General features: G+C 39.9%; 2 protein-coding genes across 4 annotated transcripts; one reads left to right on the plus strand and one right to left on the minus strand.

Annotated features, from left to right (window-relative positions):
- Positions 1–667: 667 nt before the first annotated feature.
- ATAD2 (ATPase family AAA domain containing 2) lies at positions 668–67,848 on the minus strand. The gene is made up of 28 exons (XM_068525812.1): positions 67,342–67,848; positions 55,750–55,898; positions 49,360–49,409; positions 47,162–47,327; positions 46,422–46,524; positions 46,080–46,167; positions 45,136–45,339; positions 44,397–44,514; positions 37,506–37,613; positions 34,480–34,588; positions 34,127–34,242; positions 27,630–27,804; positions 26,666–26,754; positions 22,225–22,384; positions 21,246–21,336; positions 19,889–20,203; positions 19,413–19,545; positions 18,879–19,065; positions 17,767–17,952; positions 11,227–11,362; positions 9,605–9,801; positions 8,922–9,081; positions 6,821–6,943; positions 6,555–6,698; positions 4,985–5,377; positions 3,168–3,301; positions 2,196–2,324; positions 668–1,402 (listed from the first exon to the last, which is right to left on the minus strand). The coding sequence occupies exons 1-28, from the start codon at positions 67,507–67,509 to the stop codon at positions 1,358–1,360; spliced, it is 4,176 nt and encodes a 1,391-aa protein (XP_068381913.1). The 5' UTR covers positions 67,510–67,848; the 3' UTR covers positions 668–1,357.
- A 9,042-nt stretch (positions 67,849–76,890) lies between these two features.
- Positions 76,891–94,514, plus strand: NTAQ1 (N-terminal glutamine amidase 1). 3 transcript variants are annotated; one of them, XR_011070876.1, is made up of 7 exons: positions 76,891–77,162; positions 82,234–82,333; positions 83,123–83,173; positions 87,357–87,505; positions 88,134–88,258; positions 90,439–90,590; positions 93,825–93,941. XR_011070876.1 is itself a non-coding variant. In XM_068526254.1 (6 exons), the coding sequence occupies exons 1-6, from the start codon at positions 77,074–77,076 to the stop codon at positions 93,932–93,934; spliced, it is 624 nt and encodes a 207-aa protein (XP_068382355.1). In that variant the 5' UTR covers positions 76,897–77,073; the 3' UTR covers positions 93,935–94,514. The 3 variants fall into 3 exon arrangements, 2 of the variants coding, with proteins under 2 accessions (XP_068382355.1, XP_068382356.1); XM_068526254.1 differs by lacking the exon at positions 90,439–90,590 and having other exon boundaries at positions 76,897–77,162; positions 93,825–94,514; XM_068526255.1 differs by lacking the exons at positions 76,891–77,162; positions 90,439–90,590 and adding an exon at positions 77,320–77,809 and having other exon boundaries at positions 93,825–94,514.
- The last annotated feature ends 45,033 nt before the right edge of the window (positions 94,515–139,547 follow it).

Genomic DNA, 139,547 nt, shown 5'->3' on the forward strand with positions numbered 1-139,547 from the left:
GTTTTGCACTGAATTATTTTAAAATAATTAAGAAACAGAAACAACATTGAGAAGCAATTTTCACCTTTAAAATTTATTACAGAAGCTAGACATATAAAATAAAATCCTAGTTATAAAAAATGCATCTAGAATAAGTTATAATAAACTTCACTAAAAATGAGTACGTGTGTGTCTATGCGAATCCAGGAATATACAGGTACTTAAACGTTTTCAGTGACTCGCATTGCATCACGCATTACATAAGACAGTATCTACTAATTAAGGTATCTGAATTGAGTTTTAGAAGGCTTTAAATACAATATCCAGATAAAACGACAACAAAAGGCAGTTTAACTCAGAAACTGTATTAGAATCCAGAATCTCTCATATGAGATCATTATCCCCTATTCCCCTCAAAAGAAGTTTCCAACAGAAGCTATTTCACAAACTAATAGTAGAATGTCTCCTAAAAAGAAAAACCATGGTGGTAGGGGGGGAAGGGAGTGAATATGCATGGCAGTGAATGTTTTTATTGCTTTAAGAAAGAAATGTATTTTTGGTATCATTAATACAAAATTTATAATATTTACATAATTGTATATAAAAGGTATCTATAGACTACAACCTAAACACATTTAGAAGGATATAAATAGTTTTCAAATATAAAAATTTCATGCTATTAAAAAGATGTTTAACAAAGTAGTCATTAATATATTTGTTGTATATATAATCATAAAAGTAAACCAAAAAATATTTAAAATTTTTATTAATCCAAATGAGAATTATAAAAAATGTTTATCTAAAAAGCATTAATTTTGACCTTCAAGTACAGAATTGCGGTGCAGCTAGAAGTTGTTCAATGGCCCTCCTGCAAATCACTACTTGAACACTAGCTTTTAAGTGAACAGGCGGGGACGCTAAAGGCAGATGGGAGATGGGCATTGAAGAAAACAAAGATGACAAATGATGGCAAAGAGACAATGGTTAAGTAAGTTTCTAGTCTGACACAATAAACTATTTTTAGGAAGGATAAAATTAAAAGTGCTTAAAACAAAAGAATGTCAATGTCACTAATTACTCTTAAGTGCCATAAACATTAGTTATCAAAATAACTTTATTAAGAATTGGCCACACTTTAACTACTGATAACCACAGGAATACTATACTACAGTGACTCAATGAAAATTCCAATATTTATCAGTTATCTCTGTAATTTATCTTACACATGTACATAAATACCAGAAAAGTTTAAATATTTTTATTTACTATTTTAATCTTTTCCTTAAAGATGCAGGATTTCATCTTGCATCAGTTGTGTCAACATGACAAAGGTGAATTAAATAGGAACGGAATATAAAGAATATTTGGTACCATGACATCATGATCTGGAACAACTGAAGCTTTCTATCTCTTGCTCCATTTTCTAGATAAAGGATAGGAAGGAAAAATAGTAAGTTTCAATATGGAAAAAATCAAAGAAACATGACTCCATTGCTGGGGTTTTTTTTTTTTTTTGCAGTAAACAACCTTAAGGATATTATTATCCATGTATATATCTGATAGTGAAACAGAAACTTTGTTCATGTTTTTGACTATCACATAGACTGGTATCACTGACGGGACTTCATTATTTAAACCTCTTTGAAGTAAGTCTGAGATGCTTTCATCTTACATTAAATTCATACAGTTATTAATCAAGGCGTTGGTGTACATATAGATATTAATACTTCATATTTTGTAGGTACTACTGTTACATATATATTATTCTGTGTAGGTACCATAGTATACTTTATTAGATATACTAAATACTATATATATTACATGCTAATAGGTATATAGTAGATACCAGTTTTATATATATATATATATATATAAAATACTATATAGGTATCAGCCAAACTCTATTTTTAAACATTAGTACTTGAATGCCCACTATAAAGCAAGATTAAATAAGTAAAGACAAATAGGTCTATGTTAAGCCTGTCTTAAAAAGGAACTATATATCTTCATCAATATACACACAAAATAGATTTTTCATAGTTTACAGATAATACAGTGTTCCACTGCTTATTAAAGAAACACAAACTAATTTAAGTGCTAGATTTAAAAAAGCACAGAACACAGTTATACCTAGAAATAATCCATAATCCACACATTAAAAAAATGGTATTTAAAAATTTTTATAATGTGTTAACTTCTCATATATATTAGTTTACCTGAATAAGTGTTGTCTTGTCATAATCCCTGCGATGCTGATAAATACACTGGCTGATTACAGCATACAAATTTTCCAACTGAAAAATATTGTATTCTTGACTTTTTCTAACAACAGTCTTCAAAAGATTCTAAAAGAAAACGTAAGTGTTACATATGTGAGAGAAATTCCCTGAGATATTTTAATTTTGAAGATTTGGGGGCATTTTTAGCATATAAGCCAGAGAGAAGGCAGACCAAGTCATCTAATGAGACACTGCAGCCTCTGATAGTGACTCTGACATTGAGCTGTAAGTTAATGTTATCAACATTCTATGACTCTGGCCTCTCAGCCTAAAAACTACAGCTGAGGAGGTTGCCAATTTCAATTCTAGCCATACATCACTAGAGACAAATTAAAAAATAATCTCAAATTAGACTAACAGGAAAAAAGGCAACATTTTTGCAGAACATTTTATGGCACTATGAGTACATTATAATCAATTCTGTTATGTGAAATAAAAAGAGACAGTACATAAATGATGAACTACCTCACCACATCAGGGTTCTTTTCTTACAAAAAGGAATTTCTTACAAAAAGTGTTTTTTTGTCATGACTGAAACGGACTTACTATTGATAAATTTCTGTGATTCTTCAAGTCTGGTCGTACCTTGATATTCCATTACCTCATAGTTAACCATGGTTGCATGTTTTTGTTAAGTAAAAACCAACTAAAATGGTCATATGTAATGGTCGTAAAAACAATGTATGGGATCAGTGACATAGACAAGTATGTTAAAAACAATAGTATCAACATCCTAGCCATCTCCAACCACTGCCTTTATGAAAGTTATTCTATACCAAGTTTATCCTTTCATAAAAGATCATTATTTATTACATGCCAAATTGATACAATGTACTATTACAATCCCTCTTTTGGTGGGTCATGTTTCTAATCTGCACAATGAAAGCATTACGATTTCAATTTACATACTTTTAATCGCTCAGGGTCCACAACAAGGGAGGGTGTCGGCTGAGAAAGAATCGCCAAAGCCTTTTCGACACTGATGAGCTGCTGTTGCTCTACCTGGGAACATCTAGCTCGAGTCATCCGCAGGACACACATTTCTAGAATGAAAAAATAAATAACTGTTGTTTGTTTCACAGACACTTTATAATACCCAAAATAAATATCAGGCAGATTAAAGAGCAGGACATATTTACTTAGACACAAACCCCTGTTCTGGTTTATTGACTCTGCTGTGAGATTAAGATGCTGCCATTTACACACTCAAAAATTAAGGACAGGGAATTCCCTGGTGGTCCAAGTGGTTAGGAGTCTGAGCTTCCACTGCAGGGGGCACAGGTTCAATCCCTGGTCGGGGAGCTAAGAACCTGCATGCCACACGGCGCGGCCAAAAAAAAAAGGACATTTCAGAAATATTTTCTCAAATAGAGTATTTCAAGGGATCCTCAACAGATTAGACTGTCTCCTATTTAGGCATAAAACTCAGAATTTAAGAGCTGGAAGGGGCTTCAGTAATCTCGAATAGGAGTTGCAAACTACTACGCATAGGCTAAATCTGGATTTAATTACTCCATAATTAAAGTTTTCTTAGAACACAACCATGCCCATTTTACATATGTGTGTCAATGTGGCTTCTCCAGCAGGGCTGAATAGTTGTGACTATCCGGTCCTTTACAGACAAAGTTTGCCTATCCCTGATCTAGAACAATCTACTCACTGAGAGATGAGAAAAATAAGGCCAAAGAAAGGTGAAGACTTTTCTATGGTCAACATACCTAACTGTTCTAAGAGCCAGGACAAGAACCCAAATCTCCTGACATGTAAACAGGTACCTGTCTCACTAAATAGTGTCCTTTTAAAAAAGATAATGATAAAAGAAAAAATAAACTTTGAACCTAAACAAAACGTACTAAATTATACAGCCAGAGGATTAACATTTAAAATATCCACATCGGAAAGGCTATATCCTAGACCATTCTAAGATTACTCAAACACAGGAGAACTCATTTTAAGGAAGTACTTGGAAAAGATTTATCTACAGCATATAAGCCACTGAAGAAAACCAGTCTCATTAACTTAGTCAATACTTGTTTTTGACCAAAATAAATTTTTGACCCTGTTACCCTTTTTTTGCTTTGTAAGACTAAATAATGTTTGGTTTTTCCAAAAACCAAACAAATCTAATGCCAAAGGTCCAAAAAGGTGCAGACAGGAAACAATTCTACATGAAAGACTTTGGGAGCAGGAACATTAGAATAAATATAAATAACCTTGGACTAAACCTACAGTAGGGATAGAGGAATGATGGGGGTAACAGTTGTTGTACATCACTCAGCAAGAAATCACATGAAACTGCTTATCTTGCTTAAAAATGAGAGGGTATGCTGCCAGCTTTTAAAAATTGTATAGCCAAGCACTTTGCTACATGCTTTAGATGAATTACTTTATTCAATCGTCAGAATATCTTATTACCCAGCAACTATCTACCCCAATTTTGCAAATGAGAAAACTGAGGCTGATGGGTCAAGAATCTTGACCGAGGTCACAAGCTACTAAGCAGTAGACTAGAGGCTCAAATCCAGGTCTGTTTGATGCTATAGTGTGCTTTTAACAATAGTGATTTACTAGCTCAATAGTTATTAAAGATAATGCTATTTTCCCTAATTAACTCCTGTACTCTGAAAGACAAGGAAAAAGGAGTAAACTGAGATGGTAATTAACTATTTAAGAACTTTGAATGAAACATCTTTTAAAATTAGTTAAGTTGCTTGACTGAGACTTACCTTTTGCTTCATTTTCATCAGAAATATCTGTTATCTGAGAGCCAGAAGCATCTCCATTGCAAGCGATCTTATCTTTCCTCAATTCTGTACATGCTATAGTCTTTCCAGATTCTTCAAGTTGATTTTCAAAACAAGTACTTGAATTATTATTTCCCAATTCTATTCTGCTTTCAGAGGCGTTTTGCTGCTTTTCATTTTCCTCCATTGAAGACTCCCCTGTGTTTCCAGCCTCATTGTGGTCTACACTTGTATCTTGATTTTCCTCTGTATCACTCTCAATTTTGTCATCTACGACATTTTGGCCATCATCTTTTGCCTGTGAAATCCTCCTTCGTTTTGCTATGGTGCCTAAGTACCACTTCGACTTTTTGCGGATTTTTCTCTTCAACTGAGCTTCAAATAATTTAAAGAAAAAGGGTAAGAGAACATTCAACAATTTTTTAAAGTCTAAGTAAGTGGGAGAAAAAAATACCTCCTGCGATATTAAGAGGAGAACCTGAGATATCACCATAGTATTGTATGGTTGGAATATACAAACAAAAGTAGAGAATACTGTGAGAAGGTAGAAGGTGGTCAATGACCTGTCATTCTAAGGAATTTGGATTTTATCTTGAATAATTTTTTTAAAAATCGAATAATTTTAAGGAGGGCAATGACATGAATTGTCTGATGCATATATTACAAAGGTCACTTTGGCAGTAGTATAAGGAATGAACTGAAGGAAGGGCAAGACTAAAAATAGCTTACATGTACTGAGTGCTTACCGTATAGTAGGAACTCTTCTAAGGCCTTTATATGTACTAACTCACTGAAATTCCACTTTAACCTGATCAGGTTTGCTACCATTATCGACATCATTTTACAGATGAAGAAACTACACTATACAGAGATTCAACATTCTGCCTAGACTAGACGCAGTATAAGCACACTGCAACCTTATGTTTGGGAGACTCATCCATACTGTTGTATGTACTTGAAGTTTAATAATTTTCACTTTTGTATAATAATCCATATTTTTCCATTCTACTGTTGATCTGCATTTGGGCTGCTCCCATTGAATACTGTCTCTATGAACATTCTGTTTAAAAGCATTGAGGAATTATGGCACCAAAATCTGGGAAAACAAATGAATAGCTGAGAGGCTAAGAAGCTGAGGACAGTCTGAAATTCATGGAGCTTAAACAGCAAAAACTGGAAGTAAGAGCTTGCCAAAGAAGAGAGGTCTCAGGAACCCCACAGGATTTGGGTTGGTACTCCATGGAGTTATACCCTAAGAATAAAGAGGAACAGGAAACAGACTAGCATTTATAGGAAATAAAAGTCAGTTTCAAATCAAGTCATACCACAGTTAGATTGTGAACTGAGAGGTGAAAGGTAAACTGGGATTGCAAGTGGTACTTTATTGCAAGCCTGGATTTATTTCAAGAATGCAAAGTTGCCTTACTGTTAATGAAATCAACATAATTCGCTGCATCAATATAGACAAAGGAAACTGATGGAAAAAGTAAACAGCATTAGAGGAGAATAAAGGCTATAGTTTTGTAAGTAAAATTTACATAAGTGCACTTACCAGGAGTGCTGCAAGCCATAGGAGTACTGGGGGTCTTCAGCTTTTCATTTTGCTCTGGATTTGGTCTTCTATCACCAGCAGGAGTGGAATTTTGCTTTGGCATTACATGGTAGTAAGATGGGGCATATCTGGAAGAGCTACAACCTTATAAACAGACATGTGGAATATCAAATTAAATTTCCAGATTTGAAAATTACATAAACAATTAATTAAAAGGACTCAACACATCTAAAGCATCTTTTTCTGATATCAAATCATTTTCCTACCTCTCTTCTTCCTAGATTCCTGAATTTCTTCACAAAGCTGCTCAAAGTCTTCATCAAGTTCTTCTTTAATTATTGCATAGGCAGTATCTCTTAAAGCACAGGCTCTATGTCTAATAAGACGATCTATGGAATGAATAAAGAATTTTAAAATGTTTTCCTTTTGCTAATGTAACAAAAATTAACACCATATGTTGGGCTAAGATTATAGCCGTTACAATTCCTTTTTTACTTCCACCATGAATAGTAAAAGTTACTGGAATTGTGTTATTTCTGTTTTTGATGTTAATCTAATGTTCTGGACATCTGATTCAACACGGCAGACTAAACCTAATTTCATTGCCCTGTCCTATCCAGATCCCTTTGAAATACCAGAGAAAATATAAGAATCAATTAGTAGCAAAACTAAACAACATAATGACACAAAAACAGCAAGGAAGGCTATCAGTGTCATGAGTGAACTAGGGATGTAAAACAATTTTGGAAGAGATATAGAGGATGTTATTACATTGACAGAGAAACTAAACAAAGACAATGAAACAGCAACCCTACATAGGAAACACTAGAAAAAAATCCAAAACTGAGCGTAAGCACTGTAAACTGGAAAATGCCTTGAGGCAACAGGCAGATAATAACTGAATGTAAATTTGCTTGAAAAGCTGGATCAGTCCCCCTCACAGGGCAGTAGGCTGCAAAATTCACACGATATTCAGTTCATAGTTGACAGGAACAGCTGTAGTAACAGAAGGGATGTTGCTGGGGGCTTCTAACATGGCCTGAAGAAAGGCCAGGCAAAGTTCATTGGTTCCTGGAGTGTGGCAGCATTGGCAAAACCTTGGAATTTGTCAGAATGCACATCATTCTCAGGCCCTGCATCTACAGAATCAGAAATTGTGGAGGTGAGGCCCAGCAAGCTGCATCTTAACATGTCCTGTAGGAGATGCTGATGGTAGCTAAAGTGTGAACACCACTGCTCTAAAGTAATTTTAGATTGTCACAGTGGACGAAAAGGGAAGCAGCGGCAGTATGACTGCAATGAAACAGAAAAAGCCCTCTTCCTCCAGGATAAATGCTTCCTTCTTTCTACAGTTAAGGGGTATTCCCAACTTGGTAGCCTGTTTCCCACTGCTTACCTCCAGAACTCTGAACTACAGGATAAAGTCTAGGGAAGGTGTGGGCAGAAGACTGGCAAGGGAAGAACAGTGAGCTTTTAAATTTTTGAGGAAACTCTTAGTGGTGGAAATCAATCTAATTTATAAGCGCTACAAATTTAAAAACAGAATGCCAATGTACTGGAGGAGAGAGCCAATGCAGGAAATAGAAATATTAAAAAAAATTATCCACTAAGACAGTTAAGGGCACAGCATCCATAAAGCAAGAATAGGAAGCTAGGAAAAAGCACCTGAGAGAATATTTTTTGGAAATGAACAAGTTTATAACAAACATATAGATATTTGAATATATCATTATAAATATGAACAAATATATCACTTAAAAATCCCTTACTTTATACATTTTATTTAACGGACTGGGTATGTGAGGTAGAACGTGAATGCATTCTACGCATCGAAAAGGTCTGGAAAGATATCCCCAAACTTAACAGTGTCCACCCTTGGAGAAAGGAAATGGGTGACTTAGTTTTTTAAGTATTACTGTTAGCAAGTATTATGCTATATTACTTTTGTAATAAAATTTATAATGGTCTTAACTAAGAAAATCCTTTCAAACTTATTTTATTACAGAGAGCTTTAATTTTTCTACTTTGAGAAAGAACATTGATAAACAAAGGAAACAAGCTAAGTTGTTACGCAATTTTGTGTTTCATTAGAGGCTATATCATATAATTGTTTTGGAGTGAAAGAAACCTGCATTTGAATTCTGCCTCTGCCACTTCCTGATGGTATGACCTTGAGTAAGTTTTTTAACCTCTCTAAACTTCCATTTTTCTCAACTGTAAAATGAGGATACCGTTGTTGAGGACTGAATGGCACTGTGAATATAAAATGTTTATAATATAGCACCTAGTATGAAATCACCCGCCACTAAGCGTTAGCAGCCCCCATTCCACCCCCTGAGGAAGAAAAACAAAACCAGTAATGCTCACCTCCAGGATCTCTATCTGGATTGTATTCTAAAGCATTACTACAGATTAGATCGATATCACTCAAATAGTCTTTCACAGTCAGATACTTGTGGAGATCAATTTTACTGATTACAGATGAAAGGTCCATTGGTTGCTTTATTACAGTGACATAATCAGGAACCTAAAATTCAAGCAAATGACCAAATCACTAAATTAACTCTGAACAGTAAAAAATTTGAGTCAAGTTTTTCTACCAGGCAAAATAAAGGAGAGAGAATAAATACATAAGATATAATGAAAATATATTAATACAAAACTGTGACTCTATTTAAGGCGAGTTTTGTTTTGTATTTATTCTTATTCTTGGGCACCTATATCTCCAGTAACATCCTAAACCTCTTTCCTCATCCAAATGCCACCCACCCTTCAATGTCAACTTAGGACCTCATTCTTAACTGTGTAGGTCACAGTAATATAATGTAGCATTAAGACATTCTCAAATTACTTCTACAACATTTGAGTTGGGCAAAGTTAATTGTCTATGCTCTGCACGCAAGGAAAATGCTTTACATAGCTCTTGAAGGACACTACTTGGTATGTTTCCAAATACAGAAAACAAGATCACAGTATACAGAGGGAACCACATAAACTAGTCAAATAGTCTCTAATTCTGAAGCATTTTGATCCAAAGATTAAATTAATACCTCATCAGGGTCAACAGGTTTAGTAAATATTCTGAATCGCTTGTCAATAGCAAGCCTATGTGTAACATTTCTTAAAAAAATCCTTAGTTCTCTAAATGTATCTTCTTCTTGTTCTTCTAGACGTTTCACTTCTTCTGCTGTCAATGGTCTTGGTTCAGGTGGTGGTGCTACAGGGAGTACCTCCAAGGCCTGCAAAACTTTACATGAATGGAAGATATTAGTTACCACTCTCCCACCATATCAAGGGTGACAAACAATTCAGTACACAAAGTAGACAAGCTCTCAGGGATTATCTTCCTTGTATTTGCCAGGAATCAGAGGATTTGGAATACTAAACAGGTAACCATAATCTCGACCTCCACACGCCCCCACCAGCAATAATCGCTAACTTGTAATTTGGAGTGCTAATTCCTAAATCATTACCATTTTAAGATCATTTAAGAGTCTATTAAAATTTTGAAAATGCATATTTCCAAGACAAGAATATTCTAATTTTTTAAAAAAATTTTATTTATTTATTTATTTATTTATGGCTGTGTTGGGTCTTCATTTCTGCACTAGGGCGGCAAGTGGGGGCCACTCTTCATCGCGGTGCGCAGGCCTCTCACTATTGCGGCCTCTCTTGTTGCGGAGCACAGGCTCCAGACGCGCAGGCTCAGTAATTGTGGCTCACGGGCCTAGTTGCTCCGCGGCATGTGGGATCCTCCCAGACCAGGGCTCGAACCCGTGTCCCCTGTATTGGCAGGCAGACTCTCAACCACTGCGCCATCAGGGAAGCCCTAAAAAGTCATTTTTACTAGTTAATTTTTAAACTAACAAAAAATTGTGGTATGTTTCAAATATAACAAAAGTTTAATTTTGTTTAAACAGATTTGCACTAATAAGTAATAAGGATAAAAAAGGGAATATGAGAGTGCTGCCCCAGTAAGTTGGCAATCTATTAAGGGAGTAAGAGACATAATTATAATATCACTGTAATATCATATTAGTAGTATGAAAAAAGTACAGTGCATCATAAAGGTAATAAATTAATTTTGTCTAGATGTTAGGGAAGAAAGAATAAGTTATACTAGAAGGAAGCATGAATGAAATTATGAAAAGACACAATATGCTGTGTATGGTTTAAAGATAGAGTGCTTTGGAAGGAAAAAGGTGGGGGAGAGAAAAGTGCCAAAGGTGCGCTTGGAAAGACAGATTGGGGCTATGCTATGAATTCTAGCCCCAATTCCACATAGATGAGGACTATACGATGAAAGGCCTTGTATGCTTTAAGAACTTTAGTCTAGGGACTTCCCTGGTGGTCCAGTGGGTAAGACTCTGAGCTCCCAATGCAGGAGGCCGGGGTTCACTCTCTGGGAACTAGATCCCGCATGCATATGGCAACTAAGAGTCTGCATGCTGCAACTAAGACCCGACACAGCCTAAATAAACAAACAAACAAATAAATAAGAACTTTAGTCTATTTTAATGGGAAACATAGGGATTTTAAGAGGTAAGTAAGAGGTATCAACCTCAACTGAGGTTTTGAGCTTCTGATATTAGAAGATGGCAATGCCATTAACTGATATTTTATTTCCACTTTCTCAAAATTATTATATATTAACTTTGATACAGGAACTAACCTGCTTTCTTTTTTGATATAGGAGGCTTAGCAGCTTGCTTTAGAATTAAATCTTCAAAAAATTGTGTCCGTTCTTCTTTACCAGGCAACTGGACATTAAAAATTTCTCCATAATCATGGATAAATAATTCTTGCACCTTAAAAAAGAAAACAGATGCATTTTATATACACATGTATGTATACACACACATTACTATGTATCAATCATTCAATGCCACAGTAGGTTACTGTACACGTTTTTAATGACAATCTAAATTGTGTAATAAAGAAATAATTTCTTAAATCTTTTACTTATATTGAATTTATGTATTATATAAACCATGTATGCAATAGATAAGGAACTAAAAACATGGGATCTTCTTTAGAACTCAAGGTTCCAAACTATAATTCATACAATAACTGATATGGTGATATTTTACTTAAAGGGTTTTGTTGAGATCAAGTAATTCACCTTCACAACCCAAAGTGAGATATGAGAATGAGTGGTTCTTCAGTAAGAATAAAGGCTGGAAAATAATAAGTATTGGTAAGGATGTGGAGAAGTTAGACCCCTTGTGCTGGTAGGAATGTAAAAGGGTGCAGCCACTGTAGAAAACAGTATGACGGTTCCTCAAAAAGTTAAACACAAAATTATCATGTAACCCAGTATATTCAAAAAAACTGCAAGAAAAAAAATAAAAGACTCAACAGATACTTGTATACCAATAATCATAGCAGAATTATTCATAGTAGGCAGGAGGTAGAGACAATCCAAATGTTCATCACCAGATGAAGAGATAAACAAAATGTGGTATGTACCTACAATGGAATATTATTCAGCCCAAAAAGGAATGAAATTTGAACACACACTACAACATGGATGAACAATGAAAACATTATGCTAAGTGAAATAAGCCAGTCACAAAAAGACAGATACTTTATGTTCCACTTATATGAGGATACCTAGAATAGGTAAATTCAAAGAGACAGAAAGTTACTAGAGGTGTCCAAGGGCTGGGAGAGGAAGGAATGAGGAATAATTGTTTAATGGATACAGAGTTTCTGTTTGAGATGATGAAAAAGTTCTGGAAATGGATAGTGGTGATGGCTGCACAACATCATGAATGAACTTAAAGCAATGTACTTGATGTCACTGAACTGTACACTTAAAAATGGTTAAAATGGTAAATTATGTATATTTTACCACCAAAAAAAGAATAAAGGCAAAACAGGTCTCAAAAGGATGTTTCTAAACAAACCTCTACATCTTTCCAAGAATTATTAGAGGATAATAATGTTTATTCCTTGTATGATGTTTGTGTACTTTGTTCAGCCTACCTCTGATACAGAGAAATTTACATCCACAGCTTTTGCATTTTCTGCTTTGTAGGTTCTTCCATGCTCCAAACTTATGAAAACTACATACACAACATCATTTATGAAATAAGTCTCTCCTTTTGCTAATCCATTTACTAAACTACTATGTATACAAGAGTCTACTAATGAACTGTATTACATTAATTTGTCATTTCTGGCCCAAATTCACAGTTTTAATCACTAACATTGTGGTATGCTTTACCATATTTAGTGGGCTTTTTCAAAATTTTCTTGGAAATTCAAGAACTTTTTTTTAGCCATGCCACGTGGCATGCAGGATCTTAGTTCCCCAACCAGGGATTGAACCTGTGCCCTGTGCAGTAGAAGCATGGAGTCTTAACCACTGGACCAGCAGGGAAGTCCCTCAAGCAGTTTTTTCTTCTACATTAAATTTTAGAATCTATTTTGTTGATATTTCTATTGCAATTTGTACCTTTTCCCCCTTTCTGGTGGCCTGGAAGTTGTATGCTGCATTTCTGTTCTTTTATTGTTACAAGTTTTAACAGACATATCTCTAAGCTTCTTTTCCTACCAAACTGTGAAGTTAATCAATATCTACATATCAGATACAAATCTGAATGTGCTTTTACTTCCTCATTCTCCTTCACTATGTCCTTCCTGCTGTTTTGAGTTCAGAACCAAGATCAACTTAGATTTACAGTCCTTAAAAAAATGTTACTAGCACAGTTTTGTGACGAGTTTTACTGTTTTCTTTGCTCACTGCTTCTTATATGCAACTTCTGCAAAATAAAAATAATCCAAGAGGAGAAATAATCCCTTAATAATTATTTCAGTCAGGGGTTTATGGGTAATAGTGTCTTAGGCACTGCATGTTCAAAAATATCTTTATTTTGCTCTTTCACTCAAATGCTAACTTTGCTGGGAAGAAAACTACAGGTTCAAAATTATTTTCCTTCTAACTTTGAAAATATTGCTCAGTTGCCTCCTTAGTAGCTGGTATTATACCAGTGAGAATGTAGAAGCAATTTGATTTTCAGTCCTTTCTAGTAATGTTTTATTCTCTTGGAAGATTTTTAGATTTTTCTCTATACTTTTGGTGTTCTGAAATTTTATCTAGATGTGGGCCTTTTTATACCCATCAGTTAGAACAAGGGACCTTTTAACTCTGAAGATTACGGTATTCTTTAATTCTATGAAATGTTCTATTATGTGACTATTTTTCTCTTCTACATTTTTCTCCTCCCATAAATCCCATTAAACAGATGTTAGACCTGAATCTATGTCCTCTGTTTCCTTTAACTTCTTCCTCACTTTTCAAATCTTTGTCTTGTTTTTATTATTTACTATAAGAATTTCTGATCTCATGATCTTCCATCTTGCTAATTCACTCTTATCTGTGTCTGCTTCTTTTTAGCCCTGTGGGGTTTTTTATTTGGGGGGAGTTATTTCATTTATAATGTCTTCAATTGGTTCTTTTCCACAACAATCTGTTGCTGATGCATGGATATGATTTTCCATGGAGCTGTCCTTCCTCAAAAGCTTACTTATAAATTCATCTTTGCCTTTGAAATCTTCAACTGTCCACAGGTGCCTTTTCTGTTTATTCTAGCTCTACTTCCAGTGATTATGAAAGAAGCTTGCCTATATTAGACACAGAATGTGCCTGTAATTTGTCTTCTGGGCACAGGGTCTCCCTACTCCTCCCATTCGGTACCTATACATAAGTCACTGATCTGCCACACTAGTCCTTGGGCCCACCTTCACTGCTCTAGCTGAGGACAAACAACTCAGCTGACTGCTGTCTGGCATGGCCAGAAGTGAAGAAAGCCAAAAAAATCCAAAGTTGTCCAAAGACTCTTTCAATTCCCTCCTAGCACTGAACCAGAGCTAGAAACCACTCCCATCTTTCAAAGCAGTCCTTTCATGCACATGCTTTAAAATGTGGTTACCTGTATCAATCTAATCCCCACTGCTTGTCTTTCACGATTCATCAAAGTTTCTAATCCACTGATGACTTTCTTTGTCATTTTTCCATGCTGCTGAGTTGTTAGGGTCCACTAGTACTCATGCATATAGATACTCTGACTGCAGTTTTGAGATGGACAAACTTTAAAGTAGCTAATAATGGTATACACAGTACTTCTCACATATTATAGTCCAATGCTATATAGACAATATCACTGGATCACTAAGGACTACATAGACTATATAAGGCTCAAAGCGGACTTGCTTATTTGTATCCACATAGACTATTCATTTTATAAAATGAGCAATTCCTGGTCCAGTGCCCATTCCACCCTACAGTACAGTGTGATACTGGGATACTTTACTCAGTTTACAGTGATATGCTTAGGAAATATTACCATAAGAAAACAAAGAAGCTATCTTTGAAAAAAATTTTGAGTACAAAATTCCCACATTCTTGATAAAGTTATCCAAGATTAAACTGATGACAGCTTTTCAACCTCCCTACGTCTTTTTTTTTTTTTTTTTATTTACTTATGGCTGTGTTGGGTCTTCGTTTCTGTGCGAGGGCTTTCTCTAGCTGCGGCAAGCAGGGGCCACTCTTCATCGCGGTGCGCGGGCCTCTCACTATCGCGGCCTCTCTTGTTGCGGAGCACAGGCTCCAGACGCGCAGGCTCAGTAATTGTGGCTCACGGGCCCTTTTGCTCCGCGGCATGTGGGATCTTCCCAGACCAGGGCTCGAACCCGTGTCCCTTGCATTGGCAGGCAGATTCTCAACCACTGCGCCACCAGGGAAGCCCTCCCTACGTCTTTATAAAGTTCAGCTAGTTTGCCTTACTTATTACCAAGAGTATAAACTTATCTTCGTTTTAAACTTTGAAATAATTAACAAAGTTTTAATTGACAGTGAGTACAATAAATCAATGGTTAATGTGGCTACTACATAGCAATTCTTCTTTACTCTGTTAATCAGAACATTGCTAGAGTACTTAATTCATTCTGGGTACAGCCTTTCAAAAGGAATATAAAGAGAAAGACATTCAAGAGAGTGACTAGAATTTTGAAGAAACTAAAAATATGTGTGACGTGTAGCAGAGCCTGCTATTACCACACTCCATGTTCTCTTCCTTTTGGGCACACTGCTATATCATATTTCCTAGTCTCCCTTGCAGTTACGTATGGCTATGTGAGTTTTAGCCAATGGAATGTGAAAGGAAATGATATGTATCACTTTCAGACCAGGCACAAGAAGGCCAATCCTTTCAGCTGGGCAGAATGAAAGTAACCTGGAAAGCCACATGATGAAAATGAGAAAGCTCTCTCAGCCTGAGTGTCTGGTATGACTACATGGTGGAGGGTGGACCCGCCAATCTAGTCATCTGCCTGGTATTGTTAAGTGAGAAAGAAATAAACTTTATTGTATTTAATAATCCTAAGGAATATACCTTATCATAGAAGAAGAAATTTTTAGTGTGAAGAAGCCTGGGTCAGAGTGAGGAGATAGAAATGAACACAAAACCATATTCAAACATACAAAGAGCTTTTCATGATGAAGACAGAATAGACGTGCTCTCTATTTTATGTGGGAAACAAATGGAGATTAAGAAATGGAAGCCTCTCAAAATAAGTTGATTTTTCTTAGGAGTCAGAACTAACAAAATGAATTGTGAAGGTGTTCTACACAAAAGAAAGACTTCGAGTCCAGAACTAGATGACTAAAGTAGAAAACTTTAAGGACTCTTCCCACCCTAAGAATCTGTAATTAATATATACTTAATGTTCATTTCCCAGTTTATTTAATTTTTAGTTGAAGAATTCACAACTACAAAACTGCCATCAGGGACACAATCTGGTCCTTTGATAACTCCCTGACATCATTTCCTTCTATTCTGTCCTTTACTCCCTCTGTTCTAGCCACTCTAGACTTTCTGCAATTTTCCCAACACACCACACATTTCCTTCAGGGCTTTTCCACTTGCTTTTCCTCTGCCAGCAACCTCTGTCCCTCAGATACTCGAATGGGTCACTACCTTACCTTTTCCAGGTATTTGCTCAAATGTCATCTTCTTGGTGAGGCTAACCTAGCGGATTTAACACTGTGACCCTACCACACTCTTTTGGCATTGCTTAGCTAAATTTTTCTCCATACTGGTAGGTTGGTATTATATTTTATTTTTGTTTGTCTCTCCCTCAACTAAAATGTAAGCCCTAGGAGGATACAGATTTTTGTCCATATTGTTCAATGCTATATTCCCAATGCCTATAACCATGTCTGTCACAGAATAAGTGCTCAGTAAATATATTTAAAATAAAATATTTGAATTATCTTCCTACTAATGTTCTAAAAACACACACACAAGACTACAACATGCTTATTATGTACTCTGGGGACAGAGAGGTGGAAAAATGTCCCTGATTTCACGTATTTTACATTCTACTAGTAGAGATAGAGTCAAACAAATTAATATTTAATGTCAAGTAGCGATAAAAACAAAGCAGAGTAAGGGAGAAGAGAGTGATAGGCAGAGGTGTTACTGCTGTAATTGAGAAACTGATCAGGAAGACCTCTGAGGTGATATCTAGGCAGAAATCTGAGAAAAATAAAGGATCACGCCTTTACTTTCTATGTATCTAGGAGAAGAGTATTACAGGCAGAAGCAGAATGAACTTTGTCACTGGTAGGTGTCTAAATTGGCACAAATTTGAAGGACAGTAATTTGGTACTATCAAAAATGTCAAATGTGCATCCTCTTTGGCTAAGCTATAGTTATTCCACTGTTAGGAATGCATGTTAAAAAATCCACATAGTAATGCTCATATAATTTAAAACCCAAGAATGCTCACTGTAGCAGTTCAATGGGAAAAAAACTGAAAAATAACTAAAATCCTATTAATAAGGATTTGGATAAATAAATTATGGTATATCAAGAAAACAGAAAAAGCTATGCTGCTCTTAAAAGAAATAAGACTTATGTATTAAAAAATACATAAGATATATAAAGTAAGTTACAGAATAGTATGCATCATATTCCATTTAGAGAAAAAAAAATTTACAATATGGTCTTACTATATACATACACATATACATATACCATCCTGCCCAACAAGCACATGTATCAAATAGCTAACAATGGTATCTTTAATAGGAAAACTTTTCCTTATAATTTTATTCACCTCTGTAGCAGTTGGAATTTTTTCCATAAATTCTTATTACTTAAGTATATCTCTTTTTAAAATATAATGATTTCTCCCAAATTACCTCTTCTGGTAGAGTGGAATGGGGTTTGTCAGAAGTTGCAAGTAGTAAAACTGGAGCAAAAGAAGGAATATTCTGTAATAATGTGGTAAATGTGGCTTTAAGTGTTGGTCCAACTATTTCCCACCACAAGTGAATATGAGGAACATACACTATACTTGGTGCTGTTTTCTTAGCTTCACGAATCATCTAGTAGAGAGAGAAAAAAATTACACTCAATTAGAGAGTCAGCACATTAGTTATATGCTTTATTAATCTGGAACAACGTTTAACTTCCCGGAATTGTCATATAAAACCCTCAAGTTTTAAAAATGCTTCCCCAATCCCACAATCTTGTTTTTAAATGTTTTATAAAAGTCTCATTTTTAGAAAAACATAATTGCTTCAAGCAATTAGAAAACAGCTCAAGAAATCTAGAAGACTTTTCTGTTATGGTAACCAAGGTTAAATATAAAAATACAAATATAAAAGACTTTAACATTTAAAAAATTTTAGTATAGCAAAAACAGAAGCAGCATAGTTCATATGGTTTTTGGAAACAATCAACCCCTACAGATTTTTAGGAATACTTTATACAGTATAGTCTCTACCATCATGACAACTGTTAACAACAAAAAATTTTCTAATATTTTAACTTTTTAAAAAAATCAATTAGCTGGCACCTTTTATCTTTTCAAACATCATTTCATTTAGTTTTAGGGAATTTACACAAGAAAAAAAATATATATACTAATTTTCAAGGGAAATGTACCTATTCAAACGAAGAAAATTAAAATTTTATTTTGCATAGCTGTCACTGTTTTAAGTACTTTACTCATTCCTCACAACAGCCACACAAGGTAAGGACTATTATTATCTCCATTTTGAAAATGGGGAAAATGGGGCAGAGAGGTCTAATAACTCCTAAGTCACATAGCAAGTTAAGTGGTGGAAAAGGGATTTAAACTCATACTCTTAAATAGCTAAGCACTTATGCATAGTTCTATTTTGAAAACCTGAAGGTAGAAATCAGAAAGACAAAAAACACATTACAAAAAGAATGAGGCAATTCTAGATTTTGTCTTTGGCAGACTACTTTGACTTACAGCTTATTTGTCTGGGCAACAATGAATTACCTGGGCACATGTTTCTTCAGGAGATGTAGCACTGACTCCAAAAAGAACAGGAATGTCTAATGTGTATACTGCAAATTTTTCCAAAGCATGGATGACAGCTGGTGCTAAATGAGAACCTTGCCCAAATCCTGGTTCTCCTACTATCAGTATTCTTGGTCGAAAAGACATAGGTTGATAACAAGCATTTCTGAAAGAAATGAGTAATAACCTATGATTTAGGAAAAAAAGTTTAAATTTCCCTCCCAATTACCAATTATGAACTTTAGAAGTCAAAAGTTTTGACAATATGGCCAATCATGACAGCAAGGTTCATATGGTTTTTGGAGACAATCAACCCCTACAGATTTTTAGGAATACTTCATACAGTATAGTTTCTACCATCCTGACAACTGTAACAACAAAAAATTTTCTAATATTTTAACTTTTTAAAAAAGTCAAATGGCTGGCATCTTTTATCTTTTCAAACATCATTTCATTTAGTTTTAGGGAATTTACACAAGAAAAAATATATAGTAATTTTCAAGGGAAGTGTACCTATTCAAATGAAGAAAATTAAAATTTTCTTTTGCCTTATTAAAGGATTTTTGAGAAAGTCCATTTTCATATACTGATGGAACATCATCATCACTGTATGCCAAGTCACTTTCTAAAAGAGGACAAGAAATATCTATAAAGTAAACAAAAAAAGTGTGCATTAGTAACTTTTCTGAATTATAAAGCAAATCTTCATGTAATGCCTCAGTTAGCAAACCAAGGAACTTCAATGACATTTTTTTAAGAATCAAAAATGTTTGTGTAGATATAAATAACAAGTAAATTAAAAAAATGCATTCCAAACTTAGATTAAGTCTAGGGCAATCTGTGAAGTAAATTTCTTTCAAATATCTAGGCAAAGCATGACCAAATTCCTTTCAAGAGGCTCTTTTATAAAGAAACATTACTGTACAGGGATGTACAAAACATTTAGTTTTACTGATTATGAAAACTAAATGGTCAATCAAGTTTCATACCTGAGTCTAATGCCTTTTTAGTTCTGATTTCCGCCTGTGGAAATACTCTCTGCAGAGCTTCTAAGATCTTGTGAACAGTGCTTTGCAGGAGTGGTTTCACAATGGTGGACAGTGCCTGCCCAGGTGATGTCACAGCTCTTTGGGAGGCTGGTATCATCTTTTGCATAGCTACCTCAAAGTCCTTAGCTGAGATATTAATTGAAGACAGATCCAACTGTAGCTTCTCACTGGTGGTATAGATCTGTGGGTAACGTCGACGCAGAGCACACAAAGCAGCCTCAGAACATATTGACTTAATATCTGCACCACAGTATCCTATCCAAGGCAACCAAAAAAAAATTTTTAAGTATACCACTACCCTATTAGCTTGACCATGGTTAAAAGAAAATTAAAAATCAGCTTAGCAATATAGTAGCAAAATATTTAGGAGTAATAAGGCTAAAATGTCTCTCATTCCCCCAGTGAACTTACATGGTTGATAATAACCCTTAACAAATCAATCAACTTTTGAGAGTGAAATATGCAGGCACGAAGTAGAGCACAGGGGTCAAGAGCACGACTTTTGAAATCAATCAGGTTCAAATTCTTGTTTGTCATTTACTAGACATGGTATCTTTAGAGATTTATGCTCTCTTTATTCATTTATGCTCTCAGCCATTTCTACATCTGTAAAATGGGGATAAAGCTACCTACTTCGCAGGACTGGTGTAAGAATTACCTGAAATAATACATGTAGAATGCTTAATAGGATAATTAGAAAAATGTGAACAGTTAGTAAAAGATCTAACTTCATTCTCAAATTCCCTGACAGCCAAAATATCAATTACCTCTATATAATATCTAGGACTTTATACGAAGAAAACAGGACTTCCCTGGTGGCGCGGTGGTTAAGAATCCGCCTGCCAATGCAGGGGACACGGGTTCGAGCCCCAGTTCAGGAAGATCCCACATGCCGCGGAGCAACTACGCCTGTGCGTCACAACTACCGAGCCTGCGCGCCACAATTACTGAGCCCGCGCACCACAACTACTGAAAGCCTGCACACCCGCATGCCGCAACTATTGAGCCCGCGCGCCTAGAGCCCGTGCTCCGCAACAAGAGAAGCCGCCGCAATGAGAAGTCCGTGCACCGCAACAAAGAGTAGCCCCAGCTCATTGCAACTAGAGAAAGCCTGCGCACAGCAACGAAGACCCAATGCAGCCAAAAAAAAAAAAAAAAATAAGAAAACATGCCAGAAACTATAAATAAGAAACAAATATAATTTGCATTTCTTTAAACATAACCTTGGCAAAACTACAACTTATTCCATCTTTGAAATGCATGTAATATTTCTTTTAATGCTTAAAGCAATGTTTACCAACACAGTTTTCTGCTAGTTCTTCTAGAAATGTGTCCAGTGGTTTAGGATTCCAATCCCTTGTGTGAATCTTTAGAATTTCTTTTCGAGCCTACAAATAAAAACAGTTAAAATTTTCTGTAATAATAAAGTGCTATTCAGATTAATTTCAATTTAAAATAATTTATCTAAAATTTTAAAGATTTTAATATCTAATATAAACAGAAATATGAAACAGTAAAAATGAAAAAAAAGTTGTATTTGTAAGAGCTTGAGGATTTTATGTTAAACAGATCTACATTTACAGCTCAAGTTCTAGTCATCATAAATGTGAACGAGAGAAATTAAGTAACTACTGGACTATTGTTTATTCTGGTACATATTAAGAACTGTTTTTAAGAGTACTGACAGCTCTACCCATATTTTCTTACTTGGTTCTCAAAATATTAGGCAGCTTTAAAATAACTGCATAGGATTATATGGTTGTATCCGTGAAAAAAGCCAAGGCTAATGAATTGGCTAAGGATTGACTGTTTGTTAGGTCACGTGTTCTGAATCAAAATAAAGCTGTATAATTAACATGCGAAGTTTGTGCTCAATTTGAAAGAATTTTAAGAGTATTCCTAGGGAGGCACTATTTTATTAAAAAAAAAAAGAGGGGGGTGGGGGTGGGGGGTTCCCTGGTGGCCCAGTGGTTAGGACTCAGCGCTCTCACTGCTGTGGCCTGGGTTCATCCCTGGTTGGGGAACTAGGATCCCACAAGCCATGGGGCCCAAAAAAAAAAAAAAAAAAAAAAGAAAAGAATAAAAAATTATCCAAGTTATTTTCTTTAAATAAAATAATGCCTCCCTAAAAATACATACATACATATTTGAATGTTAATCATACAACTTTGCTTCAGAACATACAAAACTCAATCTTCAGTTTTTTGCTATACCAAGACTTGTTCATGATAAAGGCAATCAATTTTGTCAAAATTTGAGTGATGTTAAATTCTTACATCTTTATCAGGTAGGCTAAAAAGGAATTCTCTGTCAAAACGACCAGGCCTTCGTAAAGCAGGATCGATAGAATCCAGTCTGTTGGTAGCGCCAATGATGACAATTTCTCCTCTGCTGTCCAATCCATCCATAAGAGCTAGCAGGGTAGAAACAATTGAACTAAATTTAAAAATAAGAGAGAAGAGATTAATTGTATGGAAGCTGAACACATCATTTCTTTTTTTTGCTAAGATTTAATACATTAAATGTGTGACTGAATTTTCTCAGAGCATTCCACTACTTTCAATAAGCGTTTTAAAAAGAAAATCTGTAAAATAACATACTACATGGCACATGGACATTTAAAATCAATGGAAAACACAGTTTTTAGAATGCTACAAATGGATCCTGGAAGCCATTTCATAAAGCATAATTTCACATAGGAACTTTAGAGTTCTCAAACAGGGATACAACATCAAAAAAATACAAGTACTAGGCAGAAAAACAAAGTAAAAATCATAAAATGGTTCATTGTGTACACATTATCAAAGGACCCCAAAATAAAACAGAATATACATAAAGCATAAAAACATAGGATTTGGACTTCCCTGCTGGCACAGTGGTTAAGAACCCCCCTGTCAATGCAGGGGACACAGGTTCAATCCCTGGTCTGGGAAGATCCCACATGCCGTGGAGCAACGAAGCCCGTGTGCCACAGCTACTGAGCCTGCGCTCTAGAGCCCGTGAGCCACAACTACTGAGCCCACGTGCCACAACGACTGAAGCCTGCGTGCCTAGAGCCCGTGCTCCACAAGAGAAGCCATCGCACGCAATGAGAAGCCTGCGCACCGCAACAAAGAGTAGCCCCCGCTCGACGCAACTAGAGAAAGCCCGTGCGCAGCAATGAAGACCCAACACAGCCAAAAATAAATAAATAAAATAAATAAATAAATTTATTTTTTTAAAAAAGGGTTTTAATTACATTTTAAACTTTTCATTATGGAGAGAGAATAGTAAAACAGTCTCCACATCTTCATCACTCAGTTTCAACAATTATCAGTATTCCTTTTTTGTCTTCACCCAATAGCTTTTAAAAAAACCAACCAAACAAAAAAATCTCAGATCATTTAACCCATAAATATTTCATGTTAAGTACTTCACATATGTATTTCTGAGGATAAGGACTTTTAAAAACTCCCACAATACTATGACACCAACGTAAATGACACTAATTCGTTAATACCACCTAATATCCAATTTCCCTGATTGTCTCAAAATATCTTTTTACATTTGATTTGTTCAAGCCAAGATCTACACACATTGCACTTGGTCAAACAGCCCTCAAATCCATAACAGTTCCCCATCACCCTTCCCTCACTTTTTTTTTCTTCCTCCATGCCATTTATTTTTTGAAGAAACTAGTTCATTTGTTTTGTAGAATTTCCTTCTCACATCTGGATTGAGCTGATTGCTTCCTGATAGGCTCATTTAACTTGTCCTCTAGCTTTCATATTTCCTGTAAACTGGTAGTTACATCTACAAGCTTAATAAATATAGATTAAACTATTTGGGATAGCATATTTCACCGGAAGATACCATGTATTTCCTACTGTATACCTCAGGAGGCAAGTGATACCATATTTTCATTTTTAAGATCAGTAGGTTGGGTTTAGTTGAGGTGTTATCAGCTTACTCCACTCATCATAAACTTTACTATTAACCTTTTCACCTTATTTGCTTTCGTAGCAACCACTGATAATTACTGCTTAGATCAAGGTTTCTCAATCTTGGCACCATTGACATTTTGGGCCAGATAATTCTTTGTTGTGGAGAGCTGTCTTGTCCACTGTAGGATATTTAACAGCATCCATGGTCTTCACCCACTTGATGCCAGTAGAGCACCCCCCCTCCCAGTTGTGACAATCAAAAATATATCCAGATGTGTCCCCTGGGGGGCAAAATCACTCCCAGTTGAAAACCATAGGTCTTGATCCACTATTTCATAAGAGGTTGCAAAATGGTTATTTTTCTAATTCAATAATTTCCTTTGTGTTTATTAACTGTGATTTTTCTATAGAGAACAAAGTTCTCTTTATCATTATTATTAAATTACTCTGAATCATGGTTACAGGACAGGAGAAAGAAATGCTTGATTCATTCTCTTCATCAATTTTCAGAGTAATGAGTCACTGTCTTAGCAACCTTTGGAGTGACCAATTAAGTTCTTTTTTTAAAGAGACCATTAAAAACTGATGATTTCTGTGTACTTGATACACTTCAATATACTGAGTCTCTTAAATATGTGTATACATATTTAAAAGACTCAGTATACTGGGTCTCAAATTGTCCCGTTTTTGGCCAATGGAAACCCCTTCAAACTGGCTATGTCATTCTGATATGACCCCAGTAGTCTTTGATTGCTTCTTCACTTCCAGGAATAACAATATGTTCCAGGCTTGTCTTGCTATTTCCCATCTCAGTTGTGCCTAACGCCTCCTCTCCTGAAGAATCCTAGTGTTTAGAGACCACACTCTGAGTGCTAGGGGTATGAATTGCTGCTGGATTGTGATTGTTTCTAGGCCTTTTTAGTGCCCAGAGATAGGAATCATTTTTTTCTTTAAAAATAAAATTCATCATAAGTTCATACTGGTATTTCTAATTCAAGTAAAGATTTGAGGGTTTTAATTTAACTTACTTTATATTTGTATCCTCTTAGGCTAAAAATCGTATTTTCTAATGCATTCACATAATTACTTATTTGCATTATCCTACAATTATTACCAACAATAAGATAAAGAGTATAGTTTAACCATGTTCAATGTGCTAACTTCTAAAAAAGCTGAATTTGGACTTCCCTGGTGGCGCAGTGGTCCAACTGCCAGTGCAGGGGACATAGGTTCTAGCCCTGGTCCGGGAAGATCCCACATGCCACAGAGCAACTAAGCCTGTGAGCCACAACTACTGAAGCCTGTGCACCTAGAGCCTGTGCTCCTCAACAAGAGAAGCCACCGCAATGAGAAGCCCACGGACCACAATGAAGAGCAGCCCCTGCTCGCCGGAACTAGAGAAAGCCCGCACGCAGCAACTAGAGAAAGCTCACACGCAGCAACGAATACCCAACGCAGCCAAAAATAAAAAATATAAATAAATAAATAAATTTGTAAAAAAAAAAAAAAAGATTTACTTTCTTAAAATAAATAAATAAATAAATAAATAAATAAATAAATAAATAAGCTTAATTTAACAAAAATGTTTTTCTCTCAGATTTTTTAAGTCTTTGGAAAAAACAAAAAACTAAATTTCTCTTAAAAATATATATTTGAAATGATAAGTGCTTGCTAAAATTATTCTATATTTCTTGTTAAAATTTCTCCAATCCCTTTTAGAACTGTTCCAAAATACAGTAAGTACTCAATTACTTGATTGCAAAGTGATGGTCGTATTGTTAAATATATTTTTCCCTATCAACACAATGAATACAGTATGGCTGATAATGAAATGTGTCATATATAAAAAGTGTGTATGATTATTGGTAGGGTATGTGTACACACAACTATTTTTACCATATAGGAGTAAACATTTTAATTTACTCAGAGCAACAAATAAAATTTTATAGTATCAAGTCAAAGAAGGGGACCAGAATATAGTAAATGTTGTTAGGTGTTAGAAAAGCCAAAACCTACCTATCACTCATAATTTTATGTCTCATTTCTCTTTTATATTATCTACAATAAAAAACAATACCGGCATAATGAAAGCATGCAAACATTTGCTTTTGGGTATCCCAAATTAATTAAATAATTACATTTAAAAAGAAGCTGTGAAAAACTGAAGATGAACTAGGACTAAAATGAATTTAGATTCAAGTTGAGTCAGTGGTACTAGTGAAAACTGCTCCCTTTGGTAAGCAATTATCACAGGGGATATGCAACTTTCCTATTCTGAAAATCAGGAAGTCGGGCTAGTACTAGGGGGAAAAAAAAAAAAAGCATCTGAATTAGTTGGCAACATCTAAAAGATATTTAACACAAAAATTTGAATATAAAATTTAAGAAAGAAAATTTATTTTTCAAGTCTGAGTCAGCTTTTGCACTTCAGTAATAGGCTGGAGCTAAAAACAATTGGCTATGCTCTTCATGATTGGACACTCAGCCCCATTTCCCAGACCCACCCTTATCACTGGCCTGCCTCACTCATTTTATTTGCCTTACCTCACTGGCCAATGGGCATTTAAGTCTGTATCACAAGTTAAATCTATAACCAATACTGTGCTTGAGAACACCCTACCCTTTAGAACAGGTTCACTTTTTCTTTTTCTTCTGTACTATACATTGGTTTCTACTACCAAACAACACTGGTTTATAAACTTTCTTTCACCCTCTAACATTCTATCCCTCATGCAACATCAATACTGCTCAGAATATAGGAAGAAAGGCAGAAGTACCATCAAGCAAGTTTTACCTGTGAATTTGATCTTGCCTGCTTGATCGTACTGGAGCCAGACCATCGATTTCATCAAAGAAAATAATTGATGGGCGCATCTGATAGGCCTAGGAAGCACGTCCAGTGATTGCATGTTATCATGAAAAACTTCAAATATATAGACTTAATATAAACCATTTTAATTCATTTTCATTCCTATTTGCTTATAAGAAGTTTTTAAAAATATAAACTCAAGAACTATGTTTTAAGGATTCAGACATAATAAATTAGAACAGCATACAATTTAAGTTTATTTGCATTTTCAGCTGGAAACATTCAATATACTCCACTAGTTCTAACCCTCAGATTTCATACAGCTACAATTATTGGGACACAAAAAATATCTACTAAAGACCAACTGTCGAAACAAGACAAAGAATAGAAGACAGTGACATAGGTTTCCTCCATGTCAGGATGAAAAAAACATTTAATAAGATGCCATAGTTTAAAATCTATTTCAGTAAAGTTAAAATAAAAAAACCTCAGTGAATTCTACAAAGAGATATAAAAGCATTTGCAACAATATGCCTCAGTAGCTAAGAATGTTATTATCTCACAACTTACTGTCAATACAATTGGGATATGAAACTGAAAGCCACTCTAGGGCAGAGCTAATCTTCAGCTCATATACTGAAACATAACTCACTACTGTCGTCTCTTTTAAGTGTGAGACTACCACTCTGTCTCTAGTCTTTAGATATGAGACCTAAGACTCCAAAGAACTTAGACCCAATTATTCCTTCCTCTTTTTACTATAAAAATGTTCATCATACGTCGGTGTAATCATGACATGACAAAGGAAAATAATCTAGGAAGAGTATATATTTGGTATAATTATTATGAGTTTATTTCTATGAAAAGTAATTAAATGCAAGGTTTATCCAATCCTTATACTTAATCTACACTGATTACAGATCTATATAGGTAAATTTTAATATCATACCTGATCAAATAGCAATCGCAGCTGTCTTTCGGATTCTCCTACCCACTTACTCAGACAATCAGCACCTTTCCTCATGAAAAATGCTACTCTTTTATGCCCTTGACTGCATTCATTGGCAAGTGCTCTAGCAACCAGAGTTTTTCCAGTTCCAGGTGGACCATAAAACAAACAACCTCTGTAAAAGAATAAGTATTATTTTAGTACTACACTGAAAAATAGACCAAACAAAAAATTAGAAACCAATTTCATGAATACATTTAATGAATAAGAATGTAATTAAGGCAAGTGAAATATCATTTCAATCCACAAAGCACAACTTAAAACCTAGGAATTAATATTCATACTATAAAATTAATATTGAAACTAAATAAAACCCTTTATGTGAAACATATTTTCTTTCATTCATTCATCATGCTCATCATATTATCTTATCTTGCATAAAAGTTATGATTGAAAAGACCTGACTGTTTAATTTTATAACATATCAGGGGAAAGAATAGCAGATTTCATGTATAATCTTTGGTCTGAGCACCAGTAACATAACAGCAAAAGTTTTGCAAGAAAACAGTGGGAATGAACACGAGAGAAAATAAGATAAAAGAAGAGAGAACTTGAAGTAGTGGCTGGGTAACAGGGACTAGGACAACACAAAGAATTCAAGATAATTTTTGGTGACATCACTGCACTGTCATTGGGTAATGTACAGCTTTTTCACATATTTCCAAAGTTATTCACTGTTCTCAGGACAGAATTCTGAGAAAATGGGTTATATTCATAATCTTAGTAGAAATGATCATCAAATAACTGCTCTTGAAAAGAAAAGTTAAGGAAGATCCCAGAAAAACAGAAATGACAAAATAAGAATGGCAAAAAAAAAAAAAAAAAATCACAAGTGATGGATAAAATCTATTCAGAGTCAAGAAAAAAATAAGGGAATTCCCTGGCAGTCCAGTGGTTAGGACTTGGCGCTTGCACTGCCAGCACGCGGGTTCAATTCCTGGTTGGGGAACTAGTATCCTGCAAGCCGCGCATCGCAGCCAAAAGAAAAAGAAAAATAATAAGTAACTAACATAATCAAATGCAGATGGTAAAAAAACAAAGCAATTGTTAAGAAAACAATCAGACAAGTAAGTGAAGTAAACCAGTGATTTCAATGTACAAAAGTCAAGACAGAAACAGATTTTTAAAAATATATCTATTTTTAAAAATATATCTTACAGTAATCTTATTTGTGAGATGGTATCTTAAAGAAAAAACTTAATGATTCCCATAAAGAGGAAGCAATGAGATGTTCATGATATTGACATGTGATAACAAAAACAGGAGAAAACAAAATAGCCAGAAATAGCAAAATCAATTAAATAAAATGTGATACATCCACAAAATGGAATATTATTCAGCCATTAAAATGGAAAGAGAACATACCATATGAAAATAGTTTATCATAGTCATATATTGATTTTTTATGAGCAGAAACGTAAGAAAAGGGAAATGTAAGAAAGGGGAAATGAAGAGAAAAAATTGAAGGAATCTGTTGTTTAATTTTTTTACTTTAATTTTTAAAATTCAAGTATAGCGGATATAAAATATTAACTAAGTTACAGGCATACAATATAGTAATTCACAATTTTTAAAGGTTATATTCCATTTATAGTATTTATAAAATATGTGCTCTATTCCCTATGTTGTACAATATATCCTTGTAGCTTATTTTATACCTAATAGTTTGTACCTCTTAAGCCCCTACCTCTATATTGCCCCTCCCCAATTCCCTCTCCCCACTGGTAAGCATTAGTTTGTCCTCCGTATCTGTGAGTCTGCTTCTTTTTTCTTATATTCACTAGTTTATCGTACTTTTGTATTTCACAAGTAAGTGATATAATACAGTATCTGCTTTCCTCTGTCTGACTTATTTCACTCAGCATAATGCCCTCCAAGTCCATCAGTGTTGCTGCAAATGGCAAAATTTCATTCTTTTTCTATGGCTGAGTAGTATTCCATTGCGTATATACATACCACATCTTCTTTATCCATTCATCTGCTGATGGACACTTAGGTTGCTTCCATAACTTGGCAACTGCAAATAATGCTGCTATGAACATTGGGTTGCATGCGTCTTTTTGAATTAGTGTCTTTGTTTTTTTCGGATATATACCCAGGAGTGGAATTACTGGGGCATATGGTGGTAGTTCTATCTTTATTTTTTTGAGAAACCTTCATACTGTTTTCCACAGTAGTGTACCAATTTACACTCCCACCAACAATGTATGAGGGTTCCCTTTTCTACACATTTTCCCCACATTTGTTATTTGTGTTCTTCTTTTTCTAAAAAATTTATTTATTTATTTATTTTTGGCTGTGTTGGGTCTTTGTTGCTGCATGCAGGCTTTCTCTAGTTGCGGCGAGCGGGGGCTACTCTTTGTTGCGCTGCGTGGGCTTCTCACTACGGTGGCTTCTCTTGTTGCGGAGTACAGGCTCTAGGTGCATGGGCTTCGGTAGTTGTGGCTTGTGGGCTCTAGAGCGCAGGGTCAGTAGTTGTGGTGCGTGGGCTTAGTTGCTCCGTGGCATGTGGAATCTTCCCGGACCAGGGCTCGAACCCATGTCCCCTGCATTGGCAGGTGGATTCTTAACCACTGTGCCACCAGGGAAGCCGTATTTGTGTTCTTTTTGATAACAGCCATTCTGACAGGTGTGAGGTGATATCTCATTGTGGTTTTGATTTGCATTTCCCTGATGATTAATGATGCTGGGCATCTTTTCAACTGCCTGTTGGCCATCTGCATGCCCCCTTTGGAAAAACACCTATTCAGTTCTTTTGCCCATGTTTTAATCAGGTTGTTTGTTTTTTAATGTTGAGCTGTATGAGCTGTTAATATATGTTGGATATTTACCCCTTATCAGTCAGTCATATCATTTGCAAATATTTTCTCCCATATGTTGTCTTTTTGTTTTGTCAATGGTTTCCTTTGCTGTGCAAAACCTTTTACTATAACTAGGTCCCATTTGTTTATTTTGCTTTTATTTCCTTTGTTTTAGGAAACAGATTCAAAAAAATATTGCTATGATTTATGTTAAAGTGTACTGCCTATGTTTTCCTCTAGGAGTTTTATGGTTTTTCGTCTTACATCTAGGTTTTTAGTCTATTTTGAGTTTATTTTTGTATATGATTTTAGAGAATGCTCTAATTTGTTGTTTCTTTTAAAATTCACTAAATCAGTTTTTTTTTTGGCCACAACCCACGGCTTGTGGAATCTTAGCTCTCTGACCAAGGATTAAACCCGGGCCCCCAGCAGTGAGAGCTCGGACTGCCAGGGAATTCCCTAAAATTCACTAAATCACTTTAACTAGGTACTTTCAACATTTCCTGTAAGAAGTAGATTCTATTATTTGATATTCGTATCTTTTAGATTTAAAATATTTTTTTGGAATTCACTCAATGTTTAACTGTAATTGATTTATGGTACATAACTTTTATAATGGAAAAGAGGAAAAGCCTACTAATTTTAAAAAGTTTACTTAGGGACTTCCCTGGTGGTGCAGTGGTGAAGAATCCGCCTGCCAATGCAGGGGACACGGGTTCGAGCCCTGGTCTGGGAAGATCCCACATGCCATGGAGCAACTAAGCCCATGCAACACAACTACTGACCCTGTGCTCTAGAGCCCGCACGCCTAGAGCCCGTGCTCCGCCACAAGAGAAGCTACCGCAGTGAGACTCCCACGCACTGCAACGAAGAGTAGCCCCTGCTTGCTGCAACTAGAGAAAGACCACGCACAGCGCGTAGCAATGACGACCCAATGCAGCCAAAAATAAATAAATAAATTAATTAAAGAAAAAACTTTACTTAAATCAATGTTTCCATAGAGGCTGATTCAGGGAGAAAAATTATATAAGGAAAAGGAAATCAGGGACTTCCCTGGTGGCACAGTGGTCAAGAATCCACCTGCCAATGCAGGGGACACGGGTTCGAGCCCTGTCCGGGAAGATCCCACATGTCATGGGAACAACTAAGCCCATGCGCCACAACTAAAAAAAAAAATTCCATACACAAGAAAATAAAAGGAAAAGGAAACCAGGAGCTAGGGTTTAAAAACTGGTTGATAAGTAAGGTATAAAAACTAGAAGAAAAAGGAAGGGGATAAAAAAGTATGGTGATATAAAAAGTTCAGGAGTGGACTTCCAGTTAAACATGACAGACTGACCACATGGTTTTATCTGTGCTCTCTCCATTAATTCTGCTAAAGCACATAAAACAAAGTGAACAACAAAAAGAGATGATAGTACTTGAGACGCCCCAACAAAATTTTGCAAGTTAGAATGCAGATGACCTTAGAGACCTGAAAAAGCTAAAAATCTAAAGAAGTACCCAAAAGGAAAGCTAATTTGCAAAACCCCTTTCACAATTTAGAGGCAATTTATCTCAAGGCAGGAGTGAGGGGTGGGGGTGAAAACAGGATGAAGTAAAACATTATTAAAGAACAGTGAGACCACCCTGATCTCCCTTTTCCCTACCCTGTGCAGGCAACTTGCTTGGATGGTTTACTTTCTAGTAGAGGACAAGATGAGCTGCTGCAGGAATTAAGTGTAAAACGTCATACTTAATGGTGGAGACTCCTAACCTGTGCTCAGGTCTACTGCTAAAATGCTGGCAGCCAGGCGTCAGACAGAAAACTGGAAGATTCATCTCTTGGTGGGCGGATGGAGGGAACCCTCCTATATATAGACATTGAGAACTTCTGGTAGAAGAAACATCCCCACCAGTCACCCTAAGGAGAGGCCTACAAGTTAAGCCCAACTAGCAAGCTTTTAAAAATATGCTTCACTCTTAAACATCGACAGAGAGCTAAGGGTTACTAGAGACTTAAGGAAAGCCTCTAACATCAAGACAAACCAAAATCAGAGAAAAAAGGTAAGAAAAGCAGATTAATCTAGAAAGTCTAACGTTAAACTGATATGAAAGGGAAGAGGAAAAACTGGAGTGAAAAAATTACAAAAGAAGTAAAAAAAAAAAAAAAATTTCCCAGAAATCAAAGCCATGTTTTCAGATCACAAAGGTACAGCACAACAAACGGGGGTGTGTGGGGGAGGAACATCAACAGAGTGTTGGTTACATGACCATTCTCAAAAATAAAATAAATAAAAATAATATCCCATGCACTCTTTTCCTCAGGCTATTCCTAGAATGTGCTCTACCAAAACACAGCTATAAACCAAGAAGGTATTAGTTGAATCCAGGAAGCTAGGAACCCAGCACCGTGAGAAACACAAAGGAAATCCCATGAAGATGGTAAACGGAAATCCCAAGACTTAGTTGTGCTACAAGACTAAACAGCAACCAGCCCAGACGGAAGCAGAAGAACAAAGGCTCCAGGAAGATGTTTCTAGAAAAGTAAGGAGGAGCCAATAATCACCTGATATCTTTATACTGAGAAGAGCTTTACAGCTCTAGCAATAACTCTGTGGGTGAAAGGATAAGTATATATAAAACTAAGTACTGGGCTTCCCTGGTGGCACAGTGGTTGAGAATCTGCCTGCCAATGCAGGGGACATGGGTTTGAGCCCTGTTCTGGGAAGATCGCATATGCCGCGGAGCAACTAGGCCCGTGAGCCACAACTACTGAGCCTGCGCGTTTGGAGCCTGCGCTCCCAACAAGAGAGGCCGCGATAGTGAGAGGCCCGCGCACCGCGATGAAGAGTGGCCCCCGCTTGCCGCAACTAGAGAAAGCCCTTGCACAGAAATGAAGACCCAACACAGCCAAAAAAAAAAAAAAAACCTAAGTACCAAGCCCCTACCTCCCCGCCGGCAAAACGGCAAATATTAAAGTTGGTGGGGAGAGGAGAGATGTAAAAGAGGAAATGCAGTTATATAATACATGGCTCAACTGCAAGAAATATTTACATAGTCATAAAGCAAACAGTGAAAATCAAGTTTATCTATATATAAATAAACTACTGGAAATATTAAAGGGGGAAAAATGTGTATGTGTGGAGGGTGGGGAAAGTAAGAGTCAAATTGTCATTGTTCACAGAAGTCTATATATTATGTCTAAAATAGAAAAAACAGAGAAGGGACTACTACCATTATTTCTTTGTAAAACTTATAGTACTATTTAACTTTTAAAATTATGTACATATAGTCAACTACACTTCATTATAAAATAAAATAAAGAATATATTAAAAATTACATACATGTATTTGACATAAATTTAAAACTAAATTACAAAACTGAAAGAAAAAAAGTAAAGAGTATGTATGAGAGGAATTCTACTAAATGTATGAAAAGCCATGGAAAACGATTTTTTTTTAATGGAGAATCAATTTTGAAACCATTTTTCATGCTAAACATTAAGAAAGTAAAAATATTCGAAACACCCAGGATGTTGCAGGGCAAGTATAACAAATTGCTGTAGACCTGAAAATTTTCAACAGAGAAGCATTATCTTTCTGGACATAGCACAGCTCAGATTTTGGCTAAAATAAAATGTATAATTAAATTACCTTGGAGGTTGAATTTTGAATTTTTCAAAGACTTCTGGATAAAGTAATGGAAACACCACCATCTCTTTTAGAGCTGCAATATGATTAGACAAGCCACCAACACTATCAAATCGCACCTGGTAATGGAAGGGAAACATTGACATTTTTAAATTTGGAATCAAAATTAAAATCTTACTCCATTCCCAAACTACCCAAGCCACACACAGTCAACTGAGTAACAGTATCTTAGTTGTGGCCTAAAGATTAAAAAAAGAAAGAAAAGAATCTATAAAGATTAAAATTTGATAAAACAATTGATTTCTTTTTTAACTTTAAACTGAAACAAAAAATAATACATTTCAGACTGTACTCACTGAAGAATCTAGTTGCATTGGATCAACATCAGCAAGGCTTCCTCCAATTTTCATTCGATCTTTATAAATTCCTTTTAATTCATCTTTCCGAAAATTTAGTGGGAGGCACCTATTTTTAAAAGATTTAAAAAAAGCCCCATTCATCAACCCACCTTCCTTCCCCAAATTCCATGTTAGAATATAGACATTTTTCTTAAGAATTAAAAAAATTTCAAATGGGGAAATCATGAGATTATGTGTTTCAAGTTCCTCATTTTCTTTAGAGGTTGAGAACTTAAGTGTTAGAAATATTTATATCTGAACCTTTATTATTAAAGATATACAATCAAATGAAAATACCAGTTTTCAAGATACCACAGCAACATAAAGTAATTCATGGTTGAGAATTCAGAAAGTATCAATATACATTATAATAATCTTGTCTGACCTACAGAGAGTTTACCATTTGCCAAACACTGTTTTAGTTTAGGTGCTTTACATGTATCAATTCATTAAATCCTCACAATATTCTTATGAAGCAGGTATTATTACTTCCCCAATTTTAAAAGAAAACCGAGGCACAGAAAGGTTAACTGTAATGCCCAAGATCACGCAACTAGTAAGTGGCAAATCTAGGAATCACATACAAGCAGCATGTCTCCAGATGTGCAACAACTCTGCTACTGTACCTCTCAGCAAAATACTCATAGTCCACCAGCACCTGGATCCATGTCAATCCTTTCAAGCAAGAATGAATCACTACTTTCCTAATTACTTTCAAAAACAGTTATGGTAGGTTACAAAAAATATACCCAGAAAAACCTGCTTGTTTTATAGCTGGAAGAATGAAAACACTTATGTTAAAAGTTAAGATTGTACCAGAATGCCTAAGCAAAAAACGCCTGCTGCAACTGAGCACAAGTAAAAGCACACCATGCTCACCCCAAGTGACAATTCTTGCTAGTCTCAAACTCCACGAGGAATTTATACTGCAAAGTCTAAGATGGAAATGTTTTCAGTTGTGGCTTTTAAAAAGATATTTCTTAAACAATTCTTAATAGAACTGCATAATAATAAAAACCATAGGATTGGGACTTCCCTGGTGGCGCAGTGGATGGGACTCCGTGCTCCCAATGCAGGGGGCCTGGGTTTGATCCCTGGTCAGGGAACTAGATCCCACATGCATGCCACAACTAAGAGTTTGCATGTCACAACTAAGGAGCCCGTGAGCCACAACTAAGGAGCCCTGGAGCCGCAACTATGGAGCCAACATGCTGCAACTAAGGAGCCGGCGAGCCGCAACTAAGGAGCCTGCCTGCCACAGCTAAGACCCAGGGCAACCAAATAAATAAATTTTTAAAAAAAGCTATAAGGTTAGATGCACATTTTTATGAAATGAAGGCAAAGTACATAGCTTTTGAATGATCTCATTGCTGTCCAATAGAAATGAAATGCAAGCCAAAAATGTAATTTAAAATTTTCTATTAACCACACTAAACAAAAAGTAAAATTAATTTTAATAATGTATTTTATATATCCCAATATATCCAAAGTATTATCATTTCATCATGCAAAATCAATATTTAAAAAACTAAGGTATTGGACTTCCCTGGTGGTGCAGTAGTTAAGAATCCGTCTGCCAATGCAGAAGACACGGGTTCGAGCCCTGGTCCAGGAAGATACCACATGCCACAGAGCAACTAAGCCTGTGTGCCACAACTACTGAGCCTGCGCTCTAGAGCCCACGAGCCACAACTACTGAGCCTGCGTGCCGCAACTACTGAAGCCCACGGGCCTAGAGCCCGTGCTCCGCAACAAGAGAAGCCACTGCAATGAGAAGCTCACACACCACAACGAAGAGTAGCCCCCACTCACCGCAACTAGAGAAAGCCCACGCGCAGCAATGAAGACCCAAGGCAGCCAAAAATAAATAAATAAATAAATAAATAAATTAAGGTATTTTACATTCTCTTTTTTGTACTAAGTCTTTGAAATCCAAGAGTGCATTATTTTTTTATTTTTTTAATGCTATTCTTCTCTGCTTACATTCTTTTTATGTATGTATGTATGTATGTATGGCTTTGTTGGGTCTTCGTTTCTGTGCGAGGGCTTTCTCCAGTTGTGACAAGCGGGGGCCACTCTTCATCGCGGTGCGCGGGCCTCTCACTATCGCGGCCTCTCGTTGCCGAGCACAGGCTCCAGACGCGCAGGCTCAGTAATTGTGGCTCATGGGCCGAGCCGCTCCGCGGCATGTGGGATCTTCCCAGACCAGGGCTCGAACCCGCGTCCCCTGCATTGGCAGGCAGACTCTCAACCACTGCGCCACCAGGGAAGCCCCAAGAGTGCATTTTTTACGAAAACTCATAGTACATCTCAATTCAGGTGAGCTACATTTGAAGTGCTCAGTAGCTGCATGTGGCTAGCAGCCACCATATTGAACTGGGCAGAGCTAACATGATGGAAAAAAAAAAAGCGTAGAACTTAGGATACAAAGAATGACTGGTTTGCATGCCCCTTCAATTATTATGTCCCAATTGCTTTAACAAGCATTGTCTTCTACCCTAAGAATATTATATTAGAATCCAGGCACTGCATTTTTCATTTACCCACCCATGTTCGTAAAATGGGAATAATCCTTGCCCTGTTTCTATAATTATTGTGAAAATCAAATGAGTTGATTTATTACATGTGAACTTACACTACGAGTGTGAAATGAGTTAACCTTTCAATTTTCCTTAAGAGTTCTACAATAAGAATTTATTATCATTATACATGGAAAAAATATATTTTCAATGAAAAAAAATAGTTATTTCCTCAAGTCAGTGCTTACCAAGCACCATTTTGGTTTTACAAGAAAACATATGTTCTAACCTGTTATTAGTTTCAACAGCAGATATTTCAAACAAGATGGCATTCTGGTTTATATATTAACCTGGCATATAATTTTTAAATTCAGCCAAGCTGCACCTATTCCCAAATTATTCATCTTTCTTTCCACTTTAAAAAAAAAAAAGCTGGTAGCTTTAAGGGAATCAACATGCACTAACCTGTTGATAGCTCTATTGCGGCTCCTTTTTCTTCGCCTCTCGAAGTGTTGTTCATCTTCAGAAGAGGAAGATGAAGTAGAGTCACTACTGTGGATTGCATGCCTTCGCCTAAAGTAAAGAGGAAAACTGAAATCATGATGGAGGAAGGCAGGAGAAAAAGGGCATCTTACGGGATGCAAACATTAGAAATACCTAATAATCCAAAAATGTTTATCATAAAATTAATACATTTGCTGAATCAATGAAGTAAGCTTTGTTGGTTGAATCTTTTGAAGGGAATAAAAGACTTAGACAACTGAAAAGGGAAAAAAAGATAGGAAGCTGTGGTAGAGCCGACAATCAGATGTTCATTAAGACAAAACACGGTCCAGGCAGGGTGACTTCTTATTCTTAGTCTTAATATAAATCAGTTACCCTCAAAGAGAAAGGTGGGATAAAGAGGGTTTTAGAATCTTTGTGACTGTAATTTTAGAAAGTATTTTCAACATTATACTACATATAATTTACACTTGGAAGGGAATCACCTATTTTGAAATGTCAAACAACCTTAAAAGGAGAAAAAGAGAATTTTTATGTAAACCAAAGGGGATCAAGAAGGGTTAAAAAATGCTAAGAAACTGTGAGAAATGAGATGGTCTTTTATCTATAGTATATCCTCAACCCTATAAATTCACAACTGTCATTTAACAGTTGTGTAAATGTGGATGAGTTACTCAACCCATATAAGCCTCAATTTTCCCACTTTAAAAAAAAAAAAAAAAAAAAAAAAAAGGACTTCCCTGGTGGCACAGTGGTTAAGAATCCGCCTGCCAATGCAGGGGACACAGGTTCGAGCCCTGGCCCAGGAAGATCCCACATGCCGTGAAGCAACTAAGCCTGTGCGCCACAACTGCTGAGCCTACGCTCTAGAGGCCGGGAGCCACAATCACTGAAGCCCACGCGCCTAGAGCCTGTGCTCCGCAACAAGAGCAGCCACAGCAATGAGAAGCCCGCGCACCGCAACAAAGAGTAGCCCCCACTCGCCACAACTAGAGAAAGCCCGTGCGCAGCAATGAAGACCCAACACAGCCAAAAATAAATTAATTAATTAATTTTAAAAAAAAGATAAAAATAATCAAAATCTTAGGCTGGTTGGTAGTATCGAATACGATGCTGATATATGTGGAATCTAGAAAAATGGTACAGATGAACCTGTTTGCAAGTCAGAAATAGAGACACAGGTGTAGAGAACAAACTTATGGACACCAAGGGGGGAAAATGGCAGGTGGGGTGGTGGTGGTGGGATGAATTGGGAGATTGGGATTGACATATATACACTAATATGTAGAAAATAGAAACTAATAAGAACCTGCTGTATAAAAAATAAATAAAATTCAAAAATTCAAAAAAAAATACAATGCTGAGTGCTGCAAATACTCATTCTGTTTTAAAATCACTTCTGCCTTTGGACAGTTGCAAAAGACCCACAGAATAAAAACAGAATCTGGCTGGGAAAACCTTTAATCATTCTACTGGCTCAGGGTCTAGAGCATTTCCTGAGTCAGAGTACAATGGTTAAGTAGGTATGTCCAAAAATATAAAAGGTTCACAATCTATTATCTGCAAAATTGAGGTCCAGAATCTTATACCTAAAAAAAAACTCTGAAAACAACTTTTTCCATTATTCACTTAGCAGCAAAACATGACCTGAAATGTCATAAAGGCAATTCAAAATCTCTATTTGTCCTGCTTACTATGATTATTCATACACTTTGCTATAAAATTAATATATCTGACTATACGGTGCTGGCCCAGACACACCTACAAATGTTAATATTGCACATTATATATGTTGTATGTTTTCTTTGTAAATGCCCCCCCAAATCTGAATTCTGAAATATAAAGCAGCCCCAGGGTTTTGATAAGGGGTTGTGGAAACACAGATATAAGTGAGAAAATAATCCTTCACCATCTACCCACTCAAACACACCCAAAGACCATATTTGTGATCTGCCTGTAAAACCACTGAGTACAAGTCTGCAGTTTTATATGAAAGACTAACTTATTTAATACTACCATTAATATTATAAATAGAATCTTATAATTATGTAATGTATATAATTGTGTGTGAATTCAGTAGGTATTTACATAATTAAGACTAACAATTAATAAAAAGGACTAACATTTACTAAGTGTTTCTTGTACCAGGTGGTTGACATATTATCAAACTTAATCTTAATTAAAACTGGACAAGTACATATTAGTAGGCTCATTATACAGTCGGGGCCAATGTGGCTCATAGTTTAAAGAACTTGCTTAAAATATCAGAATTAGTCAATGATGGTATAATTCAAAACCTTTGTCTATTTAAAAAATAAATCCACGTTCTGTACACTACCACACTGATGATCTCCAGTTGTTTATTTCATAAACCAATAAAGTTATAAGCAAACAACAAAACCTTGTGGACTGACAAAGTTTCCAACGTCTGATGTGCAAAGGAGGGATTATTTTTGAACATTATAGTTACAAACACATATAGAACTTAACATGTGCCAGATACTATTTTAAACATTTTATAGGTATTAACTCACCTAATTTGCACAATACTATGAGATAGGTGCTACTGTCTCCATTCTACAGATCAAAAAACTAAAGTATGGAGAGGTTAAATAACTTGGAAAAGGTCACTAATAAGTAAGTGGTAGAGCTGAACTCACAACCTAGGCAGTCCTAGTTCTTCAAAATTACTCTACACTGTAGAAAGGCCATTATTTCAGTTAAAAAAAAAATCTAAATATATATATACCCACATTCATTTTTTCTTTTTTCCATTTTACTAATAACTTTTGAAAAATTTGGCACAGACAGCACTGGACCAGCACTTTGAACCTAACCAGAGCGTCTAGAGTTGCCAGTTCTAGTTCCTTGACAACCAGTAATGTGTACTTTGTAATACCGGTGAAGCAATTGTGCTATTTATGTTACCTTCTTGTTTAAAGGGGCTAGGCTTGTTCCAGAAACTCCAAACTGAAGCTAAAGAGTAAACCTTAGATGACTAGAGGTTAGCAATCACAAGAAAGAAAATCCTACTTAAAGGCAGCATTTCTGAAGTTCTGCTATGTAAGTATGCCAAAGACCCTTCAAAAATCCTACATTGTGGCTGCAAGTTTCACTAAGAGCAATGTTCAAACAACTCTTTGGATGGGTGCTTTGTTTCCCTGCCTAAGTAGGATATAAATGATAAACAGAAGCTGGTCTCTTCAAGAAAAAGTAAAAAGACTAATAAGCCAAATGACTACCATTAAAGTTGTTAGAAGGAATGAGATGTTAACTCCACCATGGTGAAGAAATTGAAAAAAAAAAAAAAAAAAGGTTTAAAGGGCTACATTCAAAAGATCAGGTAATAACAAGTGTTAGTAAAGGTGTAGAGAAATTGGAACTCTAGTACATTGCTTGTGGAAATGTAAAGTGCAGCAGCCATTTTGGAAAAACAATCTGGCAATTCCTCAAAACATTAAATATAGTTAGCGTTTGATCTAGCAATTCCACTTTTAGGTATATACCCAAGAGAAATGAAAACATTTGTTCGCACAAAAAGTTGTACATGAATGTTCATAATAGCATTACTCATAATAGCCAAAAAGTAGAATCAACCCAAATGTCCATCAACTAATAAAGGGATAAACAAAGTATAGTATATTTATACAATGGAATCTTATTTGGCAATAAAAAGGAATGAAGTACTAATACATCCTACAATGTGGATGAACCTTGAAAATGTTATACCAAGCAAAAGAAGCCAGTCACAAAGAATTCCACTTATATGAAATACCCAGAATCTATATGGACAGAAAGTAGAATAGTGGTTGGTTAGGGCTGGAAGGATTGGCGAGTGATAACTAAAGAGTACAGGGTTACATTTTTTTTTTCTTTTTTTTGGTCACGCCGTGCACATATGGGATCTCAGTTCCCTGGTCCGGGATGGAACCTGTGCCCCCTACATTGGGAGAGCAGAGCCTTAACCACTGGACCACCAGGGAAGTCCCCAAGGTTACTTTTTGAGACAAGAAAAATGTTCTAAAATTGTGGTGGTTGGGATTTCCCTGGTGGTCCAGTGGGTAAGATTCCACTCTCCCAATGCAAGGGGCCTGGGTTTGATCCCTGGTAGGGGAACTAGATCCCGCATGCAGGCCGCAACTAAGAGTTCGCATGCCACAACTAAGAAGTCCACATGCTGCAAGTAAAAGATTCCACATGCTGCAACAAAGATCCCACGTGCCACAACTAAGACCTGGTGCAGCCAAAATAAATAAATATTAAAAAAATAAAACAAAATTGTGGTGATAGTTGCACAACTCAGTGAATAAAAACCATTGAATCGTATACTTTAAATGGGCGAACTATATGGTATGTGAGTTATATCACAATAAAGTTGTTATCAAAAAGAAAAAGTTTAAAGGGAGTTATCAAAACCAACACCAAGGTAATTAAGTCAAATAATGTGACTCACGGTACAGCTTAAATCTCTTGGTTCATAGTTTAAATGAGTCAGAATCCTCCACTAGTCCGAGACCCAAGGGCAGGAATTCTGACTTAAGTCATTTTTATATCCATAGTGCTTGGCGCATAGTAGTACTCAAACATTTGTTAAATAATAGGAGGGGGAAAAAAATCCTATACCCAAGGAACTATGCAATAACATGAGACACTCTCCATAGAGAAAGAGTATACCCTGTGAACCAAATATGGGAACTCAAGCACCAAAGTGGCAAAAAAAATTCCTACCTACTGCAAGATATATCGTAGGTGGTGATTATAGAGGTAAGTCAATCAACAAGCATGTTAATTCCAGAAATATAAACCCATTAAATATGGGAAAAGAAATTAAATTTCAAAGTAACTGCCAGCCTCTCACTTCTGTGGGATGAAACACAGGCCTGTTTTGTGAGTCAGTCAACCAAGACAGCTGCCCTGGGCCCTATGCTTGATGGGGACTCCAGGGAGCACTACACCTTACTCTCCTTTTCTGAAGATCATTAAATTACACTATGAAAATATTGGTCTTTAACAATATCCTATGGGGCCTATGAAAAGTACCGACAGCGTGGCCTTTTTTTTTTTTTTTAATATTTATTTATTTATTTTGGCTGCACCGGGTCTTAGTTGTGGCAGGCAGGATCTTTGTTGTGGCATGTGGACTTAACTGCAGCAGGCGGACTTCTTAGTTGTGGCATGTGGACTTCTTAGTTGCAGCATGCAGACTCTTAGTTGCGGCATGCATGTGGGATCTAGTTCCCCGACCGGCTATTGAACCAGGCCCCCGGAACTGGGAGCGCTGAGTCTTACCCACTGGACCATCATGAAAGTCCCTGGCCTCTTTTCTTTTTTGTGTGTGTGTTTAACTTTTTTTTTTATTGAAGTATAGTTGATTTACAATGCTGTGTTAGTTTCAGGTGTACAGCACAGTGATTCAGTTATACATACATATATAAGAATATGTATATATTCTTTTTCAGATTCTTTTCCCTTATAGGTTATTGTAAGATATTGAGTATAGTTCCCTGTGCTATACAGGTCCTTGTTGGTTACCTATGTTATTTTATTTTTTATTTATTTATTTTTTAAAACATTTATTTATTATTTTTGGCTGCGTTGGGTCTTCATTGTTGTGCACGGGCTTTCTCTAGTTGCGGCGAGCGGGGGCTACTCTTCGTTGCGGTGCGCAGGCTTCTCACTGAGGTGGCTTCTCCTGTTGTGAAGCACGGACTCTAGGCGCGCGGGCTTCAGTAGTTGTGACTGGCCTCTTTTCAAGTGCAGTTTATCTTGGGCAGCCCTGACAGGTTGTCTTTCTGATTCTCTATGCTTCTGGGCTCTGGTTGTGTGAAAAGGGATGATGAAACAAGAAATCTAGACCGTACACTTGTGATTTTGAGACTCTGAACATCAAATTAAAAGACCCCGAGACGCAAGCAGTAGTTCATATTTTTCCTAGAAGAGAGAAATTTGTCAGTACCTATAGAGGTGTTGCCTTCCATGGCCAAAACATGATCAGATATAGTCTGCTTCTATGAGGAGGCTTCTAAAAACTGTTCGAATAGTTGAAGTCTCATTAAGACTTCAGTCTTACTTCTGAGCACATTAATAATATTAGGAAAAAAGCACCATTCCCCACATGAGTGTCATTTTTTTCTGCCTTTTTAGGCTTCACCCTATAAGCTTTCTCATTCATGAACTATTATAATGCTACTATTACCCAGAAAATTCTAATGCATCAGAAAATCTTTTATTACTCAGGAGAATGAAGAAATAACAAGAATTACCTCTTTAGACTTAAGTATGACAGACAGGTAACAAGTGTTAGGATGTAGAAGGAAAAGAAACCCACAAATAATTTGAATAGTCATAGAAAATTAATGTTTCCCAGTATGTAAGAAGAGCAAATTTGAAAAATATATCCAAAAAAGGATGGTCACAGTCATAAGTCTAGAAGCTATGTAACTTAGAATTTGTCATGGTAAGAAAATATATCTAGGACAGTATGTGAAGACAAGACTAAACCTATACTCTAACTTAATGTGAAAATTAAATGAAACAATCTATGTAAAATGCTTAACACCAAGCCAGGAATACAGTAAACACTGAAGCAAAGGTAGCTCTCTATTATTAGTGTGGAACAATGGAATAAACTGCCTTACCATGGTAGTTGTTAACAATTCCTATCAGTGGAAGCAAAACCAAAAACTAGTCAGTGGTAGTGGGGATTAGAACACTAAAGGCATAGAGCTAACTCTCCCAAATATACAATTCTAGAATTCTATCCTGATACACCTAATCCAAAGACTCTAGAATTCTACCTTAACATAGAGACAATTATATTGTCATAAATCAATCACTATTTCAGAACCAAACCTGTTCATTCGTTTACAATAAGGACTTCTTGGTCCCGCAGAAGATAATCGATATCTTGGTCTTGTGGGAGAAGCTGGGCCACTATAAAATATGTTGGGCTTTCTCTGATGACGAGGTTCTAAGAAAAAAAATTATATGTATGTGACATATAAATATGTATAAAGACAATTTTGCTCTTCACTTAAATACTTACAATGATGCTACCTTCCATGAAAATACTAGTACATATCTACTGTAGAATATTTTACTGTTCATGGTTTAAATCGTTTACACCTGCAACGTTGCTGTTGAATATATATGTGTAGCACAGACAACAACCAACCAAAACACACACTGGCCATAAACAATCATTATGATTATACTGATGCATAATAGCTGATTATCAGCTTCGCATATATACGCTCAGAAGTATTGAGGTACAACTTTAACATAAATCAAAAGCAGTCCTATTTATACAAACTTATAAAATAAAGTACAAAGCTGTGAAAACTAAAATAATTAAAGATAGACATGAAATTTCAAAATAACCCAATTATTTACTTTCATCAAGGCTAACATTTAACTTTCTTTAGAAGAAATAACTTCTTGCACATCTTGGGTAAGTTATGAAAGACAACAGCCATGAGTATTCTGCAAAATGAAAACATGAAAAATAAGCATAACAGAAGAAAGGCAGTGAAGATAAAGGAAACCTGATTACATCTTCTCCTGGAAAAAAAAAAAAATAGATAGCACTTACTTTCCAATGGAGCCTGATAGTAAACAGTAGCTTTTCTCTGTCTAAGATAATATCGCTTCTGATTATCTTCCTCTCCATCCTCTTCATCTTCATCGTCATCATCTTCATCATCATCATCTTCATCTTCAACATCATCTTCTTCATCATCATCTTCATCTTCACCATCATCTTCATCTTCTTGGTCTTCACCCTCTTCAGATGACTCTACAATTAAGAGACATAATAATAGAATTTGTCATGGTAAGGCTTCTCACCCAAATGCTAACAATTTTTAAAATAGGGGAATAGAAAAAGACTCTCCTTTTAAAATTTATTTACTTCTAGATTGTTCATAGAAAGAATCTGTAATTCTGCAACATCAAATGAAGATTTTTAAAAAATGAAGTAAAAAACTATAGAATTAAAAACAACTAGAGGAAGGAAAAAAGTAGTTTAAAGGCTACTATCAGTATTTACCAAACTAAAGTTTATAGCATTACTGCTAATTTCATTGATATAGTGGACTTCTGGCTGCCACTGAGTTACATGCAGTATAACTCAAATAATCTACTTAAGATAATGTAAAACACCCTCACCAAACATTTAAAACGTATTTCGGAAAACTGATTTTCATTCAATAAAAGTTCTAAGAAATTGCAGCAATAAGTCCTAAACAGAATAGTAAAACTCAACTTTAATTAACTTTTAACTCAAACAGGTAGAGAGAGATATGCTATCTGTAGATGTATTATACAAGCAAACCAGTTTCATTTGTTTTAGCATGTTTAAGTACTTTCCCAACAAAACATATTACCCTTTTATCTCCCCTGCCTTCACTTTTTTCTTTGAAACTATGACAACCCTCTTAATTTATCATAAACTACCATAAATGTCACAGCTTCTGAATAAAAAGGCTATATTCTGCTAAATAAAACCCAGAAGATAGAACAAGAGAAAAGACTAACCCACACTGCCTTCTTGATTGTCAGTTGTTTCTTCATCAGTTCTTTGAATAGCTTTTTGTTTTCCTCTTGTGTACATATTAAGATTCCCCTAAAAATGTTTAAATAAAATCCATTAACGTTTAGTATGTTTATTTTAAAAAATCCAGTAGGGCCTTCCAATCCTACTGAAAATGAAGACATTTCCAGCTATAAACTCTTAAAACTCCAGCAATAACTAGTGACTGATCAAACAAATGCTGAACAAAATGATGAATAATTTAACCAAAAAATGGATAGGTTCTAGAGAAAAAAGGTTAAACTGGAGATTATTAAATCAACCCCTTAATGGAAGAATATATTTACTTCTTCTGTTTCATTAAACACTCCCAAGTCTTCAAGTTCTCTCATTCGCTGTCTACGCATCTTCTTCATATCATCCATTTTTTGAAGTACAGCTTCAGCAGTGCTTTAAAAAAAAATGACATAAAAATAAGCTAAAACTGTAAAAGAGTAGTATATTTTAGGACTTCCCTGGTGGCGCAGTGGTTAAGAATCCACCTGCCAATGCAGGGGACACAGGTTCGAGCCCTGGTCCGGGAAGATCCCACATGCCGCGGAGCAACTAAGCCTGTGCGCCACAGCTATTGAGCCTACACTCTAGAGCCCGCACTCCGCAACAAAATAAGCCAACACAATGAGAAGCCTGTGCACGGCAACGAAGGGTAGCCCCTGCTCGCTGCAACTAGAGAAAGCTCGCATGCAGCAACGAAGACCCAACGCATCCAGAAATAAAGAAATTTATTTAAAAAATAAAATAAAAGAGTAGTATATTTTTAAAAACTTAATTTCTCTTCCATTGTATTCTCTGAGTGCTGGGATTTTAAATACCCTTATAAGAAGCACTGATTTACTAATGTAAAAATATTTCATATTCTTTGTAAGAATTTAAATACACATACAGAATTATTACAAAGTCCTCTAATAATCACTCTCCTTTATACTTTACATAAACTGAATGCATTAAATACTCCTGCTAGTCAAAACTTAGTCCCCAACAAAAAGTTTTTGCCAGCTAAATAATCTTGATCTAAATTTTTACTTACTTTGTTATAAGTTTGTCAAATAGTACAGACTGGTTCATGCTACCATAACGACTTCTAATCCTGCAACTTCGGCGAACTTCAACATCACCATTCTCTTCATGCAAGCGTTCTGTCTTTTGAACTATGTTTCTAGTCCTCAGTGACCGAGTAACTGTAATTACTTTGTCTTCATAGATGCGTACGTAAAAGCAAATAGAAAGATTTGAAATAACAGCATTTATAAAACAATTCTAAAATGAACAATTGAATAGCTACACTTTCATATAACGAAATTTTAGTTTCTTGAACTTACCCTTCTCAAAAATACTAGAAAACATAAATAAAGTTACAACATACACCTACCATAGGTCCAGCCACACCACTCTCAAGAGAAAATGAAAGCTATATATATAATACAAAGACTTGTCACAATGTTCAAAGCAGTTTTGTGACAGTCCCCAAATGGAAACAACCCAAATGTCCATCAAAAGATGAAATTGTGGGAAACAACCTAAGTGTCCATTAATAGGTGAATGGATAAAGAAGATGTGGAATATACACACAATAGAATATTATTCAGCCATGAGAAAGGACATCCTGCTATTTGCAGTAATATGGATGGACCTTGAGGGCATTATACTAAGTGAAATAAGTCAGAGAAAGACAAATACTAAATGATATCACTTACATGTTCAATCTAGAAAAACCAAACTCATAGAAACAGAGACTAGAATGATGGTTACAAAGGACTGGGAAGTGAGAGAAAAAGGGGAGATTGTTAGTCAAAGAGTACAAATTTTCAGCCATAAAATGAGTAAGTTCTGGGGCTCTAACGTACAGCAGAGAGGCTATAGTTAGTAATACTGTATTGCTGGGGTCCCCAACCCACGAGCCTGTTAGGAACCAGGCCGCACAGCAGGAGGTGAGCAGCAGGTGATCAAGCGAAGCTTCATCTGTATTTACAGTCACTCCCCATCACTTGCATTACCGCCTGAGCGCCGCCTCCTGTCAGTGGCAGCATTAAATTCTCATAGGAGCTCAAACCCTACGGTGAACTGTGCATGCGAGGGATCTAGGTTGCACACTCCTTATGAGAACCTAATGCCTGATGATCTGAGGTGGAGCTGAGGCGGTGATGCTAGCTCTGGGGAGCAGCTGCAAATACAGATTATCATTAGCAGAGAGGTTTGACTGCACAGAGACCATAATAAATCAATTGCTTGCCAACTCATACCAAAACCCTATCAGTGAGTGGCAAGTGAAAACAAGCTCAGGGCTCCCACTGATTCTGCATTATGGTGAGCTGTATAATTATTTCATTATATATTACAATGTAATAATAACAGAGATAAGGTGCAGAGTAAATGTAATGCTCTTGAATCATCCCCAAACCATCCCCCCAACACCCCCGCCCCCAGGTCTGTGGAAAAATTGTCTTCCATGAAATTGGTCCCTGGTGCCAAACCGGATGGAGACCGCTACCGTACTATATACTTGAGAGTTGCTGGGAGAGTGGATCTTGAATGTTCTCAGCACAAAAAAGAAATGGTAATTATGTGACATGATGCAGGTGTTAGATAAAGCCATGGTAATAATCATTTTGCAATATATAAGTATCAAATCAACAATGCAATGTACTCCTTAAGGCAATGTTATATGCCAATTATATTAAAATAAAGCTAAGGAAAAAAAATTGTGGTATATCCACATAATGGAATACTACTCAGCAATAAAAAGCAACATGGATGATACTCAAAGTAATTATGCTGACTCAAAGAAGCCAAAGAAGAATGCATGCCGTATAATTCCATTAATATAAAACTCTAGACAATACAAACTCACCATACTCTACAGCACTCTGTAGAGTACTGTCACACTCTACAGTGACAGCAAGCAGATTGGTGGCTGCTCAGGAATCTTGGGTCATGGAGAGGAGCTTAGAGGAGCCAGGAGCGATTACAAAGGGGCCTGAGGAAATCCTGGAGGGTGATGGTTATCTTTACTACCTTATCGTGGTGATGGTTTGACGGCATGCACTTATATCAAAACCAAACAAACTGTACACCTCAAATATGGACAGTTTATTGTATATACCACAATACGCCTGTAAACAAAATACTAAATACATTAGTCACATCAGTCACATCCTAAATATGGACAGTTCCACATCAGTCACAATACATGCTTTAAAAAATTTAAATGCCTTTAACATTACTTACCTTCTTTGCACTCTTCTTTTTTTTTATCAGCCTGCTGTCTGGCCAACTGCCTATATGAAAAAAATATAGCAAATAATTCAAAATAATTGACATAATTTTAAATCCTATATTTTATAATACTACAAACTAGGACCAAAAATTAAATCAGCTTGGAGGGCAAATACTTAAAGCTACCTAAAAACCAGTGAAAAAACAGCATGAGAATACCTATGCTCATATATTGTTATGGCTAAACAAAGGCCGAGAACCCTGTTGTGAAATTCAATGATATACAGCTGTGTCTCAGTAACAGCAGGGGATTGGTTCCAGGATCCCACATGGATACCAAAATCCAAGGATGCTCAAGTCTCTTATATAAAATGGCATAGTATTTGCATATAACCTCTGCCCATCCTCTTGTATACTTAATTTTTAAAATAAATTTATTTATTTATTTATTTTTGGCTGCGTTGGGTCTTCGTTGCTGTGCGCGGGCTTTCACTAGTTGCCGCAAGTGGGGGCTACTCTTTGTTGCAGTGCGCGGGCTTCTCTTGTTGCGGAATACGGGCTCTAGGCGCGCAGGCTTCAGTAGTTGTGGCACGTGGGCTCTACAGCGCAGGCTCAGTAGTTGTGGCACATGGGCTTAGGTGTTCCGCCGCATGTGGGATCTTCCCAGACCAGGGTTCGAACCCGTGTCCCCTGCGTTGGCAGGCGGATTCTTAACCACTGTGCCACCAGGGAAGCCTGTCCTCTTGTATACTTTAAATCACCTCTAGTTTACTTATAATACCTAATACAATGTAAATACTATGTAAATAGTTGTTGGTGAGTGGTAAATTCAAGCTCTGCTTTTTGGAGCTTTCTGGAATTTGGGGAGAGGGGATATTTTCAATCCACTGTTGGTTGAATCTGCGTATGCAGAACCAGTGGATACAGAGGCCAAACTGTATGCATGAACTCTTAGCTAAACAGAATTAATCAGAACAAAGTAGCTTACTTAAAGCAAGAAATGAAATCCTTAGCCTAAGTATTTAGGTATAACTGAACTAATAAGCACTGAGTAAAAACAAGACAATCTGTTTTATACCACAGGGATATAGTGGTCCCACATCCTCGAGGACCTATAAACATGTTACAGAACTTAGTGACGTGTTCATTTCCTTCTAAGAACATTTGCTAGCTACAATCTTTACATGACATGCATTATCACTCACATGTAGAAAGAGTCACATTTGTGAATCAGATATCCCACCTACAAACTGGTATACAGAATCTGTTGAATTACAAGGAACACCTTCCAAAGCTTAAAGAAAGTATCCTCCTCTCATCTTTTTCCCCAAATCCACTGAGCAACAAAGCAGTATGTCTCATTAACCTATTTTTAGGGACTCAATTTTCCATACTTGGATAGGCTATATCTATTAATCAACCTATGAATCAAGCAATATTTGCAAGTGTGCTGGTTATACCCATAGAGTTTCAAACGGGACACTTTAAAATAAAACAAAACCATCTTATCCAGAAGAGCTAACTCATGTGTCCTCCTAACAATTTAAGTCATCATTAATTCCTTATCTCTTTTGGAACACAGGTAAGAATCAAGAACAGAATAAAAAACCTTTCAGCAATCCATCTACAGATCAAGGTCTAGTTTGTTCACAGGTTCACAGACTTTTCTCATAGAGGAGACCCTCCCTCCATACCATGTAGGTCTACACTTTTATAAACCAGACCCCCTATTAGATGCTAGGGATACAAAGATTAAAGCAGTGTTGTTTTTTTTGTTGTTGTTGTTGTTGTTTTTTGCCTGTAGGGGAAGGGAAGCACTTTTTACCCTTGCAGGGGTTGCTATACTTGTTCTTAAACAGCTAGATAATAAATATTTTTGGCTTGTCAGTTTCTGTTATAACTACTCGTACAACTCTAACAGTGAAGCAGGAATGCAGCCATAGACAGAAGTAATGGGCATGGCTGTGTTCCAATGAAACTATTTACCAAAACAGGTGTCTGGACTTTTGTCAACTCCTGTGAATCTGATGAAAGCTATGGATCTTTTCTCCCTAGAAAACTGCATATACACATACAAGTTTAAACATTACTTCAGAGGTTTCATATGCCCCCTGAAAACCATGATTACTGGACCTAGTTAAGAACTCCAGGACCAGACAAATATATATCCTGCTCTCAAGGCACAGCTTTTCAAATCTTTATTATTCTAACAGTCTTGGTCCCCTGGTCTTTGAGCCCCAAACAGATTGAAAATAAAGGGGTGAGGGGTAAAAAAACACAGAAAGGAAGTAAGTAAAGAGATTACTATAGTCAAACTGGCAACAGCAGAAAGGGTCACCATGATAGGAAATAAGAAAACTACATAAGGCAGAATTCAAAAATACTATAGACCACTTTCTATGTCTTATACAAACAGATCCTGGTGTTATCACTATATAAAATTATAGTCTTTGTAATAATGATGTGAATACAGGGAGTTTTTTTTAAAGATAGGAATTCTTCTTTTAAAGATCGGAAGAAATATAAATGGCCAGCCAATAAGCACATGAAAAAATATTCAACATCATTAACCACCAAGGAAATGCAAATGAGAACCACAATGAGATACTTCATACCCACATGGCTAAAATCAAAAAGACAGACTATGGCAAGTGTTAGTGAGGATGTAGACAAATTGGAATCCTCATACATTGCTAGTGGGAATGTAAAATGGTACAGCTGCTTTGGACAATGTTAAATCAGAGTTACCGTTTAGCCCAGCAATTCACTCCTAGGTATATACCCAAAAGAACCAAAACCCTATGTTCACACAAAAATTTGTACACCAATGTTCATCAACTAATGAGTGGATAAACAAAATGTAACATATTCATATAATGGAATCTTACTTGGCAATAAAAAGAATGAAGTGATGATAGATACTACAATATAGATGAACCTTCAAAACATTATACCAAGTAAAAGAAGCCAAACACGAAAGAACATATGTTGTATGATTCCACTTGTATAAAATATCCAGAATAGGCAAATCCACAGAGATAGAAAGTAGATTTGTGGTTCCCAAGGGGCTGGGGATGGAGGGATAATGGGTATGGTGTTTCTTTCTGGGGTGATGAAAATATACTGAAATTAGATAGCAGCAATACTTGTACAATACTGCCAATATTCTAAAACCACTGAATTATACACTTTAAAGTCATGAATTATAATGGTACGTGAATTATATTTCAATAAGTTATTTTAAAATAATTAATAAAGATAGGAATTCAATAAATTTTAGAAGCAATCTTATTTAAAAACACCAAGTCACTCATTTTTTAAAATATTATCTTTAAAAAAATATTTTATTTATTTATTTATTTATTCATATTTTTGGCTGCGTCCGTCTTAGTTGCAGCATGCAGGATCTTCATTGTGGCATGCAGGATATTTGTCGCAGCGCGCGGGCTTCTCTCTAGCTGTGGCATGTGGGTTTTCTCTCTCTCTAGTTGTGGTGCACGGGCTCCAGAGCACGTGGGCTTTGTAGTTTGCAGCAAGCGGGCTCTAGTTGCAGCGTGCAGGCTCAGTAGTTGCGGCGTGCGGGCTTAGTTGCCCCGCGGCATGTGGGATCTTAGTTCCCTGACCAGGGATCGAACCCGAGTCCCCTGCATTAGAAGGCGGATTCTTTACCACTGGACCACCAGGGAAGTCCCACCAAGTCACTCATCTTTAAATCAGGATTAAAAAAGCACTTATTTTAATACATTCCTTTAATACCTAGCACAATGTTTCACAGACCTGAGTAACATACAGAGCCTTTTAAAGATAAAGACTTTTGAGGATTTCCAATATTAAGTTTTTTATGATTATGTACAAGCCAAACTAGATATAAATAAATTCATTTAGGTTTTATACAAATGAAACTATAAAAACAACTACCAACAAAAATATTAACGGAATACATTGGAGGTTTTGCTGAAACAAATTAGCCATTTGCTGTGTGAATGTGGTTCAGACTGCTATGGGTTTCTCTTGAGTTTGGCATGTTATGTATCATGTTTATTGTATAACATGATGACTCAATTCATCCATTTTTCTTTTTTCTGAAGTGCTCCAAATCTTCATTTGAACAGCATGTCATGACATCACATCACGTGGCTTTCTCTTGGAAGCAGATGCATCCTTTATGTATTAAGGTCAGACTCAGTTCTTTTTTTTTAATAGATTTATTTATTTATTTATTTATTTTTGGCTGTGTTGGGTCTTCGTTTCTGTGCGAGGGCTTTCTCTAGTTGTGGCGAGCGGGGGCCACTCTTCATCACGGTGCGCGAGCCTTTCACTGTCGCGGCCTCTCCTGTTGCAGGGCACAGGCTCCAGACACGCAGGCTCAGTAGCTGTGGCTCACGGGCTTAGTTGCTCTGCAGCATGTGGGATCTTCCCAGACCAGGGCTCGAACCCGTGTCCCCTGCATTGGCAGGCAGATTCTCAGCCACTGCGCCACCAGGGAAGCCCTCTTTTTTTTAAAAATATTTATTTATTCATTTTGGTTGTGCCAGGTCTTAGTTGCGGCACGTGGGACCTTCGCTGCGGCATGTGGACTTCTTGGTTGCAGCATGAGAACTTCTTGGTTGCGGTATGCAGACTTCTTAGTTGTGGCATGCATGTAGGATCTCGTTCCCCGAGCGGGGATCGAACCTCGGCCCCCTGAATTGGGAGTGCGGAGTCTTACCCACTGGACCACCAAGGAAGTCCCCAGACTTCTTAACTCCAGAACCTGAGATAACTAAAGCAGTACTACTTGGTGCCAAATGTACATAAATGCACTGCCTGAAATTTTATGGCTATTCTCTATAAGGTAGCAATTTAGATGATTCAGAATATTTTTTCTTCAGATCATGAAATAATCTTTAAATTCTCATAGAGAATTCACAGACCCCACCAACCCAACCCTACCCCACCCCAAGAAGACTTCAAGTTTCAGAAATACTGGGGTAGCTTAAATTGTATTTCATTGATTGTAAAAATTGTACATTTCCCCCTCATTTTAACATCTCTGAAATTGGGATATATCTTACTACTGATGGTATATCATAGTTTAACTTTCAGTGTTGTTTTCTTTCTTACTGTCTCATAAAATAATGCTGTGTGTTTCAATTGTTGCTAACTTGGATTCCATGAAATACAGTAGATATTCCACGAATAGTGGATGAAACAAGATGCAGATTTAAATATATACAATAAAAGACCAAGTAAATAATTGAAAAAAATAACAGTACCAAAAAGAAACTTAAAAGGGCACAACCTCACTTATCTGGAAAATCTGCTACACAAAATAAGAATCAAGCCAAAGCAATCTTGCGGGGAAAAAAAACGGAGCTGGAGGAATCAGGCTCCCTAGAGCCCGCACTCCGCAACAAGAGAAGCCACCACAATGAGAAGCCTGCGCACCGCAACGAAGAGTAGTGCCCACTCGCTGCAACTAGAGAAAGCCCTTGCGCAGCAACGAAGATCCAATGCAGCCAAAAATAAATAAATAAATAAATATTTAAAAAAAATTCTATTTGAGAGTAAGATGGTTCTAGTTTTCTACATCATTACAAGTAAATTCTTTGTGAGAAGAATTAATGTAAAAACAATTATTTCATCAAACAAATTTTATTATAATTGGCACCCCTCTCCCAATTCCTGTTAAGCCCACCAAAATGGGGACAAATTGAAGGTTTCGAGCTAATTAATGTTAGATTTAAATTTGCCCTGGACCAAATAAACCCAAATTCCATGAAGTACATACTTCCTAATTCACTGAAATTAATTCCTTGAGTATTAAAATGGAATTCATGCCATCTACCTCAGGGTTCTTGAGAAACAAAATTTAAATATGTATAAAGCACCTAGTCAAAAAACCACTGAACCACTGAACAAGTCAAAAAGCAAAAACAAAGCCATGTTCTGCCTCCTACGTGAAGAAAGCCTTAGAAGCATACCGACAGAGATATTCATAAATGACTTAGAATTGATGAAAAACTTGATAGTAAGCAATCAGAAATATAACTACTATTTTGAATAAAGGCTTTTTACAGACTATGAAGCAGAACCACATATCATAAGCAAGTTATAGTCATAAAGTCTCTTTAGAGTACTCAAGTACCCAGAACTCATCCTGTATCAACCAACCTCGTCAGTTGCACTCACACATATCACAGATACCATCTTTGAACAAGAAAATAAAAACAAACCTGACCTGAGTACATATTAAATTTTTAATTCAATAACATTCATTTAGTGCAATTTCATCTCAAATAAATTACATTTTACAATCTGGACTCTTGATGACCAGTCAAGAACACACTTAAAAATTAAATGCAAATCCTAAATTATCACTTTAAAGCTATTTTGAATTAGCATTTAAGCATCTTGTATTACCTTGTAAAATGCCTGCCATTAGTATGTTTCTCCGATATTTCCGTATTCTTATCAAAACTAGAATCTGAAGAATTCTGTGCATTTTTTCTCAAGGATCTTAAAGCACGTGTCCGGTGGTAGGTTTCAACTTCCTTAACTGAAGACCCATCCTTTAAAAAAAAATTAAGAAAGCCATCTAAGTTTTTCTTCAGTTAAATCCCCAAGTTAAACTCCTAAGATTTGTCTCTGATTAAAAGTTTTAACAACTGCTTTTGGTGCACAGTATCATTTTTGCATCTCCCCAAGAAACTAAAATAGTTAATATCTAGAATAATCATTTTACAATAAACAAATATGAGCAATGCCTATGAGGTGGCTAGTATAAGATTTATTAATGTTTTATAGTTCTATTTCATAACAAGTAGTCTCGAGTGAAACTTTCTACCACTGATAAAAAGTTGTAATAGTTCATAACGGTAAGTACTCCTTTATTTTAAGGCTATGGAAATTAGAAAGATACACATACACCATGAAACCACTGGCAACAACCTTAAAATAACTGGACTATCAGAAGTGTAATTTTGGCTTGGATGACAAAAAGGAGTTATTACTATCTCACACAATTTCACCCACAAATGTAAAAAATGAATTTAGAGACTGTTTAGGTATGTTAATTTCTTGTAAAAACCATACAGCTCTATTTAACTTTATTTTTGCTCAACAGACTACAGGCTCTCTAAGTTAGTGGGTTGCTTTATGAGCTACAGAGGTTCTGTCATAAAGTATTCAAAATTTCATACATGCCTTTTAGAAATCATAAAGAGGATACTTTTATGTTAAAAGAGAAGGCAAATGTACCTAACAACTCTATAATCCTATGTCTTACTACTCTAAAAATTTATAATTTTAGAAAAACAGGAAGTGTTTTTTTAAAAAACAATAAAACATCAGTGCCCCCCGACCCCATGCGCCTCAGGCTGGCTTTACCTGGTCATTTCATTATGTTTTATTAGGATATTTTGTCATTTAATTTTGTTTCAGCAAGAATATTTGATTGGTTCAAAGGTAAAGTAAGGATATTTATACCACAAGGATCTGTGCAAGAATTAGACAGGTTCTTAAAGGCACGAGAGGACAATTAAAAAAATTAGACAGGTTCTTCATACGGTATTAAATGATACGTATGATTTGTTACTTTTATCAGTGTACCTATATTTCAGGATGTTTCAAAAAAGAATACCTATACATTTAGGTAAGTGTATTATTTTTTAAATGAATACCTACATCTTAGATGGGTGTAGTGTAACATAAGATTTTCCAAGGAAAACTGTAAGGCTATCTATTTCCACTCTCTCAACTTCCATGTGTACTTTTTCTTAAAACGGATCTAAGAAGGCATCTTAACACAAGGCATCCTCTTTCATTTACCTTTCTCCCATTTTACAAAAGAAAGTCATAACTCTCACTCATTCTGAATCTTACTATTGTGGGCTGCTTCAAGGCATTAAAAACCTTCGTAAAGCCAAAGAAAAACACTAATGTAGGTGTTAAGAGAATGAATGACTAAGCTAGGCAACAAATCCTTTCCTTTGTTAGGTGGTTTCCAATTCTTCCGCTTTTAACAAAATTGAAAGGAGACCTAATCAAGCTAAGAGACCATTAAAAATGTTTGGCAAGTGATTTTCTGCATATAAGCCAGAAAAACTGAGTGGCACTGCAAATAAAATTCCCTTCATTACTATCTACTTATTTATATGAACAATGTTTCTCAGTGCTTACCTTTATAAAAGCAATGAAACTGATGACAAAACACTCTTCAGCAATAAATAAGATCCATCCACAGATACTTAAACTAACTGGGTGGGTAGGGAGACTTAAACCACATGAAATCCTAATAAAATATTACTTCCTATGTTTAATCATTTTTAATCAAAACAGATACTTTTTTGTTGTTTTGATCAATTGAATGTTAATAATGATAACTCAATACACAAAAATTTTATTTCTTGGAGCTCTGTCATCACGGAAAAGTGAAAAAAATCCAACTTTTGTTTTATAAGTATGAAAGGATAATTAATAACTGACTTTCAAGCATGAAAATATATCAAGATAAAATGCTGTGGGTTAAGTGGATTGGAAATACAAATTAAAAGAGGAAAAAAAAAGAGGGTAAAATTTCTGACTACTAAAAGAACTTGTTCATGTATTAATTTTTAATGTTTCAAGACGGGTATCAAATAACTATAATTTTTACATTCCAGTGGATACTTATAAAAGTGTGACGTAATAGTTTTATTTTTTAATGTCAACCTTAAAAAATGACAGAAATGATCTCCTCTGTAACTACTTAAACCTTTGCGGGGGGGCAGGGGAGACCTTACATCTAAGGTCAGCTTAAAAATGTAAAAGCAGGGACTTCCCTGGTGGTCCAGTGGTTAAGACTTCACCTTCCAATGCAGGGGGTGCGGGTTCGATCCCTGGTCAGGGAGCTAAGATCCTACATGCCTCAGGGCCAAAAAACCAAAACATAAAACAAGCAATATTGTAACAAATTCAATAAAGACTTTAAAAAAAATGTGAAAGAGATTATAGAGCTAAAAAAATTTAGAAACGCAGGGGAAAACTTTCATGACATTGGATTTGGCAATGATTTCTTAGGACACCAAAAGCACAGATAACAAAAGAAAAAATAGATAAGTTGAACTTTATCAAAATTAAAGAACTTTTGTACAAAGGACATTATCAATAGAGTGAAATGGAAACTCATGGAATAGGAGAACATATTTGCAAATCATGTATCTGACAATGACAAAGGACTGATATCCACAATATATAAAGAACTCCTATACTTTTAACACCAACAACGAAAAAAGTTAAAAATGGGCCAAGGATTTAAATAGACATTCCTCTGAAGAATATACACAAATGGTCAATACACATGAAAAGATGCTCAACATAACTAGTCATAAGGAAATGCAAATCAAACCCAATGAGATACCACTTCACACTCATTAGGACGGCTATTATCAAAAACAAAAAAAGAAAAAAGAAAATAAGTATTGGCAAGGATGTGAAGAAACTGGAACCCTTGTGTACACTGTGGAAAATGATATGGTAATTCCTCAAAAAATTCAACATAGAATTACCATATGATCCAGCAATGCTGGGTATATACTCAAAAGAAGTGAAAGCAGGGATCTGAAGAGATATTTGAACGCTCATGTTCATAGCAGCATATTCACAACAGCCAAAAGGTGGAAGCAATCCCAGTGTTCATCAACAAATGAACGGATTAAAAAAAAAAAAAAAAAATATATATATATATATATAGTACATACAATGGAATATTATTCAGTCTTAAAAATAAAGGAAAAAAAAATAAAGGAAATTTTAAACACACTGAAATAACATGAATGAACCTCGAATACATTATGCTAAGTGAAGTAAGTCAGTCACAAAAGAAGCAGGTTTCCTTTTATGAGGCTCCTTGCCAGGGGCTGGGAAGAGGGAAAATGGGGAGTGTGTGTGTGTGTGTGTTTTGGGGTTTTTTTTGGCAGGATCTCTGTTCCTGACTAGGGAGTGAACCTGGGCCATGGCAGTGAAAGGGCTGAGTCCTAACCACTGGACTGCCAGGGAATTCCCAGGGGAGTTAGTGTTTGATAGGTACAGAGTTTCAGTTTTGCAAGATGAAAAATTCTGCACACAGAGGGTGGTGATGGTTGCAGAACAATGAATGTACTTAATATTACAAAACTATACACTTAAAAATGGTTAAAATGATAATTTTATGTTATCTATATGTTATCACAATTAAAAAAAGAAAGTAAATGTCACTATATTCCTGGGGATTAAAAAAAAAAAAAAAGGTTTGTTTCCATAGGAAAAAAGAAAGGAGGGAGTTGCTAAATACTGGGAAAAAGATTCCTTGAGAAACTTAGAAAATTTAATCTTATAAGTGAATCTCTGATTTGCATAGTGAGTGGCTTAGTTCATCGTCCCTAAATAAGCACTAAGTATCAAGAAAGGCTCTCCTTAACAGCATGGAGAAAAAAACGAAACAGGTTTTTTGGGAGTCACCTATATAAAGGCACATACTGGGGAATTTAAAAATATAACTTTCAAAACTGGTTTTTATAAAAGCAATATAAAAATAAAAGCAATACGTGCCCATTATAATCAGAAAAATGAAGAAATGTACAAAGATGAAACTGTCACCCTTAATTCCAAGCTACCAACAGATAACCACAGTTAACCTTTTGGTGCATAAACCATTCTTTTCCTTTGCAAACACATTCACACAATTTTAAAACTGCGATAATATTATTTATTCTTTGTTACTTTTTTCTAGTAATACAACCATTTTCCCATGTCATAAAATCTATTCTAAAAATCTTTTTACATGAATGAATAGTATTTCAGCCATTATATGAATTTAACAAACTGCTTAATGTATCACGTATAGGTAATCTGCAATTTGTGTTATAAATACCTCTAGATGAATTATCTTTTGAACATCTGATTTCCTAAGGAAACTAGCACAGTTGTTAAATCAAAGTCACATTTTAATACAGCCAATCAAAATAATTCTCAAGAGGTAAGTTAAACACCAACTAGTAACAGTAATTAACACTGGATAATAGAAATGGGGACTTCCACTATCTATTTTTTACATTTTTGCAACACGTATTACCAGAAAAAATTTTCCTAAGAAGTGAAAAACAAAGAGAAAACATACTTAGTCTGAAAACTAAACCTAGAGATGTAGTGTCATTTATTCTTTCACTAAAATCTACTTTAATATTGAGAGCACTGATCGTTCTTAAAAGTGAAGTTTAAAAGGAGAAAAAATATAGTTCATTAGATTTTAAGTCTGTTATAATCTTGCAGAATCAGTAAGTTAGAACAGGGAGCATGCAACAATAAGAAAAGTTTTTCCCCAAAGTGGACACAATTGAGAAACAGAAATATTCTGATGTTATTTTTCCACAAAAGATCAAGCTTAGTAAAGATTTAAATTAGTAAAAAATATGTATGGGAGTCATATTGGTTAATTCAAGTTATCAATTCAACAAATGAAATTTAAACAGGATTTTTAAGATCACAGTTATATTACTGACATGAAACGTATTCATCCAGACTTGGGGCTTCTTGAAAGCGTAAAAAGCAGTGTATGCTAATGTACAATGGTATACACATTATACCCACATTACATAGTTGTGACAGCCCTCCTTAGCTTCATCTTTAAACACTGGTGTGGTCAATTACTCATCATGGATCTATTCCACAAGTTCCAGCAATTTGCTTTCTAACCATACAGCTCTTCCAGTAGATCTAAAACTGTCTCCAAATAGCTAAATCCAATGGCCTTCTCTACCTCATTCACGTCTATGATCACTCTGTTGTTTGCTTTGATCCTTTGTTTACATACTTTTATTTTTTTAAACCTAATTCATCCTCTTCCCACCCTTAAAATAAAGCCATTGCTCCAGATCTTCTTAAATATTCTTGTGTTTTGCTATGCACCTTCAAGGATTCAACTCCCAACTCTATATAGGTGACTCACAAAGAAAAATAGTCCTTACCTCTCACCAAACTCTGGCGTCATATTCCCAAAGATGTACAGCTTACCTCTTCAGCTGGAAACAACACTGCCTTTCCTCGCTCTATCTGAACAACTCTCAGACCCCTTGCAGTACTTTTGGACTTTTTCTCTCCGTGCCTCCTAATACCACCTTAATTTAGGCTCTGGTTTTCTCTCCTTTGGTCTGTTGTGATAATAATGTACTAATTAAGAGCCCAACCTTTTAAAGATAGACTGCCTAAGACTGATTCTCCACACGTCACTTAGAACTGTATAATCTTCTCCAAGTTACACAGAGACCTTAGCTTCCATATCTGTAATGAGGATAATAATACTTTACTTGTAAACTTTTAAATTACTATACTTCAATTTAAAAATTAAAAAATAGGGACTTCCCTGGTGGCACAGTGGTTAAGAATCTGCCTGCCAATGCAGGGGACACGGATTCGAGCCCTGGTCCGGGAAGATCCCACATGCCACAGAGCAACTAAGCCCGTGCGCCACAACTACTGAGCCTGCACTCTAGAGCCCGCAAACCACAACTACTGAAGCCCACACACCACAACTACTGAAGCCCGCACACCTAGAGCCCATGCTCTGTAACAAGAGAAGCCACCGTAGGGTTTCCCTGGTGGCGCAGTGGTTGAGAATCTGCCTGCCAACGCAGGGGACACGGGTTCGTGCCCTGGTCTGGGAAGATCCCACATGCCACGGAGCAACTGGGCCCGTGAGCCACACAATTACTGAGTCTGCGCGTCTGGAGCCTGTGCTCCGCAACAAGAGAGGCCGCGACAGTGAGAGGCCCGCGCACCGCGATGAAGAGTGGCCCCCGCTTGCCACAACTAGAGAAAGCCCTCGCACAGAAACGAAGACCCAACAGAGCCATAAATAAATTAATTAATTAATTAAAAAAAAAAAAAAGAGAAGCCACCGTAATGAGAAGCCCGCGCACAGCAATGAAGACCCAACGCAGCCAAAATTAAAAATATAATTTATAAAAATTTAAAAATAATAATTTCCGGAAAACAAACAAAATAATAATAGTTACTTTACAGGGGAAATATGTGTGTGCATATTAGGTACCTTGCCTGGCACACAGCAAGTGCTATGTAAATGGTAGCTATCAGTATTATAATCTTTTAACTGGTCTTCCAAACTCCAGATTTGTTGACTATAATCCATCCTAAACACTATCTCATCAGATCTCTGTTCTAAAAGTTGCAACTTCTAAGCCTAAAATCAAGAGCCAGCCCAACACAAACTAACAAAAATGAACAATAATGGACTATTATTGTCACAAAACAAGTACACTCTCTCAAATGCAGAGCAGCCAACTCCAGGGAGCAACATTCATTGCCACTTGTCAAAATCTCCCTATTCATGCTTCGAGATACTTCACTGAGCTGTACACTTTTCATTTTTGTGTTGTGATATGCTCCAAGTTTTAAAATATCTCCCATAGGCTGTACATATCAGTGTCGAGTTTGGGATATTTTTCCAGGCTAAATAAACATACAATTAAAAAAAAAAAACAACCAAAAACAGTACCTTCTACATACTGCAGTGTTTTATTTTACCTAAAAACATACCGAAGAATAAAAACGTACATAAACACAACCCAAAAGTAACGTACAATCATCACCAAGAAAACCCCTACTACCCATCCTGAAGTGTCTCTTCAGCATGAGAAACCACCCTAAATTTAATGAATCAAAGAGCCTCAGACCTGTGAAAGCACAGAAATAGGCAATGGCTAGCCTGACTCTGGAGGAAAGGGGCATCCAAACTTATAAATAGGAAGAAAATAAAAGCTTAAAAACCAAAGAAACAGATTTAAAACAACAATAAAATATTTTCAGGGAACCCATACAAGTCAGGGGGAAAAAAAAACCCTTAAGTGCAGTTGAGTGAGATCATATTCAAAATGTAAAAGTAAAATGTGGTTGAGATTTCCCCGGCTGTCCGGCGGTTAAGACTCTGCACTTCCACTGCAGGGGCCGAGGGTTCGATCCCTGGTCAGGGAACTAAGATCCCACATGCCATGCAGTGCACCCAAAAACTTAAGAAAAAAAAAAAAAAGGAAAATGTGAAAATGTGGTTGATAAATAGGTAACTGTAGGTATCTTCAGAACTTGAAGTTCAGCCTCCAAGATTAGATGAAGAAAAATGCAAGTTAATGAATTAATATGAATAAATCCAACCATCTTTAAGGAACCTACCCTAAGAAATGCTGTCAATAAATGTGTGAATGAGACAAGGAAATACCCAAATACAATGAAGGTGGATCAAGGAGTTAAGTTTCTGAAATGCATGATTGATGTAAAAAAGCAAGCTATAATCAAATCAAATGTATTTAATGTAAAGAACCCTAATTAGAAAATATTCCAATCACAAAGGTATGTTTCATTTTTGGTATTGGTGGACTTTGTCAGCATGAATACATTACTCCTGAAGACCCAATCCCATGCTCACTAAATAACACTCTGATTACAATCTGTTCTACGGAGGATTTGAGAGAGTACTATGTCTCAAAAAGATATAATCCCTACTGGAAATCCTAGTCTGGAAAAGAATCTTTTCTACCCTACAACAACCAGGTGAGTGCTAATTGCTCAACCACCACATACCACTGATATAGCAAAACAATCAACAACAAAATATTTATTATGCACCTACTATGCTCTAGGTGCTAGGAATACACAGCTGAACAAAAGGTCAAAATCCAAACCCCTATGGAGTTACATTCTGATTTGGGGAGAGATAAAAATATTTTAGAAGTAGGAAATTATAGAATATTAAGAAGGTGGTAAGTGCTGGGGACCATAAAACAGAGCAAAGGGCCTGTCAATGAGTGGTTTGCAATGTTAAATAGGGTGGTTAGGATGAGCATCATTGAAAAGGTGAAATTTTAGCAAACACTTGAAAGAGACTGTTTCATAGGTTCTCCTAGGTAGGACTCGCAGCTCTATTGCTTACTATAAAGGTCAATTGAGCAACTCATTTAAGTCTCTGTGCCTCAGTCCTCTTACCTGCAAAACAAAGATAATTGCACCTACCTTATAAGGTTATGAGGATCGAGTTAATGTTTGTAAAATTCTTGGAACACATTAAGCACTATGAGTTCTGCGTTTTTGTTTTTTATTTTTTAATTAAAAAAAATGTAAACGGTAAAGGAATAGCTCATGCAGATATCCAGGGGAAGAGTATTCCCAACGGAAGGTAGAGCAAATGCAAAGGCCCTGGGATTCAAAGAGCAGCTAGGCCAGAGTGGGTAGAACAGACTGGGTTTCGCAAAAGGGAGAATGGAAGAGGATGTCATCATAAAAGGAAGGGGGCAAGGAGGTATAGGGCTGCTTCTCAACTTTTAAACTTTTACTCTTAGATAGGGATTTTTGGGTTTTTTTGTTTGTTTGTTTGTTTGTTTAATTTTTTAATTTATTTATGGCTGTGTTGGGTCTTCGTTTCTGTGCGAGGGCTTTCTCTAGTTGTGGCAAGTGGGAGCCACTCTTCATCGCGGTGCGCGGGCCTCTCACTATCGCGGCCTCTCTTGTTGCGGAGCACAGGCTCCAGACGCGCAGGCTCAGTAATTGTGGCTCACGGGCCCAGTTGCTCCGCGGCATGTGGGATCTTCCCAGACCAGGGCTCGAACCCGTGTCCCCTGCATTGGCAGGCAGATTCTCAACCACTGCGCCACCAGGGAAGCCCAGATAGGGATTTTTGAGCAGAGGAGTGATCAACTGTTTTGACTTTTTACAAGATCACTCTGTAAGCTATACTGCGAACTGACTTTCAAGGGAGGAGGGCATTACATATAAGGGTGGCAAACAGGGAGGCTAGTCAAGAATCTATTTTAATAATCCATGGGAATTCCCTGGCGGCCCAGTGGTTAGGACTCAGAGCTTTCACTGTCAGGGCCCGGGTTCAATCCCTGGTCGGGGAACTAAGATCCCACAAGCCACAGTGCTAGATCAAAACAAACAAACAAACAAAACCAAAACAAACCAAAACACACACAAAAAAACCAAAACACTATTTTAATCCAGGCAAAAGATAATGGCTTGAACCAGCATGGCAACAATGGAGCAGCTGAGACGTGGTCGGATTCTGAAAAAATTCTGAAAGTAAAGCCAACAGAATTTGCTAATATGAATGGAGAGAAGAGTTAAGGATGATTCTAAGGTTTTTAGCCTGAGGAACTTAAAAGATGGAGTGGCCATTAAAATCGACTGTGGTCTTAACAGCTGACAATGACTGAGTCCTAACTATCAGCCAAGTGTTCAGGTAATCTCCTTACATGCCTGATCACATTTAATTCTCACTACCCTTGTGGTGGGTATGACCCCCTTTTAAGTATAGAAACCTGCTGATATTGGTAAACTGATATTCATAACTAACAGTTGTTTTTTTAAATTAATTTTTAATTGAAGTACAGTTGATTTACAATGTTGTGTTAATTACTGCTGTACAGCAAAGTGACTCAGTTATACATACATATATATGTACACACATACACATTCTTTTTCATATTCTTTTCCATTATGGCTTATCACAGGAAGAACTAACAGTTGTTTTAAGCACTTATGTTTCTTAACCAGTATTCAATACATCATTACAGTCCCAGGAACTAGCTTTGTCCTGAAGATAATAAACACTCAAATATTTACTGAAATAATTAGCTGTTTCTGAACATAGGTTAATGAGTCGAGTGACTGAGTTCATTGAAGAGGTGTCCAGCCTCCCCAGATCTCTTAACAACTTCTGCCTGTGATTGAGAAACAGATCCTAAAAGTCAGGAAATTGCTTTTTCAATTCAGAATCACAATTTCAGAGACTGACTAGACCATTTCATTGCCCTAAGTAGAGGAACAACTCGTATAGGGCCTCTACAAAAGATACCACTAATTTCCTATAGGGATTTGTCTCTTACCTATGGCTTGTCCCTCTCTCCCACCACAGGTACCACCCCTTGGCCTCTCATTCTGACTTCCCAGTTCTAACCCTCTCTCTGGTCCTATTTTTCCCAACCCCATGACTACCCTCCCTTCAACAAAACTAGACTACTTCCTGCTGCCTTAACTTTACTAGCGTTGCTTCCTCAATTTCTCTAACCCTTTGTTAACGCTGTCTCCTCCGCCTGTGTCTCTTTCAGCAGCTGGGGTGGGGAGGTGGAGGGAGGAGAAGCACTTTTTTCAGGAAGACCTTAGTATACTGCTCCACCTCCTTGGAAACCTATAGACCTTGCTTATAACCGTAGCATGAAATAAGAGAAAGGGAAAGGTGGTGGCGGCAGAGAATCCAAGTTCCAATTTTCTATCTAGAAGATCAAGAAGCTTCGACTCTAGCTTCTTGAGTCTGTTTTTTCATCTGTAAGAGACATATCGTAACTATCCATTCTCATGGAGCTGTTATGAGGCTTAAGTGAAGAAGACGTACATGAAACGTTGCTCTCCATCTCTCTACATTATGCAACCTGGTATTATTCACTGCGTTCTGGTTACCGAACCCCTCTGGATCGTAAATGAAGGTCAGGGAACCTGAGTTACAATCTTTCTATCCCCCGTGGCCCCTAAAACACTTGTTATGCATACAGGAAGCGCTCAGTAAATGCGTGTGGCTCGCGATCGCTGCAAACCTAGGGCGGGAGCCCGGGCGACTGGACAGGGAGGTGTGTGAGCTGGGGGGCGGGGCAGCCCCAAACCGAGATTCGGCCTCCAGCTGCACATCGGCTGCGGAGGGCTCCGGTTTCCTCTCGAGTAAAAGTGGGTGGTAACGCAACGCTCACCCTCCCGCAGTCAGTCCATCTCTCCACCCGACCCACACCCCTCCGGGGCTCGGATCTTGAGAAGCCTTCCATTTTACTTGTCCTCGACAATACTCCTCCCAACCTACCTCCTTCTCCTTCCTCCACCCCCAGCCAACTGTCACCCGGACCGCCCGCCCACCCACCCCACCATCCTGGGCCCCACCGGGCAACGGGCCGCCGACAGTCCCCCAGGCCCGGCCCGAGGGGCCCGCTCCAGGCCAGTACTCACGCCCGCGGCGGCCACGGTGACGGCGGACTGCTCAGCGGCGCCGGCCGAGCGGAGCCGCCTCCGGCCGATCTGCTTCAGGCTGAGGAACTCGCTGGACAGGTCCAGAGAGTCCGTGGCCGAGGCAGCGGGGTGGCTGTGTAGCTCAAGGCTGCTGCGGAGGACCACCATCTTCTCTCCTTCCTCGCCCGGGCGTCCGCGGCGGGAGACGCACCCAAAACCCGGCAACAGCCGCTCAGGCTCTTCCGCGCTCCGAATTCTGGCGCCACAAGCTCCGCGCCGACTGCCGCAGCGCGCGCGCCCGGAATCCCTCCGCCGCCTGTCCCTCCCACGCCGCCACCCTATCACGGCGGGCTCGAAACTTTTTTCCCCTCTGTAGAGCGAAGGACTTTGGGCCGAATTTGAGGAGAATCCACACCGACAGTGTCGAGGACCCGAGCGGACAGTGACGTGAGACCACTCTCCCCTTTTTCTTAGATAGTGCCGGCTCGCAGAGCTCGGCGGAGGGAGACGTCCGGTAGTGGCGCGCGGTCCCGTTTGGAATTTTGGCGCGGGGACGCCGTAGGGGGAAGGGAGGCTCCCGGCCGCTGTGATTGGCTGGCGGTGCCTGGCGGCTCCTCCCCGCCCCTCCCGACACCTGCCCTCGGCTTCCCGCCACGCGGGATTCAAATGCGAATTGCGGAGTCCTTGACTGAAGGGGGAGAAAGCACTTGGCTTTTGACAGGTTTTGACTTTGATTCTTAAGAGCCTAACCCAAACAAGTTAAGAGAAAGAGAGGTAAAAGAGAGCGGCTCAGAGTATTATTGTTAAAGACGCAGGTTCTGTACCCAGCGCCAACAGATCCCGCGATCTTGAGCAAATGATTCACCTCGCCGGGTCTTAATTTCCTAATCTGTGTATTAACTCTAATTACAATACCTGAGGTTCTAAGATTTTATTATACCTTAGAACCGTGTCTGCACATAAATGTTTGCCAATATTACAGAATTACAGAAGATGGCTTCTCTAAAAAATTAAAACAGTTAACGTGACTACTTTGAAATAGATAGCAACATGCTGAATGATCAGAATGTGAGAGGAGCCCTAGTGAAACAAACAAAAGCTATTTATTGATTTGGATAACTACATTTCCTTAATTCGACATGTATTAAATATTGATTGAGCATCTGTTATGTGCCAGGCAGTATTCTAAGCACTGGGGATGCAGCTGTGAACAAAGAGAGCAAAAATGCCCTCATGGAACTTAAATTCTGGTAAAAGGAGAAAGACAAGAAACTAAATAAATGATACGTTTGTTAAAAGGTAGTAAGTGTTAACAGAGAAATATAGAGTAGGGAAGGTGAAGAGACGCGTGTAGTTTTTTTGTTTTGTTTTGTTTTGTTTTTTTAAGCGTGCAGTTTTAAACGGCGATTAGGGAAGATCTCACGAAGTGTAAGCAAAGACCTAAAGGAGGTTAGGTATGTCTGGGAGAAGAGAGATGCAAGCAGAGGGAAGGAGAGGACAGTGGGCCGACGAGATCAAAGAGGAAAAAGCTGCTAGGAGCCGATCCTGCAAGGCCTCAGCTTTTAGGCTTTTGCTTTTTATTATGAGATGAAAAGACATCACAGGGTTTTGAACAGAGGAGTGACTTATTCTGACTTTTTGAAAGAATCCGTCTGGCTGCTGCATGGAGAATAATATTGGGGACAAACTTATGCTTAAAAAAAATTGTTGTTAATCTGAAATTCAACTTTAACTTGTTGTCCTGTATTTTTATTTGCTAAATCTGGCAACTCTAGTTAGGAGGCCACTACAATTATCCAGGCAAGAGATGACATGACACAGACCAGTATGAGAGCTGTGGAGGTAATGAGAAATGGTCAAATACTAGGTATTTTTGGAAGAAAGAGCACATAAATTTGCTAATTAATTGGATTTAGGCATGAGGGAAAGAGAAGAGTCAAAGATGACTCCAATATTTGGTTGCTTGTTTGTTTTCTTGAGCTAACGGCAAGATAGAGCTGTACCTAACTTAGAGAAGGCTCTGGCTAAAGCAAGTTTGGAGGGAATATCAGGAATTCCTTTCCATGCACATTTAAGATACAGAAGTTACTATATATTCAGCACTTAAAATTTGGCCTTTTAAGAGTTTAAAAAAATTATATTTACCACAGCATTATTTATAATGTCAAAAAGCTGAAAACAACTTGAATGTCCCTCATTGGGACCTTAAGAAGAATAGTCATTAAAAATTATGATGCAACTCTGTGTTAATTTAATTATATGGAAAGTTGTGCACAGTACATTGTAACTTGTTAGGAATGTACAAAGAAATAGATACCATACAGTTACATCTTTGTTTAAAAAAAAGTATATGTGTATACTTGCATTGGAAAAACCCCCAAAGAAACTACAACAAAATGTTAATGGTTAATTTCTGGATGGTAGTAGTATGGTTGTTGTATAGTTTCTCTGTACTTTTCTCAATTTTTCTGTTTTTTTTTTTGCACTAAATATGTATTACATTTACAATAGGGAAAAAAAAGCTTTAAGATGATTGTTTAGGGGGATGGTGGTGGTGGGATGAATTGGGAGATTGGGACTGACATATATGCACCAATATGTATAAAATTGATAACTAATAAGAACCTGTTGTATAAAAAAATAAATAAAACTCAAAAATTCAAAAAAAAAAGTATATGTGTATACTTGCATTGGAAAAACCCCCAAAGAAACTACAACAAAATGTTAATGGTTAATTTCTGGATGGTAATAGTATGGTTGTTGTGTAGTTTCTCTGTACTGATTTTTTTTTTTTTTGCATTAAATATGTATTACTTTTACAATAGGGAAAAGAAAGCTTTAAGATGATTGTTTAGGGGGATGGTGGTGGTGGGATGAATTGGGAGATTGGGACTGACATATATGCACCAATATGTATAAAATTGATAACTAATAAGAACCTGCTGTATAAAAAAATAAAATAAAATTCAAATATATAAAAAAAGATTGTTTACCCAATATAAATGAAAGCAGAAAGAACAATATTTAAAGTAGCATAGTCTACCATTATGGTATGTCCACTTTTCTTTATGCATATTATACATCGATAAACATTTATGGGAAGAACTTCCACCCAAAAGGCATATACATTTGTGATTTTGTTATATATTACCAAATTGACCTCCACAGAAGTTATAGCTGTCATTTTAGTTTTTAGGTTTTTTTTAATAAGCAAAGAAATAGAAATTTCATAACACCAAGAGATGGAGCCAGCCAAACAGTTTTCTTTGTTCCTTTACTCTCTCTCCAACAACATTAAGAATTACCATACTTGCTTCAGCCTTTAGGTGATGTAGTGGGTTGATCTGTGTACCCCAACAGGATACATCCAAGTCCTAAACTCTGGCGTCTGTAAACATGACCTAATTTGAAATAGGGCCTTTGCAGATGTAATTAGGATCTTGAAATGAGATCATCCTGGATATACGGTGGACCCTAAATCCAAGTCTGGTGTCATAAGAGAAAGGAGAGGAAGATCTGACACAGACTCACAGAGAAGAAGGTCATGTGAAGATGGAGGCAGAAATTGGAGTGATGCGTCTGTAAGCCAAGGACCACCAAGGATTGCCAGCAATCACCAGAAGCTCGGAGAGAAGTATGGAACATTCTCCCTCAGAAACTCCAGAAGGAACCAGCCCTGCTGACACCTTGATTTCAGGCTTCTGGCCTCCTGAACTGTGATAGAATAAATTTGTGTGTATGTGTGTGTGTGTGCGCGTGTGTGTGTGTGCGCATGTGTGTGCGTGTGGGGGGGTTAAGCCACCCAATTTGTGGTAATTTGTTACAGCAGCCTTAGGAACTTATAGAATTGGTCTGGAATTGGTCTTTGGCAGGTCACTTCTTTCTTTTGCTGAAGTCTTAGCTATTGTCGACAGGAATGTCTTGATTTAGGAAAAGAGGGGCAGTAGAAACTGAAGTTCTTTCCCATACTCCCTGACTTCCTAAAGAGGGTCAAGTGTTCTTACCTCACATGTGACAGAAAAGAGGCCTGAAGTAAGAGCTAATCATAATTCATTACCTCATTTGAGATGAGGTCATAGCGCAGGCTCAGTAGTTGTGGCACATGGGCTTAGTTGCTCCGCGGCATGTGGGATCTTCCCAGACCAGGGCTCGAACCCGTGTCCCCTGCATTGGCAGGCAGACTCTCAACCACTGCACCACCAGGGAAGCCCCATAGGCTTGTTTCTTAAAAGCAGTATAGCAACATGTATCAAGAGACCTAGAAAATATTTAAAACCTTTGGCCCAGGAATTCCACTTCTAGGACTCCCTCCAAACATAAATAATTAGAGGCATGGACCAAGATTTATGTACAAAGACGTTGACTGCAGCTTTATTTATAATAGTAGGATCTGAAAACAAACTAAATGTACAACAGTAGGGGAAAAGTTAAGTGAGCAATAGTCTGTCCATGTAGCTTTTTATACTGATGTTGATAAACTTGATTTTTTAGAAATGTTTTATTAAAAAATTTGTTATTGGAAAGTAACCCATGTGAAAAATTCAAGCAGTACAGAAATGTAAAAAATAAAGGTACAAGTCACTCTGTGTGATTGCCATGAGGAAAAAGAAGTTTTCTCTTTCTACTACGGTTGTCAAGCCTGGAAAGTACAATATGGGGCTGCCAGCAGCCATCCTCCCACAGCAAGAAGTGAAGTGACCTCAGAATGAAGCCAAGCACTGAGAAGCAGACAGAGAGGGGGAGCAAGAAGGCCTGAGGAAGTGAGTTCTGCTTCTGGTCCCTTGAGACCCTGGTTTCCGCAGCTCATCCTTTAACTGTGAGAGCCACTTCAGTGTCCTTCCTGTTCAACGGGCTAATAAACAGCCTCTCTTCCCTTGACTTTTAACTGATTGAGTCATGACTAGTATAACTGGGACAGCTGCTTTGTGGGAATCAAATTATACTGTTTGTGCTATAATCCCATTCTAACGATCAGATAATTCTTCCAGCAACATGAAATGAGGTGCATTTGGCACGAAGTGGGCTTGGCAAACCAGTAGAGGCCTCTAAATGATCACCTTTTTTTCATGGTCACAAATCATCCTGGGACTAGACATCAAGTTCATCAGGGTATACTGTCTGGAATATATGTATTTTTCCTTTTATGAAACTGAAGACAGCAACTATTCATATTTAGTCTTATGTTATCTCTTCCAGCATATTTTCTCAAAGATCCTTAAGAAAGGCTTTGTGGTCATAATCTAAAGCACTATCAGTATGCTAGAATGTAACTCATTTGAGTCTAAAGATTTTTAACCCATTTAAGGCAACTTGGTGATTTCTACCACCGCCCCTATCTTGGCTTTTAATTTCTTCTTACTGCTATTTTATTTGTTCTTTACAGGTTGAGGATCATTTTCTTTGATAGAAAATGCAAGCAAAATAGATAGACATTGGGTATTTCTGTGTTCTTTCAGTTGTCTGATCATTATCGTATCATGTGGTCTCAAGCAGTGGGATTATCTTTCTTTTTCTTCTAGCTCTTAATATTGAGCATAAAATACCCCCTCCCCCAATAAAAAACAAAAGCCCTTTTTGCTATTAAACCTGACTGTATTGTGTGCTATAGACTTCCTGAATCTCCCCTTTCACATCCATGGCCCTTTTTAATATTTTCCTTTGTTATGTGTTCCTCCTCCAAACCCCTGCCCTTTAACATCCTGATTTCAGTGGGTATTGGCTTGTGTGAGTGCATCTCTTATTTCTTCCACATCCAGATCACTGGGATTTGTAGGTCAGAATCTGGGTCTATGCACCTCCTACTCCTCTGAAACCATATCCTTTTTTATAGTCTTTACCATGAAATTGTATGTATTTTAAAAATATGATCTATTTTTTTCCAATTTAAAGAGTAATTCCTGCTTATGAGACAAAGTTTAGAAGCATAAAGAAAGCACATTATGGCAGAGACTGCTGGCTCTCAGTATTCATTCCCTCCTTCTGCTTGACATACTCAGATGTTAGCTGGGCTGCCCAAAATAAACCCTCCATTCCCTAATCTCCCTTGCACCTGGGTGTGACCTTGTGGTTATCTTTTAGGCAGTGGAATGTGAGCAGAAGTGACGTGTACAACTTGTGGATTTTGTTCTTAAACCTTCCGCTCCTGCTTTTTCCTGATTTTGCTGGCCAGCATGCAATTATAGCAGATATGGTGGTGAGCATTCTTGAAATATGTGGACCAGGGCAACACTCTAGATATGGCTTTCCATCCAAATCTCAGGAGCCTGGGTAACAAAACACTGTGGAGACACTACATCAGCTCTGGAATGTAAATGTTCAGGGTGTTATATGAGAAATGCATTTGTATCTCATTTAAACCACTACATTTTTGAGTTTCTTTGTGACAGTAACCTCACCTGTATCCTAATAAAACAAAGTCATTAATTCAACAAGGGTTTATCCCAGTCACAGTGCTTATACTCTGTTCACAGAGAAATATAATGATAATAATCATAACTGCAAAACTCTGTAGTTGTTTACTACATGGGGTACTTCTGTTGTGCCAGGCACTATGCTTTTTGCACAGATTAGTTTATTTAATGCTCGCTACAGCATCATTAGGTAGACACTCGACTTTTATTATTCTCATTTTACAAAGAAACTGACACACAGAAAGGTTGGTGACTTGTCCAAGGTCATACAGGATAGGAAGTAGCTGAGAAAGGATTTGAGCTAGAGTCTCTTGACTCTGGAGCTATTATTTTGTCTCACCTCTCAAGACAAGACCGTGTCATGGAGCTGCTCGTGGCAGAGGTAGAGTCAGGTTGAGTTACTTAAGATGATAATAGTATTGAAGACATATGACTAAAAAGTCATGACAAAACAGAAAAAAAAAAAAAAAGCTGTGCAAAAATGGAAGGCAGCAATGAACTTTCCCTGGGAAAAGCTGCAAGTAAGGAAAGTGAAAGAGCACACATTAGATAGAAGATATGTATAGCTTTTGCAGTTTTAGAGTGTCTGAGGAGTAGTAAGACACTCAGTGACAGGAGTATACGGTATATTGGAGATAATGGAGTGAAATTATACCACAAATTGTGGTTGCTAACATTATTTTTTTTAATTAAAAAAAATTATATGACCGTGCTGGGTCTTAGTTGCAGCAGGCGGGCTCCTTAGCTGTGGCTTGCAGGCTCCTTAGTTGCAGCATGAGAACTCTTAGTTGCAGCATGCATGTGAGATCCTAGTTCCCTGACCAGGGATCGAACCCGGGCCCCCTGCATTGGGAACGCGGAGTCTTAACCACTGTGCAACCAGGGAAGTCCTAGCTAACATTTATTATTACGTGTCAGCACATATTCTAACTGCTTTATATACATGAATTTAGTCAACCCTCATAACAACCCTATGAGGTAGGTGTTATTATCATTAACTTCATTTTAGATGAAGAAATTGAGGCATAGAGAGGTGAAGTAACTTTGCCCAAGGTCACACAAATAGTAAGTAGTAGAACCTACCTAGTTTGGCTTCAAAGTCCTGCAGTAGTCTGGGTCCAAGAAGAAGAAACCACATGGTAGGTTAAACAAGGGAATTTGAATGTCAAGAATTAACTATGATAAAAGCGAACTGTAAAAGGAAACTATATGGTAACTAGGGCTGAGGGAGAGTACGCAAGGACAAATTTGAGAGGGGTCTGGATCTCGTTAGAGAAAGCATGGGTTGGCTACCAGATAGCAGAGAAGTTTGCTGGTTTAGCCAGGCTGCAGGCAGTCTGGAGTTGCTAGGCAAACAGCAGAGAAGCTGGTGGAGGCGAGCAATCACCAACTGGCCCTGTGGGTAGCCACGGGAATCTGGGGGCCAGCAGGGACAGAAGGCCTTCAAGAGGCCTGGGGGGAATACTGGGGTGGGGGGGCGGAAGGACTGCTCAGTGTGTGACCCTGCCCCCCAAAAGGCTTGCTGAAGGACCATGGGCAGGTGGTTGCCTGCAGGCCTCGCGGGGCTCTGGTTTCTGTGTCAAGAGGGCTGCATAAAGGTTATTGCCAGGCTGAAGCTGCAAGGTCGCAGAAGGACAGAGTCTGGGCCTGCGGCTGGAGCAGACCCTACTGGATATTTTCATGACCACACTCCTAACTCTGGTCGGGTCTCTCCTAATCACACTCCTAACTCTGGTCAGGTCCCAGAAACTGAAGGAAGCTTCTTCCTCCAGCGAACTTAACTGAGAAGGCTTAACATCGTGCTCACTTTAAAGAAGAAATGCTTAAAGGAATTCCATTTTTTATCACAGAGCCTATGTTGAAGTATGTATTTGGACCTCAGAGGCAATACACTAACTGACACAATGACTTATGTTCAAAGTCTTTAGGACTTTTGGGCTTTACAATTCATGAGATTGGGAGAATCTAAAAACCAACAAAATAATCTAACAATTTAAGTTTTTATAATGGGAAATACCCTGATCAGGTATATATGTCACTTGCAAATTTAAACATTCAGAAGGATATAAGTCTAAAGTTAAAGTCCTCCATACCACTCATTAACCAGAGATAAACACTTTTTTTTTTAAAGTTTTTTCTTTTTGGCTGGGTTGGGTCTTCGTCGCAGCACACGGGTTTCTCTAGTTGCGGTGCGCGGGCTTCTCATTGCAGTGGCTTCTCTTGCTGCAAAGCGCGGGATCTAGGCGCGCTCATGGGCTCTAGAGCGCAGGCTCAGGAATTGTGGCGCACGCAGCGATAAACGTTTGACAATCTGGTGTCTTTCCTTCCAGACTGCCAGCAAATAAACAAATATATGATTAACACAAAAAGGATATCATGAGGACCCTTTCAAAACTGTTCTTACTTATACCTTTCCGAGCCAATATATTTGGAATTAACCTCCCCCCATCATCCTCTCCGCTCCCTCCCCCCAACTCCAGACTCAAACTAAACCTTTGTTTTTCACACAGAGGTCCTCTTATTTTACTTGCACACGTGGAGTCTTCCGAGTCTCATCTGCCACAGCCGGCAACAGGTTACAGGGTCTCAGACTCCTCGGAGACTCACGAAGCACCGTTTACCAACTCCAAGCCCTCCCCTGACTCCTCTCTCAAGCGGCCAGCCGGTGACCCCCTTTTCCCCCACGCTGACTACAACCCCACTGTTCCCAAAACCTCCAGCAAGCCTGGCGCCGCAGCTGCTCTAGGACCACGTGCCGCTCCGCCCCGCCCCTGGTCCCACCCAACTGGCGGGGCTTCGCCCACCAGGAACCACGCTGTCCTCCTCGCCCTGGGCTCCGCCCACTGTGAACTCACGCCGCTCACCCAACCCCGGATCCGCCTACGTCGCCCTGGCTCCACCCTCACGGGACCAGCACTGCGCGCCTCGAGCTCCGCCCACCTCGTTCCAAGCTTCGCACGCCGGGACTTTGCGTCGCTCGCCCCGCCCAGGCTCCGCCCAACAGGACTTGCCCCACCAACCCAGGGCAGCTCGCGTCCGCCCACTGACCACCACCACCCCCGCCCCCCCGCCCCGGCTCCACCCTTCCGGAATCTGCAACGCGCGCCTCAAACTCCGTGCGCGGGGATCCTGCGCGCCCGTTCGTCCAGGCTCCGCCTACCCTGCCTCAGGCCCCACCACCCGGGGACGCCACCAGCGGCCTCGAGCTCCGCCCACTCCGTCCCCCGAACCCTTGTTGCGCGTAGTGCGCCGACGCCTTCGCCGAAGCCCGCCCGCGGGGCTGGTCCAGTTGGTCCGCCTCAGGCCTGTGCCGAGGCCCACCATGGAAGGGGACGTCTCCGCCGCCGCAGCCGCCCACTACCAGCCGGCCAGCCCCCCGCGGGACGCCTGTGTCTACAACAGCTGCTACTGGTGAGGGGGCGCGGGGCCGGCTCCCGGCATCTCCCTGGCCCGCTCGACCGCGGCGTCGCAGCCGGGCCCCGCCTCTTCCCGGCCCCTCCCCGGGGGCGCTTGGGGCCTTGGCTGGCGAGTTTTCCGGTTTGAGGGGAGGAGGGAGCGGGAGTTGCAGCCCTTGTTCCTTGAGTCGAGCGTGGGCGTTTGGGTGGGTGAGTGGGTATTCGCCAGAGTGGTAGGGTCGGTGGTGCGTTACTTCTGCCCGGCTCCTTTCGCTTGGACGTTTGTCAGCAGATCTCAAGGCTTGGGCGGCCAGGAAGGGGAGTTGGAGGTGGAAGGTGGACCGCAGAGAGCCTTTGGAAATTATTCTGCTGAAGCCTGCGTGGTTTCACACTGATGTGAAGGTCATCTTAATTTTGGAAGAGAATGAAAGCGCAAAGATCTTACAGTAACATTCCCAAGATCACCCAGCTAATAGCAGCCCGTCAGGCCCTTTTGTACCAGAAACCAGGATCTGAACCGCCGTGTCGTCATTATAATAGTGATTACATTTACACGTAGCACTTGATGTATGCCAAGCATTGTTCTGAGACGTTTATGTAAACGAAGTCATGTGAGCCCCACAGTTACACGAGGAGGTCGGTACTGTTGTCCCCATTTTAAAGGTGAGTACATTGGAGCTCAGAGGGATGCAAGTAATTTGCCTGAGGCCACATAGCTTGTGAGTGAAGGAATGGGGATTTACACGCAGAGTTTGGCTCTGGAGTCCACACGCTGTACCCCTGTCCTAGGCCACCTCTGTGGCTGAATCACCACTCTTATCTTGGTCCTTTTCACTCTCACACCTACCTTTCCCTTGCTTGAATAATGACTTCTAACCCCACTTTCCAGTCCCTGCACAAAAAACCTTAGGGCCCTCTAAAACTACCTTTCCCTCCTTCAGATGGTCACCAAACCGATGCTATGAAGAGCTCCCCATTTGTTCAGCTCTGACTGCATGTCAAGCCTAGTGCCAAGTACTTCCATCCATGCTTAGGAGATAGGTCTTTTGTTATCATTCTCCTCACGAAAAGACTGAGCCACAGAGAGGCCTGTTGTTTGCCCAAGGTCACACATCTAGCCAGTGGTGGTGCTGAACCTGGAACCTCTGCAATGGTGGGACCATGCTTCTTCTGCACTTTACTTCTGCCCTGTCTCTCACCTCAGTCCTGTTAGTTCTTGTCCCTAACATCCATTGATTGTTTTATTCATTCATTCAGTAAATGTTTATTGGAGCGTGTGATGCATGATTCTAGGCACTAGAGATACAGCAGTGAAGAAAATAGACATGTTCCCTGGTAAGATCTCGTACTTCTTACATTTTGGTTGGGGGAAAGCAGACAAAACCAAGTTTAGCCATGTTTGGGAGTGTTAAGTGCTATGAGAAACATAGAACAAGGTAAGGGATGATGACTCACTATATTATTAGGATATTTAAAGATTTTATTTATTTATTTATTTAGTACTCCAATAAAGATGTTAATTAAAAAAAATCCCTAAGAAATTATTTTGTATTCCAGAAACCACAGAAGATATTATTTATAAAATGACATTTGAACAGAGAGCTGAAAAAAGAGAGGGCGGGAGCTTTGTGGATATTGGCAGGAGATCATGCCAGGCAGGGGGAACAGCAGGTGCAGAGGCTCTCAGAAGGAAGCGTGCGAGAGTATTCTAGGAACGACAAGGAGGCCTCCACGATTGGAGTGGAGCAGTCCGGTGGAAGAATAGTAGGAGGTGAATGTCTCTTTAATAGAACGTCTCCTTATAGTTCCTTCAGCCATGGGCCAGACCCTCCTCAGCTGGCCGTTGGGGCCTGTTTCAGTCCTTCCTAACAAGCATCTCTGCCCAGCTCTCCACTAGCCCATTAGGTCTTTAACTTCAGCTGGCTTCACACTGCTCAAAGCCATTCTAAATTTGAACGTGCCAGAGAATCACCTGGAGCTTGTAAAACATGCAGATTTAGGGTCCTACCCCAGAGAGTTTGGATATGTGAGCAGCACGGTAGAGGAGTCTGAGTTTGGTCCATCAATCACATTTCAAGGAACTCAGGCCTAGACAATAAAGTCTGTCATCTGAGTGTAGCAAGCCTTCTGAAGATCTGGTCACCACCTGTTCCTTTGACCTCATTGTGAACCTGCCGTCTCTGCTCTACCCGAGGGTTTCTCAGCCTTGCCTCTGTTGACATTTTGAGCATGGAAATTCTTTGCTTGGGGGTCTGTCCTGTGTATGGCAGGCTCTACCCACTAGATGCCCATACCACCCTCACCCAGTCTATCACAATCCAAAATGTCACCAGACATTGCCAGATGTCCCCTGGGGGGCAAAATCGCCTCTCATGGAGAACCAGTGCTCTATCCTGTCTGAACACATCAGGTAGGTGCACGTTTGCTCCTGCGGATGCTTCTAACTTGAAATAAATGCCTCCCCTCTACTGCTGTTAGCTTCTGTCAGATGTTACTTATCTTTTAAGACCCAGCTTAATGATAATAGTGGAAGCCAGTGTTTGTGTGGCTCTGTGCAGTTTGCAAAGCATTTTTGATTCTGTTGTAATTGTTTTGGATTTTTTCAAACATTTGTTGAGCACTTGCTGTGTGCTAGGGATTCTCCCCTTCTGCATGCTTCTCTGACCTCAGCCCATCACCGTTAACCCTTGCAGAATCCCAGCCCTAATACTGCTTTGTCAGCATTTCTGCTACCCAAATAATCAGCTGACAGCCTGGGGCATTATTATTATCACCCACTTTTTTTTTTTTTTTTTTTTAACCAGTTAAATGAGTTCCAGGACTCACACCCGATCCAGGGCACTTTCTATTCCAACAGTGACTCCCAGCATTTCCAAGGATAAGGCCCTCTTATTTTTATTAGCATCAAAAGTCTCGAGATCCTCCTCCGTAATATTGATTGTACTCTTGCAAAAAAAAATCCAGAAAAAGGGATTGCAAATTCAGTAACTCATGTTTAATTTTGCTTTTTCTCTGTGTAACATTCACACATACTTGAAAAGTGATAGCAGAGTATGTCCAGGCTACATGTGTATTCAGCCTACTACTAGTGCTTGTGGTACATGTGGATTCAAGAACTTTTTGGATTAACTCTGTGCCCATTCTTGGGAGGGGGAAGGGGAACATCAAGGAGCACCCACTGACCTATACCTCCTCCATCTTCCTGTATCCCTCAGAATTAATGACTCCCTCTATGTTTGCTCTATGCATCTTTTATGGCCTTTATGATGCTTACTTATTTATGGATCTGTATGGCTCCTCTGAACGTCTGTGAGCTCTAATTTATCATTACATCCTCCAGGCACTTAGCACAGTGCTTTGTACATCACAGGCTCTTTGTGGTCAACTCTCCAAAATGTCTATAGGATGGGCAGACAAATGTTTTCTCAAAACTTGGTCTGAGAACATCCAGATTAAAAAAATTTTAGCTACTACGTGTTACATGTCACATTGAAACAGTAAAATTTTGTTACTCCGTGCTACACATCCTGTAGAATTAGTAGCAATCTCCTGTTGGTACCTCTACCACCATTTTTTTCTGTTAAGGCTTCTTAGGTGTTTTAGGGAAAAACAAAATCATAGAAAAATACAGACGCTCAACTTCGGTACTTTAAGCCTAGTTGTATGGAGCGTTGAGACAGCTGGACAAGAGCAAGACTGAAGGGAAAGTGTGTCTTTCCACAGAAAGGCGCCAGTCCTCAGTGCCGTTTGTGTCTTGCCTCATTTTCAGGTAGCATGGTGTAGGTGGCTGGAAATTAGGTTTTGACAAATCGAGTCAGTTGTGTGAGCAGGGTGTTGGTGTAGCTCATTTTGAGCGGAGGTGCTGTGTGACTCATTAGAAGAAGACAGGACCCCAAAGCCTGGGCTGTGAATACTGCCAGGAGTGACTGGGCTTGCCCATGCTGGAGTGTGGCTACCAGTGTGGCTTGGTTTGATGCACTGGACATTGCTTTACGTGGAGGGCTCTACCACTGCTTCAGATAGCTGAAGTCCTCTCATATAGAAGAGATTCATCTGGGGCAGAAGTATAAGGAAGGTGGATTTCAGTTCAGTATGAGGAAGAACTTTCTAAAAGTCAGGACCTCTTCCATACTGAGAGGCTCGGGGAATACCACTCACAAGGGGCTCCCTCCAAAAGAATTCCTGGACATATCACATCGCTGTCCCGATACTTTCCAGTCAGGAGTCCTCCTACAAAATACCCATCCTGCCCCATTCCAAAGGGGAGCAGGAAACCAATGTTAACTAAGATTTCTTGAGTGTTTATGATGTGATTATACCCATTTTACAGAGGAGAAAAGCAGACACTCAGGGAGGTCAAGATGTCCAAAACTTCTTACCTTGTGAGTGGCTGAGTTGGAGTTCCAGCTGTATCTCAAGTCCCTGGACTCAAAGCTTATGGAATATTGCCATAGCATTTGAGTAGTTTATTAAATGCCTCCATACCCTAGTACTGCTGACAGAGGTAACGAGCTCTGCGTCTGCAGAGGGGTCCATGCGCAGTTTAGGTTGGTAACAGCTTGCTGGGGATTTATTTTTTTAAAGCTTTTTAATTTTTTATTTTTAATTTATGTTTGGCTGCGTTGGGTCTTCGTTGCTGCGCGCGGGCTTTCTCTAGTTGAGGCGAGTGGGGGGCTACTCTTCGTGGCGGTGCACGGGCTCCTCATTGCTGTGGCTTCTCTTGTTGGCGGACCATGGGCTGTAGGCGTGTGGGCTCAGAAGTTGTGGCTCACAGGCTCTAGAGCGCAGGCTCAGTAGTTGTGGCACACAGGCTTCGCTGCTCCGCGGCATGTGGGAATCTTCCCGGACCAGGGATCAAACCCGTGTCCCCTGCATTGGCAGGCGGATTCTTAACCACTGCGCCACCAGCAAAGTCCCTTGCTGGGGATGTTTTTGAGAAGGTTCAGCTGTTAGCCAGTTGTTGGATGAGATGGTGTTTCAGGTCTCTACCAATTTTTTTAAATGTCATTATCAGTCTTTTGTTCAAATTTGAAAGACATAGAGCGTTCTTGCTTAATTATATTGATTAAACAATTACTTTATTTCAGTGAAGAAAATATTTGGAAGCTCTGTGAATACATCAAAAACCACGACCAGTATCCTTTAGAAGAGTGTTATGCTGTCTTCATATCTAATGAGAGGAAGATGGTAAGTTGGGGAGTGATTGTGGAAATTTAAGATTACATTAGAAGCTAAATAGACCATGGGTTTAGCACTGTTCTAAAATGTGCTTTATAAAATACAGCAATATTTTAAAGTTTGTTTTTGAATGAGATTTTTTCCTACCAGGACATGGTTGAGTTAGTAGAGCTTAGTCCCTTACTTGCAGATAAGGAAATATGTGATGGTATGTTTATGCAAATAAAATCCACTTTCTTTAGGTATTAAGTTAGAGCATTTTAAATTAAACTTAATTTTTAAATTAAGTTAGAGGCACATATTCTCAGGTTTGAAGTAAAGGTTTCTTTGTTTCTGGAGTTTTAATGGAACTGTAGTAAACTTCTATGAAGTATTAAGAAAAGTAAGCCCTTAATATTTTGTAAAGCACTTTTGCGAGCATCATCTTGTTTGATCCCAATGGAAACCCTGTGAAGTAGACAAGGTCCAGACAGCTGTCTCCGTTTTATAGATGAGGAAATAGAGACTCAGGGAGGTCCCATGAATAATTAAGTGGGAAAGCAAGATTTGAACCTGCCAGGAATTCAAATTCCTAGTTTAGGTCTCTTTCTACTCTCCAGAAAACATCTTGTAATTAATTATTGCTCCTTCATTGTTAAGGACACTTGGAAGGATTTGGATTTCTTCTTATCCATTCATTCTTTCACCTTGATTGTTGGTTGCCTAGAAATATTTTATTTTTCATGTATGTATTGCTTTAAAGAATTTAGTAGTGGTTTAACTGAAGTTGTGGCTTAGGAGAGTTATTGTATTTTGTAGATACCTATCTGGAAACAGCAGGCAAGACCTGGAGATGGACCTGTGATCTGGGTAAGATGGTCAACACAGACAGCTTCTGATGCAATAGTACTTGTAATCCATGAGTGGTCTTTATGTTTTGGTAGAGCAGAAATGATGGGGCAGTAGAGAAAGACTATGATAATTATTAATAATTTGACTTCTTGACGATAGATGTTATTTGGTCTAAGGTAGAAGCACTTATGGGCATGTTTTCTTTTAATTTTGAAATTATTATAGGAATGATTTTAAATGGCTGATGTAGCAGATATATTTGTTATCTAGACTCTTGTCTGTTTAGCACTGGAAGGAACTTGAGCAGTATCTAGTCCAGCTGCACAGTAGAATTATCCAGAGACTGTTAAAAATACAGGTTTCTGGGAATTCCCTGGCAGTCCAGTGGTTAGGACTCAGGGCTTTCACTGGCAGGGGCCTGGGTTCAATCCCTGGTTGGGGAGCTAAGATCCTGCAAGATGTGCGACATGGCAGAAAAAAAAAGAAAAAAAAAAAAAAATAAAGGTTTTTGATCTAGTCGATCTAGAGGTTCAGGAATTAGTGTTCTTAGTAAACTTCTGAGTGAACATGACTGGCATTTGGAAAACATGGATCTGCTCCAACCCCTTCATTTTTCAGGTGAAGAAACGAGCCAAGAAAGGCAAAGTGAATAGCTCAGGGTCATTTAGCTGATCATTGTCAGGGCTGGGTCCTTTCCAGTACACATCCATATGTCACCTTAAACTGGTCCCCTGAAGAAGAGAATTGTTTATGCTAAGAAACATGAAGATAAAGTAAAACTCCATTCATGATAATGCAACAAACATCGGGTTTCTGATGCTTATTTAGAATAAGATATCATTTGAATTGGCTTCATTCATTTACTTAACATATATTTATTGAGTGCCTCTTATATGCCACGCACAAAATAGACTGAAATTCTTGGCCTCATGCTCTTGCTTCCTTCACCAGCAGGGGATCCGCTGCTCTAACATTGAAGCCCAAATCCAGCAGTGTTGGGTTAGGAGTGCAGGCTGAGTCGGACACATTGGGGTTAAACCCCAGTCCTCACATTGGTGGGCTGTGTGAGCTGGACAGGTTGTTTACGCTCTTTCTTCGGTGTCTTCCTCTGGTCACTGGAGGCTTTGGTGAGATAATGCATTTGAAGCATTGTCCTGGTATCTGGTACCAGTGCTCTAGAAGAGTTAGCTATTATTGTTAGCAGAGCTACAATAACCCCAGTTGCGTACTGTCCATCTGCCCTAGCAATCATGCCCATTGCTGAAGTGCTCAGCTGATTTTGAGTCACGGTCTTGCTTCCTGTCTTCAGGAAACTCGCAGGGAAAGGACCTGTCCCCCTTTACACAGCAGCTCATGGCGGCTCAGGGTGGGGAACCTTGTTTCAGGAAGTGTCCCCACAGATTTTCTATGTGGAGTAAGTCTCTGGCAGATTGATCTGGGTCTCACGGCTGTTCTGTTGCAGGGAATGGGTAGGCTTCCCTAAGTGGGTAGAGGCACGATCCCCGAAGGAACAGATCACTTTCTAAGTGGACATCCCTGCCTCTAGCCCCACTGGGTCTTTTCCAGGCATTTGGACAAGCCCTGTACCCAACTCAGAGAGTGAGGCTATTGCTGGAATCTGCATTCCTTGGTTCCCCATGTCTGCCGTGAAGGTGACTCCTAGTTGAGGCCTGCTTTCCCTCTCGAGTTCACCAACCATCTGTTATGTAGGAGTATGGACCCGAGCTAACCAGAAGGGTATTCCTTGTTTATGCCTTTTCCTCTCTTTTTTTGGGTTGTGCCTCGTTCCCTGGTCTTAGTTCCCTGACCAGGGGACGAACACACGCTCTCTGCAGTGGAAGTGTGGGGTCTTAAACACTGGACCGCCAGGAAGTCCCTGTTTGTGCCTTTCCACAAGTTGTGTCCTCCTTCTGGGAAGCTCTCCCCTTCAGGCAAGAGGCAGTGACGGCATCCTTTCCTCAGTGAAACGCTCCTTAGCAGTTGCCTGCCTTTTCCTCCCCGCCCACACCCACCCCCCCCACACCTTGGTTGGCTTTTTATAAGGCTGATTATTTACATAGTAGTCTCATTAATTCTCGCAGTAATACTGTGAGTAATACTGTGAGGTAAACACCGCAGTGATCTCCGTGCTATAGAGGAGGAAGCTGGCTGGTGGTGGGGCTGAGGCTGAGCCAGGTGGCCCCGCTTCAGGTGCCCTTGCCTGCGTGCTCTCCCACCTCCGCTGAATTACCTCATCATCTCGCTGGTCTGCAGCAGTTGACTTGTGTTTCCCACTCGCTTCTCTAGGAACTCCTTGAGGGTAAGGACCTATCTTTCTCATCTTCATATCTGTATTTTAATAGCATGGTTTCCCACAAAAAAATAAGGAGTACATATTTCCAAAAAAATTGTAATATAGGGTAGAAGACGTCAAGAGAGAAACAGATTTTGGATATGGCGGAGACTACTTCTGGCAGGGGTGGGAGAAGATCAAAGATGGGCTCATGGGGAAGAAAGCATTTGAGCCGGAGCTGGAGTGATAGATGTGGGGAGAGTGGAGGAGAAGGTGGTGCAGATGGAGCCGAGCAACGTGAGCACGCCTGGGGGAAGGGAGTCGTGGACTGTTACCGGGGGAGCGACGCTTAGTTCATGTATCTGGAGGGTAGGATGCATTAAGGCGGGGACAGGGAATAAGCTTTCATTTCTGATGCTATTCTGCTTTCTAAGATAGAACTGGAGCCAAAGGAAGCACTTTCGGCTCTGATGGTGGAACATCTCCAGTCTCAATTATGTTCCCCACCTCACTGGGTCAAATGAAACATCGTTTGAGAAAGTGCTTTGTAAGCTCTGAAGTACTAGAAATGTAAGATGGTATTTCTAACATTGTATTAATGTGATTGAACTTTTTATCTCGCAGTGCTGTTCTCTGTGAGCGCGTTTTTCTTCTGAGGATCTCTAAGCATCACACTGCCCTCATGTCCATTGATAAACCTCCCTGACGTCCCTTCCAGCCCTTAGCTGGTTTGGTCAGTGCCCCGTGTCCGGGAGTGAGAGTGAGAATTCACATGTGCGCTGGGACCCTGCTGTGCAGGAGAAGCTCTCTGTATTCTTCTTCCTTAATGGCTACAGATTAGGGCTTGGCTGACTTAAAAACAATAACAACCACATTTTAAAGTCCTTCCCCTCTCCAGGCTGTCCCCTTTGTTAATGGTTTGGAGAATATCCTTGTAGACTTGTTTCTCTGTACTCATATGCATGCATGTGTACTTCTGAATGCACATGCCTGTCTTTATATACACGTAAATTTAAAAAATAATGTATAATAATCTGCAATTTGCTTTTTCCATCCAACTGTGTAACATGGATTTAGTCCAATTTCCACAAAAATTTACCTACTTCTCTTCAGCAGCTGCGTAGGACTCCATCCTATGGCTGCATCGTGGTTTGGTAACCATTCCCCTCTTGGTGGACTTCTGGTTGTTTCTGAATTTTCAGTGTTATAAACAGTGCTGCAGAGATTGTCTTTGTTTATATACCTTTACATGCATGTGGCCATACTTCTATAGGCTGGATCCCTAATGGTAAAATTGCTGGATCGAAAGGTGAACATTTAATGTACATGAACATTTCCACTATTTGACTGTTGCCTGTCGCTGGACATTTGGTCTGTTTTCAGGGTTTTGTGTTTGCTTTATTTTGCTATTATAAGGAGGACTGTCTTAGTCTTGTATATGTTTTTTTGTTTGTTTTTAAGGCTTCAACTTTATTTTTTTTTTTAAGATTTATTATTTATTTTATTTATTTTTGGCTGTGTCGGGTCTTAGTTGCGACACGTGGTATCTTCGTTGAGGCATGTGGGATCTTTTGTTGGGGCACGCGGGCTTCTCTTTAGTTGTGGTGTGTGGGTTTTCTCTCTCTAGTTGTGGTGCATGGGTTCCAGAGCGCATGGACTCTAGTTTGCGGCACGCAGGCTCTCTAGTTGAGGCACGCGAGCTCAGTAGTTGTGGTGCGCGGGCTTAGTTGACCTGCAGCATGTGGGATCTTAATTCCCTGACCAGGGATTGAACCCACGTCCCCTGCATTGTAAGGTGGATTCTTTACCACTGGACCGCCAGGGAAGTCCCTTGTATCTGTTTTTGATGATATATATGCATTATTACTATAACCTTGGAATACACCATCATAAGGTAACCTGGTTAACTTCAGCAACTTTTACTTCTAGGATTACCATGTTGTCTTGCTTCATGTTTCAAGTGGAGGACAGAGCTTCATTTATGATCTTGACACTGTTCTGCCATTTCCCTGCCCCTTTGATACTTACGTGGAAGATGCCTTTAAGTCTGATGAGGACATCCATCCACAGTTCAGAAGGTGAGGAAATTCAGGGTGGATTTACCTACTTTCTGAAGTTGGACCTTGACAATTAGACAGCGTTACTTTGTGTGTTTGTTTTTGCATTGGTTTTGTAAAGATCACTTGTCTTGGCTTCACCATTGAGTTGATGTTTGAGAATCATGTGCTCTACAGAAGATTCAAAATGTTTTAAAGTTTTAAAGGTTGTCCGTTGTATAAAAGGTTGGCAGTCTTTAAAAATTTGTGTGATGAGATCCAGAACATTTTCTAACAGTTGTTTTGGGGATTTCTCTCATACTCTTCGTTTTGGGTGGGTGGGTGGTGGGGTGGCGGAGCTGGATGCCTGGCGATGACAGAAGTCAGAGGGCTGTGACGGCAGCACCTGGAAATTACGCCCTTTGCCCCTCATATATACACTGAGTAAGTAAAGGCAACCGGGTACACTTCCATGCCTTTGTAGTTTGGGATTTCAGCTGATCATTTCTCATGGCATCTTTAACAGGTATTAAAGCTACATATATATTTGTGTATCACTAATAGTACAAAAATGCCTGTCTAGTTTTGTGCATGTCATAGAAAATGAGTCTATATGAGAATTGAGTTAGAATTTCAACTGTGATATAAACAAATGTTGGTTTATGTACAGGAAATTTAGAGTGATCCGCGCAGATTCCTATTTGAAGAACTTTGCTTCTGACCGATCTCACATGAAAGACTCCAGTGGGAACTGGAGGGAACCTCCTCCATCATATCCCTGCATTGAGACTGGAGGTGAGCCAAGGACGCCCTCTCACAGGGGTTGCCCATCACTGTGCAGATGAGCGTGGCCCCTTAACCAGGGATGAGAAGCGCGTTGTTCTTCGGGTAAGACTCCCTGAGTGGTGAGAGGTAAGAGGGAGTGTAGTTCTTACATTTATCAGATGCAGAAATGGAAGGCACAGGGCGCAGGACCGGAAGGTGCCAGAACTCATGGGAGAGGAAAGGCATGAGGGAGCCGAACCACGACCCCGTTGCCGAAGTGCTGGGTGTACCTGCTGCTCGCGCCCTGGACTTGGGGAGATCTGCGTGTTTGTGCCGCTTAGCGGTGGGACTGGTAGCGCCTTGCTGTGGTGGGTGTCACGTGATGGTGAAGGAAATCCCCAGTGCATCTTTGGGATATGTGAAATGTCGTTTCACTGGCTCTGTGACAAAATCTGCATTAGAAGGAGGTGAGAGCTAGCAGGTTTTATTGCCCCACTCATCTCATTTATGTGCTTTCAGGCATCAGTCCAGTTACGAATTTCTCGAGACTTAAGTAGGTAAAGGATTCTTCACCATGTTACTATTGTTTGGCATTCACCTGAGTTGGAAACATTATTTATGGTGGGAATTAATTCGCAACGTTGCCATTTATTGGTGAAACATCCCCTCACAAGGATGATACCGTCTGAGTGAAAATGCTCTGTAAGCCGTGAAGGATGCCAGAAAAATAGGACATTAGTGTTCAGAGTTCAGCACGGGAGAAAGTAAAAAATATATTTGGTGTATTTGAAGTGAGTGAACACTGAAAGAGGATTCCAACTCTGATTTTTGAGGCTCTCTGTGAAAAGCTCTCATGATTTTTAAAGTTTATATTGGAGTTACTTTGGGTTCACCAACCTGGTTCCCAGCCTCAGCATTAGAATTGGGATAGCTCAGGTCAGGAAAGGGCATCATGGGTCTTGCTTTCAGTCTCACAAACCCTGCTACACGGCGTGGTCTGGACAATGCTTGCACGGCTCCCCGTTTCTCTTTTACACGTGAGCACTAACGCAGAGCCTGACACGTTATGGACCTTCAGTAAACACCACCTTGTCAGCCCTGGTCGTTCCTTTGGGTTTTAATGACTACTTCCCAGGAGGTGCCTGGCAAAGGTGCCAGGCTTTGTGCCAACCCCTTCACGTCTTATTTACACTTACTCTTCACTTGGTAGACGCGCACTGGAGCACGTGAAGGTTCAGCCCTCCGCCTGCCCCCGGTGCCCAGCTGGAAGGAAGTAGGCTCCATTTGTACCCTGTGCTCAGGAGCGGGGAGCACGGTATCTTTTTTTGCCTTCTATGTACTAGCTCATCAGGGGCCTTCTGAGGTTGACATTGGGACTCAAAGGAATCTGCTCTGAATGTGGGATAAACATACTGGTTTCTCGTGTAGTAATTTAACCACATGTTCATGGTCTCTTGTGTGGTAAATCCATTACTTCAAGCCCTGTATTTATCAAAGGAATGTATTTGAAGTTAGGAGACAGGGGAATTACATTTAGCTAATTAGTAAAAAAAAAAAAAAAAGGTTAAAAAAGAAAAAAAAAAGGTTCAAGAAGACATCAAACTTTAAACTGATGCAGCTTTGTTTTTTTCATAGCAGCTTTCCTTGGTCCCCTGCATTTAGTTATGGAATTGGCCTTTAGGGCTTAAAATTTAGTACATTTGATGTGTTGCACATTACAATTAAGCCTATACATTTAATAATTTTGGTGGCCATGTGTCTGCAGGCCCACTATTTTCAATTCAGCATTTAGTGTATTTTAAATAAAGGAACTCTTTTTTTTTTTTTTCTCCCCTCCCTGAAAAAAGAAGGAAACGGAGATTCACAGTCTTGCAGCCTTGCTCTGAAGGCTCAGTTCCAGTACCAGCCACAGATGGTTCAGTTCTTAAGGACATTTCCCAAGTCTTGGGCTAAGTTATAGGGTCTACCATATTTGTCCCCTTCTCTTTCTGAGCTCTTTGCTGCCTTTTGTCTGCATTTACCTCGCATCTCCTTGTCTCAGATGACGTGTTATAGTAACACTGGCTAATTTGAGCCCAGCTGGAGAACCAGTGTTATGTAAACAGAAATGTTGTAGTGCCTCTTGGGGAGATTATAGGCAAGTGCTGATTTGTTATACATTGATCTTTAAAAATTAAAAAAATTCTTATTTTATTTTTATATGTTATTAGGTAATGAATGCCTGCAGATCGTAATCATCTTTATTTACTTACATTAAAAAGCCCTAGAAAATGAATACAGTTGTATTTCAGAAGTTGAGGTTTCATTTAGCCATTTGTTAAAGATTTTAGCTGACTTACATGGAGTCTGGCATCTACCCCAGGTAAGCAAGAACTTTTGCCACATCTCTCCTGGGAGGTGCCTGTTTTTCCTTTATTTTGGATTCCTTGGTCATCGTGCATCCCTGGCTCTCTGATGACTTCAACAGAAGTCCTGCTTTTGCTGATTATCTAGCTTTTCTTGTTGTAAGGGTGGGAGTGACTCTGTTTCTAGTTTTCTGTATCCTAGGTGCTTACCTTCATTTTTGAAAGATATATTTGTTGGGTAATGTATGCTAGTTTTACATGTTTTTTCTTTCAGTTTTTTAAAGGTGTCTCTCTCTTGTTCTCTGCTTGCTTAGTTTCTGATCAAGGAGCATGCCATTGTTCTTGTGTTTGTTCCTCTAAATGTAGTGTGTGTTTTTTCCCTGCTCTGGCTGCTTTTTAAGGTTTTTCTCTTTATCTCTCGATTTCAGCAATTTGGTTATGATGGACTGTAGCATAGTTTTCTTTAGGCTTATTCAACTTGAGGTTTGTTAAGATTCTTAGATTGGTGGATTTATAGTTTTCATCGAATTTGGAAACATTTGGCCATTATTTCTTCAAATATTTTTTCTGACCTCTCCCCCCCCCTTTTTTTTTTTAAATTAATTAATTAATTTATTTATGGCTGTGTTGTGTCTTCGTTTCTGTGCGAGGGCTTTCTCTAGTTGTGGCAAGCGGGGGCCACTCTTCATCACGGTGCGCGGGCCTCTCACTATCGCGGCCTCTCCTGTTGCGGAGCACAGGCTCCAGACGCGCAGGCTCAGCAATTGTGGCTCACGGGCCCAGTTGCTGCATGGCATGTGGTATCTTCCCAGACCAGGGCTCGAACCCGTGTCCCCTGCATTGGCAGGTGAATTCTTAACCGCTGCGCCACCAGGGAAGCCCCATCCCCTTTTTTAAAAAAAATTCTTGTCCTTCCCCTACACGTATGTTAGATGGCTTGTTACTTCTCTTAGGTCAATGATGTTCATTTTTTTTCAGACTTTTTCTGTATGTGCTTCATTTTGAATAATTATTTTGTCTGTAAATTTATTGATCTTTTCATCTTCATTAACTAATTTGCTGTTAATCCCATCCAGTGCTTTTTTTTTTTCATTGTACATATTTTATTTTTTCATCTCTAGACATTCCATTTGGGGCTGATTTAATATCTTCCATTTCCCTCTTTGTCATGCTCATGTTTTACTCTACCCTTTTGAGTATACGGAGCATGTTTATAATAGCTGGTCCTTGTCTGCTGATTCTGTTATCTCTGTCGTTTCTGTCTGTGAATGTTGATTGATTTTTCTCCTGGTGTTGAGTCATATTTTCCTGTTTCTTTGTGTGATTCGTAATACTTGGTTGGGTGCCAGGCTTTGTGAATTTGAGGTACTTTTAAAAACAGTGTTGGATTTGCTTCTGGCATGCACTTAAATTCCCGGGGGTCAGCTGGATCCTTTCAGGGCTTGGTTTTAGGCTTTTTAAGTGCAGGTTCAAAGCAGCCTTTCACCCAGGGCTAATTTAGCCCCACTGCTCTGGTGTGACCCTTCTGAGGATTCTATCAAGTGCCCATGTGTTATGAGTTCTCTCTACCCTGGCTGGTGGGGACCATGGAAGTTCTGGGAGTTATTAGACTGACTGCTTTCTGGTGCTTCTTTCCTGGCCTCATGAGATTAGTCCTTAACCAAAGACTTAGGGGTAGAGGAGTGAGTTCCCTCTGCAGAAATCCGGGACACTCTCTGCGTAGTTCTCTCCTCTCCCACACTGTGTCCCTCACATGTAGCTGCCAGGCCCTCCTGAACTTGGATCTCTGTCTTCCCATCAGCGGGAAATTCCCATGCTGTTTGTGTCCCTGCCTCAGTGCTGTGGTCTGGAAACAGCCCCCCGGGCAGTGAGCTGGAGGGATCCTACAGCTCCTGCCCTTGTTTCTCTTTTCTTAGCAGTCAGTCGTGTGTTGCCCATTGTCTAGTGTCTGGAAACAGTCGCTAAATATATTTTGTCCACTTTTCTGACAGTCTATGGTGGAAGTGCAGTTCCCATAACAGTTCTTTGATGAGTAGAAGCATCTCTGTACACACTTAAAAATTTGTAGTATGGAAAATTTAAATCATATACAAAACTAGGCAGAACAGTATATTAGACTTTCAACGGTTATCAGCTCACGGCTGATATCCCATCCACGTATATCCCATCCACTTTCCCCCTTCTTGTATTATGTTGAAGCAAATTCCAGATATTATATCCTTTCAACTCTAAATGTTTCAGTATGAATCTCTGAAATATAAGGATTAGTTTAAAAACTATATGACCACAATGCCATTATTACATCTAAAAAAATTAACAATAATTCTTTAAAATCAACCTATATCTCTGTAGTCAGTGTTGAGATTATCGCAGTTATCTCATGAAGTCATAATCTTTTTTCATGTAGTTTGTTCATTTGAATCAAGGTCCAGATACAAACCCCCCTTGGTGCTTGGTTGGCATGTCTCTTTAGAGTCTTTTTTAATATGTAGAGATTCCTAGTCCCACTCTCTGTTTTTTTTTTTTCTTGTAATTTATTTGTTGAAGAAATGAAGCTGGGAGAAACGGTCTGGATTTTGCTGATTGTATCTCTTTTTTATCCTCTGTACTTCCTATAAATTGGCAGCTGTATCTAGTAAACTGGCAGTTTGCTTATTTATGTATTTTTTCATTTAACTTTTTATTTTGAAATAACTTTAGACTGCTAGGGAATTGGTTAAAACGGTACAGAGAGCTCCTATATATCTCTTACTCAGATTCCAGGGGGATCTGAGAAAACCATAGTGTAATTATCTAAATCAAGAAAATAATAAATCAGTATGAAAATATTGACACAGTACTGTTAACTTACAGACCTTACTTAAATTTTGTAACTTTTCCCCCTATTTCTGTTTTCTGGTCCAGAATCTAACCCAGGATATTACATGTAGTTGTCATGTCTCCTCATCTCATTCTCCTTCAATCCTTGACAATTTATTTATTTTTATTTTTATTTTTTTTCTTTACAACTTTTACCCTTTTGAAGGTACTGGTCATTGACTATGTATAGTGTCCCTCAGTTTGGGTTTGTGTGATGTTTTGTCATGATTAGATTGATGTTATACATTTGAGACAAGAATACCAGAGAAGTGATATTGACCCCTTATGAAACATTTGAATAATTTTCCCTACTTTTGGTCTTCTGGGTTGTTTTATTGCTGTTAAGCCAGAATTGTGCTTTCAGTGGACATTTCTTTCATGTATTTTTGTAGATTCCAAAATGAACCTGAATGATTTTATCAGTATGGATCCTGAGGTAGGATGGGGAGCCGTCTACTCACTGTCTGAATTTGTACATCGGTTTGGCAGTCAGAACTACTGAAATTGACCTCTGGATGTAGTGCCATGGAGAAATTCTAGGACGTGAACAATCCACCCCTTCATCTGAGACAGCAAACATTATGGTACATTTGGCTTGGAATTATGCTTTCCTCTTTTAATTCAATTGAGTTGAAGCATAAGTGAACAAAAGAATAAATAGAAACAATTTCTTTTTGGTATGTGAGGTTGAAACTTGATGTAGTTGCTCAGATATTCCTACTGCTCATTTGTTAAAAAATGTGAAGACTTATGCCAGTAATTGCTTTTGTTATGATAAATGTGTGGACTTTGTGTCTGTTTTGGATGGTTCATGTCTCTCCAGCTATACTGTAAGCTCCTTGAGGGCAGGGCTGTGGCCCGTTGCTCTGTGAATCTCTAATGCCCATAAAAGGTGCCCATAAAATGTTTGCTAGTGACTGTGCTGCTGCCTGAAGAGGGCTGACGTTGTGAGCTCAATCAGCAATAAGTATTAGTCTTTCTGGACCATTCATTCTGTTCTTAGCAAAGATCGCAGCCCTCTCAGGCTTAAGTGTTGTTTGGCCTATTTATATATGTTTTTAAATAAAATTGACCTAAATTAATTTTGTTTTGAAGATTTTGTGTCCCTCTTTGATAATCTGGGATACCCAAGAATGTCTCAATTATAGATGGGAACCATTGCTTTAAAATACATTGATCAGTCTTCCTTCCTGAAGATGTTTTGGAAATTTGGCTTTCATCATATAATTCCAGATAAAAGATGTTTGGTATTAAACCAGCATATAGCACTAACTCTCATTCACGTCCTCCATGGTTCTGTTGTAAAAATGAGCAAATTTCTTATAACAGGGCTGCGCAAACTTTTGCTCTTAGATGAGTCTTCTGCTTACTCAGAAATTTCCATTCAAATCCTCTGCCTTGTGCTCTGGAGGGACACCTGCAGTCATTTCCTCAGGAGTCAGTCAGTCAGTCAGTCTAAGGAAAGACCATATATCCGTTTGGCTCGGCTGACCTGGAAGATGCTGGGAGAAAGTGAATCAACTTCGGTAAGAGGAATACAAATACAACCTAAATTATTTTTATAATTTAGAGTTAAATATAGACACTAAACTTAGATAACTTCGTTGAGTTTCAGATGGTCATTTAAAAAGTATGTGACTACAATAACGAAGATAGATTTTGGCAGGTTGTACCACAGAAATACTTTGCCCTGAGCAAAAAGAATTCAGAGACCCCAAAGGATTGTGATCTGATTTACAAATTGCATTTTTTGGAGCTTTGGTTTTTGGTTTTTTTTTTCTCCTGCCAATTTATGAGCAGGTTTCCAATCTGGTATTCAAAATTATGTCTAGTGCAGACCAGTCAGACAATCTTGTGTGCGTAAGTTTGAACTTTCCAGCCACCTTGCCTTGAAATTGAAAACCCCCTACTTCTAATCAGTGTGATGAGCAAGGTTTATAGTTATGTTAACATATCCAGTGGCTGTTGTCATGACTTGTTAGAAGCAATAGAGGACATCTGGTATTTCTACCTACCACTCCTACAGTGCCCTTTGGGGAACTCTTCTTTGAGTATATCACATATTGTATATAGTCCTAGTGGCCCATAAACAGAGGCATGTAGCCTAAACCGGGCCAGGCTTGGACCCCACCCCTGGACAAGTCTAGGAATAGCCTGTCACAGTGTTCTCTGGAATGGCTGTATTGACATTAAGAGAGGATAATTCTCTGTCCATCAGGACTGCTGGGCTAGGGCCCCTGGGAGTTTGGGGCTGCTGGTGGGTATCTTGACTGCCACAGAAGAAAGGCCTGCCCGCATAATGCACCCAAGCAGAGCGGGAGCCCCAAGGACATTTCTGAGTGCCTGGATCTTTCTTTGCTTCAAACCAACCCCAAGTTTCGAACTTGCCAGTTATACAAACCAGTGGGTTCCTTTTTCTCTTCAGTTTGTGTGAGTTGGATCGCTGTCATTTTTAACTGGAAGGTAAGCTCCCTTGCAAGATTTTTCTTCAGAATTGTTGATTTCATCAGGAACTGTTTCTTTTGTCTCTCTGTGCTTAATTTTTCTCTGAGGTCAGATTTGCTTCTCTTTATACTCAGTATGTGTGAGAGAACTGAATAAATACTGATAAATGCTGTTTGGAAAGAGGAACTTTCAAGAAAAGCAGGGGACTAAAATAGAATTTGTAGTTGACTATGAAAATAAGAGAAATAAGGTATCTCTGAGAATCTGACGGGAAAGCAAAACACAATATAAAATGGCTCCCAGGTCAATAGAACTGACTATACCTGATTGTGGGTATTACCGTGGCTTTTACAAGTGGTTGTGTCTTTCAGAAGAAGGGGTTGTTAGCAGTGGAAGTAAAGACAAACGCTTTTTTGTGTGTGGTTTTTCTCAGTTTAGTTTTTAATTATTTAAAAATAGATGGCACATGTACATTGTACAAACGCAAAAGATATAAAAAGGTATATAGTGAAAAGTACTCTTCCCTCCCATTCTTACCTTCAGTTTTCTGATTTCCCTACCCAGAAACAACCTGTTTTCAGTTTCTTTTCTATCCTTACAGGAATTTTTTTATGCCCATGGAAGCATATAGCATTATGTATTAAATTCTGGGGTTTTTTTCTTCCCACAAATAGTAACACTCTAAAAGTATTGTTCTGCATTTTACTTTTTAAAGTTAATATATTTGGATATTTTCCAATCAGTACATGTTGAATTTCCTCTTTCCTTTTAAGGGATACATTGTATTCTGTGGTGTGCATGGTCCATAATTGAACAGTCCTGAAGTTGTTGTAGTCTTTTGTTATGACCCCCCAAAAAAAAAAAAGGTTCCAGGAGTATTTTTGGCCATGTGTCTTTATAGCAATTTCTGAGGTAAATTTTGGAGGTGTAGACTGCTAATTGTCCCACCGAATCCATTCTCTTTTTTTCTAGAAAAAGGGATACAAATGTTTTCTATAAAGGGCCAAACAGTAAATATTTTAGGCTTTGCAGGCTATAAGGTCTCTGCTGTAGCTGCTCAACTCGGTCTTTGTAGCTGGTAAGCAGCCATAGACGATATATAAATGAATGGATGCGGCTGGGCTTCAGGAAAACTTTGTTTATAAAACGTGGGGGCTCAAGGATTTGACCCTTGGGCTACAGTTTGCTGTCCCTTGTTTCAGAGTCACAGAGGTGCAGCTGGCCTTGTGGCTGCTCTGCCAGCGACTACATTTCCCAGTGCCCTTTGCAGCTAGGTATAGCCATGTGACCAGGTTCTCACCGTAGGAATGTAAGGGGAGGGGTGTGTGTCACTTACAGGGCTGACTTGTGGGACGTTGCCCACCCACTCCTTCACACCTCTCCCCCCTTTCCTACTGGATGATATGATGGTGACTAGAATGACCTTGGAAGCCACCCACTGAAGATGGCAGAGCCACCATCAACCTGGGTTCCTGAATGACCCTATGGAGCCGAGCTGCAGGCCTGCCTGAAAAGTATATTGTAGAACTGTTCCATAAGAGACACACTTGTGTATTTTTTTAAGTCACAGAGTCATTGGTGAGTCTTGATTCTGCAGTTTAGCCCTCCCTAGTTAATACAATGCCCATTCAGGACTTGTCACAAGGTATTTCTACTGGGTTGGAAATGAGACTTTGTGATGTTCCATGTGGAGTTAGATCCTCGGTGTTTTCGTGCAAGCTGCCCCTAAAGTGTCCTGGAGTGTTTGTGGGATTATTGCCCTTTGCAGAATGTTCAGGAACACTGAACACAGATATCCATCCATACCTCTTATTTTGCATGAGGTTCGAGAGCCTTGTGGGAAAGAAGCCAAATGAATCGTGTCCTCATTTACAGTTCAGACATGTGTGGGCCTGTCTGATGGACTAGGGGTCCTCAGAGCTATCTTAGCTAGAGGAGAGGAAAACAGATTCCTGAGGGAAAATCACTCTTGAGTGAGGAAGACACGTGGCTGAGTGGACCAGATCTGGCAACGAGGCCTGGTGGTTAGAGGGACCACCAGTGGCAGGTACAGCGTGAGGTGTGCTTCCTCATTGCTCACCCTTCATGCGGTGCACCCCTTTCCTTGCTCTCTCACCCTCTTGAAAGCCCTGTCCTCTGGGAATGAAGGGAAAGAACTGTGTCACTAGGGGCCCAACACGGCTCTCTGGGAACCTTGCAAGTAGCTGGTCTTGGGCATCAAAGGAGAACAGTGGAGGCCAGTGGCCTGAGAGGTTGGAATTCTGGTGGTTGAGTGGTTGGCTCAGAGCAACAGAGCAGAAGCATGATAAAGCCTGAAGGCTGTGGCTCTGATTTTCTGTGAATCCCCATTTCATCAGGACTTTTTTTTGGTTGCTGTTCAATTCAAATAAACACTTACTAAGCCTGTGTTAAATGGGGGCATGGTTAAGAGAGGCCCCTCTTCTGTCTGTGTACAATTCCTGCCACTCTGTTTATCGTCATATGTCTCACTATTCTTTTATAGTTATTCAAACTCCTATAATGGAATGGTAACCTTGTTCAGAAGCTCAGAATCTTCTTAGAAAGTTGTTAGTAGAGTGATGGCCACAGCTAGTGGAGAATCTGCTTCATTTTCTGAAAAAAAAAAAAAAAACAAAAACCACTGAGCTGGACTCGTTGCTTCCCATGAGGATGCTGGGCTCATCGCTTCCCATGAGGATGCTGGGCTCATCTGGGGCTTCAGTCATAGGCTCTTCAGAAAAACCAGCAATGACGTCTTCTTTACTCCGAAGTTCTTTACTCCGAAAGTTCCCTGTGGGAAGAGAATGATAATCAACGGTGGCCTCAGTGACTTCTTCCTCAGAGCTCAGGGTGTTTAATTTCACCTCAGTAGATAAAGCAAAAGTCTGCACGTTCTCCAAATACAAGTCAGTGGTAGTTTCTTCATCTTCAGTGAAGCCTGCCTTGATCAGTGGTCAAGGCTAGTCGGTCAGTGGTCGACTCTGTGTCTGTGATGAATTCCGGGAGTCGTGTGGGGTTGGGCACAGCCAGGGTGAACCAGGCAGAGGGGAGGAGGGCCTTCCTGAGCAGGATGCTGATGCCAGCGGGGAGCATGGGGGCTTGTGAAGGTGAGGAGGCTGAGCGTGTCTCCATCTCATCAGGACTTCGAAGTAGAAAATGACCTTATATAGGATTCACAAGCTAGTGGGGGGCTTGCGTACATTCAGTTTATAATAGCAAGCACCCCTGACAATTCATAGAAGTTCTTGGTGAAGAATGCTTATTAAAAAGCTGGACTTAGTTTTGGTGAATATGTGCTTAAATCATGAAGAGTTGGGATTACTATAAAAGTGAAAAGTTTGTACTCACTGGTGGTTGGAAGCCTGGGACATACCAGGTACTTACCATTCGGGGAAGGGGAAGTCATAGTCATTTGCCTTGAATATATTTGGAGAACGGAGTTAGAAGATACAGGCAGGTTGCCTCCCTCCCTCCCTCCCTCCCTCTATCCACCCACCCAGCGTGTATTACATGCCTGCTATTTGCAAAGTTAGGCCCTGATGAATAAGGCAGAACTGTCCTAAGAGAAGACATGCAGAGTGCTCAGGTTCAAGGGACAGAACCTCTGTCCTTTATTAGTATGTCTTTTATTACCTCACTTTCATTAGCATGTAAAGCAGAGGGCCGGCCTTGGAGGAGCCTGTTGTATAGAAATCTTTTGGTAAAGACATGGCACTTAGAGATTGCGCTTTGAACAAATATATAAGCCAAAATGAAGGACTTTTCTGTAATTATTTAAAAGGATCTTGAAGGAAGAAGTGATTATTCCAGTACAGAACCAGAAAATTTGGAAACACGTGAGCATCCCTAGGACCAGAAAGACCAATCCAGCCTGAACCAGAATTATTCACTTAGTTCCCCTAGTTAGGGGTTACCGTCAGCTCTTCAGTGAGCAAGAGCTGGAGACTTATGTTGGCACCACTGCCTCTTCTGTGTAGTAGCTGTAGGTATGTATCAGTAATATATAGTTGAGTCTATAGTACTCATTCTGGAGGCTAGTGACAGTTTCTCTGAGCAAGTCCTTTTGCCACCTTCATAAGACACTGAGTGAAAGAAGCTGTCTAGTTATAACTGCAGTGAGGTGTTCAGGCTGAGTGCTGTAAATATTATAGACCAGCTTCTGATACTCAGTGTCGGCAAAAAGTGCTAAGTAGTCCCCCATACTGCATTATCTTTCAGCATGTGGCACACAGTAGATGCTCAATAAACATTTGCTACATGAATGAATATATATTTATGAGGTTCTCTCAGTGTGTTTCCATGAGTGCTGCTAGTTATAAAATCGATGAAATGATGTGTAGTTGTGCACATAAAACAGCTGCAGCCAGTCGATTAGGTTAAATTTGGTTGTGAGACAACTATTACCACCGTTTTTTCTCTTGGCAGAGAAATGACAGAAATGCACTGTGGGAGAGCTTCTCTCTCAGCCTATTCTTTTGCCCTTTGTCCCACTGTGCTCCCTCCCAATCCTGTTTGGACATTATTTGTGCCGTTTCTGAGAAGAGGATTCAGAAGTGTCCCAACTAATGAGAACATTTTGTCAGGGTATCTACTTCCCTGTGTGCCATGACTGAAGAGACAGAGGGAAGGAACAATACACAATACCCCTGTATTTCACCATGGTGAACCGCAGAGTAAATTTAGCCCCTTGTAATATAGCAAGGGTGCTATGGCTTGAATATTTGTATCCCCCCTACCCCACTCCCCAAATTCATATAGTGTAATCCTAACCCCCAAAGGTGGTGGTAATAGGAGGTGGTGGGTGTGTGTGTGTGATTAGATTAGATTAGGAGGGTGGGGCCCTCATGAATGGGATTAGTGGTGCTATAAAAGAGATCCCCCGGAGCTCCTTCTGCTCTGTGAGAACACAAAGAGAAGTCTGCGACCTGTGATTTTACCCAACCATGCCGGCACCCTGATTGGACTTGCAGCCTCCAGAACTGTGAGCAATAAGTTTCTGTTGCTTATAAGCTACCCAGCTGTGGTATTTTGTTATAGCAGCCCAAATGGACTAAGACAAAGGGTTCCTAACCTGGAGTCCTAACACACATTGAGTGTGTATATGAGTATATTTTCCTGGAGAGAGGACACATAGTTTGTATTACCTATTTATTCATTTAACAATATTTATTATTATTTTAATCTATTGAAGGCCTACTCTATAACCTCAGGCTCCAGGTTAGATGCTGGTAATGGAAACCAGAATAGCTTTTGCTCTCCTTTGGCTTGTAGGCTGATGATGGAGACTGACATCAATCAAAGAATCACACAGATGGCTGTACAATTGCAACTGTGAAAGTGCTGTCAAGGAATGGTACCAGTTCTATGAGAACATGTAATGGGGGAAATTAGCTGGTTAAAGGGAGTTGGGAGGCTTCTTGAGGAAGTGTTTCATCCTTTCAAACAAATAGCTCCTACTATGTGCCAAGCACTGTTCCTGCCCTGGTGATTCAGCAGTGAAGAAAACAAGCCCCTGCACTCATAGAGCTCACATTCTGGTGGAGAAGACAGACAATGGACACATACTGTGTGTGGAAGAATGGTTGCTATTTACCGAATTGGAGAAGATTGTGGGTGGAGCACTTCTGGGGAGGAAGATCAGGAGTTTTATTTTGGACATCTTAAATTTGAGATGCCAGTTCAATGTCTAAGAGGAGATGTCAGATAGGAGTTGGATAAAGGAGACTGGGATTCAGGGGAGATGTTCAGGCTGGGAATATGAAATGGGGAGACCTCAGTTAATAGACGGTATTTAAAGGCACAGGACTCAGTAAGATCACTGAGAGAATGAGTGAAGACAGAGAAGAAGTAGGGGGACATAGCTCTGGGAGCTTTTACGTTTAGAGGTCAGGAGATGAAGAGACACCAGAAGGAGGACAGAGGGAGGGGTTGGTCAGGGAGGGAAGAGAAGACAAGGAAAGCTCGGAGAAGAAAGTGATTCAGCAGGGAGAGAGGGCTCTGACACATCAGATGTTGATGATCAGTTCAGTAAGCTGAGGACTGAGATGACCGTTGGCTTTGGCAGTGTCTTCAGAGGTCTTCAGAGCAAGTTCAGAGGAGTGATGGGGATGAAAGCCTACTTGAAATGGTTCAGGAGGGAAAGGGAAGAAGGAGGCAGAGTGGTATGGTAAAAGGAACAGAGAAGTGGGGCAGTACTGGAGGGGGACGTGGGTCAAGGGGGACAGCTCTGAACCTGGCCATCACCCAGTTCTTCCTTTATAATGAACAAATTTACCATTTCTAGCCCTCCAGAGAGACTTCTAGGGACATCAAAGACCTGTCCTCCAGGCCCGTTGTTCTCATGCAGGGCAAACACTGCTCCGTTCTTGACTAGATCCATCCCTTGGTTCATGCAGCCTTCCTCAGCATTGACATGGAAGAAAGAAAGCTGGATACCCCCAGAGGTATAGTCATCTCTTGGTACCTGTGGGGGATTGGTTCCAGGATCCCCCACGGATACCATGCTCCATGGTTGCTCAAGTACCTTATGTAAAATGGGACAATGCAGTCGGCCCTCAGTAACCATGGGTTCCACATCAGTGGACTAAACCAACCATGGATGGAAAACTGCAGATTGAAATCCACAGATGCGGAACCTGTGGATAGCGGGCTGGCTGTATTTCATCAATGCAATTCCTATCAAATTACCAATGGCATTCTTCACAGAACTAAAACCAAAAAAAATCTTAAAATTTGTATGGAGACATAAAATACCCCGAATAGCCAAAGCAATCTTGAGAAAAAAAAAACGGAGCTGGAGGGATCAGGCTCCCTGACTTCAGACTGTACTACAGAGCTACAGTAATCAAGACAGTATGGTACTGGCACAAAAACAGAAATATAGATCAATGGAACAGGACAGAAAGCCCGGGGATAAACCCACGCACCTGTGGTCAACTAATCTATGACAAAGGAGGCAAGAATATACAGTGGAGAAAAGACAGTCTCTTCAATAAGTGGTGCTGGGAAAACTGGACAGCTACATGTAAAAGAATGAAATTAGAACATTCCCTAACACCATTTGTAAAAATAAACTCAAAATGGATTAAAGACCTGTATGTAAGGCCAGACACTATAAAACTCTTAGAGGAAAACAGGAAGAACCCTCTGTGACATAAATTACAGTGAGATCTTTTTTGACCCATCTTCTAGAGTAATGGAAATAAAAATAAGCAAATGGGACCTAATGAAACTTAAAAGCTTTTGCACAGCAAAGGAAACCATAAGATGAAAAGACAACCCTCAGAATGGGAGAAAATATTTGTGAACGAATCACCGGACAAAGGATTAATCTTCAAAATTTACAGGCAGCTCATGCAGCTCAATATCAAAAAAAAAACCCAATCCAAAAATGGGCAGAAGACCTAAATAGACATTTCTCCAAAGAAGATATACAGATGGCCAACAAACACATGAAAGGATGCTCAACATCACTTATCATTAGAGAAATGCAAATCAAAACTACAATGAGGTATCACCTCACTCTGGTCAGAATGGCCATCATCAAAAAATCTACAAACAGCAAATGCTGGAGAGGATGTGGAGAAAAGGGAACCCTCTTGCACTGTCGGTGGGAATGTGAATTGATACAGCTACTATGGAGAACAGTATGGAGGTTCCTTAAAAAACTAAAAATAGAATTACCATATGACCCAGCAATCCCACTACTGGGCATATATCCAGAGAAAACCATAACTTAAAAAGACACATGCACCCCAGTGTTCATTGCGGCACTATTTACAATAGCCAGGTCATGGAAGCAACCTAAATGCCCATTGACAGTTGAATGGCTAAAGAAGATGTGGTACATATATACAATGGAATATTACTCAGCCATAAAAAATGGGTCATTTGTAGAGATGCAGATAGACCTAGAGGCTATCATACAGAGTGAAGTAAGTCAGAGAAAAACGTATCGTCTATTACGCATATATGTGGAATTTAGAAAAATGGTACAGGTGAACCTGTTTGCAAGGCAGAAATAGAGACACAGACGTAGAGAACAAATGTATGGACACCAAGGGGGGAAAAGCGGGCGGGATGAATTGAGAGATTGGGATTGACATATATACACTAGTATGTATAAAATAGATGACTAATGAGAATCCGCTGTATAGCACAGGGAACTCCACTTCGCTGTACGGTGGAAACTAACACAACATTGTAAAACAACTATACCCCAGTTAAAAAATAAATAAATAAAAATAAGGAAAAAAAAAAGTGCACAGATGTGGAACCGGTGGAGAGCAGGCCGGCTGTGTTTCATCCGGGCCGTGGAGAAGCCTTGCCACTACCACAAATAGGCTCCCTGCTTTTTTCCTTGTCCCCTTCCCACCTTTCAGTGTTTTCTGCACAAAGCAGCCAGAGTGATCTTTTAAAAATATAAACCAGATCATCTCACTTCCCTTCTTTAAAACCACCAGCACCACCACTTCACACTGGCTTCAACACGTACTTAAGGTAAAATCCGCTGTTCTTACTCTGGCCCACAAGGCCCTGCGTGGTCTGAATTGGCTGCCTCTGTGATTCCAGCTCCACCACTCCCAGCCATTCCCCGTCCTGCCTCCCCTGTGAGGTTTCTGTCTCTGAGCAGGATGAACTCATTCCTTCCTTAAGGACCTCACATTCCATTTGCTCTGATTTGACCCTTTCCCCCCATATTTTTTCTTGGCTGTTAGCTCCCTGACAGGTCAACTAATCCTTCCCTGGTCATGTGTCGGAAGCTGCCTGCCCCAGTCAGCGTCAGGCTACTTCACCACTTTTTTCCTTCATAGCAATTACCACTATCTGAAATGATTTTGTGTATTTATTTGTGTAAAGTCTGTTTTCAATTTCTGTTCACTAGCCTGTGAGCTCTCTCTGCCTTGCCTAGTACAGTGTCTGCCACAGTGTAGGCACTCAACAAACGTGCCTCAAATATTTAATGAAGGAACAATTCCTGTTACTGCAGGGGTCTGGAAGGTCAGGTCTCCTCCCATCCCCCGCAGGATCTCTGGGTAATGCTGGAAAAGTGCTGCTAAATTCTTGCTTTTTGCATTTTCCCCTTTGACTGGATTCTGTTCTTTTTTCAGATTATACTGTCCTTTTGCAAACAGTCCTGTTTAGAAAAGGTATATAATTCTCGTTTAGGTTGTACTGTCCTTTTTCTTTAGCAGTCTCGCAGGCCTCCACTCCAAGCCCTACTATTCTTTCACCTTTTGGTCTAGAAAGCACATTACAGATGACTCCCAGAGATAGCAGAGATTATCACGAGTTGATTGAATCATTGTCACTGTCACACTCTCGGTGGGTTCCTCACTCTAGTCACCTGTTGCAAACATATATTGAAAGCACCTTGTCCTGTGTGTCTGGTCGTGACAGTTGGGAATCACATTACTTTTTCCTTCTTTCTTCTAAGCTGACCACATAGCCTGGCATCAGAGAATTAACTGTTTCTTTCACCCTCTCAGTCCAAGGAGAGCATGGCTTTCACCATGAGCTATGGCAGGCATCTGTTAGAGCCAGGCTTTTAATAACATCCATTTGTTATCAAGGGAGCAGTTGTAGCAGAATTTCACTTAGAGTCAGTAGACAATCTTTCCTGTGGTTTCCATGGGGATCTGGTATTTTCGAGCAATTTCTGGGAAGAACATTGGAAAGAAGTTGAGGGGCAAAATGTTAATAACGTTACTGTTCTGGCACACACCGTTTCTAGAACCACGGGCAATGGATGAGTCACTTCCCACCCAAGGCCCACAGGGTGCAGAGCTGCGTGTGACCTCCTCAGGGCCAGGTGTGGAGGAGACCTAGTGCCTGCACTCAGAATACAGGAAAAATCAGATTTGAGTCCTTAGTCCCCATCGTAGCTGTGCTTTTGTTAGTCACTTGCTGTGTGACCTTGAGGAAGTCACTTAACCTCTCTGGGCCTTCATTGCTTCACTTAAGAAAGAGTTATTTTGAGGCTCAGATGAGATTGTGTGTGTGTGTCTGAGAGAGGGAGAGGGAATTTTTCATAACTCTGAAGGTAACGTGTTTTTTTTTTTTTATAGATGCAATATCTTTTCTTACCTCTTTGAACATGTTAAGTACAATTTTTTTTTTAAGTTTAATTTTTATTTATTTATTTATTTATGGCTGTGTTGGGTCTTCGTTTCTGTGCGAGGGCTTTCTCTAGTTGTGCCAAGTGGGGGCCACTCTTCATCGTGGTGCGCGGGCCTCTCATTATCGCGGCCTCTCTTGTTGCGGAGCACAGGCTCCAGACGCGCAGGCTCAGTAGTTGTGGCTCACGGGCCTAGTTGCTCCGCGGCATGTGGGATCTTCCCAGACCAGGGCTCGAACCCGCGTCCCCTGCATTGTCAGGCAGATTCTCAACCACTGCGCCACCAGGGAAGCCCAGGTAACGTGTTTTGAATAGCTAACACTTAACTGTGTGACTAGTAGGTGCTAGATAGCCCTTCTAAGTCCTGTATGTTATTAACCCATTTAATCCTTAAAACAACAATGTAAGGTAGATAACTGTTACTTTCCCCATGTTGCAGATGGGGAAACCAAGGCACAGTGAGTTAAAGTAACTTACCCAAAGCCACATAGCTAGTGAGTGGCAGAGGCAAGATTTGAATCCAGATAATCCCACGTTAGGACCAGGCTGCCATCATCTTTACCCAGTTCCCAGTTCACCTCCACATTCTGTAAGCAAATTCCAGTCGCTAGAGAGGTGTTCTCTATCGTGGGGCAGGAATGGGGCATCCAGTTTCCCCGTGGCCTGGGCAAAGTGTCTTTCAAAGCTATCTACCTGAATTAACCAACTTTGTAGTTACTGCAAACAATGTTTATCAATTAATTTCAAACTTTTTGAGCTTAAGATTTGTTGGAGAGTTTGTTAAAAAAAAAAAAAAAAGGCAGATGCTCAGAACCCTCCCTGAGGGATGCTGATTCAGTAAGCATACCAGTCAGGCTTCAGTTGCAGGTAACAGAAGTCACTCTTGCTGCTTGAAGCCGAAAAGGATTTGATTCAGAGTCACAGAGAAGGGAAACAAACATTTGGAGAGCAGGGTCATTGGGTGTAGCAGCCAGAGATGCTTCACTACTCTCCCTTTGTGCCTGGACCCATGAATTCTGGCAGCACCATCATGGCTTACTGCATTCTTGAGGACAGGACCTCAATATCACCAGGTGGTGTCTCCCAGCTGGTACTGTGCCTCAGCCTTCAGTAGGTCATTTATTCTACCATCCAAAAGATCACCTACTTCTGGGTTATGGGGAGTGTTGTAAAACCGGAGAATCCTGGGGGCACCACTTCATTGACTTACTTCTTTTGCTGTAAATAGATTCGTGATTAGAAGTAATGTTGGCTTTGAGTAAGTCACTTTAACTCACTGTACTTATTTACATGAATCTCCAATGCCAAATTCCAGAGGCTGTGACATTCCATTTCATAGTTTCCTATAATCTGACAGTGGTTGTATTTCCAGATAAATACTTTAGTTAATAGTCATCCTGCTTGTTCCTGATGCTATTGAATGTCAAGAGAACTTATATATCACAGGGATTTTTATTTCAAAATTTGGAACCCAAGATGTACTTCTTAAATATCTAAGGCATTAGGCATTTTTTTTTTTAATTAAAAAATTTTTAAAAAATTTTTGGCTGTGTTGGGTCTTCGTTGCTGCCCGCGGGCTTTCTCTAGTTGCAGCGAGCGGGGGCTACTCTTCATTGAGGTGCGCAGGCTTCTCATTGCGATGGCTTCTCTTGTGGAGCACAGGCTCCAGGTGTGAGGGCTTCAGTAGTTGTGGCTTGCGGGCTCTAGAGCACAGGCTCAGTTGTTCTGGCGCCCGGGCTGAGTTGCTCCGCGGCATGTGGGATCTTCCCAGACCAGGGCTTGAACCCATGTCCCCTGCATTGGCAGGCGGATTCTTAACTACTGCGCCACCAGGGAAGCCCTGCGTTAGGCATTTTTAAGTAAACAAAATTACAAAGAAGTGTTGCTGAACTTGATTACATAATTACCTCATTACGGGAAATAATTATTTTGGTCAGTTCTGAACAATATTAATCTTTACAGGAATTAAACCAGAATAAAGTATATACTTGGACTCTTTACTGAGTATTGAAGGAGAAGCCAGGACTTGTTTTATATGATTACCTCAGGGTGAAACAAAAAAGATATTTAGTGCATCCTTTAAAAAAAAAATGTCACTTTAAAGTGACCCTTTCGCTTTCCCATCCTCTTAGCTCTGTCACTTAAATGATGTTGGCACTTAACTAAACTTCTAGGCATCTTGGAAATTTTCAAAAATAAAAAAATCAATTTGTTTCAAACTCTGTGGAAGGCAATCCAGATAATTTATTTGTAAAAATGACCTATGCGCATACCTTTGGCTTAGTAATTCCCCTTCTAGGAATTTATCTTACAGATATGCTGTACATATGTAAGATGATGGATAAACAAGGTTACTCAGTGTAACAACAAAACATTGGAAACCGCCTACCAGCTCACCCACTGGGGACTGATGAAATGAATTATAATATAGCTGTGGAAGAAAACATTATGAAGCTATGAAAACAAATGAGGAAGGTTATGTTTCTTAAGCTGAGTAGTGGTGTTTTTATTCTTTATCTTAAGCTTATGTTATATTCTTTTGCCTGTATTAGATATTTAGTAAAATTAAATTTAAAAAGCAAGTGAAAAAGTGTGTATTAAAAGAGAAAAAATATGTATTTGTGCAGAATATCTGAAAGAATGTCCAGCATCCAAAACAAACTGGTAATGTTAGTGGCCTCTGGACAGGAGAACTGGGTGGCTGGTGTCAGAGGAGGGAGGGAAACTTCATCGTATATCCCTTTGTGTTTTTAAGAGTCGTGAGCCCTGTGAATATATTACTCATTAAAAATAAAAAATATATAAACCACACCTTGCCTCACTCACACATTTACCCACATGACTAGTTTTTTAATAAACAAACACAGCTTTTAACAGATAAAGCCTCAGATGCTCTCTGTAGTGAAAGCTGCATTGACCAGCAGCACAAAAAGCCGGGATGTGTGACACACACTTACAGAAATTGCCGGCAGTATTCACATGACGAGAGACTGAGGAACGAGGAAGAATTCCCCAAATTGTTTTTCTATTATACTGCTCTTAGCCTTTTGTCCAGCGGTTCTAACCTTTGATTTGACTGCTGTGAGTAAAGGTGAGACCTTTAAATGACTGGCTGACAAGCTGTTTGTGCCCTGGTGAGGGGTGTTTCGGTGCCTTATATGGCTTTGAGCTGCAGTTTGGGTGCAGGAAGGCTCAGGAAGCGTGAGCTCATGCAGAGAGAAAACCTTCTTAGTAGATGTCTCTTGATTTCTCTTAAGAATCTTAAAATTACCCCTTGCGGGAACCCATAATGATAGCCAACATTTATTGGGCACTCATTTTATAGCAGGCACTGGTCAAAGCTACTGATCGTGTATAAAATGATTAATCCTTGGACTTCTCTGGTGGCGCAGTGGTTAAGAATCCACCTGCCAATGCAGGGGACACGGGTTTGAGCCCTGGTCGGGGAAGATCCCACATGCTGCGGAGCAGCTAAGCCCGTGCGCCACAACTGCTGAGCCTGCGTGCCTAGAGCCCGCGAGCCACAACTACTGAGCCCACGTGCCACAACTACTGAAGCCCACGTGCCTAGAGCCTGTGCTCCGCAACAAGAGAAGCCACTGCAATGAGAAGCCCACGCACCACAACAGTAGCCCCCGCTCACCACAACTAGAGAAAGCCCGTGTGCAGCAACGAAGACCCAACACAGCCAAAATTAAATAAATAAAGAAATTTATATTAAAAAAAAGGAAAAGATTAATCCTTACAACAGCCTTATGAAGTAGGGATTATTATTATCTCTGTTTCTCAGATGAGGAAACAGGCGTGGACAATGTTTCCAAAGGAGCACAGTTACTGCTCAGACGAACGTGATCTGAACCTGGGTCTGACTCCAGAATTACTACCCCCTAAGATGACAGTCTAGTCACATTGGAATAAATCCAAAGGCGAAATTAGGGCATTGCTTCTCAAGCTGGTCTCTGGACTGAGATGCTGGGTGGATTATAGAAGTGAGAGCCTAGGGAAGTAATGGGGTGACCTGTCTTTGGAATGTGGGGTGTCTTTACTGCATGAGAGCCTCGAACCTCAAGATGAGATTCAGGGCTTAATCTTGTAGGAAAAAAAGGGGCCATGGGGACAAGCTCTTAAACAGGGGAGAGATGTGGGGAAACTAGCATCTTGTAGGGTGTCCTTGAACTGTGATTGTCAGGTGGGGGCTGGCAGAGGGGAGACCAGAGGGAAGAGGCCTCCGCGTGCAAACAGATGGGGGTCAGGACTATGGAGACCATCATGGAAATGGGAGGAAGGATGGGTCTGGGAGATTTTGTTTTGAAGATTTGGTCGGGCTCACAGCAGTTGAAGGTTGATGAGGAAGCAAGGAGATAAGTGCATGCTTAAGATGCCCTATCATGCAGGGGTGCGTAGAGGAGATGCTTCATCGTACTTTTACATTCGGGTGCGTTTAATGCATCCGCCACATACTCTGCTCAGGGCTTCCCGAGTCTCGCATTTGTCCGCCAAAACAGTTCTTCTAGAAGGTGTAGCAGATGCTGTCAATCCCTCCCTCCCCTATAGTGCCCATCTCCCCTTACTCTTCCTCACCCGAGTGAAGCCCTTGTGCGTCCGTGAAGGGCTTTCCCTGGTCCTAATGCACTTGGCCCTGGCTCAGGCAGGCTGGAAGCAGGCAGGACTTAACACGCCCGCAGCAGCCTTCAACTGCTGATGTGCTGGAGCTGGTGGATAAATGCTTCTGCTTTTTTTCTCCTCAAAGGGTAGAGCTCTGAGTGGGGTGCTGCACCCTCTCCCAGGGGTCCCCAGCAGGGTCGAGCCCCCGCTACCCACTCAACACCTGCTCAGCAACCTGCTTCCTTGCCTCTCCTGACTCACTTCCCCACTCCTTGCTGGTGCTTCCTGGGATCCCCTGTCTCAAGGTCTGCTTTGGGGGAACCCAGCCTAAGGCAGTTGACAGATGATACTAGCTAGGCCCAGAGAGGTTATTTCACTTCTTCAAGCTTACAAATCCAGTCTGTAGGAAATCTAGGATTTTAATTCAGCTCTCCTAAACCCAGTGGGCTCCTGATGTTATTTTCTGCTAACCATGTTTTGTATCTGCTGTAACAAGTCCCTGAGTCTTTTTACATGTCTGGCTTTCCTACTAGAGTCTGGCCAGTTAGACTCCAGTATAAGCTAATAAAAGGCAGAAACTATGATCCCGATCATTTTGTAACCAAGATCAACAAGAACAGTGTCTTTCACAGATAGATGCTCAGTGAGGATTTGTTGAAAGGAAGAGATGGAGCAAGAGGAAGGAGGAGGCAAAGGCAGTTGGGTGCATGACACTGAAGCGAGGATGAGAGTCTCCAGGCGTCTTGGTCTGGGGCCTGAGGGTGACTTGCCTCGAAGGAGACCATGGTGAGAGTGTCAAAAGCAGAAGACCCAGAGGAGGCACAGCGGTGAGCAGAAAAATTGGTGGAGAACTAAAAAAATACTTTTTCTGGAAATCACTTATGAGGAAAGATAAACCTAACGAAATAGTCCTTTTCAGTGCATGTAAGGGGAGTTTCTTTTTTTAAATTTATTTTTTGTTTTTAATATGAGATGAGTAATCTTAGCTTTGTAGGAAAATCATAAGATGGGTTCTCACCCAAGAGTAAATTCTACAAATGAGATACTCCAGTGCAGTATTTTTCAAACTGTGCTTTACAAGGCAGTAGGACTTCTAAGGATCTCTCAAGAAGAGGTTAGTAGATCATAAAAATTGATTAATACTTACTGAACTTTAATTAGACCATGGGCCAAGCCCTAGGCTATGTCTTGGGCTGCATTATGGCATTTAATCCTCCCAGTTACCCTTTGGTAGGTACTGCTGTCATCCCTGCCTCACAGATGAGGAAGCTGATGCTCAAAGCGGTCACCCAGCTAGGAAGTGAACCAAGTGGGATTTAGCCCCCGGGTTATTTGACTCTGGAGCCCATGACCTTCACAGGCAAGGCTGCAGGTACCCTCCTCCCCACCCCTTGACCAACCACACTCTCCCTCCACCAGAACTGAAGCTCAGATTTTGACAGGTGGACAGCAAACTGGGGAATGGGAACTACACTGTTGGTTAGGGGTTTGGAGAGAGTGCATTAAAATGTGCCCCACTTTGATTGCCTTCTCTAGAAGTCTTGGAGTTTTGCCTTCCCACTGTGCAGGGGCGTTTTAAAATGCATTTTGATGAATGCATTCTGCTCTCTTGGTACACAAGGGGGAGCGTTGAGCACAGGAATGGGAATAACACTGCTACAGGGAGTGAGTTCTTGCTCTTCACCGGAAAGAGCTTCTCTCTCTTTCTCTTTCTCTCTCAATAGGATTTCCTAAGAACAAAACCAGTTTTCTGCCTAATCACAATACTATTATTATCATGTCCAAGAAGTTAATATTGATGAAACCGTATTATCCAATACATTGTCTATATTCAGATTTCCCCGAATATCGCCAAGATGTCCTTTATTGCTTTTTCTTTTTCTTTTCTTTTGATCCAGAATCAATTTTGTATTCTCTTAATATTAGATCATGGTCATTTTTCTGAAATATTTTGGTACAAAATGTTCATAATTTTTACTGGCTATTTACTATCCCATGAAGCTGATTTGTCATGATTTATTAATAAATTTCTCTTTGGTTATTCCTGTTATAAGCATAACATGGTGTTAAGCGGGGCTTTTCCTTTCTCAATTTTGACTCAGGCACCAATTCAATAGATATCAGATTGCAAAGTGAGAGTGAGACTGATAATCATATATGGCATTCACCACGTGTCACAGGTCAGGTTCCCCGGAAAAGCCTCCTGATGGAGATTTTTGTACAGGAGGTTAATTGAAGAGTGTTTGGGGATCAACACCTATGGAGGAATAAAGGAAGTAGCGCTGGAAGAAGGAATAGTTGAACTTTGATGCAGTCACTACAAAGGCTTCAGCTGGCCCTCTGTTAGCTCTGGAGCTGAGATGGTCTTGCAGAATTGTTCCCTATTGGGGCAAGGAGATTGGGTCTTTTTACCTCTACACAGACCAGTCATTGGATGCAGATTGCCCCTGGGAAGTGGCCATGACCTTGGGTGAGATAGCTAGCTTAGACCAATTTTCAAAGAGACTCAGGGTGGCAGTGAGGGCCTCAGTCCTGTGGGGAGATCTGGGCAGAGAACACAGCATCCACTACACCAGGGGAATTCTCATGGACCTGTCGTCTAAGTCCTGGATCCCTGCAGCCAGACTGAATACACAAGTGGGCGTGTGGAAACGGGCGGAGGGTGGAGAGATGCTGTTGGAGAGAGCATTGCATGTTGGGACTCCTCCCTCCCTCCCCAGGGGAAAGGCCAGGGTGCTACCTCCTTACCTGAAGGTGTATGATGGGGGCTTCCTCAGGACCACATATTGAGCTTGAGATATTTTTTTCTACTGTTGGGGGCAAAGAGAAGTGGCTAGACTGGCCTGTGGCAGCAGGACACAGAGGGTGGTGTTTGGTTCTGCCCTCCCAGGGTTTGTTGGGGCAAAGGATGAGAGAGTGTTTCCTAGGACTCAAATGTGAGTCACTTGGGAGAGAGAGTACTAGGCTAGAGCTATTTTAAAAAATATATTAAAAAAAAATCCTCTAAGACTCACAAGAAGTTGCAAAAATAAAACAGAGAGTTCCCGTGTGCCCTTCACCCAGCTTTCCCCAATGATAACATCTTATATAACCATAGTGCATTTTCAAAACTAGGGAATTGACATTGACATCGGTACAGTGTCTTGGTTTTTATCATTTTTTACATGCACGTGTGTATGTGTTACTATGAAATTTTATCACGTGTATAGATTTGTAGATTTATGTAATTACCACCACAGTCAGGATACATAGTTGCCCCATAACTAGGAAGAAACTCCCTCACACTCCATCTTTGCAGTCAGACCCTCCAGTGGACCCTGGACCTCCATTCCCTGGCAATGACTAATCTCTTCTCCATCACTATAATTTTATCATTTCAAGAGTGTTACATAGTAGAATTATGCAGTGTGTAACCTTTTGAGATTGGCTTTTTTCACTCAGCAGAAATAACAGCCTTGAGTTCCAGCCATGTTGTTGCGCATATCAATAGTTCATTCTTTTTTATAGCTTAGTAGTATTTAATCGTATACCTATATATAGTTTATCCAGTCCCAGTGGGAGTCATTTTAAGTCCTGCCCAGCAGACTTTCTGGGAGGGTGAGAGGAAATCAAATGATGAAGTCTGAATGGAGAGGATTGCCAGGGAGCCCGGGGCAGAGGGGGTAGTGGCAGCTGGGAGGGAATGCTTCTCCTTTGTCCTGAGAATTAAAACTGGAGAGGTCCCCAGAGATGGGGATCTCCAAAGATCCCATGAAAAGTGCACAAGCAAGAGGCAGTTTTTTATAGCTTCAAAGCCCAGAGAGCACGAAGTCGGCTTACGACGGTGCCAGTCACAAGCCAATTAAAGTATTTCCAGACGTAACCATTTACCTCTACACCATTGGTACTTTGACATGGGATCCAAAACAGCAGCTAGTGAGTGGGGGAGGGAATGTGAAAGAGTAGTGGAAGAGAGAAGAAATTGCATATGAGACCCCCTTCCCCCCGACACCTGTCACTGAACTGCTGGCTCTAGCTGGGAAGGGGGAGGAAAGCGTTGGGATGACACTGAATTGTTGATTAATATAATGACCTGACACATTGAATTACTCTCTTAAGACCATGTTTGTGACTTGATGTGACATCAGACTGTCATTACTTGGAAGCGACCAGAGCAGGCAGGGTCCTGCAATAGTTGTCATATGGAGTCAAGGACAAGCTCCTTTTTTCCTCCTACTGGCACTCCCCCTCAAATGAATAAATTTTTGGAGGGATGGTGGGAGAAAAACAAAGTATGTTTTGATTATGTCCACCAGCAGTTACATAAATAACTTGGAAATAAACATCTTTTATACATAAGCCTTTTTTTTCTTTTATAGTATACTTTCCTTCGAGCAAATTCCTGGAAATGGGGTTAATAGGTTAAAGGGCATGGATATTTTTATGATTCTCAAAACATATTGCCAAGTTACTTTTCTAAAGGTTTGTACCAATTTACATTCCCACCAGATAATGCGTGGAAGTTAATATCATAAGATTGTTAGTATAATGGAGTTTAAATGCTATTTCATGTTTGGAATAATTTTTAAAGTGCTTTCGTAATATGGCACTTTTTGCATTAGGTATTTTATCAATCTCTTTAAACTTGACATTAATATCTTGAATACAGAATATTGTTAAGGGTCTGATTTAATAAGTTGATTACTGGCTATTCACATTCAGCTTCCAGGGGGTTCCCGGGCGTACTTAGAAGAAGACCAAATCCTGTAGGATTTGTGGACAAGAAAGAAAGGGAGAGGTGAAGGCCAGATGATCAGTGAATACAAGAGACAGGTTCAAGGGCTATGAGTGAGAGGTAAACAAATGAAGCAAGGGACCAGGAGCAAGGAGATGGCCATGAGGTCAAGAGATGATGTGGAAATGGACCTTGGGAGACAAAGATTCTAGCACAGGCCCCAAACAAGGAAATATGCCTTCTCCCCAACCCCCAAATATCAATGAATTCAAAATTTATTTTTTTTAAAAACCATAACATTTACTATCTTAACCATTTTAAGTATACAGTTCAGTAGTGTTAAGTATATTCACACTGATGTGAAATAGATTTGTAGAGCCTTTTCATCTTGCAAAATGGACATTTTTACCCATTGAAGAACAACACCCTTTTCCTTTCTCTCCCCAGCCCCTGGTAGCCACCATTTATTTATTGTTTCTGTGAGTTTGACTACTTTAGATACCTGATATAAGTGGAATCATGCTGTATTTGTCTTCTTTTGTGACTAGCTTATTTCACTTAGCATAGTGCCCTTGAGGTTCATCCATGTTGTATAGCACTTGACAGGATCTCCCTCCTTTTTAAGGCTGAATAATATGTTGTATAGCACTTGACAGGATCTCCCTCCTTTTTAAGGCTGAATAATATTCCATTGTACGTATATACCACATTTTGTTCATTCATCTATCAATTGATATTTGGGTTGCTTCCATTTTTGGCTATTGTGAATAGTGCCGAAGCATGGGTGTGCAAATACTTCTTCAAGAACCTGATTTCAATTCTTTTTTTTTTTAAATTTCAATTCTTTTGAATATATATCCAGGTGTAGGTTGCTGGGTCACATGGTAGTTCTATTTTTAATTTTTTGAGGACCTGCCATAATTGTTTTTTATGGTGTTTTACATGTTTTTTACCATTTACAATCCCATCAACAGTGCACAAGTGTTCCAATTTCTCCACATTCTCACCAACACTTGTTATTTTCTGGTTGTTTTTTTTTTTTAATAGTAGCCATCCTAATGGGTGTGAGGTGGTACCTCTATGATTTTGACTTGCGTTTCCCTTAAGATTAGTGATGTTAAGCATCTTTTCATATGCTTGTTGGCTGTTTGCGTATCATCTTTGGAGAAATGTTTATTCAAGTCCTTTGCTCATTTTAAAATCAGGTTATTTGATTTTTTGTTGTTGAGTTGTAGGAGTTCTTTATATATTCCGGATATTAACTCCTTATCAGATTCATGATTTGCAAACATTTTCTCTCATTCCATAGGTTGGCTTTTAACTCTATTGATTGTGTCTTTTAATGCACAAAATTTTAAAGTTTGATGTAATCCCATTTGTCTACTTTTGCTTTTGTTGCCTGTGCTTTTGCTGTCATATCCAAGAAATCATTGCCAAGTCCAATGTCATAAAGCTTTTCCCCTGTGTTTTCTTCTAGGAGTTTTACAGTTTTAGATTTTTAAGTCTTTAATCCATTTTGAGCTAGTTTTTGTGTATGGTGTAAGATAAGGTTCTAACTTCATTCTTTTCCCTTTGGATATCTAGTTTTCCCAACACCATTTGTTGAAGAGACTGTTCTTTCCCCTTTGATATTAGTAACCTTGTCAAAAATCATCAATTGTTATTATTTTTTAATCAATGGAAAAATAACAAGATCACGGAATTCTTTTGTGATGTATATTTGGGACATATAGTGACTTTTTGAATGAGGTGGAGAGGTCCAAATAAAAGACATAAAAATGTGAATAAAACTTTGAGACTGTTGGATGGGGACCTTGTAACACCTTTTTTTAAGATGTCATCAGTGCCAAGGGGCAGCAGTTGATTGATAAACTAATTAATTCACCAAATAAATGATTATTGAGTGCCTACTATACAGACACTAACCAGGCCAAGGGAATACAAGTGTATATAGGAGACAAGTCCCTGCTATGTGTGTTTCTGTGTAGAATCTCATTTTCTGTTAGCAGCATCAACAAAAATGTGTGTGCTGGCCCTACCTCTGCTAGGAATTTGGAGAGGTAAAAGAGACTGTGAGATGCTGTCCATGCTCTGAAGGGCCCGTGTGAGCTTATTCTTACCGTGGCCCCAGATACCGTTCATGCCCACTGCTCTTTGCTAAGGGTTAATACCTGATGAGATGGACCCATTTTGTAGCTTGGAGGATGAAAGGGATGAGGGCTTAAGGCTGGGGCTTACGTCCAGATGTCTGAAGGAGTCTGTGTTCCATCTGAAGCTGCTCTCCGTAGGGCTATTTCTCAGGGTCTCCCCAGACGTATCCCACTCTGGTTGAAACCAAAGGTTCATTTCAATAACCTAAGTGCTCCATTCAAGAAACGCAGAAAATAGAGTAATGTCCCTTTTCTGTTCTACAGTTCAGTTTAGGATACCACCACATTGAATTAGTTGTTGTGTCTCTTTAGTCTCCTCTAGTCTGTGACAGTTTCTCAATCTTTGTTTGTTTTTCATGACCTTGACAGTTTTGAGGAGAATTGGGCATGTATTTTGTAAAGTGTTGGGCCCAGTCACTTTTAAAAAAAATTTTTGTTGGCATGTAGTTGATTTACAATGTTATAATCATTTTTAATGCATTATTTTGTGGTCTTCCTAGAGCCCAGAGTTAAAGCACTTCTCGAGTTATTCATAAAGGTAGTTTTCTAGGTTGGATGGACCTGAGTGGACCCTTGTAACTCATACAATAATTTAAAAAATCCATTGCCCAGAGGGGAAAACTGCAGGTATGAGTCACCCTGACAGAGTCCAGCATTGGCCAGGTTTATATCTGTTTGGTTTTACATTATGGCCGATCTGTTAGTCAGGGTCTTGGAAGGAAAATCTAAGGTACACTCAGCCAGGATTTTGAAGACAATTTAATGAAGGGACTGTTAACCCAGGTGAGTCAGTGTCTTAACTTGAGCTTCTATAAAAGTATCATAGATTAAGTGGCTGAAAGTACAGATGTTTATTTCTCACAGTTCTGGAGGCTGGGAAGTCTAAGACCAGAGCCTTGGTGAGGGCTCTTTTCCTGGCTTGCAGATGACTGCCCTCTTTCTCCTTGCATGGAGGCAGAGGAAAGCTCTGGTCTCTCTCTTTTTTTAAAAAATACTTATTTATTTATTTTGGTCGTGCTGGGTCTTAGTTGCGGCACATGGGATCTTCGTTGCGGCATGTGGTATCTTTTAGTTGCAGCATGCAGACTTCTTAGTTGTGGCATGCAGGCTCTTAGTTGCAGCATGCATGTGGGATCTAATTCCCTGACCAGGGATCAAACCCGGACCCCCTGCATTGGGAGTGCGGAGTCTTACCCACTGGACCACCAGGGAAGTCCCTCTGGGTTTTCTTGCTCTGCTTAAAAGGGCACTTATCCCACTATGCGGACCCCACCCTCATGACCTAATCTACACCTAAGTACCTCCCAAATGTCCCACCTCCAAATACCATCACATTGTGGGTTAGAGCTTCAACATATGAAATTTGGGGGGGGGGGGACAGAAAGAAGCAGCCCGTAATAGGCAGGGATAAAAGGAACCAATAGGGGTGTTGAGGCTCTCAGGGGCTGGCAGCAGAGGGAAGCTGTTCCACGCCAAGGCCTGAAGGAGCAGGGGAGGAAGTTGTATCATGGATCTCAGAGCTGCAGGTGGCAGTTGTGAGTTGGGCAGGGGGCCCAGCAGGAGCTGTAGTAGTAGAGAGATGAAGACATTGCCAGAACACTGAGGCAGGGAGAGAGCAGGAAATATCCAACCTTCCATATCCTTTCCTCCAGTTCCCAGTTGTTGTCACCCTTTGGCCAAACCCAACCAGAAGCTAAGGGCAAAGGAGCCTGGACACTGCAGTCCTTCAGAATCAGCCCCTCCAGGCCACACAGAAAGGTAGGGAATGGAGGAGAGTGTGTGTAAATGGTGAATAACCAGCACAGATACTTAAAAGTGTACCTATGTTGACTGTATCTGTTTATTTAGTAATGCAAACTTTCGGAGGGCAGAAACATGACCTTTTTGTAAACTTAGCCTTGTTAAAGCAATTGTATACATTTCCTAGGGCTGCATGCATAACAAAGTACCACAAACTCAGTGGCTTAAAATAACAGACACAAATTCTAACAATTCTGGAAGCTCGAAGTCTGAAATCAAGGTGTCATCAGGGCCACGCTCCCTCTGAAACCGGTAGGGGAGAATCCTTTCGTGGCTTTTCTAGCTTCTGGTGGTTACATTCCTTGGCGTGTAGATGCATCATTCTAGTCTCTGTCTCCAAAGTCACATTGTTGTCCTCTCCCTGTGTGTTTCTGCTTCCTCTTCTTCTAAGGAGACTAGCCATATTGGGTTAAGGGCCACCCTACTCCAGTATGACCTCATCTTTTTCTTTAAAATTTTTTTTTTATAGTTTATGATGAGCACATCTCATCATATGTATAGAGAATTCCTATATATGCTTCACTAGCTTTCCCTAATGTTAACATCTTAATTAACCACAGTATGATGATCAAAACCAGGAAATTAAGATTGATATAATACTATTAAGTAAATTACAGATCTTACTTGAAATCGCTTGTTTTCCTGTTTAACTTTCCAATTTCCTATAGCAATCCAGTGAATTTATGAGACGAGACTAGCTTAATCTTCTCTAATGTAGTTTTTTATTGTGTTTCATGATCTCGACACTTGAAAAGAACTCATCAGTTACTTTGTGGAATGTCCTTCAATTTGGGTTTGTCTGTGTTTTCTTTGATTAAACTGAGGTAATGCAGTTTCGGCAGGGATACCTCAGAAGTAATGTTACATCTTCCACCATGTACCATATCAGGAGGTACATGACACCAATATATTTTATAACTGGTGTTGCTAACCTTGACCTCTTGGTTAAAGTGATACTTGTCAGGTTTCTCCATTTTAAGTTACTGTTTTACCTTTTGTAGCTAACAAATATCTTGGGGAAATACTTTGAGACTATGAATATATTCTGTTTCTTGTACTTTTGCACACTAGTTTTAGCATCTGTGGAGGATTCTTGCCAGCAACGATTACTAATGTGGTATTTGCTTACTGGAGATTTTCTATTTCCTTCATGACTATATTTATTAATTGGAATTCCTCTCTAGGGAAGAGTTGTTCCTTCTCTCCCACTTATTTATATTAGAATGAGCTTATACACATTTTATTTTATGGGTTATAATCTAATACTATCATTATTAATTTTGTTGCTCAAATTGTTCCAGTTTTGGCCACTAGGAGCATAATCAGGTTGGCTCCTGTATCCTTTCAACATACTCTATCATTTGTGTGTACCTTCTTACGTTATGGCACTTCCTTCTTTTTCTAAGCTCATCTTGCATTTTCCTTGCCCCAACCCTGGAATCAACCTTTTTTCCGAAAAGTACTAGTTCCTTCTATTGGAGAATGGATTTAGAAACCACGATCTTGGTGGTGGGTGTGCTCATTGCTACTGGGGTGTCATTGTTCCTAGGTCCTCTCAGTGGACAGAGCTAGGAAATATGTGTATGTATACTAACACACACACATCTACGTTTATTTCAGTATGAATCTGTATAAATATGAAAAGCCATAATGAATATTTTCATTCTAAAGTAAATGCATGAGTATCTGCAAGCTACGCTTCTATTCGTCTCCCCCAAATAAGGAGAACATTACAATATTGCTTGTTTACTTGAAATAAAGTCAGTAGTACTTGTTTACTTTCAGTTTTATGTTATGATTCACATAGCTGAGGTTATTAGAGAAGAGACCTAACCTCATAGAATTCTGAAAACAGAAAAAAAAATCATAGAGGTATCCAGTTCGTGTTTCCTAAACTGGTATTCCATGGGATACTGTTTTGGGAGGTGTTAATAGGCTCATCAGGATGCAAGGGCTCTGTGGTCCAGTGAATTTGGGAAACTTGTCACGGTAGATCCCCCCACACCTGTGTAGCACTGCTCAGGGATTATTAAAGGAGTTTTCTTAAAAAAATGTTTTCCAGAAAAATTATATTTTATAAACAAAATATCAGACAAACTTTATAGAAGCAGAAGATATAAAAGAAGAAGAAAACGTCAAATTTATATGCAATATTGTATAAATTTATTTGGGACTAAATGTTGGTCTGCACAATAACATGAAATTTTTAAAGTAAGTGTGACCGCACTCCTTGTTAAGAGAAGCTGCTATAAGGTATGTCTTCAGATGGCTTTTAAAAATCTATGGGGAAAATTACATTTTCTTCAACAAGGGGCAGATATATTCTTTAGAAAAAAGGTGTTCTCTACTCCTGCTTATTGAAATACAGCTCAACAGAACTTATGGAAAAACTAACAACAAAGACAAAATATCCTGTTTCAAAGTAGTCATTTTGCGGATGAAGGTAGAAACCTACAATCTTTCCCCTCAAGAGCATTTCATATTTAAACCTTCTATTTTTAACCTGATGGTGGGATTCATGGCTAATGCTTATGAGATCTGCGTCTAGACAGTTGAGAAAAACAGGAAATGAGTTACATTGTTGTAGCTTAAGATAATTTAACCTTTTGTCTTCTAGCTCCAAGCTGTGCCTGCTTTAAAAAAAAAAAAAAGAACATTCCTTCTCTCCTGAGAATTTCAGGGCATTTAGGGAACTATAATAATCCAAGGCCTCTTCAGGGACCAGAGATAGCTATTTTGGTGGAAAAGGAAATGAGAACATGGGTTTACTGGGCTTGGCCTATGAAATGAACAGCCATTTGGAGGAACATGTTGCTCTCTTCTGAATTCTGAGTGTGTGCTCACAGCTGTCTCGGATGGTGTGCTTCTAAAGGGCAGGAACTCAGCCTGGCTAACCCAGTCTCCCTCCCTGTGTGCTGGTCGCATCGTGTGATGCTATAGGACATACAGTGTTCCCCAGAAGAGCAAGTTAAGAAGAAGCAGCTGGCATCTGTAGAATGCTTTCTATGTGCCAGGCACTGAACTAAGCACATTCACATACGTGATCTCATTGAATCCTCTCAACGACCCTAACAAGATGTGGCTATTACTATTAGCCCCATTTTACCCATGAAGAAATGGAAGCACAGAGAAGTTAAGGAACTTTGCAAGAGTAGCAAACCTGGCATTTGAACCCAAATCAATATGATTCTAGACCCTATGTTCTTAGTTGGTATGCTATACTGTAGTAGGGCTGTTTTGAAGATTAAATGAGATGATGTATATAACAAATTTATCATGGTTTCTGGCCCATAATAGGCATTGTAACTAATTCCTGCTATTATTTACATGTATAAGTAAAGTAATGCTATTCTTCATTACAAGTAGATGATGACAGGGGACTTCCCTGGTGGTCCAGTGGTTAAGACTCCGTGCTTCCAATGCAGGGGGCGCGTGTTCGATCCCTGGTCTGGGAACTAAGATCATGCATGCCCCGTGGCGCGGCCAGATAAACAACAGCAGCGACAACGGCAAAACAAACAGGGTTCGCTGCACTGAGAGGCAGGAGCCAGAGCCTCGTGGCCATGAGCCCATTTGGCAGTTCGGAATTCTTTAATAGAAGAAATGTAAAATAACTCGATGATGGGGAAGATGAACACTCTGTTTTGCGGCCATGAAGTCCACAGATGCGCGCTGGTTGATAGCAGAGGAGAGGCACCGAGTTACACTTGACCTTAAGGCAGCAGGATGGTCGGAACTAAGAGAGAGGCCATCTACAAAGAGTTCTTTTTCAAAAATTTTAATCAGGGAACACAGCACTTATCTCCTTATGCTGGTCATTGAGTCACACAGTGGGTCACACACATCACTGGTCCACCCCCTTCCTCCCAGTGAGGAAGCCAAGTCTGAGAAGGAGGAGTAACTATCCAAGGCATTTGGCTTTGTGTCCTGAGTTGCCCTACAAACAGAGAAGATGAATCATCACCTGGAGTGGTTCAATGTGTACAACAAGGTCCAGATAACTCTCAAATCACATGACTGTGGTGGACTGACGAAAAGAGGTGTGAAACTGGCCAAGTTTTTATTGAAAAAGGCAGCTGCTTCTGTGTGATTTCTTCCAAAACACATGTAAAATCTTATATACACATCTAGCTCCAATGTATTTTGAAAGCAATTTACATGAACAAATTAAGTTGTAAATTTAGTTCACCTTTTGAACTATCTATCACATTTTGTAAAATCAGTGCTCAAATAAAAATTATTTAAACTTGAAAAACCCAACAAAAAACAAGTAGATGATGACACTCACCCTCACCCTTCTCCTTGTAAGATACACAGTGTGTAGTGCTTCTAAGTAGCTGTTGAATCGAGTGAATTGAATAGTGATGGTAAGGATTTTTATTTAATGTATTTATTACCTGCAGCATTATAGTGGGGCTGGGGATACAATGATGGCATCAGCTGGTCAGGTTAGAGAGTTCATAAACAAGTAAAGGAAACTGGCTCACACAGCAATAAAGTCTACAATTTTGGCTTTATTAACCATTGCTTCTTAGAGTCTGAGAAATGGCCGTATACCACACACAGCAAATATTACATTAAGGGTCTGCTTTGTCACACTCAAGATGTTAGGGATACAATATTAGGTAAGACATAATTCTTGTGCTCATGGATTTACAGTCTAGTAGAGAATACATTAAAAAGACAAACAGGGACTTCCCCGGTGGTCCAGTGGTTAAGACTCCGCACTCCCAATGCAAGGGGGCCCGGGTTCGATCTCTGGTCAGGGAACTAGATCCCGCATGCCGCAACTAAAGAGCCTGCATGCCAGAACGAAGATCCCACACGTGGCAATGGAGATCCTGCATGCTGCAACTAAGACCCGACCCAGCCAGATAAATAAATAAATATTTAAAAAAAGACAAGCAAGTGAAATCATTACAAATTGTAATAGGCACCACCAAGGAAATAATCGAAGGGTTGAAATATAGAATAATGGAGTTGGGATGGGGGAGGAAGGTCAGACCCTACTTTGCATGGGGAACTAAAGGAAGGCTTCCTTGAGTACGTGACATTTAAGCCCTGATGATAAGAAAGAGCCTAGGAAGAAGAAACAGTACAAAGGCTTTGAGGTGGGGAAATAACTTGACAAGTTCAAGGGCTTGACAAGAGAGTGAGTGTGGCTGGAGTATAACAAGGAGAGTGGGATGAGATGAGTCTAGAAAGATAGGCGGGACAGATCATGGAGGGCCTTACCAGCCCTTGGTAAGAAATTAGGTTTTATTCTAAGTGTAACGGAAAGCCACCAAAGGGTCCTAAATACACAAGTGACATGATCTGATTTGCTGCTGTGTGGAGAATGAGCTAGACAGGATGAGAGTGCCGTTGGGACCAAGCATCCTTTCTAGGGTGGAGGATGGACACTCAGAGGCAGAAAAGGAAGTGCGACGGTGGAAGCAGAGGTCAGAGAGATGTGGGGCTAAGAGCCTAGGAAAGCAGGCAGCCTCTGGAAGCTGGAAAAGGCAAAGGAGTGGATTCTCCCTTAGAGCCTCCAGGAGGAACCAGCGCTGCCAACCCATTCTAGACTTGTGACCTGCAGAACACTGTAAAATAATGAATGTGTGCTGCTCTACGCCTCTAGGGTTGTGGTAGTTAATTACCACAGGGAGGTGTTGGCAGGAGTAAATAAGCTGCCTTCCACCCTGCCTCCGCCTCCAGATCTCTGTCTTCCTTCCATTGGCCGGATCTAACTAGAAGCCACAGGCAAGAGATCCACAGATGCCGTTCGCACGGGTCAGCCTTTCAGGTGACATAGAGGGTGGAGAGGAGTGGAGAGTGGATCTGGAGCAGCAAATGGAAAATATCCAGCCCAGTACAGGTTGTCAAGCTGAGTGGTTTGCTCCTAATCTGGAGCTTATAATAAAGTAGGACGTTTGGCATGCTGCCCTTGCTTATCTCAGCCCTCTCTTTTGTGAGTTCTCTCTGGCGTAGCCTTCAAAAACTTCTTTGGTTTTGCCTCATATCTTTATAGTGCAGATAAATGATGTCAATGCACCTGTTTCTAATATCTGATTTGCCCCTCAGTGGGATGCAGCAAGTTTCCAAAGCAAATGATGTGAATTAAAAGTTAGTCCAGGGCTTCCCTGGTGGCGCAGTGGTTAAGAATCCGCCTGCCAATGCAGGGGACACAGGTTTGAGCCCTGGTCCGGGAAGATCCCACATGCCGCGGAGCAACTAAGCCCGTGCGCCACAACTACTGAGCCTGTGCTCTAGAGACCGTGAGCCACAACTACTGAATCCACGTGCCACAGCTACTGAAGCCTGCGCGCCTAGAGCCCGTGCTCCACAAGAGAAGCCACCGCAATGAGAAGCCCGCGCACTGCAAGGAAGAGTAGCCCCCGCTCGCCACAACTAGAGAAAGCCCACACGCAGCAACGAAGACCCAACGTAGCCAAAAATAAAAAAATAGATGAATAATACATAAATAAATAAATTTATTTAAAAAAAAATAAGAGTGAAAGTCCCCTTTCACTGCTCTCTTCTGGGTCCATTGAAATCATGCTCACCCACCCCCGTTCCCCCCATCCCGAGGTAGCCATTGTTAATAGTCTGGGTGATGCATTACAAATTTTATTATGTATGTTTTCAAACCTACTGCAATGGGCTGGATTGTGTCCCCCCCCTGAAATTCACATGTTGCAGCCCTAACCCCCAACATGACTGTATTCGGAGATAGGGTCTGTAGGAGGAAATTAAGATTAAATGAGGTCAAGTGTCTGTCATCCGAGGCCACAGTGAGAAGATGGGTGTCTGCAAATCTGGAAGAGAGCACTCACCAGAAACTGGACCCTACCAGACCTTGATCTCGGACCTTCCAGGCTCTGGAAATGTGAAAAAATTAATTTTTGTTGTTAAAGGCCCCAGACTGTGTTATTTTGTTATGGCAGCCTGAGACTAAGACACCTACCTAAAATCAGAAGAAGTGGCAAAAAGAATCTTCATTTACCTATTATTCAGATTCGACAATTACCTATTGAATGATTATAAACAGGGAAGTGCTATGATTAGATAATGTGTTCTAGAAAGATCTCTTGGGCAGCAAGGTAGATATGTTGGAGGGGTTCAGGCTGGAGATGGGGAGACAAGTTAAGCACCTCTTGTAAATTTCCAGGCAAGCGATGCTGAGGGCCCTAGTTGGGGGGAAGGCAGTGGAGAAGGAGAGGAGGGGCTGACCAGGGAGAGATTTAAAAGTAGACTTGATGGGCTACATGTTTTTCAATCATGAGTCTGTGTTTCATTATATCTAAGATGCCATGGATTGTAAGATGCAGCCTGAATTCAAAGATATGAAAAATGAAAAGAATGTTAATCTTAGGATTGATGAAATGCAGTAGAATTGAAAGCTGGGATCGCCAACCCCCCATGGGAACAGTGAACACGAGCTCACAATTTAGTGCGTAAAAGAGAAACAAGATTTCCATATCTGGAATCCTGATGCATAGTGTGGGTTAATGAACTTTTTTTTTTTTTAATACTTCTCAAGTTGAACTCTTTTCTTGCTGTTCTTGATTAAAGAACATGTTTGAGGGGTGGGTTTTGTGGCTAGGAACTTTTATCGGAGCCTCTCAATTTTAACAAAATGCTACCCAGATGAGATGATATCATTTACAATGCTACAGCCATGCTCAGTTTTGGGGCAGCCAAATTCTGTTTATTTAATAAAAAAGGATGTTTTGAATGGTGGTGCTATTTCATGGAGCTTTTCATGGAGCTTTCTTAGGCTTCCAGACAGAGTTTGGATCCCACAGGCAGATGGAGCTATAACCCATGTTTTCTCTCCCCAGTGAGAGGCCTGCAAGCCTGTGATTACAGAGTACCGGCATCTCTTGTTTTGGAGCTGGGATGGTTATATAAACATGGAGAGCAAGCCTAGCTTGTCCAGGCTGCATTTTGAGGACCTGAAATTCCCCTTTGGAGGGCTTGGCACCCAAATCACAACAGGCACCTGGCCGAGGGGCAGCATGCAGCTTTCTGCAGCAGAGCCAGAGGCAGTGTTGACAGATCAGCATGCCAGGAGGGGCTCCAGCCATATCGACCAGCGAACTCATGTCTGCATGCACAGGACCCCATGATAATTTTTGCCTTTTCAAATTTAAAATTGGATTAAAAATTTGTGCGAATGTTTTTAAAGAGTCCAGAGCCAGACTTTTTTCGTTGCAAGTTATTTTAGGACTACATTTTATCGGTTGCTGTTTTGGAAAAAGTACTTTCGCCTTCGCATTCTTGGAAGTGCCCAGCAAAATCGGCCAGTCTTAACTCCTATGTTACACAGTGAGTGCGGGTTCTGGATTTAGACAGCCTAAGTTTGAATTCCAGTTCCACTGTGTGTCCTTGGGCAAGCTGCTCATCCTCCTTTGCCTCAGTTCTCTCTGGAAAATGGGAATAATAAGTAGTACCTGTTTCATAGAATTGTTGAGATTAAGCAACCATTTAGCACGCTTAGAACAGTGCCTTGCTATTCAGTATAAAAGTAACAACAATAACTACAGTATTGACTACTAACAAGTGTTCAACTTACTCTGTGCCAGGCACTTTTCTACATAAAATAGCTCATTTAATCCAACCAACCATCCTATGAGGTAGGTGCTGTCACTGTTCCTGTTTTATAGATGAGGAAATTGAAACACAGAAAAGCCTATTCAATATAAATATTCTTGTGTCTTTGCTGAACCTCATGTATACCTGGCTGTAGAATATTAAAATTACTGGTTTGTATGCCGGCTCTCCCCTGTAAGTATGTGGGCTCCTCAAATACAATGACTCTAGCTGTCTTTTTTGCCTCAATAGACCTAGTACCAGGCATACAGTAGGCGATAATATTGAATACATTGGAAGTAGCTTAATGAGAAGTGTCACTTTGGGGCATCAACATGAAAATACATATTTTTTCAGTATTGGCTCCCAACTGTTTTATATGGCTCTTTCTGAGGCTTCATGGGAACAGCTTCCTTGATGACCTTCAGGCCAAATTCTGCAGCTTTTCAGTTCCTGCTGGTTATTAGCAGTTTCAGTCCAGTCCTGAGCCTCAGCCTGGTTTATTTGATAACGTCTCTCTCAGACTCCCTGCGTAGCTCCCCTCCCCTCCCCGCCAGTGCAGGGGAGGCTGTGGCTGCAGCGGCTGCTTGTTTCCCCGTGGCTGTTTCTCCTCCTGGAGCTTAGATGGGGGGTAGGAGGGTGGCATTGGGGAGTAGGCAGAGATTTCGCCTTACTTAGCAGTCCAAGACGAGGTTTCCGTCCTCTCTACGTGGGTTGTTGCTGTATCTCCAGCTGATTTGCAGCTGGTCCTCTCTGGGGCAGGTGCCCGAAGCTGGGGCTCCCGTGGCTTGTGAGAGCCAGTCCTTTGGAATTCCATTTGGGAGTCTGTCGCCCCCCACTTCCCGACGTGGAGAGCTCCCTCCTGTGCAACCTCTTCCCCTGACCCCGCTTCAGTCCCCGCCCCCTCAGTGGCTGCTGCAGGCACTGACGTGGGGGACACCCTCTTAACGAGTTGCAGAGGAGTTGGCTCAAGCCCAGCTACCTTCTTAGTGTCCACTCCACCCAGGGGAAACTTGCACACCCTTGTATGCTGCTGGGGACATGGCAAGATGCCTTGCTGCCCTTTCATCTCCCAGGCCAGTGTCCTCTCCAAGTCTCTCTTCCGCTGCCCAGGTAACAGTTGCAAGCCTGTTGCCCAAGCAGCCATCTGTAGGGGAATGAAATGCCAGTCTTGCAGATCACTGGAACTCCTGGGCTTTATGAATGATTCTCCTGGAGTCCCTGCTGTGATGTAGGCGAGGGGATAGGCTCTTTCCATGAGCACTGTCCTCCCTTCTCTTCACTCCTCCTATTACACTGATTCAGAGGATGGAGGGAGTCGAGTTGATTTTGGCCTCTCCATAAACCCTTCAGGTTGGTGGCTGGCTCCAGCTCTTGAACTTAGAATGTCAGGATACACGGCACCATTTGTCCTCTGCACTGGGTTTTATCCCAAGTTCCGGGACTTCATTGCAGGATTGTTCACAATAGCCAAGACACGGAGGCAGACTAAGTGTCCATCAACATACGAATGGATAAAGAATATGTGATATATAAATATATACATATATAATATATATATTACATATGAAATATATATTTTAATATAATATATTTAAAAATATGTAATGGAATGTTATTCAGCCACGAAAAAGAAGGAAATCTTGCCATTGGTGACAACATGGATGGACCTTGAGGGCATTATGCTAAGTAAAATAAGTAGACAAAGAAAGACAAATGCTATATGATCTCACTTATGTGGAATCTAAAAAAGCCAAACTCATAGAAACAGACAGGGGCTGGGAGGTGGAGGAAATGGGGAGCTGTTGGTCAAAGGGTACAAACTTTCAGTTATAAGATGAATAAGTTCTGGGGATCTAATGTACAGCCTGGTGACTCTAGTTAACAATGTATTATATACTTGAAAGTTGCTCAGAGAGTAGATCTTAAATGTTTTCACCACAGACACCAAAAAATGGTAATTAAGTGAGATGATCAACTTAATTGTGGTATCATTTAGCAATATATGTGTGTATCAATTCATCATGTTGTTTTACCTTAACCTTACATGATGTTATATGTTAATTATATCTCAAAAAAGCTGGGAAAAAACCAAAACAAAAGTAGGGACATTTCCAACTTAAAAAAAATCTTCCAGGGATAATATAGGAGACACAACACTTTATGTCATTAAGTGATTCTGTGAAATAGACCACAAAGTTTAATGTGTTTCTTTAATGTATGTCCCTTCACCCCTGTACCTATGACTCTGTGAACTGTGTTCAGAAATTAAAAAAGAGTGACTAGAGTTTCTTCCTCAATTATATGCCCAGGCAACTGCTCTTTGAGTTAAGGAATGTGGCCCCTGTGAGAAGTACTTGAAAAAAACAGTTGTCCCCTGAACTAGGAAGTGAGGTAACCTGTGATAGTTAAACTAGTTAAAATTAACACATAATGGGAAAAAAAAACCCACAACAAAGTTCTGGGACAAGAGATACTCAACATCCTGTTACTATAATTAGCAAATTACAGAGTAGGGTCCTGTTTTCAGCAGATAATTAGCATTTCTAACCCTTAGTTGTCTCATCTGTAAAGCCTTAGGAAGGTGGTAGAAGCGGGACCAGATCACATCTTGAGATCTCTGTTAGGTTTAATGTCCTTAAATCTATGAAGTTCATGTTTTTAGGGTTGCCTGAATTCAGGGTTTCTCCCGTCTCTGTTTTTTTCAAGTTAAAATTATATTAATTAGGCACAAAAAATAATGAAATATTGCCATTTGCAGCAACATGGATGGACCCAGAGATTATCACACTAAGTGAAGTAAGTCAGAAAGAGAAAGGCAAATAGCATATAATATCACTTTTGATAATACAACTGAACTTATTTACAAAACAGAAACAGACTCACAGACATAGAAAATGAGCTTATGGTTACCAAAGAAGAAGCAATGGGGGAGTATAAATTAGGAGTATGGGATTAACAGATGCACACCACTATACATAAAATAGATAAACCACAAGGATTTACTGTATAGCACAGGGAACTATATATTCAATATCTTGTAATAACCTATAATAGAAAAGAACCTGAAAAAGAATATATATATATTTATATGCATAACTGAATCACTTTGCTGTATACCTGAAACTAACACAATATTGTAAATCAATTATAGTTCAAAGAAAATTGCACTCATGTCGAAGCACTTCAGAGTTGTGAAATGCCCGACCTAGAAAGAGGGGCGCATCCTAACTGGGAGAGGGAAAGAGGGGGCTGTGTTCGTACATAGGAGGGAAACGGATGCAGGGCTGCGCTCTGTACGTGATCTCTTCCCGTCTACTAGGGCCAGGGTTATGAACACAAGCCAAGCAGTCTTTCAGCTATTTGCTGGCAAGTCTTCCTCTAAAAGAAAGACCATTTGGATGGCAAGGCTAATGAGGGTTTAGCCTGGAGACCCCGGGGCACCTGGTGCAGGAAATATGTATTTCACAAAGACTCTTCACAAGATATCGTACTAGATGCTGTGTGGGAAAGACAGCTGTAGAGTCATAAAAGGACACCAGGTTTAAGATCAGATCTGAGCTTAAAACCTACCTCTGTGGTTTAGTAACTGTGTGTCGAGAGTGGGTGATAGTAAATGTTTAAAAATCAGCTCTCTCTCAAAAAAAAAAAAAAAAAAAGCTCTGATTTGTAGCTCTTGCTGATTTCTGAGGTATAAATATCCCCACTATGGCTGATTTTAATTTACCAACATGCCACTGAGTGTGAGGTTGGAAAAAGATGAATCCATTCAGCTCAGCTCTCATGAGCCAGCTCCAGCCTGCCGCACTGTGTGATATTGAACACATCATATAATTTCTCTGAGCATCCCCAGTTTCCACATTTGTCAAGTGAGGATGATACTTGTATCTACCTTACAGGGTTGCTATGGCAGTTAAAAATGTATTTGAAAGCATTTGGGAAAGAGTAGGATTCAATTTATTATTGATGTTGCAGCTGGGCTTCCTTTATTTCTTATTACCTTGGAGTTTATAAAATTTAAAGGACTTTCACCCAAGAAAAATTCTAACTGATAAAGAGTGTATATGTGCCTGTTGTGGGAGTTGGGAGGGGATGGAGAGAGTGTTGAAGGAAAAATAACAAGAAATAAAAAGACAAAATAACATCGTTTCCTCTGAACTATTGTATGATTTCCTAAAATCACGAAAGGCTATATGAGCTAAAAGGGACCTAGAGACTAGCTAATCCAACCCACCTGCCTGTTAAAGATGAGGAAACTGAGTTAAGAGAACAGAAGTGACTTCCCTGAGGTTCAGCCCTGCTGTGACAGCCCTGAGTAGAAGCTGAGTCTGCTGACCGGCTGTCCGGGGCTCACCTTGTGAGCCCACCTCTTTTCAGCCTGCATTTGTTGGCTTGAGCAAAGAGTGATGGGAATCTAAGGCTTCCATTCACACTGGTCAGGAAAAGTGATTTGGCTCAGTCATCAGAATAGCTCTTTAAACCAGTGGTCTCCAAAGTGAGGTGCTGGAAGGAAAAAAAAAAAGAAAACTTCCATTGATTTCTCTGTTAAAGAGTAAGAAGTAAAGAAATTATCTGTGAGGCTTCTGGCAGGAAATAATCTCGTGTAATTCCATTGAAGGGACTACTCAGACAGCTGTGGGCAGGGTTAAGGGAACACAAAAGATGCTGAGGCCCCCAGAGATGAGCAACAAGGAAAATTACTTCTCCCAGGTTTGAGGAGGGGCCTCGTGATGGCTGGAGCCATAAGGAGGGTTTATGTGGAGGAGGGCTGCAGCTTCTGCCAGAGACCAGGGGCCAGTCGGGAGAGAGCAGGCAAGAAGGACCCTGAACTCTTTCTCTTTCTGCCCTGGTCTCTGCCAGCACCTCCCATTGGACAAACCCAACCAGATGCCAACTGGCAAGAGAGTCTGGGGGACGCAGCCCTTTGTGGTCAGTCTTCTAGGGTGCTGAGCTAGGCGGAGGAGCGGAGAATGGATCTTCGGGGACAAGAAGAGAACAACCAGCACAAAAGCTTTACAAATGTTTAATGTCTGGATTGACAGTGGTCCTTTCTGTCCATCCATCAGAGGTCAGTCAGTACCCAAGGCACCGTGGCCTCAGTGGGGAGCGGAGGCCAGTGATACCCAAAGTTGATCGTTTGTTTTCAGTGTACTGTGACATATTGTAACTTCTGTATGCCTGACTAAATGGATTTATGGATTACAGTATCTAGTTTTAAATAAACAAAATCTCACAAAATGGACAAATGGTTTAAGAAGTTTCCTAGTTTCTCGCAAAGAAACAGCAGAATGACGATACTACTATTGCAGATGCAAAGGAACAGACAAATGTGAGCACTAATATGGCTCTTTACTGGCTGCATTAGCTTAATGATAAGCTAATGAGATCTGACTAAAATTTGGCCAAAATTTCATAATGATCACAACTACTTGAAATATCGATTTACGTCCATTATTACTCATGATGACTGTCCTCCTATGTGTGCATGATGCTTTGAAATATTAATGATAGTAGTGCCTGCCAATACTTCATAGATAGATAAATAAATACACATATATTGGGTTCATGCTTAAAAAATGTTTATTGATGGGATGGTTGGAGACCACTGGTTTTAAACAATAAGCAAAGGCTAGAATTGTGGGGGTCATTGATTTAGTTATTATGTTTCTCTTTAGAGACAGTGAAGGCTACATGGTTTTTCTGCCTAGAGCACATAATGCAAAAAAAAAAAAAAAAAAGAAAGATAGTGGGCTTGTGAATAATAACAAATGTTTATGTAAAGCTTCTTATGTGTTAAGCACTGCTCTGACCACACAAAAGGTATTAATCATGTAAAATGCAGCAACTCAATTACTCCTCACAACAATTCCATGATGTAGGTACTGTCATTATCCCCATTTTACAGATAAGAGGACTGAGGCAGGTCAAGGTTTAGTACAGTGCCTGGTACAGCCAGGAAGAGGCAGGGCAGGGTTCAGACTCAGGCAGGTTGGCTTCAGATTCTTTGCTCACTATGCCTTCCTTGCTGCCTCTCTGAAGGAAGTAGGGGCTCCTTGGAGTAATTTTGAAATTAAGAAAAAACGAAATTGCAAAGTAAAATTAAAACAATTGAATACAAGTTTAAAAAGTACAAAGAAATGGGAGTCACTCAAGTACTCTTATGTGGGTTAAGAGTGACTGTTTCCTTGCACTCTTTGGCATCTGCCAAATGTTATTTCTCACAATGTGGTAGCTGGCTAACTGCCTCTTGTAGCCACTAGATTCTGCTCTCCCTCTGGTTTTTCTCCCTTGCCCTCTAAAGCCTTCCTCTAGACTTTCCTTGCCCTTGTTCTCTTTCTAGGAGCTTGTATTTATTAGTCAGGGTTCTCCAGAGGAATAGAACCAATAGGATGTCTCTCTCTCTCTCTCTCTCTCCATCTCTGTATAGATATATATAGTACCCCCCTCCCCCCAGATATATATAGATATATAGATGTTGCAGGAAAGGGGACCCCTTCCAGGCCACGAGAGTGGGCTCTTGTCTGACACTCAGAAATGAATTGTCCGAGGAGACACATGTGCTGACAAAGCAAGAGACGTTATTGGGAAGGGGCACCCGGGTGGAGAGCAGCAGGGTAAGGGAACCCAGGAGAACTGCTGGGCCACGTGGCTCGCAGTCTCGGGTTTTATGGGAATGGGGTTAGTTTCCAGGTTGTCTCAGGCCAGTCATTCTGACTCAGGGTCCTTCCTGGTGGCGCTTGCATCACTCAGCCAAGATGGATTCCAGCGAGGAGGATTCTGGGAGGTTGGTAGGACATGTGGACTGGCGTCTCCTCTCTCCTTGAGACCTTTCCCGAATTCTTCCGGTTGATGGTAGCTTGTTAGTTCTGCGTTCCTTACCAGGACCTCCTGTTGTAAGATGACTCATGCAAGTGGCTACTATCTTGCCTGGCCAGGGCGGGCAGCTTCGGTCAGTGTTTCCCCTAACATAGAGATAGATTTTATTCTTTAAAATAAAATATTTTGTTCTTTAAAATCTGTCTATCTATAGAATTTATTTATTTTAAGGAATTGGCTCATGCAGTCGTGGTGGCGTTGGCAAGTCCACAATCTGCAGGGCAGGCCGGCAGGCTGGAAACCCAGAGAAGAGCTGATGCTGCAGTTTCGAGTCTGGAGGCAGGATTCCTTCCTTGAGGGGTGGGCACAGGCTTTTCCTCTTGAGGCCTTCAGCTGATTGGCTGAGGCCCATCCACATGGTGGAGGGTAATTTTCTTTACTCAGGGTCTACTGATTTAAATGTTAATCACATCTAAAAATTACCTTCACAGCAATATCTAGATTGGTGTTTGGCCAAACAAATGAGCACCATGGCCTTGCCAGGTTGACACATAAAATTCCCAGTATAGGGCTCCTTGAAGAGATCTGGGGTTCATTTGGGCTTCTGTTAGTTTTCTAGAACACTGGTGAGGCTCAGGCACTGGGACCCCAGGGAATACATAGAGCTTTAGTTCTCTCCAAAAGGGAAATCTGCCCAAACTTCAGTGTTTTGTGTTTTGTTTTTTGTTTTCAAGAAACCATTTGAAACCACCAAATGGGCTTGGGTGGTAAGTCTTGGTCTCTGGCTCTTAAGCCACAGTCCCGGGCTCCCAGATTTCAAAGGAGGAGGCCCTGTTCATACTGATTCAGGAAGAGCATACAGTAGGCTTGTGTCTGATGCTGCACTGTTCTCTTTCTCAGAAGCACGAACTCAGTTCTTCCTCTCTGAATTCCTCTGGTACTTTGTCCCTCACTAGGGCACTCGGAACTTTGGATCGTATGTTGTGGTTGACGTCCACTCTCTTGCCCGCCTGGGGACCAGGTCGGTAAAGTTCTCTGAGGGCAAGTGCTGGGTTCACACTTCTGAATGGCTGTTCCGGTGCCCAGGACATTGCTGCTTCATAAACATGGCTTAAACATTGGCGAGAATTTGAAATGCTGCTTCTCTGTGATGCTTCTTGGGTACAAACATGATTGGCGTCAGCCTCAATGAAGCCCATGTAGAACGGGAGGGAGGCAACTTGACACCTGTCCCCGACAGGCAGAGCCCTTCTGTCCAGTTTTTGCAGGTCCGCGTATCAGGGCGGCCAAGATAACTTGCTGCTGATTTAGGCCGTGCCTTTCATTTGCAGACAGACCCTCACTCAGCGTGGGATGGGGGACATGCAGAAGGATCCGTGGGAGTTTGTCTGAAGGGGCAGAGCTAGAGTGTCTGTCTGATGCACTGTCCTGGCTTCCTGTATGGCTGTAACAAGTTACCACAAATTGAGTGGCTTAATACAAATTCATTAGAAGGTCAGAAGTCTGGCACAGGTCTCACTGGGCCAAGGTCAAGGTGTCAGCAGGGCAAGGTTCCCTTCTGTAGGCTCTAGGGGTTGATGGTTTCCTTGCCTTTTCCAGATTATAGACTTCGATCTCATTCCTTGTGTCTTTGGGGAACCATTATTCTGCCCATCATAGCAGCCTTGTGATTTCCATTTTAAAATAAGTTATTAGTGTAAGATATGATTTTTAATGGAAAGGTATAAAAATTTCACTAACTTTAACAATGTTAGATTTTTTTTAGAGAATTTGAGATATATTTATGTTTACTAAATTTATAAGTTATTAATTTACTTGGGAATGTTTTGCTTATTAGGGTTGAAGCTTCTTTGAGCAGGTATTTGAAGTGCTTATTTTTTAAAAAAGCAAATGCATTAGAGTTATAATTGCAGCTTTAAAATGTTTAAAGGAATTTTTATTGTTTGTAAAAGGGACTTGTTTAGTCTGTCCAGTGTGAGTTTATCAAACAGTAATAAAAGGCCCTCTTATTTCGTATGAAAATTTACTAGACTTGTAAAGGTTTAGTTGAACTTAAAAGAAACTTTAATGAACACTAGGTTTCCACATTTGTTACTTTTTCAACTACCATTAATTTTTAACCAAGGCACTATAAATAGTTGTATGCACGTAAGCTCACACCGATTCTTATTCTAGCCCAGGGTAAGTTTGTGGTCCTGAGACTTTCAAAAGCATTTTATGAATCTGTGCGTGGGTTTATTCATTGATTCAGCCCAGGCATTGTGCTAGGTACAAATAAGATTACGGTGTAACAAAGTCCATATGCAAAAAAGTGATACAGATTTTCTCAGTTGGAGGAAGCTTCAGCCAGGAGGTGGTCCTAAGGAGCAATTGATGCTTATCAGACAGAGGGGCTGGGAAAAGCATTCTAGGCAGGTGGAACGGCCTGAGCAAAGAATGCATGGGATATGTAGGGAATGGTGAGATTTTGTGATCCTGTTGGGAGTTAAAAAAAAAAAAAAATCTCTAATTATCCTCAGGTGCATTTTATGTCATTTTCTGATAGAGAGTTAGTGGCAGGATCAGGGCAGGTTCCAGAGTAAACGTGTCGAGGAAGTCTGTCATCCATGAGTTAGTCACCTGAGCATATTATACCCAACTAGGAATGCAGTGCAATTCCTAACCCGATTCTCTCTCTTGCTGCTCAGGAAATCATAATTATTAACATTTACTGAGCTCATATTTTATGTGCCCAGCTCCTAGCACTTTACATGTATTAGCTCACTTAACCCTCACAGCCATAGCAATAGATTTATTATCAACAGAATCGAGGAAACTGACACAGAGAAGGGTGTTAAGTAAGGTGACAAAAGTCACACTGCAGGTAAGTGACAGGACCGTGATCTGAACCTTGCACAAGCCGTTTCCTCTTTCTGGAATGCTCATGCCCTCATCTTCTGAGGCTGGCTCCTTCTCACCTTTCAACATCACTTCCTCAGAGAGCTCCCCCCTACCCCCAACCCACCTTGTTATTCTGCATCTCAGTCCCTTGTTTATTCCCTTCATAGCACTTATTACAAATTAAATTCATCCCCTACTTGTTTTTTTCTTTCCCACTAGAATCTAAATTCCATTAGGATAGAGACCCCATCTGTCTTGTTCACCATCCTATACCCAGTGCCTTGCACGGTGTAGCATATAGTAGCTGTTCAATAAATGTCTGTTGATGAGTAAATTAATACTGACTTTAAAGTTCATTATTCCCAAAGCGTTCTATTATATGAATAGTAAGTGGAAATACCCCATTTGAGCATAATACTGTATTTCTGATTCAGGTTGGTACTCAGCAGCAAGCTTAGTTTTCCATGTATTCCTAGAAAATTTTACAACGATGATAAGTTTCTGGGAGAAGGAATATAACTTTCACTCAGCAAAAGATAAACATACTCAGTTCGATAAGAAACCAACTTGAATTGACATGCACCAAAAATGCACCAGTGTGTGTTGTTGGAAAAACATTTATTGCAATTCAGTGTCAAAAAATTTTTACAAAAATACGCCACCGTCTGGTACAAACAACTATAAAAAAAGAAATCAGTTCATCATGCAAGAAAAGAGTGCAAATAAATTATACAGAAGGACTCAGCTCACACAATATTAAATAAACATCTTTGCATGTAATTGGTCTAACCTTAAACGTTTAGTTAAAATGTTCAATCCCCTATTGTATTTTTAATTAAAAAAGTACTTTAAAGCTTCTAAAGCTTAGGATATGGACTTTAATATACACCCCCTCTGGCTAGGGTGATTGGCACTTGGTAGAATAAAGATGGCGCCAAGTGTTCTCAAGTGTAGAGCACTGCTTGGAGCCTTCTGTTTAACAGACTTGTGTATCATTAGTTAAACAAGCATTTCTACACTCAAAGACAGAAAATGTCATGTTCAAACTCCAGAAGTAATGTTGTAGCAGATGGAGTTTCAAGAAGTTCAGAGTTTTGAAGCAGCCATCCACTTTTGGCCAGACGGAGCAGGGCCTGAGTTTTGAGAGATCTCTCAGAAAGCTTTGTTTGCTGAGTTCAAGGACACTTTGAAAAATGTCTAGCAGACAAAGTCATGAATATCGTGGTCCCTTGCTCCTTGCTGCCTCATGGAACAATCCCCCTTTGCTTGTGAGGTTTAGCAGAGAGTGATCTTCCACTGGGTGGAAGCTTATTGGATCTCACAGCAGGTACCAGGGAGATGGAAGGGATGGATTAAATGTACCTTTTAGTCTAAGGGGAGAGGAAATACCTGCTTGGTTACCATCAGAACCTCAGTTTCTAGAAAGCAAGCCAGCTGCTCAGCCATTATCTGTCTCAGGGGCCACCTTTATAATTAAAATCTAATTATCCAGGGAAAAATAAATTTGTCAAAATATGCTGCTTACTTTGTGGCAAGCAGATTGTACTCACTAGTATGCCGTACTCACAGCAGAGTCAGAGGTCTGTAACAATGTTAAGCAACTCCTTAACTTCTCCAGGAAGAATCAGGGACTTAAAATGTCTTTAAAAGTTAACGGCCAGACACCGAACACTGGACACGAACGTGCCTTCCACAGCGAAGGTCTTGAGAAGAATCAGCTCAGCTGTCACGTGTGTCCAGCCACAACAAAAGGTGCTGGGGCAGGGGGTACAAAGTCAAGGCCTCAGAAAGTCCCAAGTTTACGCTCAGGTCCACTGCTGAGCGCCAGGTGGGTTGAGGCATGTCCCCTGAATATTCTGGACCCACTACCTCATTTTGAAAGGCAGAAGAAATGCCAGACTCCAGCATTTCTAACCTCCCTCCCAGCGCTCAAGTCTGGGGGAGGAGTTTCCTTCCTTTGGAAAACCACGAGGGTTGACTCTCCGTAACAAAACGGAGAAGAAAGCATCTACAG

The sequence above is a fragment of the Eschrichtius robustus genome, chromosome 17, assembly GCF_028021215.1.
Source record: "Eschrichtius robustus isolate mEscRob2 chromosome 17, mEscRob2.pri, whole genome shotgun sequence".
Taxonomy (NCBI): domain Eukaryota; kingdom Metazoa; phylum Chordata; class Mammalia; order Artiodactyla; family Eschrichtiidae; genus Eschrichtius; species Eschrichtius robustus.

Coding starts and splice junctions, on each gene's coding strand:
- ATAD2 (XM_068525812.1), bottom strand. CDS start 67,509: ATGGTGGTCCTCCGCAGCAGCCTTGAGCTACACAGCCACCCCGCTGCC. Junction 21,337..22,224: donor TTAGCCTACCTGATAAAGAT/GTAAGAATTTAA, acceptor TTTTATTTGTAG/GCTCGAAAAGAAATTCTAAA. Junction 3,302..4,984: donor TGATGAAAATGAAGCAAAAG/GTAAGTCTCAGT, acceptor TTTTCATTCTAG/AAATGTGTGTCCTGCGGATG.
- NTAQ1 (XM_068526254.1), top strand. CDS start 77,074: ATGGAAGGGGACGTCTCCGCCGCCGCAGCCGCCCACTACCAGCCGGCC. Junction 77,163..82,233: donor GTCTACAACAGCTGCTACTG/GTGAGGGGGCGC, acceptor ACTTTATTTCAG/TGAAGAAAATATTTGGAAGC. Junction 82,334..83,122: donor TATCTAATGAGAGGAAGATG/GTAAGTTGGGGA, acceptor TGTATTTTGTAG/ATACCTATCTGGAAACAGCA.